This window comes from Rattus norvegicus, chromosome 7 (assembly GCF_036323735.1).
Source record: "Rattus norvegicus strain BN/NHsdMcwi chromosome 7, GRCr8, whole genome shotgun sequence".
NCBI classification, from domain to species: domain Eukaryota; kingdom Metazoa; phylum Chordata; class Mammalia; order Rodentia; family Muridae; genus Rattus; species Rattus norvegicus.
The window spans coordinates 12,180,801-12,323,918 of NC_086025.1; the positions used below are offsets into that span (position 1 = coordinate 12,180,801).

A 143,118-nucleotide genomic window follows, 5' to 3' on the forward strand; every position below is an offset into this window, starting at 1 on the left:
GGTGTGAATGATCTGGGAGACTGTCTCAGAGGACAGCTCACTGATTGAGATGGTGGGCCTAGCTTATAGAGCTCAAGTCAGGGTGCAGGGAGGAGAGAAGACAAGGGAGGAGGCCGTAGCAGGGGCAGGGACCTTCCAATCATATCAGCCAGATAGACAGATTGCAGGTCACATGACTTCTGAGAAGCCAGTCCTCTGCCTGAGAAACAGAAGTTAAAATGGCTTTATCATGATATAGTCTTTGTCTCTATGGAGGTTAGGTAGGCCCAAGCCTGATTTGGGTAGGGAGCAGCCCTACTCCTGCTGTGCTCTTTGAGAGATGTCTGGGGTGTGGGCAACACTCTACAATCCCTCATCTGGCTTGGGAACCCACAGGGAAGGAGGTTTGGCCAGAGAGAACAGAAGGGACTCCCTGGAGGAGGCGGGTCATAACTGGTATTGAAAGACAGGGAACAGAGCGGGAGAGGGAGGTTTGCCTGGCTAGATTCCTTTCTAGATAAATGCTGGGCCTGGAACTCTGAGGTTTCACGTGTGTCACATTCCTTCTCTCCGGCCTGCCCTGCAGGTCTCCCAGTGAATACATAGCTGCTATTCAGGAGCTCAGCTCCCTCATAGTGAAACGGCATCACCAGCCCTTCCTGTACATGGACTTCCTGTATTACCTCACTGCTGATGGGCGGCGCTTCCGCAAGGCCTGCGACCTGGTGCACAACTTCACGGATGCTGTCATCAGGGAGAGACGTCGCACCCTCTCCAGCCAAAGCGTTGATGAGTTCCTGAAGTCTAAGACTAAGTCTAAGACTTTGGACTTCATTGATGTGCTCTTGCTGGCCAAGGTGGGCTTATGTGAACTGAGACCTTAACCAAGAACGCTGACATTAAATGTCAGATAGACGTTAGACTTGATCAAGAGGAAGCAATAGATGGTGTTTATAGTCACTGAGGACAGGGTACAGAGACTTTTAGAGGTGACTGTTGGACACTGTATGAAGGAACAAACAACCTCAAACAATTGAGGAAGAAACTGCAGGGCAGACTGTGGAGTGGAGAGGGAAGATGTCCTGTGTGCCCAATGGGTATCAGAGCCTGTCTCAGATCTGGAGTTCTCAGACACGGAACGAGTTGACAGTTCTGGTTTTTGTCTCCAGGATGAACATGGAAAGGAGCTGTCAGATGAGGACATCCGGGCAGAGGCTGACACCTTCATGTTTGGAGGTGAGGGTCCCTGTGTAGGGTTACAGTGAGGGCAAGAGTCTCTCAATTCCAATTAGGTATTGTGTGGAGACACTGGATCTTCCTTTCTACGTAGCCACTGCTTTGCTTGGGGACATGGATGCCTAAGGACTGTTTACTCTGGGGTGCTAAAACAGCCCAGATACCCAGACTTTCCTGTCTGTCCCCCAGGCCATGACACCACAGCCAGTGCACTCTCCTGGATCCTGTACAACCTGGCGAGGCACCCGGAGCACCAAGAGCGCTGCCGGCAGGAGGTGCGGGAGCTGCTGAGGGACCGGGAACCTGAGGAGATTGAATGGTGAGTCCGGTGCCAAGAATATAGGTGTGAGCTGGCATGGTAGTTGGTATTTTTGATTTATTTATTTGTTTATTTATTTATCTGCTTGTGTGTGTGTGTGTGTGTGTGTGTGTGTGTGTGTGTGTGTGTGTGTCTGATTGGGGGTGTGCATGTGCCAAGTACACATGTGGAGGTCAGAGGACCTTTCAGGCATTGGCTCTCTCTTTCTACCATGTGGGTTCTAGGGACTGAATTTGGCTTGTCAGAATCAGCAGCAGGTCTCTTTACGTGAGGAGTCACCTGCCTGGCCCAGCTTTTGATACTTTTGGTGTAGTTATGTAGTTCAAGCTGGCCCTGAACTCACCTCCTGGGATTACCTGACAAACTAGAGGATTGCTTCTTACGTTTCTACTGGCTGACCCCCGAGAATACCTAGATCATATCCTCTGGCTACTTTTCTCTTGGGTTATGTAGCCTTTGCTTGTATGATTTACACACACACACACACACACACACACACACACACACACACACACACACACGCACGCACGCACACACACGGTAACAGACAGACAGGATCCTAGAGATCTGCGAATGACCTTTTTGTGAATGGCATACTGCCCCTTTCTTCTGGTCTCTAAGTTCAAGCCTCTGGAATTTGAAGAGTTTCTGGTTGTCTGTCACAAAGATGTTGCTTCTGGTACTCTATTTGGACGCAGTTGGCCTTTTAATTCTCCTTAATCCGTCTGGTAAGGAGTGGGGCGGATGGAGAGTTGGCAGATGGGCACAGAATTGCAGTCAGTCAGTGGTGCTCCCCCCGCCAGCTCAGTTGTGGTTATCAATACATGTGACATTTATTCTTACCGCAGGACATGGCAAATCATGGAAATGGTAGATGTAATAACGAACTTTATACGTTCAGGTTTTTTTTTTTTTTTTTTTTTTAAGATATAGTGGGAAATTCTAGTCAGAGCAGACAGACATTTATTTTTAACATATTCACTTTTAAAGAGATGGGCTTTAATTCCTGTCTCTGTGGGGGTATGTACACACAGTGTCCTGGAAAGCCAAAAGGTGTCAGATCCCCTGGAGCTGGAGTAACAGCTGGTTAAGAGCTGCTCTCTGTGGGTGCTAGGAAGTGAAATGGGGTCCTCTAGAGAGTGGTGAGCACTCCTGCTAATCTTGTTAAGACAGTGTCCCTAAACTGAGGCTGGCCTTCAACTCAACGGACAGCCTATGCTGCTCTTGAAGTGTCGCTCCTCCTGCTCCACCTTCTGAGTCCAGAGTGCCTCCATTTTGTTTCTAAAGGTCTCTCACGTAAATAAATGAAAATGGTTAAAGAGATCCTCTTTGCTTTTGGTAACGGTATCTTTTGATAAGCATGTTTTTTTTTTAATTTATTTAATACGTAATAATAATTCTTTGGTTTCCGGGTAAACATCCCCCTCCCCCCTCCCCTTCCTTATGGGTGTTCCCCTCCCAACCATCCCCCCATTGCCGCCCTCCCCCCAACAGTCTAGTTCACTGGGGGTTCAGTCTTAGCAGGACCCAGGGCTTCCCCTTCCACTGGTGCTCTTACTAGGATATTCATTGCTACCTATGAGGTCAGAGTCCAGGATCAGTCCAGATAAGCATGGGTTTTAAAGAAATATTTCTTTTTTTTAAATTGATTTATTTAATGTATATGAACGCACTGTCTTTTACACACCAGAAGAGGGCATCGGATCTCATTACAGATGGTTGTGAGCCACCATGTGGTTGCTGGGAATTGAACTCAGGACCTTTGGAAGAGCAAGTCAGTGCTCTTAACCACTGAGCCATCTCTCCAGCCCCCTAAAGAAATATTTCTAAAATATTAATATCAAGTTAATTTCTCCAGTATTTATTTATTTATTTATTTATTTATTTTTGATTTTCTAATGGTTTACTCTTTGATTCAGAGTTAAGCACGGTGGCTCACTCCTGTTCTCTCTACATTCGTGAGGTGGAGGCATTAAGGATCAGTTCAAAACCGTCCTGGCAGAGGGCAAGGGTCAGGGGTCGGGGTCAGGGGTCAGGGTCGGGGTAGTGAGCAGGGGGCAGGAGCAGGGACGGGGGGTAGAGGCAGGTGGAGCTCTAAGCTCGTGGCCAGTCCGGTTTACATGGAGTTCTGGACTAGCTAAAGCTACATAGTGACACATTATGTCTAAGCAAAGTAAATTCCATAAAACATGGCTGGGGTGATTGCTGATAGCATAAAGACTTCAGTTTGAGTTCCCAGAATCCATGTAAAAGGCTACGCCAGCACTGGAACACAGGGGAACGGAATCGTGCTGGCCAGCCAGTCTAACCAAAATACATGTTCAGTGAGAGACACTGTCTCAAAATAGAAAATATAGAGGGATAGAAAAAGATGCGCATGGTGACCCCTGGCTTACACAACACACACACACACACACACACACACACACACACACACAAATAAAAATAATAAACAAATTTATTTGATTCATATTAAATTAAATTAAATTAAATTTGGCTTTGGATTCATAGTCACAGAGAAACAAGTGAGGCTGGCCAGTAAGTACTATGCGTGTGTGTGTGTGTGTGTGTGTGTGTGTGTGTGTGTGTGTGCATGAAGTTTATGGCATGTGTGGAGGTTAGAAGACAACTCTTGGGTAGGAGTTGGTTCTCTCTTAACACCTTGTGTGGTCTGGCTACTGAATTCAGGTCATCAAAAATGGGTGCTAGCCCTCTAATGACAAGGATTCTAGCAGGCGAGGACTTTGTTTTTGCACCCTGGATAATTACATGGTGGTTTCTTAGGGACGACCTGACCCAGCTGCCCTTCCTGACCATGTGCATCAAGGAGAGTCTGCGGCTGCACCCCCCAGTCACAGTCATCTCCCGATGCTGCACCCAAGACGTTGTGCTTCCAGACGGCCGGGTCATCCCAAAAGGTGTGGACAGTATGGGGAGGTGGCTCCTACTGGTCCCCGGGGGCAGCACTGACTTCTTTTCTTGTCCAAAAGGAAACGACTGTATCATCAGCATCTTTGGGGTTCATCACAACCCTTCAGTCTGGCCAGACCCTGAGGTGTGACCCTACCCACTCTCTAATTCTGGAACCCGGGGAAGGGGTGTGGAAAACCAGAGCTCTCACTCTTCTGTCTCCATATCCATCTTCACTGGGACTGGCTGGATGTGCACAGAGACCTGACCCAACAGCCTTGTCTTGGTTGATCTTCAGGTCTATGACCCCTTCCGCTTCGACTCAGAAAACCCACAGAAGAGGTCTCCTCTGGCTTTTATTCCCTTTTCTGCCGGGCCGAGGTGAGGCGAAAGCCCTTGGATAACTGAGGGGACAGGGGAAGTTGGGATGGTTGGTTCTGGGTCTCCTTCCCGCCCTCTACTCAGGAAATAGGTCTATAGAGCCGGGCTGGAGGTGAAAGGCGAGAGCCCTATGGTCATAGCTCTTCTGGTCCTGATCTGTCTTGGGCACTGAGTTTGAGAGAGCGTTGGAAGTGGCAACACAACACTTGGATTCCCCAGGATCATCAGCGCACCTTCGGCCTCTCGGGCAGGCGTGGCACGACAGGGACTAGTTCAGTTCAAACCTTGGGGGCTGGTTAGGTCTCAGTAAAGTCAGAGTCCCCACCCTGTTCTCCCGCAGGAACTGCATAGGACAGACTTTCGCTATGAACGAGATGAAGGTGGCGGTGGCGTTGACGCTGCTGCGCTTCCGACTCCTGCCAGATGACAAGGAGCCGCGCCGGAAGCCGGAGCTGATCCTGCGCGCGGAGGGCGGGCTGTGGCTGCGGGTGGAGCCGCTGAGCACAGGCGCTCAGTAACACCATCTAATGTCCCAGTCACTCTCCTCTGCACAATTCAGAAAAAGCGGAGCCTCACCGAGAGCCAGCAGGGGGCGCTGCAGGACAACAGACTCTGGGAGCCTGGCTAGGGCTGCTGTCTGAGTCCAAGAGCCTTTCTAGGTGACCCACCGGGCCCACAGACTGATGAGAGTTGCACCCAAGCTCAAGAAAGGCCTTTGTTCCTTTGGCAATAGGGAGGCACCATAGATCTTTAAGCAGGAGAGATATAAGGTTTACTGGCAGATTTGAGGCAGTTTACTTCTTTCTTTTGTGTTTGAGACAGAGTCTCAGCTTTCAGTGGATACTGCAGGCAGGCCTTTAACTTGCAGCAAATCTCTGGCCTGACCACTCGAGTGGCAATTAGAAAGTGCACCACTGGGCTGGAGAGATGGCTCAGCGGTTAAGAGCACCCGACTGCTCTTTCAGAGGTCATGAGTTCAATTCCCAGCAACCACATGGTGGCTCACAACCATCTGTAAAGAGATCCGATGCCCTCTTCTGGTGTGTCTGAAGACAGCTACAGTGTACTTATATATAATAAATAAATAAAAAAAAAAAAAAAAGAAAGTGCACCACTGTGCCTGTCATATCTGAAGGTATTTTTTATTAGAATGATGGGAAGTTTCCCAGGAGAGAAGTCTGGGAGCCTTTCAAAATGATGTTAAATGATGTCCAAGGCTTGTGATGTCTAAGACCATTGAGGCAGCTTAAATTTAAAATGACATCACATTGCAGGCTCCCTGTGTGGTGATGTCCTTTCAGGTTCCCACTTGTTCTTCCTTGGGCTGGGGAGGTGGCTTAGTGGGGAGACAGGAGGATTCCAGGGCCTCAGTGGCCAGCCAGTCCTGCTGAATCAGAGCTCCATGTTGTAAGAGACACTATCTCAGGAAGTGATGGGATAAGTAAGGTGGATAGTGATGACTGAAGACACCTGAATAAACCTCTGACCTCCTCATGAGCATGACTGTATGTGAAACACACACACACACACACACACACACACACACACACACACACACACACACACACTTCTTGTGTCTCTTCTAGGATTTGATTTCCCTCCTCCTACCAGGAAGGAATTAAAACAGTTTTATGAGTTGAAGACTGGTCTTGGCTATGTTGAAAATTTGAGGCCAGCATTGCGAGACCTTGTCTCAAAACTTAAAAACCAGAGTTTTATATATCTTTGGCTTGAGACATGACTTTAGATGGGCTGGAGAGATGGCTCAGAGGTTAAGAGCACTGCCTGCTCTTCCAGAGGTCCTGAGTTCAATTCCCAGTAACCACTTGGTGGCTCACAGGGATCAGTAAGTAATGGGACCTGATGCCCTCTTCTGGTGTGTTTGAAGACAGCTACACTGTACTCACATACATAAAATATAAATCTAAAAAAAGAAAAAAGAGAAATAGTTTAAGAGCAAAAATGTTTGATTTTTAAAAAATTTTCTAGTGTTCTGTCCTTATCTATAGAGTGTCTTTGGGTTTTTGGGAAATCCTCTACCAGTGAGCTAAAAACCTTCCTGGTTCTTAGGTTTTCTGTGGTGTGTGTGTGTGTGTGTGTGTGTGTGTGTGTGTGTGTGAGAGAGAGAGAGAGAGAGAGAGAGAGAGAGAGAGAGAGAGAGAACTCATGAGGGGTTGACAGCAGTGAGTCCCTTGACTTTGTGACAGAAAACTGAAGCATCACAGCTGGTGTCTCTGTAGTCATTCTGTCATGACCCAAGTGTCAAACATGCTCTTTGCTGCCCATGGGTGGGTTAAGGAATATTGTGAGCCAAGCCCTCTGTTAAGTGTAGGGATTTGCTTATAAATGTAGGAATGTACACTTTGGGCAGGGTTCAGCAGGGCTGGATTTCTGTACCTTAGTCACTGTTCCCTAGGGTAGCTCCTCTCAGAAGGAAGGGGCCATTTTTCGAGATGGCTGACTCTGATGACAAACTGTCCTTTGAGATAGACTCTCCACAGGGCTGCTTGTCCTTCCCTTTACCATGTATGCTGGGCCAAGGGTGTGTACTCCAGGGGGTACAAAAGGACATTGTACTGTATGCCATAAACTCCACTATCCAAGAAGTTATGGATGTTGCATAAAGTAAAAGAGAGTGGGACTAGACCACGTTCCTCAATCAGGCAGCATCCCTCACGGAAAGAGAACTAAAATCTCTCTGTGTGTGTCTCTCTCCCCCTTCTCTGTGTCTCTCCCCTTCTTCCTCACTCTCTCCCTCTAACTCATTCCCTCTGTTTGTGTGCCCAGAGGGTGGGGACAGTTGTGAGCCACCTGATGACCCTGCTGGGAATCAGACTAGTGTCCTCTGCAAAAGTAGTATGTCTTCTTAACCTCTGAGCCAACCCCAGAACCCCATTTTCTAATTTTCTTTTTTCCCATATAAAATTTTCTAGTATTTATTTCTCCAGAGAGTTCTGATGTGATTTCAAGTATTTAACTCATCAGTCGTTTTGTATATGTCTGACAGTGTTTGTGTGTGCATGCAGGTGTGCATGTGTGCATGTGTGCATGTGTAGGTCAGAGGACAATCTGAGTTGATCCCCACTATTCCTCTGACTTTAAGGCAGGTTCTTTTAGCTCCTGCTGTTCTTGGGCATCTAGAGCCATGGCTCTCAACCCGTGGATGGTTACCCCTTTGGCAGATGCCTAAGACCATTGGAAAACATATATTTACATTATGATTCATAACAGTAGCACATTTACAATTATAAAGTAGCAATAGAATAATTTCATCATTGGGTACACCAGCATTTGAGGGACTGGATTAAAGGGTCACAGCCTTAGGAAGGTTGAGAACCAGTCCTCCAGAGGTTCTCCTGTCTCCACGTCCCGTCTATCATCAGGTGTACAATGGTGGTTACAAACCTTCACCTTTGTCCTACAAGCTATAATTTTGAACTAAAGCAAAATGTGTTTATTCAGTTTCTAAACTTGCCATCATTTAAAATGATCCCACCTGTCCCAAGTCCACAGTTTCCTAAGACACGTGAGGGGAGCCCTTCATCGTGAGGTCTTAGAAGCAACAAATGATAAAGTAAAAACCCACACACATTAAAGTATTTATAACGTGCATAAGGCAGTATAAAATCCCAGTCCAAGAGAGAGTAATGTGGGCATAGAAAGGAAAAACAGGGAAAGAAAAACTAAAAATGTAAGACTGAAATTACAACAAACACTCTTGTAGCTTCATATCCAGCATCTGGGGCTCTTGAAGGAATCATCAATGCTCCAGCAGCCTTTGGGAGCCTTGCCCCCTCTCCTGCTTCTTGCAACAAAGAGGTCCTTTTGCGGGGGTTTACTCCCATTTTGTGTCTGAAGGATTTCATGGTAGATACCTTATTCTCCTGGCATCTCCCATTGCACTGGGATCTCCTTGTCCACTAAGCATTCAAATTCTCAGCACAATGCAGCACCTGTCAAGGCTGTCCTGAGCCACCTTGCCCAGCTTCAGTGGCTTCTAGTAGGCTAGTGCAAGCATTCAAGTCTCCCAGTGCTCTCCTATCTTTCAAGCTTGCAAAAGCAATAGTATGTTACATTGTTGACATGTCCTGCTGCCTCCCCTAGCCTCTGTGTGCCTTTAAAGTTCATTGTGGGATAATGGTTCCCTAGGTGCCCATTTTGCAGAAGGGAATCACTTCAGCAGCATTCTCAGTTCAGACGTCCTCCTTTTGAATATATATTTATACTATTTAAGCTGAAGCCCTCAGTGGCTGGGGTTTTGCCTTCAAGGCACCTGCCCTACTGTCCCAATCAGGATAGGAGATTTCTCTTTAATGGGTTAATCTTAGCATGACAGCTGTTTTCTCCCAATCTACCCGCCCGCACCTTGATTGTACCTTCAAACTCTCTCACATCGCTTTCTGCGCATACTAAATATTGCCATGTCTTCCTGTTCTGTTCAGTGCCCTTTCACAGGAGACCTGGGCAAGAGGACTGAGCAGTAACTATAGCACAGCCTGAATATATCCCACCCTCAGGTTTCTGCTGCCAATCAAATCAGCCCATGACTTGAGTCCAGTCTCATTTAAGTTCTCAGGACAGGAGCATAATGAAGCCAATGGATGTCGTGTGGCTGAGTTCTTAGAGGAGTCCTGTTCCCCTCAGAAATTTTATTAAGCACATCTTCATTGTCCATATTTCCATCAAGATTGAGGTGCTCTGAATTATAATCTCATGCACAGAGTATGGTGATAACTTACATTAGTCAGGGTCTTATCAATGAAAATCTCACATGTTGTTGTGAAATCATAAAAATGACTGTCTTTTACCCCCACTAGATCCGGCACCGCAGTGCCCCAAAATATCTGCTAGAAACACACATCCCAACTCTGTGGCGGCCCAGTGTCTCTAGCTGACACACACTCTCTTACACTTAAGTCTGTACATGACAGAACACACAGCACAATAACCTCTGATCCAATTGAGAAGATATAATTGTCCACCTAAACATACAAAACCCTATACACACCCAACCCTTAAGAATATTCACAGCAACCTGTAAATACACAGAGTGGAAGCTTAACGTCAGCCTCCATGTTCTCTCCGTGGATTCCCAGCCATCTCCTCCAGTCTTCAGTCTCCTTCTGTTCCAGTCTCCCCCTCTTCCCTCAAGCTTTTCTCCCGCCCACCCTTCCTTCTCATCCAATGACAGGCCTCATTTCATCTTGTACCTGCCTCACCTGTATGACATCATCTCATACTCACAAGGCTACCTTCTTCCTCTCTTCTTGCAATCAGAGTCAAGCACACGTTCTGGCATAGTTCCTGATACATACTTCCGGACTACATGTGAATCTCCTGTGTACTGTGTGCAAACAGCCCCTGCCAGTAAAACAGCTGTTGGCCTTTTAGCTTCTACAGGAAATAGGAGGTGGAAGTTCCAGTAGGGAGAGAGGAATTCTGGGATAGAGTCAGGTGCAGGAAAAGACTTCACCCTGCACTCGGAGGAGACAGAGATATGAAATTGATAGTGGTATCCAACCCTGCGTCATACATAGAACAAAATAAATGAGTCATGTAAGTTACCAGCTGCTCGCGGTTGAAAAAAAAGCATATGGCTTAAGCATTTATTCATAATTAAGTCTCAGAGCCATTACTTTGGGACCTGGGCCATGACTTTACACGCAGCCTCCAGGATTTTAGGAAGTTTTCTATCCCTGGGCAAGTAGGGCTTACATGTTACAGGCCTTTTTGTTTTATATGTTTCTTAAGCCACTTCATCTTTAAACAGACTATTAGTCAGCACGGGAAGAATGTTCTATCAGATCTGCTTATGGTATTTCTAGGGATTTTCTGACCTGGAATTTCAAACTTTTCCACATCCCTTTAGCAAATCAGCCCCAAGTTCCTCCTAACCACATGGTCAGGTTATCACAGCAATGACCTCACTCCTCATACAAACTTTCTCCATTAGTTACCTATCTCTTCTCAGTGAGAAAATAACTGGGAAAATAAGCCCAGAAAGGAAGGGATTCCTTTGGCTCACAGTTGAAGGGTCCCTTCTACCATGGTGGGAAAGTTGTAGTGGCAGGGGCATGAGGCAGCTGCTCATGTGAGATCTTAAGTGAGGAAGGAAAGAGACTTGTGGGTGGTAATTCAGGTCATTTTCTGATTTTGCTTACCCAGGGAACACAGTCCTGGGATGATGTTGCCTACATTCAGGGTGGGTCTTTGCTCTCAGTTCAGCCTTTCTGAAGGACTCTTGTAGACCCTCCAGAAGTCAGCTTCCGTGACGATTGTAGATCCAGCGAGACGGCAGTCGTGATTCATCAGTGTGACTGTTATATCAGTGTTATTGCATATTTATCTGAGGACATGAGTTATGTCCTGCATGTATCTTATTCGATATAGCTCAGGTTGACCTTGATTGTTATTCCTCTTGCATCAACCTCTCAAATGATTATAGGTGTTATCCTTGGTTTATTTATAGTTTAGCAGGTTTATTTTTAGAAACTGCCATCTGTGATTATGGCGTTGGCAAGACCAAAGTCTATGGCCCTAGACACCTGGTAGGACTTCAGACAGATGGTGAAGCTGTGTTTTCAGATCAGGCTTCCTTCCTGACTGCTACAGTCAGTGTTTGCACTCAGGTCCTTCTTGTACTCAGTGTCCTGAGGAGGTAATCAGTTTCCTCTGCTCTCTATTCCAGCATCAGTCTGGTTTTTGGTCCTCCAAAGAGAGACGACTTTGGTTGGGATACATTAGTAGAGGAAGCAGTCAAGAGTTTAGTCAAATCGAGGGAGGAAGCAAGCAAGAATATACTCTGAAGAAAGAGCCCATCAGGACTGAAGAGATGGCTTAGTGGTTAAGAGCACTGACTGCTCTTCCATAGGAGCCAAGTTCAATTCCTACTACACACATAGTGGCTCAGAACATTCTGTAATTCTAATCCCAGGGGATCTGACACACATTTCTCTGCAAAGCTTCTAGAATCGAGCATGTATGTGGTGCAGATGCAAACATGTCTACACATGAATCTGATAAATAAAACAAAATATAAGAATGCTAAGCCAAGCTGAACAGCTGTGGCTTCCACCCTGACAAGTGCGGGCCTCTTACTTCCCTACAGTGTCTTTCCGTGTGCCTCCTCCAGTGTGGACTCTTTTAGGAAAGGTGAGTGTTTCCCCCAGAGGTTTATTTCAGCCAGAATTCAGTGTCAAAGTGTCTGTGGAATTGTAAGACTTTGCATGTGCTTTTAAGTACTTGTGATGTTGAAAAGTTTCCTGGGGGAAAGGGAAACAGCACTGTGTGTAAAATCCCCTTGGGAGGAAGTCATGAGGCTGCTTTATTTTGATCTCTCTGTCATGGACCCCTAGCCTCCATAGTCCCTCATTTCTTGTTTGGGGAACCCTGAGTTGACCAGTCTGGACTTCTCCACTGACCTCTGCCCATATTTTTCTGTATCAACCGTCAATCAGTTACCCTTACACTCTGTTTCAGGACTTTGAACTTGCTTTTATCTGTCAACCTTTGAGATGACGCACCCATTGTTCTTTATATCCTGGTTTTGGGGGGGACTGTTGGCTCCTTTAACTTGTCTAATAATGGGGAGCAAGACGGTGGGAGTGTTCAGTGATTGTTAAGTCCAAGAAATGGTGATCTAGGGTTTCTGGACAACATACCCTCCCGGTAATGTCAATGCCCCATGTCCTGCTGGGAAGACAATTCATTCCAGGCTTGTTCTTTCTTAACCTGTACCCTCTCTGCTCATAGCCGTTCAGTCTGGCTCCTTTCCTCCACACAAACACTCTGAACTCTGACCCTTTAGCTGCCAGGCGTGTTCTCCCAGCCAGGACATTTATCTCTTCAGTTTGACCATGACTGGATTCTCAGGTCTAGTTCGGAATTGTTTCTGTCCAGGATCTGAGCTGCTAGGGGATAGGACTAAACTCTGCAAGACCGGAGTTGGTGAGCAGAGGCATTCCAGAGATAGGTCTGCAGTTCTGCAGTGAGAAATTCTGCATGCTGCACCCCCACCATCGAGATGTGCAGAGAACCTTCAGAGACGCTCAGGGAATGTCCCGTCCTGAATGAGGCATCCTGGCACCTGTGCTTCCTGCTTCCTGCTTATCAGCAGAATGTTGGTCTTAAAAGTGCAGGTATGCTTGGCAGGGAATAGAGAGGCAAAGATTAAAACAGAGGCAGAAGGAACACCCATTCAGAGCCTGCCCCACATGTGGCCCATACATATACAGCCACCCAATTAGACAAGATGGATGAAGCAAAGAAGTGCAGGCAGACAGGAGCCGGATGTAGATCGCTCCCGAGAGACACAGCCAGAATACAGCAAACACAGAGGCGTATGCCAGCAGCAAACCACTGCACTGAGAATAGGACCCCCGTTGAAGGAATCAGAGAAAGAACTCGAAGAGCTTGAAGGAGACCCCTTATGAACAACAATGCCAAGCAACCAGAGCTTCCAGGGACTAAGCCACTACCTAAAGACTATACATGGACTGACCCTGGACTCTGACCTCATAGGTAGCAATGAATATCCTAGTAAGAGCACCAGTGGAAGGGGAAGCCCTGGGTCCTGCTAAGACTGAATCCCCAGTGAACTAGATTGTTGGGGGGAGGGCGGCAAGGGGGGGGGAGGATGGGGAGGGGAATACCCATCAAGAAGGGGAGGGGGGAGGGGGATGTTTGCCCGGAAACCGGGAAAGGGAATAACACCCGAAATGTATAGAAGAAATACTCAAGTTAATAAAAAAAAAAAAGTGCAGGGATGGCTGTAGATTTGGTGGCCCAGAGTCACCTTTGCCCTTAACTCAGAGGTGGTGCATCCTAAGATTAGATCGCCTGCCTGCGTGTGTGTCTATTGCCCTGAGTTCCTCCCCTCCACTCCAGTCTGGCTCTGCCCCAGTTGTTTTGGCCCGTTGCCCAGGCAGGAAGGAAGTGGCTGAGCCTCGGAGGGCTTGATTGGTTCAGTCCAGCCCAACCCAGCCTCCCACACAGCTCTCTGCAGTTAAGAAGCAGCAGATAAATGCGTTTTTGCAGGAGTGGGGAGAAGGTCTTAGAGGACAGGCTGCTCCTGAGATAAGGTACCAGCTTGGGGTGTGAGGCAAGACAGGGTCGTGACTCTGAGCAGGATGAGGTTATCAGCGTCGGGATGGCCCATGGATCCAACTGACCCTGTAACTGTCTGTGCTTCAGGCAGGGCCATTGCAGACTTTCAGCAACTCTTGTCTGTGTGTCACCCCCCTCTTTCTCTCTCCTATTCGGTCTCTTCCTGCATTTCCTTCCCGTTCCCTGCTCTGCTCCCAAATCCGCACAGTCTCTGTCCAATGCTCAGAATTCTGAAGATTTCCGGGTTCCTCTTCGAAACCTCAGAATCTCATCCTGTGTCTGTCTCCTCAGCAGGATGCCGTGGCTAACTGTGTCTGGGCTGGACCTAGGCTCTGTGGTGACCTCGACATGGCATCTTCTGCTGCTTGGAGCCGCTTCTTGGATTTTGGCCAGAATTCTTGCCTGGACTTACTCATTCTGTGAGAACTGCTCCCGCCTCAGATGTTTCCCTCAGTCCCCTAAAAGAAACTGGTTTTTGGGCCACTTGGGCACGGTAAGTATGGTGGCAGATAGGCTCGGGTATCCGGGCTTTGTGTTCCTTAGAAGTTAGAAATTGTCTGGGGCCTGAAGTACACAAAAGCCAGGAAAATTAATGCCCCCCTCTCTCCTCATCACACTCCCACATCCATTTGCCTGTCGGTCTAACCTGGGCTCAGCAGCCTTTCACTTTGCCTTACCTGGCACCAGCCCCACTGTGGGTTTCACTCTCACCAGGACTGGGATTTCCCTGAATTCTTGGATGCTTGTCCTATCCAGCGGGTCCCGTGGTGAACAGCACAGAGCAGTGGTGCCGTTGGTATATTGATTGTCATTGTTGGATTTGAGGTCTTCCTTCACTTAGTCTAAGGTCTTGCCTCCTGTCTGGCTCATCTCTCTTGCTTTCCGATCAGCATCTGTATCTCTCTGAGTTGCTACTTGCCCTGTAGGATTCAGCCGTGATTCCTAACCTCTGCCTACTCTTTGGGGGCAGAAGAGTGATTGTATTTTTCCCCCTTTCAACTTCTTAGCCACTCTCCTTTCTTATCTTGCCCTCCATCCTGAGGATGCACTAGGGGCTCCATTATGCAATTTAGGTAGCAGGTGAACATTGTGTAAGGTGGGTAGTGATTACCTGAAGTGCCTAGAGTTTGTGCATGCTAAGCAATGACTCTATTCCAAAGCCACATCGCTACATGACCATTTTCTCTCTGGTCTCATCATAATGACTACACTTTCTGGGGAGGGGGTTTTTCCTTCTCAGCCCACTTCCTGGTCACCAGATTCCCCTGCTCCATGCCGTACTGGCTTTTTGTTGCAAAACCACATCTTATGATTCCATATCACTCATAACATAGATATCATCACCAATGCCATTCATTCAAGTACTGCTTCTCTCAACAGAATCCTTTTTCTTACCAACATCCTCACTTCTCCCTTCTCCTCCCATTTCTTCTCAGCCTCCCCATCCTTTGTTCATACTACCCTATCAGCTTCCTGATGGTCCCCTTTCATCTGCCCATTGGTTCAGATTCCCATCAAGATCCAAAGTCCGAGGTTCTTGGAAATATATTTTTTTCCTTCAACCATTTGGAAAATTGTTGGCTTTTGATTACCCCAAACTTCCATGTTTTTTGTTGTGTTGTCCACAGTGATATGTAGATTCAGGTGACTTGTCAGCTCCCATTCATATACCTCCAACATGGCTCTTTGTGTACTGAGACACCAGGTGTTTGCGACTGCTTCTTCTCCTCCTCCTCCTCCTCCTTCTCCTCCTCCTACTTCTTCTTCTCTCCTCTTCCTCCTCCTCCTCTTCTTCCTCCTCTTCCTTCTTCTTCTTCTTCCTTGTTTTTTAAAGACATGGTTTGTATGTGTTTCTCTTGCAACTTGTTCTGTAGTCCAGGGTGAACTTACACTCACAGAGACTCACCTGCCTCTGTCTCCACAGGGATTAAATGCTTGTGCCAATGCCACCAGACCTCTGCCATCTGCTTATGGACAAAGGATCATTGTCATTGTTCCCTTCTCTGTTCCTCATTTCTGTCACACTAGTGATTTCCAGGTCCCTGAATCCTGGGTCTGCTTCCTTCATTTTCTCACAGCTCTCTGGTGCATTGGCTTGTCCATCTTCCTAGAAGCTCCTCTTTGGTTTCAGAATTACATGCTTCCTGGTCTCCACTGAGCTCCCTGAGGTCCTTCTCTGTCCACTGCTCGGTTCCCTTCCCCCTGAGCTTTCCACATGACCCCACTGCCACCCTCTCCTATTTTCCCTCTCCCGTCTTTCTTGAAGCTTTCTCCTTATCAAGAGGACCCAAGTCCTAAGTCAGCCTTCAGTTCCCTCCTTAGATGACTTCCAAGTTCACATCTCTCTGGAGCTGGGAATCAAGAGTTTGAAACCTCCATGATTCTTTGTTGCAAATCTGGGGAGGTGCCTGCACAGAGCTCGTGTTAATAGGCTGTGGTAAATTAGGGGCCAGGAAGAAAATTGGGTGGGATGAAATTAGCTCTAAGTTCACACCTAACTGGAATGGAGGATGAAGGAGTGGTGAAGGAAGGGAGAAAAAGGAGAAACAGATGACCTACCTGTAGGAAAAAAATCCCATAGAGAAAAGATACACACCTGCCGGAGAGAGCGGAGAGTGAGAGTGAGTGATCAGATGAAGGAAATGGAGAAAAATCATAATGATGATAAAGAAAGAAGCACACACACACACACACACACACACACACACTCACACACACTCACACACACACTCACACACTCACACACACACTCACACACACTCACACACACACTCACACACACTCACACACTCACACACTCACACACACACTCACACACTCACACACTCACACACACACTCACACACACTCACACACTCACACACTCACTCACACACTCACACAACTCACTCACACACACTCACACACACTCACACACACACTCACACTCACACACTCACACACTCACTCACACACTCACACACACTCACACACACACTCACACACTCACACTCACACACACACTCACACTCACACACACTCACACACTCACACACACACTCACACACACACATTCACACACACACTCACACACTCACACACACTCACACACACACTCACACACTCACACTCACACACACACTCACACACACACACTCACACACACACACTCACACACACACTCACACTCACACACACACTCACACACACACACACTGAGATCTATCACTCTAATTGTCTTCTGCTATTAGTTACCTACTACATCGTTCACTGTCATTTACCTATGTTGTCCATCATGTGTCTGTCTAAATATCTTCTGTATATCTGTCAGTAGTCTATCATCCATCTGTCTATCCTCCTCCTCCTACTCAAGCCCTCTATCAAGTAGTAAGTCATCTATTATCTACAATTCAGACTGTGTATATGAATATCTCTCTCTCTCTCTCTCTCTCTCTCTCTCAATATCTATCCATTCATTGATCCTTCAATTATCTATATCTAGATCACAAAACAAATGAATGAGAAGAGTGGTGCACCAGAGAGAGGGATGTAGATATACTCGAGGGTCCAGGAAGGGGCACGTGTTGTTGAACTATGGACTCCTCAAGAGACTGGGATGAGTGGTCCAAGCAGGAGAGTTAGAGGGATGAGGATATTTGGCAGAGGACAGGAGCATCCAAGAGGCCATGCATGTACTGAGTTCAACCTTTTCCATCTCAAGATCCAGAGCAATGAGGAAGGCATGCGGCTGGTGACTGAAATGGGCCAGACTTTCCGAGATATCCATCTCTGTTGGCTGGGACCCGTCATCCCTGTGCTGAGGCTTGTTGACCCTGCATTTGTTGCCCCTCTGCTCCAGGCCCCAGGTATCCCTTCTAGGATCCCAACCAATGGCTCCTTCTCTGTCTCTTATCTAAGCTCTTTCTATCCCTCAGGGTGAGCAGCAGATGGGGCTATCCCTGACAGTGGCCATGTCTCTGCAGCTCACCTGTTGAGTGACTTTAGATAGCATCCTGAGTCTCTCTTGATGCTGAAATCTGAGCTGTGAGTGTTAGAAGCTCAACACAGTGTGACCTAAGCCCATATTGGCTGGGAATCTACTTGGAGGTAGAACACTTGCCTACCATGAGCAAAGTGGTAGGTTCCATACTAGAACTGGGAACAATGACCTAACTTTTTGATGAAACTTTTTGTGCCTCTATGTGTATGGCTGTGGTTGTGGGTGCATGTGTGTGTGTGTGTGTGTGTGTGTGTGTGTGTGTGTGTACATGCATGTGGAGGGCAGTAGACAACCTGAGGTGCTATTCTTGGAACTCTATCTACCCTTTTTTAGACCAGACCTCTTTCTTCCCTGGAGCTCGCCCATTAATCTGGATTCTCTGGCCAGTAAGCCCCAGGGATTCTCCTTCTCTACCTTCCCAGCAGCAGCAACACAATACAGACATTTAAAATATTTGTTTTTGAAGCATTTATTTACTTATTTTGATGTTCTATGTAGCTCTAGCTGCCCTGGAGTCCACTTTGTAGACTAGGCTGGCCTTGAACTCACAGAGACCCACCTTTGTCAGTCTCCTTAGTGTTGCTATTCAAGGTGTGCAGTACCATGTCAGAATTTATTTTTATTTTATGAGTGTTTGTTTATATGTATGTATGGATAGCACATGTATGCAGATTCCTCAGTGACCATAAGAGGGTGTCAGATGCTTTGGAAGCAGAGTTACAGGTGGTTGTGGGTTGCTATGTGGATGCATGAACTAAGCCAAGATATTCTGTAAGAGCCATCTTCTACTGACCCATCTCTCCATGCACAGGGATGGGATCTTTAAGTTGTACTTCATTCATTGTGTTGTGATCTGAGAAGAGAGAGAGTTTACCCCTTCAAAAATGACATAGCATCTCCTTTGCAACCAGCAAAGTGGACAGATTTCCCAGAGCTCAGCTCCAACCCTTTGGTCACACAGTCAGTCTTACCTCTGAGATTCTAGGTTTCTTTCCTTTTCACGTCCTGCATTTCTCCCTCATTATCAACCCTCTGTGCTACTGGGTTCAGAATAAAGACACTGAGTTGGATAAGGCTCTGTGGTGTGGGTCTTACATTCCTTTTGGTACTTCCTGGCCTGGGAGTAGTTAACTCAGAGTAGCAAGCTATTACCAATGTGTGTATCTTGCACTATTTACAATGTGTACATTCCTTTCAAAATGTAGAGTGCAAATGGGTCTGTATGGTCCTATGTAGAACAGAACAACATAGTGCCGTTTGACTTCCAATTTGTCCTCAGCGACATTCACCAGTATTCCTGTAAGATATGTACCTCCTAGGTGAAGAGTTGACGTTGTGAGAGGAGTGTAACATAGGCGAATTTCCCCCCACCTCCCCAGTTCAGTAAGTGTTAGCTGCCACAGCCACCTTGAATAGAAGTGACGCAAACTGGAGACATTTGGGACAGGGATGGAATGCAGAGAACTGAAGGGAAAGATGCACCAGAGTCCAGAAGGGTCAGCTGTGGCTGATGGGCCCTGGGTATGCCTTGTGGCTGGAGAGGGCAGAATCAAGTCGTCATGGTAGGCACATGGTTCTGAGAATAGAGAACGATGTGTTTATAAAAACGCAAATAGAGTGGGTATATATTCTATGGAGGTGTGGTGAGGTGTGTGGGAAGGGGGTGCGTCTGTGGGGCCGTGCTGAGCCATCACTTCCCCCTGAGGAACCAGCTTCATGATGGTATAGCATAGAATAGGTTATTTATGGCATGGAGAAAGCAGTCAGGAGGGTAGTAGAGGCAGAGAGAGAGAGAGAGAGAGAGAGAGAGAGAGAGAGAGAGAGAGAGAGAGAGAGAGAATGAGAAAGAGGAGGAGGAGGAAGAGGAGGAGGAGAAGGAAAAAGAGGAGGAAGAGGAGAGGAGAAGAGAGGAGAAGTGGAGGCTGGCCATGCACGTGGAGAGAGAGGTGGTAGGGAAATTGGGTGAGAAGAGACAAAGAAGGGAGAGGGTAAGAGAGCAAGAGAGAGCAAGAGAGTGATCAGGGGGCAAGCAGCCCCCTTTTATAGTATCAGACTCACCTGCCTGTTTCCAGGTAACTGTGGGGCAGAGCTTAGACAGAATGCTAACAGAAGAGCCCTTAATTCTGATCTTTTAATGCTTTGTATGGGATCAAGGAGAGAGTTAGAGGGGTCTGTGACATATCTTGGTCACATTTAGGACTTGAATGGGATCATATTTAACTGCTAATAAAGGATTATTTGAAGTCACAATCCAGTCACATCAGACTTTTAGACACTGTGGTGGCATGTCAGGGAACTCCATGAGTGTTATTTATGACAGGTCATGATACCATGTGGCCTTTTTGTATATAACAGGGTGTGTCAGGACATGCCAGAGAGCCACAGTGGACAGTGTGTTCTATGTCTCTGCAAAGGCCTGTAGACTTTGTGTACTAGTTTGAGAGGTAGAAGACGTGGTTGACCATGTAGTAGCCATGTGCAAGTGTATTGAGGAATCTCATGCCCTATCAGGTGACCTTTGCTCTCCCTGGCGCTGCAACCTGGTCTGGTCCTGCCTGCCTTCCTTCCTTTTCCATGGTTCCTTTGTCCCTGTCCCCTTCCTGCCTTCCTGTGTTTGGAGGGGAATTGGAAAGCCCTGGGGATGGGAGTCCCCACTCTTCCTGTAGTTCATCTGACTTTCTCTTCCTGGCCTCTGATTGTCCTCCATCGTGACAGCTTTGGTGGCCCCAAAGGACACGACTTTCTTACGCTTCCTGAAGCCCTGGCTTGGTGAGTATGTTAGGCTGAGGGTCAGGAGGAACCTTGAGGTCAGAGGAGTTTCCACCTTTGCCTCCTGACATTGCTGCCTTCCCAGGAGATGGTCTATTTCTGAGTTCTGGTGACAAGTGGAGCCGCCATCGCCGTCTGCTGACACCTGCCTTCCATTTTGACATCCTGAAGCCCTATGTGAAGATTTTCAACCAGAGCGTGAACATCATGCACGTGAGTTCCTCAAACCTAGGGTTCCTCAAACCACACAGAATATTGCAGAAAAGAAAATGGCTTCAGGCTGATGGAATCTGATGGTGCGGTTCTGTTCTGTGGTCTCGGGGACATCAGTTTTCTTCTCGTGCCTCAGTTTCCCCATCTTTAAAGCGAGAATAGTAATCTGTACTTAAAAGATGACCGGGATGGTACCCTGGAGTCCTGCTCCTAGCATGCGGATGAGTTCACAGCAGATGAGTATCTACTCTTCTTCACAGGATCCCTGGAAAGTCAACTAAAAGTTGATGTTGACTACAGAAGTAGGTCTTTCTGTGTAGGGCACTGGTTCAGACTTCATTGCCCTACAGGTGGCCATGGTGACACACTACTTAATACCTGTCTGGGGACACTCAGCAGTAAAGATTGTTTATCATAGGCCAGTCCACGCTTCATCAACAAGACCTCGTTTCATAAAAACTTAGATCCTAGAGAGAAGTTTGTTGGGAAATGGGTGAATATGGTCAAAATTTATTTAAAAACTAAACCAAACCTAAGGTCTTGTATAGAGCTGAGATCACTCTGGTTGTCAAGCATGGAAAATCCTCGTTTTGAAATGGAGAAAGCAGAAACTTTACATGGACTCAGTGTAAAGGCTGAGAATCGAGGACTTATAGAATCCTGAAGTTACTTCTAGAGCCAAGTACAATGATGATCACCACTAACACTGAGTGAGCACCTTCTGCATATGAAATAATATGCCAGTTCCATGGTCTACATTGGTTGATGTAATTTCCATGTTGCTGTTTTGTAGAGATGGTATGACTGTCATATTATGGTTGATTAAACGAAAGATCAGAGTGGTCTGTCCATCTTCTCCCAATTTACAAGAAATAAGACTTCATGAAAGGGAGAGAGAACAATGCAGTATACTTTGTGGGTAATAAGTCATGTCAATTTACATGTGCTTGAAGACTTTACCCACGTAGAAGGCAGCAAGCTGACCAAAGGCACACAGAGACAGAATTAGACTCAAGCCTTCCATCTCCTAACCTAATGTCTTCATCTGCTACAGTAACATCTTCTGCTCCTGTCAGAGTTAGGTTTTCCCTGGTATAAGGGCTCTTTTCTGGTGTTTAGTGTTGAGAAGGAGCTCCGCTCATCCCCATCTCTGTTCTTTCTCTGGTCAGGCCAAGTGGAAGCATCTATGCCTGGAAGGCAGTGTCCGTCTGGAAATGTTTGAGAACATCAGCCTCATGACCCTGGACAGTCTGCAGAAATGCCTCTTTGGCTTTGACAGCAACTGTCAGGAGTGAGTCCCTGTCTCAGCCGTGGAATAGGACCTTAAGACAGCCCATATATTCTTTTCTTTTCCCTTCCATCCCCTTCTTTTCTCCTTGACAGGGTCCCAGTCTGTAGTCTCCTTTGGAACTCCTTATGTAGAGCTTTTGATCCTCCTGAATTCACCTCCTAATTGTTGGGATCACAGTCAGGAGCTACCATTTCCAGCAAGTGGCCAGATATTAAAGATGTTGAATGCCCAACCGGAAGGGTGTGAACTCCATCCTGAGTCTCCCAGAGCATAAGAGAAGGTGTCTGTATAGGAGGGTGGTTCCTAGTCACAGTGACCTTGGGCAATCTAATCAATACAAGAGCATTGGAGAGATACAGGATACAAGGGACTTGGAGAGGAGGGTCTGAGCCTGAGCAGAGTTACAGCAGGGGAAGAGGAAGAAGAGCAGGAGCAGCTGCTGAGTGAATGAGGGGATGAAATGATGCCCACATATACCCAGGGATCCCTGTCAGGAGGGTGCTTGTGGGGAGCAGGAAACAGAGTTTGTGTGTGATGGCTGCTTTTTCTTGGATGGATCCTAATCCTGGGACTCTGGCTGGAGTTTTACTGTGTGCTAATTGCTTCCTTTCTCCTCCTTGCCCTGCAGGTCTCCCAGTGAATACATTTCTGCCATATTGGAACTGAGTTCCCTCATCATAAAAAGGTCACAGCAGCTCTTCCTGTACCTGGACTTCCTGTATTACCGCACTGCTGATGGACGGCGCTTCCGCAAGGCCTGTGACCTGGTGCACAACTTCACGGATGCTGTCATCAGGGAGAGACGTCGACTTCTCTCCAGCCAAGGCGTTGATGAGTTCTTGGAGTCCAAGACTAAGTCTAAGTCTAAGACTTTGGACTTCATCGATGTACTCTTGTTGGCTAAGGTGGGCTCCTGTGGGGTGTGGGTTGCAGGAACCCCCATGGTCAGTGTTAGACAGAAGCTGGACTTGACCAGGAGGTATTGGGGAGTTACAGACCGTGCTTCTGAATCTAGGCAGCACACAGGGGTCCATTTTAGCTGTGACTCTTGAAGGCTCGGCTGACAGAGCAAACAGTGGCCAGGAAGTGGAAGAAGAAACCAAGCAGCTGTGGGGACGACAGAGGAGGCCCCTTGTGTGCACAGTGGGCATCAGACACTGTGTTCTCCCTCCTGTCTTAGGGGTTCGTGACTGTGAAGGGACACCATGACCAAGGCAACTCTTATGAAGGGCGTTCAATTGGGGCTGGCATACAGTGTCACAGGTTCAGTGTATTATCATGGAGGGAAGTGTGGCAGTGAGCAGACTGGAGGAGTTGAGAGTTCTACATCTTCATCTGAAGGCAGCCAGGATGAAACTGTCTTCTGAACTGGGTAGATCTTGAGCATAAGGAGGCCTCAAAGTCCATCTACACAGTGACACAGTTCCTCTAACAAGGCCACCCCTCGTCCACTAAGGCCACATCTCCTAATAACGCCACTCTGTGTGACCAAGCATTCAAACACACGGGTGGTCAGAACACCGCCTCAGACACGGTATGAATTGAGGGTCGTGTTTTATCTTCAGGATGAACATGGAAAGGAGCTGTCAGATGAGGACATCCGGGCAGAGGCTGACACCTTCATGTTTGGAGGTGAGAGTCCCTGTGTAGGTCTTACAGAGGAGGTAGAGGTCTTCCAATCCCAAGTAGGTGTTGTGCGGAGACCTAGAATCCTTCCTTCTTTCTATCCATTCCTTTTTGCGGCCTTACTGTCTGGACTCAACTAACCCATTGTGCTGAAACAGGTCAGAGACCCAAATCTGCCTGTCTGTCTACCCTTCAGGCCATGACACCACAGCCAGCGCACTGTCCTGGATCCTGTACAACCTGGCAAGGCACCCAGAATACCAGGAGCGCTGCCGTCAGGAGGTGTGGGAGCTGCTGAGGGACCGAGAGCCTGAGGAGATTGAATGGTGACTATGGTAGTCTCTGCTGTTATAGCTTCTGGTCAGCATGGTCAGTGCTGCATTTCTTACTGAGTGTGTCTGTCTAACTCAGTCTGGCTTACAGAGACTTAACACCTTTGCCCAGTTTGGACATCTTCATTTAATTAGTTACGCCTCACATGGCAAATTACGGTTCATTACTGTTCATTATGGAGTTTTCAAGGCCAATCTGTTTTTCTTGATTCTCTTCCTCCCACCTCAGGAATTTCCTTCTGGCTTTTGTATCAATTTTCTCTTTGTAGTTCATAGAGGACACCTCCACTTACATCCTTGTGAAATCCCATGGTGGACCTTTGTGTACTTTTAGTGACGTTTTGTATATCTCAAAATACCAGGGGTGCTCTTCCAGGGGTCCTGAGTTCATTCTGAGTAATCACGTGTCGGCTCACAGCCATCTGTAGTGGTATCTGATGTCGTCTTCTGGTGTCTCAGCAACAGCGTACTCATATAGTCTAAATCAATCAATCAATCAATCAATCAATCAATCAATCAATCAACTCAAAACTCAATAGCAAGGGGAAGAAAGGATTTTGATAGCCTCACCATGAAGAAATGACAAGTCTTCGGAATGATAGATATTTTCATTAACTTACAGTTTTAGTGTTTCTGATGTAACTGAATGAATCCACCGTATATTTGGAGGGGCCAATATTTTTTGTTTTGTTTTATTTTTGGATAGGGTCCTACTGTGTAATTGTGGCTGACCTTGATCTCACTGTGTAGGTCAAGCTGGTCTTAAACTTACAGAGATTTGCTTGCCTCTGTTTCCCAAGTGCTGGGTTTAAAGGTGTGCGCCATTGATGTGCAAGCATTTGTTTTATTTATCTGTTTATCGAGACAGCTGCTTGTTTGGGTCATGACAGCCTCCAACTTACTCTTCAGCTGAGACTGAGTTTGACCTCCATCCCCCTGCCTCCACTTCTCTGCTCCTGGGATTCTTTGCCTGGGTGTATTTAATCCTTTTTATTGCCAATTGCTAGTTTTCTTAACCTCTTCCTCCTAACCTCACTCCAGCTGTGTGTGGACTTTCCTCTTGTGCCTGCCTCAGCCTTGTGTTCCACGGGCTTCATCAGTAACTTAGCTTTTCAGAAAGTATTTTCATTTTTATTACTGTGGTTTTGTAACAAGTTTTAGTGAGTGGTAGGTGGGCCCTCTTTTATTGTTAACATCAGTTTCCTTTGCATGGACTCTGGCTTTAACTTTAGTGGCTATTCATTCTTCTAAGCAGAGTAAAGTTGTTGACTGGGGATGCAGTTAGTGGTGGACATTTGCTTATTATTCAGGGCCCTGTGAAAACCAGTCCTGGGAAAGGATTGTAACGCACAGATTCACACACACACACACACACACACACACACACACACACACACCCCACATAGACACACACACAGACAGACACAGACAGACTGACACATGCACACACACAGACACACAAACATATAGACAGACACATGCAGACACACAGACACAGGGACAGATAGACAGACAGACACACAGACAGAAGACAGACACACACAAACACACACTTACACACATAGACACACAAAAAGACACACAGACACATGCACAGACACACAGGCACACACACACACACACACACACACACACACACACACACACACACAGAGACATACATGCCACTCATGCCTAGGTAAGCAACATTAGTAACCTTCATCAGGTCTCAATCAGAAAAGACCAAATAGACAGGAGAATGGGTAAGAGGACAAAGTGGTTTTAGCAGATGTGGGAGAGGGATGAGAGAGGAATGTTGGGTGAGTATGATCTATATACATCACATACATGTATGGAAAGATAAAAATGCATTTTCAAATGACAGGAAAACCCAGCTAAGGTTTATTGGATAGTATTGAAAAATGTTAATATAGAAATGAGTAGCCGGGAGGTGTCCGCACACACCTTTGATTCCCGTATTCTGCAGGCAGCGGCAGGCAGATTTCTGTGTGTGAGGGCAGTCTGGTCTATAGAGTAAGTTCTAAGACAGCTGTAGCTACACTGAGAAATAAACAAACAGAACTTACACCTTTATAATGCTGGACCATTCCTCCACTGCCTCTCTGCTCTTGACTACATAGTCTCATTTAAATAACCTCTTAGGCCTTTAAGAATGTTCATTTCTGGGGCTGGAGAGACGGCTCAGTGGTTAAGAGCACTGAATGCTCTTCCAGAGGTCCTGAGTTCAATTCCCAGCAACCACATGGTGGCTCACAACCATCTGTAATGGGATCTGATGCCCTCTTCTGGTGTGTCTGAAGACAGCGACAGTGTGCTCATATATAATAAATAAATAAATAAAAGAAAATAAAAAAGAATGTTCATTTCTGCATTTATGAAAATTTTTATTACATAATTGAGGTTTGAAGTAACGTCTCCTGTAGCCTAGGTTGGCTTTTTATTACTGATTCCTGACTCTCCACAGCCAATTTATCAAATGCAGGATGCCTTTGGAGGGGTATGCTTTAATTAAAGTATTTCACATTAAGCTCGCCCCTCCCTATGATTTTCTGATTTGGGGGGAGGGTAATCTTTGATCCAATGTCCTGGATCTCCATTGAACCCTGTGACATAAAAACCTGGGAAGTGGAATGGAAACACCAGGAGTTCAGGGTGTTCCTAGTAGCTCGACACAAACAAACAAAGGAGCCTGCAGACATCTTTGATTCATCCGGAATATGATTTGTTACAGGACGAAGCATGAGAGGCAAGTGGTTATAATCCAAACGGATGCCAGTGAGGCTGAGGCAAGTCCTGATTTTCCTGACTAATTGTGTGCTGTGTTCCTTAGGGACGACCTAGCCCAGCTGCCCTTCCTGACCATGTGCATCAAGGAGAGTCTCCGGCTGCACCCCCCAGCTATAGACCTCCTGCGCCGCTGCACCCAGGACATTGTGCTACCTGATGGCCGGGTCATCCCTAAAGGTGCCCTCAAAGGCAGGGGTGAAGGGAAGAGCCGATGGGACGCATCTGAGTAGGGTGATGGTTCCTAGGGTAGATCGGAGATAGTACTGACCGGATCCTCCTACCCAACAGGGAACATCTGTGTCATCAGCATCTTTGGTATTCATCACAATCCTTCAGTGTGGCCAGACCCTGAGGTGGGTGCTGCTCCAGGCATTTTCGGGACCTGGGTAGGGGTGTGTGGCCTAAACCTGGAAACAAGCTGTCACTTCTGTCTCCCTGTCCACTCCTCTTTTGGGGCTAGCTGGGTGTGCGCAGAGAAGCAATCTAGAAACCTCATCTTGTCTCTCCCCTCAGGTCTTCGACCCCTTCCGCTTTGACTCAGAAAATCGTCAGAAGAGGTCACCTCTGTCTTTTATTCCCTTCTCCGCAGGGCCCAGGTGAGGTCAAATGGCTTGGTGTGATGGGTGGATTGTGGGGCTGTCAGTTGGTGGAGTTTGGATGGTTGGATTCTAGGTCTCCTTCCCACCGTCTGCTCAGGGTGCGTGCAAAAGTCTGCAGAACCCGGGATTGGAATGGGAAGGGCTGACCAGGCGTGGCCCGGACTGGGTCAGGTTGGGTCCAAGCGCTCAAGCTCTCTTGTGTAGGTCCTGGCACCAGGGTCTCCACCCTGTCCTCCTGCAGGAACTGCATAGGACAGACTTTCGCTATGAACGAGATGAAAGTGGTGGTGGCGCTGACGCTGCTGCGCTTCCGTGTCCTGCCGGATGACAAGGAGCCGCGCCGGAAGCCAGAGATAATCCTGCGCGCGGAGGGCGGGCTGTGGCTGCGGATGGAGCCCCTGAGCACAGACACTCAGTAACCCTGTGTAAACTCCCCGTCACTCTCCTCTGCACAATGCAGAAAAAGCGGAGCCTCACCAAGAGCCAGCAGGGGGCGCGGAAGGACAACAGACCCTGGGAGCCTGGGCAGGGCCGCTGTCTGAGTCCAAGAGCCTTTCTAGGTGACCCACAGGGCCCGCAGACTGATGAGTGTTGCACCCAAGCTGAAGGAAGGCCTTTATTCTTTTGGCCATAGGGAGGCACCATAGATGCTTAGGTTTATTGGCAGATTTGAGGCAGTTTTCTTCTTTTCTTGTTTTTGAGATAGGGTCTCAAATTTTAGTGGATACAGCAGGCTGGCCTTTAACTTGCAGCAAATCTCTGGCCTGACCACCCGAGTGGCAATTAGAAAGTGCACCACTGTGCCTGTCGTATTCGAAGGTATTTTTTATTAGAATGATGGGAAGTTTCCCAGGAGAGAAGTCTGGGAGCCCTTCAAAATGATGTTAAATGATGTCCAAGGCTTGTGATGTCTAAGACCATTGAGGCAGCTTAAATTTAAAATGACATCACATTGCAGGCTCCCTGTGTGGTGATGTCCTTTCAGGTTCCCACTTGTTCTTCCTTGGGCTGGGGAGGTGGCTTAGTGGGGAGACAGGAGGATCCCAGGGCCTCAGTGGCCAGCCAGTCCTGCTGAATCAGAGCTCCAGGTTGTAAGAGACACTGTCTCAGGAAATAAGGTGGATAGTGATGACTGAAGACACCTGAATAAACCTCTGGCCTCCTCATGAGCATGACTGCATGTGAAACACACACACACACACACACACACACACACACACACACACACACGCACAATTCTTGTGTTTCTTCTAGGATTTGATTTCCCTCCTCCAAACAGGAAGGAATTAAAACAGTTTTATGAGTTGAAGACTGGTCTTGGCTATGTTGAAAATTTGAGGCCAGCATTGCGAGACCTTGTCTCAAACCTTAAAAACCAGAGTTTTACATATCTTTGCCTTGAGACATGACTTTAGATGGGCTGGAGAGATGGCTCAGAGGTTAAGAGCACTGCCTGGTCTTCCAGAGGTCCTGAGTTCAATTCCCAGCAACCACTTGGTGGCTCACAGGGATCAGTAAGTAATGGGACCTGATGCCCTCTTCCGGTGTGTTTGAAAACATCTACACTGTACTCACATACATAAGAAGTAAATCTAAAAAAAGAAAAAAGAAATGATTTAAGAGCAAAAATGTTTGATTTTAAAAAAATTTTCTAGTGCTCTGTTCTTATCTATAGAGTGTCTTTGGGTTTTTGGGAAATCCTCTACCAGTGAGCTAAAAACCTTCCTGGTTCTTAGGTTTTCTGTGGTGTTTGTGTGTGTGTGTGTGTGTGTGTGTGTGTGTGTCTGTGTGTGTGTGTGTGTGTGTGTGAAAGAGAGAGAGAGAGAGAGAAAGAGAGAAAGAGAGAGAGAGAGAGAGAGAGAGAGAGAGAGAGAGAGAGAGAGAGTACGAGAACTCATGAGGGGTTGACAGCAGTGAGTCCCTTGACTTTGTGACAGAAGACTGGAGCATCACAGCTGGTGTCTCTGTAGTCATTCTGTCATGAACCAAGTGTCAAACATGCTCTTTGCTGCCCATGGGTGGGTTAAGGAATATTGTGAACCAAGCCCTCTGTTAAGTGTAGGGATTTGCTTATAAATGTAGGACTGTACACTTTGGGCAGGGTTCAGCAGGGCTGGATTTCTGTACCTTAGTCACTGTTCCCTAGGGTAGCTCCTCTCAGAAGGAAGGGGCCATTTTTCGAGATGGCTGACTCTGATGATGAACTGTCCTTTGAGATAGACTCTCCACAGGGCTGCTTGTCCTTCCCTTTACCATGTATGCTGGGCCAAGGGTGTGTACTCCAGAGGGTACAAAAGGACATTGTACTGTATGACATAAACTCCACTATCCGAGAAGTTATGGACGTTGTATAAAGTGAAAGAGAGTGGGACTAGGCAATGTTCCTGAATCAGGCAGCATCCCTCATGGAAAGAGAACCAAAATCTTCTGTTTGTGTCCCCCCCCCCCTTTGTGTCTATCTCCTTCTTCCTCACTCTCTCCCTCTAACTCATTCCTCTGTTTGTGTGCCCAGAGGGTGGGGATAGTTGTGAGCCACCTGATGACCCTGCTGGGAATCAGACTAGTGTCCTCTGCAAAAGTAGTATACTCTTAACCTCTGAGCCAACCCCAGAACCCCATTTTCTTATTTTCTTTTTCCCATATAAAATTTTCTAGTATTTATTTCTCCAGAGAGTTCTGATGTGATTTCAAGTACTTAACTCATCAATCATTTTGTATATGTCTGAGAGTGTTTGTGCGTGCCTGCAGGTGTGCATGTGTGCATGTGTAGGTCAGAGGACAATCTGAGTTGATCCCCACTATTCCTCTGACTTTAAGGCAGGTTCTTTTAGCTTCTGCTGCTCTTGGGTATCTAGAGCCATGGCTCTCAACCCGTGGATGGTTACCCATTTGGCAGATGCCCAAGACCATTGGAAAACACATATATTTACATTATGATTCATAACAGTAGCACATTTACAGTTATGAAGTAGCAATAGAATAATTTCATCATTGGGACACCAGAATTTGAGGGACTGGATTAAAGGGTCACAGCCTTAGGAAGGTTGAGAACCAGTCCTCAGAGATTCTCCTGTCTCCGCGTCCCATCTATCATCAGGGGTACAATAGGGGTTACAAACCTTCCACCTTTGTCCTACAAGCTATAATTTTGAACTAAAGCAAAATGTGTTTATTCAGTTTCTAAACTTGACATCATTTGAAATGATCTCACCAGTCCCAAGTCCACAGTTTCCTAAGACACGTGAGGGGAGCCCTTCATCATGAGGTCTTAGAAGCAACAAACGATAAAGTAAAAAACCACACGCACTAAAGTATTTTTTTTTGGTTCTTTTTTTTTTTTCAGAGCTGGGGACTGAACCCAGGGCCTTGCGCTTCCTAGGTAAGCGCTCTACCACTGAGCTAAATCCCCAGCCCCACTAAAGTATTTCTAATGTGCATAACATCCCGGTCCAAGAGAGAGTAATGCGGGCATAGAAAGGAAAAATAGGAAAAGAAAAACTAAAAACCTAAGACTGAAATTACAACACTCTTGTAGCTTCATATCCAGCATCTGGGGTTCTTGTGGGAATCATCAATGCTCCAGCAGGCTTTGGGAGCCTTGCCCCCTCTCCTGCTTCTTGCAACAAAGAGGTCCTTTTGCGGGGTTTACTCCCACTTTGTGTCTGAAGGATTTCATGGTAGATACCTCATTCTCCTGGCATCTCCTATTGCACTGGGATCTCCTTGTCCACTAAGATTCAAATTCTCAGCACAATTCAGCAACTGTTAGGGCTGTCCTGAGCCACCTTGCCCAGCTTCAGTGGCTTCTGGTAGGGTACTGCAAACATTCAAGTCTCCCAGTGCTCTCCTGTCTTTCATGCTCGCAAAAGCAGGTCCTGCTGCCTCCACTGGCCTCTGTGTGCCTTTAGAGTTGATCATGGGATAATGATTCCCTCGGTGCCCATTTTGTAGAAGGGAATCACTTCAGCAGCATTCTCAGTTCAGACGTCCTCCTTTTGAATATATATTTATACTCTTTAAGCTGAAGCCCTCAGTGGCTGGGGTCTTGCCTTAAAGGCACCTGCCCTACTGTCCCAATCAGGATAGGAGATTTCTCTTTAATGGGTTAATCTTAGCATGACAGCTGTTTTCTCCCAATCTACCCTCCCGCACCTTGATTGTACCTTCAAACTCTCTCACATTGCTTTCTGCGCATACTAAATATTGTCTTGTCTTCCTGTTCTGTTCAGTGCCCTTTCACAGGAGACCTGGGCAAGAGGACTGAGCAGTAACTATAGCACAGCCTGAATATATCCCACCCTCAGTTTTCTGTTGCCAATCAAATCAGCCCATGACTTGAGTCCAGTCTCATTTAAGTTCTCAGGACAGGAGCATAATGAAGCCAATGGATGTCGTGTGGCTGAGTTCTTAGAGGAGTCCTGTTCCCCTCAGAAATTTTACTAAGCACATCTTCATTGTCCATATTTCCATCAAGATTGAGGTACTCTGAATTATAATCTCATGCACAGAGTATGGTGATAACTTACATTAGTCAGGGTCATATAAATGAAAATCTCACATGTTTTTGTGAAATCATAAAAATGGCTGTCTTTTACCCCCACTAGATCCGGCACCGCAGTGCCCCAAAATATCTGCTAGAAACACACATCCCAACTCTGTGGCGGCCCAGTGTCTCTAGCTGACACACACTCTCTTACACTTAAGTCTGCACATGACAGAACACACAGCACAATAACCTCTGATCCAATTGAGAAGATATAATTGTCCACCTAAACATACAAAACCCTATACACACCCAACCCTTAAGAATATTCACAGCAACCTGTAAATACACAGAGTGGAAGCTTAACGTCAGCCTCCATGTTCTCTCCGTGGATTCCCAGCCATCTCCTCCAGTCTTCAGTCTCCTTCTGTTCCAGTCTCCCCCTCTTCCCTCAAGCTTTTCTCCCGCCCACCCTTCCTTCTCATCCAATGACAGGCCTCATTTCATCTTGTACCTGCCTCACCTGTATGACATCATCTCATACTCACAAGGCTACCTTCTTCCTCTCTTCTTGCAATCAGAGTCAAGCACACGTTCTGGCATAGTTCCTGATACATACTTCCGGACTACATGTGATCAGGCACAGCCTGTGTAACTGGGGCAGCTGACCTTGTTTACAGAAGTCAATGCATGTGGTTTGTTACCTCACACGAACAACAGCTGTAGAGAGAATCTCCTGTGTACTGTGTGCAAACAGCCCCTGCCAGTAAAACAGCTGTTGGCCTTTTAGCTTCTACAGGAAATAGGAGGTGGAAGTTCCAGTAGGGAGAGAGGAATTCTGGGATAGAGTCAGGTGCAGGAAAAGACTTCACCCTGCACTCGGAGGAGACAGAGATATGAAATTGATAGTGGTATCCAACCCTGCGTCATACATAGAACAAAATAAATGAGTCATGTAAGTTACCAGCTGCTCGCGGTTGAAAAAAAAGCATATGGCTTAAGCATTTATTCATAATTAAGTCTCAGAGCCATTACTTTGGGACCTGGGCCATGAGTTTACAAGCAACCTCCAGGATTTCAGGAAGTTTTCTATCCCTGGGCAAGTAGGGCTTACATGTTACAGGCCTTTTTGTTTTATACATTTCTTAAGCCACTTAATCTTTAAACAGACTATTAGTCAGCACGGGAAGAATGTTCTATCAGATCTGCTTATGGTATTTCTAGGGATTTTCTGACCTGGAATTTCAAACTTTTCCACATCCCTTTAGCAAATCAGCCCCAAGTTCCTCCTAACCACATGGTCAGGTTATCACAGCAATGACCTCACTCCTCATACAAACTTTCTCCATTAGTTACCTATCTCTTCTCAGTGAGAAAATAACTGGGAAAATAAGCCCAGAAATGAAGGGATTCCTTTGGCTCACAGTTGAAGGGTCCCTTCTACTATGGTGGGAAAGTTGTAGTGGCAGGGGCATGAGGCAGCTGCTCATGTGAGATCTTAAGTGAGGAAGGAAAGAGACTTGTGGGTGGTAATTCAGGTCATTTTCTGATTTTGCTTACCCAGGGAACACAGTCCTGGGATGATGTTGCCTACATTCAGGGTGGGTCTTTGCGCTCAGTTCAGCCTTTCTGAAGGACTCTTGCAGACCCTCCAGAAGTCAGCTTCCATGCAGATTGTAGGTCCAGCGAGACGGCAGTGATGACTGATCAGTGTGACTGTCAAAGAGCCTCAGACAGAGGAGACTCTCGGTCCAGTCCTGAGGACACCCACCACCCCCGAACACATAGCACTCAGTCTTGATGTAAGAACAATTGGTTTACTTTGGGATACCAATGCACTGGGGCTCGACATGGTCCTCACGCAGGAGGGATGTGAAGAGCCTCAAACAACAGAAATGTACAGCTTAAATAGTCATTTAAGATTACACAGTTTCATTAGCTCAGCTATTTCGGTGCCAAGGATAAAAGGCAGATGTTTCTCATCCTGGAATTCCTGGGATAAGGCCGTAACCACATCAATGCAGCTATTTCAGTACCAAGGACGTCTGACTTGATATATGTTTTCTTTTTTTCTTTTTTTCTTTTCTTTTTTTCGGAGCCGGGGATCGAACCCAGGGCCTTGCTCTTGCTAGGCAATCGCTCTACCACTGAGCAAAATCCCCAACCCCTGATATATGTTTTCTTATCCTGGGGTTCCTAGGACAAGGACCAAGGATTTCTGTCTTGGCAGGTGTTTCTCTTCTCGAGTTCCTAGGACAAGGCTATAGCTATGTCAGCACAGCTGCGTTCAGTATCAAGGACATCTCACTTATATAGTGGTCAGTCAGTTTCCCAGAGATGTTCCCTGTCTTGTTATTGCCCTGCAGTAAATATGTTCTATACCATCTGTTCTTATGGTCCAGCAGCTTCCTAGAGAGTGGGTGGGAATGTGCTTTCTGTACTTTCTGGTCTGTTGTCTAACATCTAGGGGCTAAGCAAGGGCCAGCTTAAAAGATTCTCATTCTTAAGAAATGGCTGCACTAATATTAACTGGGGATCTTTCATTACCCCATTGTCTTTTGTGCCAAGTTCTAATCATGGAACTTCTGAATCTAGGTCCTCTAGGGCAAGAGCTTGGTACTGTTGTCTCGGCACTAATAATTGTACAGCGCTAATTCTCTCTCTAATAAACGTCACCAGCCTATTTAATATATATGGTCCAAAGGTTAGAAGTAACAAAATAATTATTTAGGGCCTCATTAGGGTAGGAACTAGGGTAGTCAACCAAGGGGATCGAGTGAACCAGTCTTCAAACCATCCTCGATTTGTTTCTCTCTCTCTCTGTTTCATGGCTAGTCTCTCCCTCAGCTTGGCCATCGAATCTTTAATCACTCCTGAATGGTCTATATAGAAACTGCATTCTTCTTTTAGGGCTGCACACAAACCTCCTTGCTATAAGAACAGTAGTATAGGCCGTGCCTGTTTTGTAGAACCACCTCAGACAGGCTGGTCAATGATTCTTGTAACTTAGACACAGAGTTCTCTAGGGCCTGGATATCTTCATCTATGGCCATTCTGAGCTGACTGTAATGGGAAGCTTGGGTGGCTAGCGCCGCAGTCCCAGTGCCGATGCCTGTGGCGACTCCCAGTCCCAAGAGTACAGCCAGGGTCATACTGACAGGTTCTCTCTTAAACCTCCGGTAGCCTGTAAGACATTTTTTAAGAATGAACTCTTCAGGATGATAAATTAACCGGGGCACTAACTGTACAAGGACACAAAAGGAGGCGTTTTGACTTAACACGGCCAGAGAAACACAAGTAGTCAAACCTGAATTACAGGCCCACCACCCTTCTGATGGGGCTGGCAGATATCCATGATTAAGACTGAACAACTGGGTGGTGTTACACAGGCTCTGGGGGGAAGCCGGGACCACACCCACGCAGGTCCCTTTCCCTGATACTGCAGAGGTTATTAACCGAGAGCCCTTCTATCTCCAACGACACTTATTGTCAGAACGTTTTAAAGATACATTTGAGTTAGCAAGTCCTACTGCCTCGTAATAGGGGGGTGTTGTTTCATAACATAACCAACAGGACTGGTTATGCCTCTGCCTCCAGGTTGCTGGCATTTAACACTTGATAGGCCAGGGTAACTATGTTCATTAGCTGATCTACAGTACGTGGAGGAGAGGTGGATAGAGGCATTGTAAGTGTCTCAGTCCCTGCAGGGGTCCCTGTCACAGGATCCGGGAGCACTGTAGGTTTGGGCTGAGGTTTGAGAGGCTGCAGAACGAGATTGGGCCCGATGGGGACAGAAACAGGAGCCTATATCTTAAGGTGAATGGAGAATGTGAATCCCTTATCGTAACCAGTCATATAAAAGCGCAATCCCCACAACTTCCCTCTCACCTAACCTTGGGATTCCTGTCCTTTCTTGGTAAATATAATATTTAGGGGTCAGGTCCCTGATGCTATAGAGCTTTGATTAACTGAGATTAGGTCCCAAGAAGACATCAGTTTCCAAAAAAAATCTCCAGTGGTTTTACATGTCCATTGTTTACAAAAGTAATGATCCAGCCCCCCACACCTATGAGCCTCTGACCTACCCGTTGGACGCTACTCTGGTTGAGAGAGACCTTTTCAAAATGGGATGTGAGTCCATAGTTGTTTCTTCATATGTATATCCTGGGATGTCCCATGTATCAAGTCCAGCCATTAAGGAACAAATGTCGGGTGTGAGTGGCGGCCACCATTTCCATAGCGGGGACATTTTACTTTGTTCTCATACTTTATCTCCTATCTGCGAGATGACTTGTCAGGTCAGTTTCTGGGGGACATGGGGGTTTGAACTACTTATCATACTTAGATTGGCTAACAGAAGCAGAAGCAGAAGGACGACACACACGCAATTTGAGGGGGTTCTCCGTCTTTTCCACTCTCCATCCCTCATCTGGAGGATCCGCAGGCTTAACATGGGAGGCATGGATCCAGGTAGGGATTCCTTTGACCTTAACGGCCATAGGAGTGGTCAACAGTACCAGATAGGGTCCTTTCCAGCGAGGCTCAAGGTTGGCAGCTCGATGCTGTCGTACGTAGACTGAGTCTTCAACCTGGACCTGGTGTGGCACCTGCAGGTCTCCGGGTTGATAGGTTTCAGCGAGCTGGTTCCAGACTCTTTTCTGAATAGTCTCTAGGGCCTTTAACCTGCTGTACAAAGGTCGAGAGGAGTGAACTTCAGGTGGGGTGTGGGGATTAAAATTTACTAAAGGTGGATGTTCACCATACATGAGTTCAAAGGGAGTCAGTCCAAACCTGCTGGGGTATTCCTGGCCCTAAATAAGGCAAAGGGCAGGAGGGCTGTCCATTCTGTAATGCCAGTCTCCAAGGACAATTTAGTCATGGTCTCTTTTAGAGTTCTGTTTATCTTTTCTACCCGATCTGATCTTTGGGCTCCGTAAACACAATGTAGCTTCCAATTAAACCCCAGGACCCTGGCCAGTCCTTGCCTTACCTGGGCAACAAACACGGGGCCATTATCAGACCCAATTACCTTGGGGATTCCAAACCGGGGAAAGATTTCTTCTAGAATCTTCTTAGCCACAATCTGAGGTATTTGTAGCCATATCTGGCAGCCTTTACCTCTGTAAAGTCCACCTCCCAGTAGCTGCCAGGGCCTATCTCCTTGTAGCCTGTGACCTTTTGGGATTCTGCTGAGCTGGGCGTTTACCAACTGACAAGGAACACATTTTCTGACTGTCCTGTCGGTCAGTTCCCCCAGCCCGATGATGTAATGGGGGAAGCCTGGACAATAGTGTTTAAGTGTTTGGCACCCAGATGGGTGAGCTGATGCAGCTGTTGCAGATAATCGACAGCCTCTTTCCTTGGGAGGATGTTTTTCCCATCTCCCGTCTCATATATCCCTTGAGGGGAGTGTTGATGGAACCCCAAATCAGCCATTCTCTTGAGGTACTCCTTGGTATACTGAAAGTTAGTCACACATGGCTGAACTGGACAATCAGAAAGGGGAAAAAGGATAACTACGCTTGTTGCTGCTTTTTTACCTTCCTGGTCAGCTAACTGATTTCCCAAGGCCACTGAATTTCTGGCCTTCTGATGTCCAGGGCAATGGATAATGGCCAAATTAAGAGGTCCGTGGACGGCTTCTAAAAGTTCTAGAATTTCTTGTTTATTTTTAATGTCCCTTCCTGCAGAGGTTAAAAGTCCTCTTTGTCTACAGATGGATCCATGTACATGAGCAGTAGCAAAGGCATATCGACTGTCAGTGTAGATGTTGAGCTTTTTTCCTTTTCCCAAGCGCAGGGCCTGGGTCAAGGCTATTAGTTCCGCTTTCTGAGCCGAGGTTCCTTCTGGCAGGCTGCTGACCCAGATGACTTTTTCTCCATCTACCACCGCCTCCCCTGCCACCCTTTTACCTCCATCCAGGCAGCTGCTACCATCTGTGTACCATGTCACTTGGGTGTCCGGCAGGGGTGTATCTCTGAGATCTCGACGTACTCCAGTTTCTTCAGCCAGGACTTCTTGACAGTCGTGAATCACCGTGGCAGCTTCAGGATCAGTCTCAGGCAGCAGAGAGGCGGGGTTGAGGGTGAAAGGAGGTGAGAACCGGACTCTGTCCTCATTTAAAAGGAGGCTCTGGTAGTGAGTCAGTGGGGCATTTGACAGCCAGAGCTCAGGGGGTTGCCTGATGTTGCTTTCAAGTGCAGGGGGTGCTACTACAGCTAGGTGCTGTCCAAAGGTCAGTTTATCAGAGTCTTTCCCCAGCAAGGCTAAAGCCGCTGGCAGGCAGGCCATCCACTAGCCAGAGGATCTAGTTTTTTGGATAAATATGCTATTGGCCTCTTCCAGGGTCCTAATTGTTGAGTTAGAACCCCTCTCGCTATTCCCTTCTTCTCATCTATATATAAGGTGAAAGGCTTAGACACACCTGGTAGTGACAGTGCCGGGGCGTGAGGAGGGCCCTTTTGATAGCATCAAAGGTCTGTTTTGCTCTCTTCCCCATATGACAGGGGCTTTCTCCCTGCTTAGAGGATACAGAGGAGCTGCCGCAGGGCAAATCCCGGTATCCACAGTCTACAGAATCCTGCTGTTCCCAGAGATTCACGCACTTGACGGGGTGTGTGGGGAACGGGGATCTGAGTCACAGTTCTTTTCCTGGCATCTGTCAGCCATCTCTTTCCTGCTTTTAGAATATACCCCAAGTACTTTACCCCTCTCTTGCAGATCTGAGCTTTCTTAGCTGATGCCCTGTATCCAAGCTGGGATAGTTCTCTCAGGAGTAGGTCTGTACTTCTGCGGCACTCGTCCTCAGTTTCCCCTGCCATCATGAGATCATCGACGTACTGCAAGAGAGTTACCTGGGGATTGCTGGTCCAGAAACGAGCCAGATCCTGATGTAACGCCTTATCAAAGAGAATGGGATAATTCTTGAATCCCTGGGGGAGTCTAGTCCATGTCAGTTGTCCATTTAGGCCAGACCCTGGGTCCTTCCACTCGAAGGCAAAGATCTCCTGGCTAGCAGGGTGGAGTTTCAGACAAAAGAAGGCATCTTTAAGGTCTAACACAGTACACCAAACTCGGTTGGGAGGTAGAGAACTCAGCAAGTTATATGGATTTGGCACAGTGGGGTGTATGTCCTGTACTTTCCAATTTACTTCCCTTAAGTCCTGGCCTGGTGTGTAGTCCCCTGTCCCTGGTTTCTTAACAGGCAGCAGGGGGGTGTTCCACGGTGAAGTGCATTTAACTAGTACCCCTAGTTCAAGGAGGTGCTGGATGTGAGGTCGGATGCCAGCTCTTGCCTCCTGACTCATGGGGTACTATCAGACTGCCACAGGAGTGGCAGTGGCTTTAATTCTACCACCACTGGGGGCTGTTGAGCGGCCAGCCCAAGCCCTGCAGTTTCAGCCCAGGCTCCTGGAATCTTATTCATCCAGGTAGTGAGTTCCTGTGGGTAGTTGTCTGGTGGGAGATGGAAAAGTCTATGTTCATCTTCAATTCTTAAAGTCAAAGTAGCAATTAGATCAGGGTAGAGGGTCACAGTGGGCCCTTGAGGAGAGGACGTAATTTGGGCCCTCATTTTGGTTAGCAAGTCCCTCCCCAGGAGGGGAGTGGGACATTCAGGAATGACCAAAAGTGAGTGAGATACCCGGCCAACTCCTAAATCTACCGTTCTTTGGGTAATGATTATTGACTATGGCCAGTAGCTCCCACAACCCATGATTTCCTTTTAGAGAGTGGTCCAGATGGTTGAAGCAAGACAGAATGTATCAACCAGGAACTCCACGGGTTTCCCCTCCACTTCAAGCATTACCCTACGCTTGGGGAGGGGCACCGAGCCCCGTCCCCACTAGTTATCATCTTCTAAGGTTAACACTTTTTTAGGTGGGGGTGTTTCCTTTTTCTTTCTTTTTTTTTTTTTTTTTGGTTCTTTTTTTCGGAGCTGGGGATCGAACCCAGGGCCTTGCGCTTCCTAGGCAAGCGCTCTACCACTGAGCTAAATCCCCAACCCCGTGTTTCCTTTTTCTTGAGACATTTATGAGCCCAATGTCCCTGTTTTTTTTTTTTTTTTTTTTTTTTACAATAAGCACACTGGTACTTTTCCAAAGGTATGTGATTGCCCAGGTCTCTCACTTGCCTACCTTGTCTCTTTCTCTAGTACCACGTTCTCTGTCACTTACCACTGAGGCCAGGGTCTGAGTAAGATTCTTTTCCTGCCTCTTGTCTCTTTCTCTTTCCCTTTTCCTTTTCCTTTTCCTTTCTCTTTTCTTTGCTCCTTCTCCTCTTCTTTCTCTCTCTTATGATACACTTTCTCTGCTTCCTTTACTAATCTCTCAAGTCCATATCCTGTAATCCTTCTAGCCTCTGTAGCTTTTTCTTAATGTCTGGGGCAGATTGTCCTATAAAAGCCATAGCCACCGCGGCCTTTTGTTCCTCTGCGGTGGGATCAAAAGGGGTGTACCTGTGGTAGGCCTCCATGAGGTGCTCCAAGAACACAGAGGGGGGTTCAGTGGGTCCCTGCAGTACCTCTCTTACATTGGCCAAATTGGTGGGGCGTCTTGCTGCCCCTCGGAGACCAGCCACTAGAGCCTGGCGGTAGACTGTCAACCTCTCCCTACCTTCTGGGGTGTTGTAATCCCAATCGGGTCATGAAAGGGGAATCCAAGATCAATAAGGTTTGGTAGCTGGGTCATTTGTCTATCTGGTCCTGGCACATTCTTATGAGCCTCCAGCAAAATCTCCTTTTCCTCTGTAGTGAAGAGAGCCTGTAACAGCTGCTGACAGTCATCCCATGTGGGTTGGTGAGAAAACATAATGGAACTCATAAGGCTGATTAGTTTCTGAGGATCTTCTGAAAAGGGAGGATGATTAAGTTTCCAGTTATAAAGATCAGAGGAGGAGAATGGTCAGTACTGAAGGGGCTGCATCCCCTCACCTGGATCCGTGGGAGGTCCATAAGCACGCAAGGGAAAGACAGAAATTGGGCCAGTAGAGGAGTCAGGAGTGGGTGCCTGCTGGCTGCTCGTTCCCTGGGTAGGACAGGAAGCATCTGCAGGTGGAAGGGTTCAGGAGGTTGGGTAGGTGAGAGGGCAGGGGGAAAAGGAGGAGGAGAATCCAGAAGGAGCAAATCCTCCTGAGCATCAGGATAAACTTTTGGAGGAGCAGGTCAGGACGGCTCCTCCTCAGAAGTTTGGACCACCAGAATCTGTGAGTCCGGCAGTCACCAGGATTGACTAGCCCACGGTTTCACCCAAGGAGGAGGTGTTCGAGTCAACCCCCCCCCCAGACTAGGATGTATGGTTGCTGATCAGGGTGTCCGTGTGGCCTTGGCTGAAAAACAACCTTTTTAACATTCTTTATAGTTTTCATATTGAAAGATCCCAGGGGGAGGGGGCAATAGACTTGAAATGTTGGCCACTCAGAGACGCAGAAATTCTGCCATGGTCCTTTTTTAACTTCCACAGACATATTGTGCGCTCTTGCTCTCACCTCTCCCCAGTGGTCTATGGTGAGACTGAGGGGGTATCAGTGTTATTGCATATTTATTTGAGGACATGGATTATGTCCTGCATGTATCTTATTATATGTAACTCAGGTTGGCTGTGATTCTTACTCCCCTTGCATCATCCTCTCAAATGATTATAGGTTTTATCCTTGGTTTATTTATAGTTTAGCAGGTTTATTTTTAGAAACTGCCATCTGTGATTATGGCGTTGGCAAGACCAAAGTCTATGGCCCTAGACACCTGGTAGGACTTCAGAAAGATGGTGAAGCTGTGTTTTCAGATCAGACTTCCTTCCTGACTGCTACAGTCAGTGTTTTCACTCAGGTCCTTCTTGTACTCAGTGTCCTGAGGAGGTAATCAGTTTCCTCTGATCTCTACTCCAACATCAGTCTGATTTCTGGTGCTTCAGATAGAGAAGGATTTGGTTGGCATACAGTAGAAGAAGCAGTCAAGAGTTTAGTCAAATCGAGGAAGGAAGCAAGTGAGAATATACTCTGAAAAAGAGCCCATCAGGACTGAAGAGATGGCTTAGTGGTTAAGAGCACTGACTACTCTTCCATAGGAGCCAAGTTCAATTCTTACTACACACATAGTGGCCAGAGCATTCTGTAATTCTAGTCCCAGGGGATCTGACACACTTTTCTCTGCAAAGCTTCTGAAATCAGGCATGTATGTGGCGCAAATGCATATATGCTGAAATATCTCCATATTTAAATGAAATAAATAAAACAAAATATAAGAATGCTAAGTCAAGCTGAACAGCTGTGGCTTCCACCCTGACAAGTGTGGGCCTCGTACTGCCTTGTTCCCTAGTGTCTTTCCCTGTGCCTCTTCCAGTGTGGACTCCCTCCACTGGAGTTTCTCACTCCGAGGAGAGTGCTTCCCCCAGAGGTTTATTTCAGCCAGAATTCAGTGTCAAAGTGGCTGTGGAATTGTAAGACTTTGAATGTGCTTTTAATTACTCGTGATGTTGAAAATTTACTGGGGGAAAGGGAAACAGCATTTTGTGTAAAATCCCCTGGGGAGGAAGTCATGAGGCTGCTTTATTTTGATCTCTCTGTCATGGACCCCTAGCCTCCATAGTCCTCATTTCTTGTTTGGGAGACCCTGAGTTGACCAGTCTGGACTTCTCCACTGACCTCTGCCCATATTTTTCTGTATTAACCGTCAATCAGTTACCCTTACACTCTGTTTCAGGACTTTGAACTTGCTTTTATCTGTCAACCTTTGAGATGACGCACCCATTGTTCTTTATATCCTGGTTTTGGGGGGGACTGTTGGCTCCTTTAACTTGTCTAATAATGGGGAGCAAGACGGTGGGAGTGTTCAGTGATTGTTAAGTCCAAGAAATGGTGATCTAGGGTTTCTGGACAATATACCCTCCCGGTAATGTCAATGCCCCATGTCCTGCTGGGAAGACAATTCATTCCAGGCTTGTTCTTTCTTAACCTGTACCCCCTCTGCTCATAGCCTTTCAGTCTGGCTCCTTTCCTCCACACAAACACTCTGAACTCTGACCCTTTAGCTGCCAGGCGTGTTCTCCCAGCCAGGACATTTATCTCTTCAGTCTGACCATGACTGGATTCTCAGGTCTAGTTCGGAATTGTTTCTGTCCAGGATCTGAGCTGCTAGGGGATAGGACTAAACTCTGCAAGACCGGAGTTGGTGAGCATAGGCATTCCAGAGACAGGTCTGCAGTTCTGCAGTGAGAAATTCTGCATGCTGCACCCCCACCATCGAGATGTGCAGAGAACCTTCAGAGACACTCAGAGAATGTCCTGTCCTGAATGAGGCATCCTGGCACCCGTGCTTCCTGCTTATCAGCAGGATGTTGGTCTTCAAAGAGAGGGGTTCCTGGAGATTTGATGGCCCAGAGTTACCTTCGCTCTTAACTCAGAGGTGGTGCATCCTAAGATTAGATCATCTGCCTCTGTGGATGTCTGTTGCCCTGAGTCCCTCCCTTTCTGTGCAATCCGGCCCTGCCCAACTAGTTTTGGCCTGCTGCTCAGCCAGGACGGAAGTGGCTGAGCCTCGGAGGGCTTGATTGGTTCAGTCCAGCCCAACCCAGCCTCCCACACAGCTCTCTGCAGTTAAGAAGCAGCAGATAAATGCGTTTTTGCAGGAGTGGGGAGAAGGTCTTAGAGGAAAGGCTGCTCCTGAGATAAGGTACCCGCTGAGGGTGAGGCAAGACAGGGTCGTGACTCTGAGCAGGATGAGGTTATCAGCGTCGGGATGACCCATGGATCCAACTCGCACAAGTGACCCTGTAACTGTCTGTGCTTCAGGCAGGGCCATTGCAGACTTTCAGCAACTCTTGTCTCTGTGTTACCCCCCTCTTTCTCTCTCGTATTTGGTCTCCTCCTGCATCTCCTTCCTGTTCCCTGCTCTGCTCCCAAATCCACACAGTGTCTGGCCAATGCTCAGAATTCTGAAGATTTCCAGGTTCCTCTTCCACACCTCAGAATCTCATCCTGTGTCTGTCTCCTCAGCAGGATGCCGTGGCTAACTGTGTCTGGGCTGGACCTAGGCTCTGTGGTGACCTCGACATGGCATCTTCTGCTGCTTGGAGCCGCTTCTTGGATTTTGGCCAGAATTCTTGCCTGGACTTACTCGTTCTGTGAGAACTGCTCCCGCCTCAGATGTTTCCCTCAGTCCCCTAAAAGAAACTGGTTTTTGGGCCACTTGGGCGTGGTAAGTATGGCGGCAGATAGGCTTGGGTATCGGGGCTTTGTGTTCCTTAGAACTCAGAAAATGTCTGGAGCCTGAAGCACGCAAAAGGCAGGAAAACAAAGTGGCCCCTCTCTCCTTATCACACCCCACGTCCACTTGCCTGTCTGTCAAACCTGGGCTCAGCAGCCTTTCACTTTGCCTTACCTGGCACCAGCCCCACTGTGGGTTTCACTCTCACCAGGACTGGGATTTCCCTGAATTCTTGGATGCTTGTCCTATCCAGCGGTTCCTGTGGTGAACAGCACAGAGCAGTGGTGTCGTTGGTATATTGATTGTCATTGTTGGATTTGAGGTCTTCCTTCAGTAAGTCTAAGGTCTTGCCTCCTGTCTGGCTCATCTCTCTTGCTTTCCGATCAGCGTCTGTATCTCTCTGAGTTGCTACTTGCCCTGTAGGATTCAGCTGTGATTCCTAACCTCTGCCTACTCTTTTGGGGGCAGAAGAGTGATTGTATTTTACCCCCTTTCAACTTCTTGGCCACTCTCCTTTCTTATCTTGCTCTCTGTCCTGAAGTTGCATTTGTGGGCTCCATTATGCAATTTAGGTAGCAGGTGAACATTGTGTAAGGTGGGTAGTGATTACCTGAAGTGCCTAGAGTTTGTGCATGCTAAGCAATGACTCTATTCCAAAGCCACATCGCTGCATGACCATTTTCTCTCTGGTCTCATAATGACTACACTTTCTGGGGAGGCGGTGGTTCCTTCTCAGCCCACTTCCTGGTCACCAGATTCCCCTGCTCCATGCTGTACTGGCTTTTTGTTGCAGAACACATCTTTTTTTTATTCCATCATTATTAACTTGAGTATTTCTTATTTACATTTGATTGTTATTCCCCTTCCCGGTTTCCCCGACAACATCCCCCTAACCTTTCCCTCTCCCCTTCTATATGGGTGTTCCCCTCCGTATCCTCCCCCCATTACCGCCCTCCACCCAACAATCACGTTCACTGGGGGTTCAGTCTTGGCAGGACCCAGGGCTTCCCCTTCCCTGATGATCTTACTAGGATATTCATTGCTACCTATGAGGTCAGAGTCCAGGGTCAGTCCGTGTATAGTCTTTAGGTAGTGGCTTAGTCCCTGGAAGCTCTGGTTGGTTGGCATTGTTGTTTATATGGGGTCTCGAGCCCATTAAAGCTCTTTCAGTCCTTTCTCTGTATCCTTCAACGGGGGTCCCAATCTTAGTTCAGTGGTTTGCTGCTGGCATTCGCCTATGTATTTGCCGTATTCTGGCTGTGTCTCTCAGGAGAGATCTACATCTGGTTCCTGTCAGCCTGCACTTTTTTCTTCATCCATCTTGTCTAATTGGGTGGCTGTATATGTATGGGCCACATGTGGGGCAGGCTCTGAATGGGTGTTCCTTCTGTGTCTGTTTTAATCTTTGCCTCTCTATTCCCTGCCAAGGGTATTCTTGTTCCCCTTTTAAAGAAGGAGTGAAGCATTCACATTTTGGTCATCCTTCTTGAGTTTCATGTGTTCTGTGCATCTAGGGTAATTCAAGCATTTGGGCTAATAGCCACTTATCAATGAGTGCATACCATGTGTATTGACTGTGATTGGGTTACCTCACTCAGGATGATATTTTCCATCCATTCGCCTATGAATTTCATAAAGTCATTGTTTTTGATAGCTGAATAATATTCCATTGTGTAGATGTACCACATTTTCTGTATCCATTCCTCTGTTGAAGGGCATCTGGGTTCTTTCCAGCTTCTGGCTATTATAAATAAGGCTGTTATGAACATAGTGGAGTGTGTGTCTTTGTTATATGTTGGGGCATCTTTTGGGTATATGCCCAAGAGAGGTATAGCTGGGTCCTCAGGTAATTCAATGTCCAATTTTCTGAAGAACCTCCAGACTGATTTCCAGAATGGTTGTACCAGTCTGCAATCCCACCAACAATGGAGGAGTGTTCCTCTTTCTCCACATCCTCACCAGAATTTGCTGTCACCTGAGTTTTTGATCTTAGCCATTCTCACTGGTGTGAGGTGAAATCTCAGGGTTGTTTTGATTTGCCTTTACCTTATGACTAAGATGTTGAATGTTTCTTTAGGTGTTTCTCAGCCATTCAGCATTCCTCAGCTGTGAATTCTTTGTTTAGCTCTGAACCCCATTTTTTAATAGGGTTATTTTTCTCCCTGCAGTCTAACTTCTTGAGTTCTTCATCTATTTTGGATATAAATCCTCTATCAGTTGTAGTATTGGTAAAGATCTTTTCCCAATCTGTTGGTTGTCATTTTGTCCTAACAACAGTGTCCTTTGCCTTACATAAGCTTTGCAGTTTCATGAGATCCCATTTGTCGATTCTTGATCTTAGAGGTTAAGGCATTGGTGTTTTGTTCAGGAAATTTTCTCCAGTGCCCATGTGTTCGAGATGCTTCCCCACTTTTTCCTCTGCTAGTTTGAGTGTATCTGGTTTGATGTGGAGGTCCTTGATCCACTTGGACTTAAGCTTTGTACAGGGTGATAAGCATGGATCGATCTGCATTCTTCTGCATGCTGACCTCCAGTTGAACCAGCACCATTTGCAGAAAATGCTACCTTTTTTCCATTGGATGGCTTTGGCTCCTTTGTCAAAAATCAAGTGACCATAGGTGTGTGGGTTTATTTCTTGGTCTTCAATTCTATTCCACTGGTCTATCTGTCTGTCCCTGTACCAATATCATGCAGTTTTTATCACTATTGCTCTGTAATACTGCTTGAGTTCAGGAATAGTGATTCTCCCAGAAGTCCTTTTATTGTTGAGGATAGTTTTAGCTATCCTGGGTTTTTTGTTATTCCAGATGAATTTGCAGATTGTTCTGTCTAACTCTCTGAAGAATTGGATTGGTATTTTGATGGGGATTGCATTGAATCTGTAGATCGCTTTTGGTAAAATGGCCATTTTTACTATATTAATCCTGCCAATCCATGAGCTTGGGAGATCTGTCCATCTTCTGAAGTCTTCTTCAATTTCTTTCTTCAGAGGCTTGAAGTTCTTATCATACAAATCTTTCACTTGCTTGGTTAAAGTCACACCGAGGTATTTTATATTATTCGGGACTATTATGAAGGGTGTCGTTTCCCTAATTTCTTTCTCGGCTTGTTTCTCTTTTGTGTAGAGGAAGGCTACTGTTTTATTTGAATTAATTTTATACTCAGCCACTTTGCTGAAGGTGTTTATCAGGTTTAGTAGTTCTCTGGTGGAACTTTTGGGATCACTGAAATATACTATCATATCATCTGCCAATAGTGATATTTTGACTTCTTCTTTTCCAGTCTGTATCCCTTGATCTCCTTTTGTTGTCTGATTGCTCTGGCTAGAACTTCAAGAACTATATTGAATAAGTAGGGAGAGAGTGGGCAGCCTTGTCTAGTCCCTGATTCTAGTGGGATTGCCTCAAGTTTCTCTCCATTTAGTTTAATGTTAGCTACTGGTTTGCTGTATATGGCTTTTACTATGTTTAGGTATGGGCCTTGAATTCCTATTCTTTCCAGGACTTTTATCATGAAGGGGTGTTTAATTTTGTTAAATGCTTTCTCAGCATCTAATGACATGATCATGTGGTTTTGTTCTTTCGGTTTGTTTATATAATGGATTATGTTGATGGTTTTCTGTATATTAAATCATCCCTGTATGCCTGGGATGAAGCCTACTTGATCATGGTGGATGATTGTTTTGAGTGCTCTTGGATTCGGTTTGGCAGAATTTTTTTGAGTATTTTTGCGTTGATATTCATAAGGGAAATTGGTCTGAAGTTCTCTTTCTTTGTTGGGTCTTCGTGTGGTTTAGGTATAAGAGTAATTGTGGCTTCCTAGAAGGTATTCGGTAGTGCTCCATCTGTTTCAATTTTGTGGAATAGCTTGGATAGTATTGGTTTGAGGTCTTCTATGAAGGTCTGATAGAATTCTGCACTGAACCCATCTGGACCTGGGCTCTTTTTGGTTGGGAGACCTTTAATGACTGCTTCTATTTCCTTAGGAGTTATGGGGTTGTTTAAATGGTTTATATGTTCCTGATTTAACTTTGGTACCTGGTATCTGTCTAGGAAATTGTCCATTTCCTCCAGATTTTCAAGTTTTTTTGAATATAGGCTTTTGTAGTAGGATCTGATGATTTTTTTTGAATTTCCTCTGATTGTGTAGTTATGTCTCCCTTTTCATTTCTTTCTTTCTTTCTTTTTTTTTTTGGTTCTTTTTTTCGGAGCTGGGGACCGAACCCAGGGCCTTGCGTTTGCTAGGCAAGCGCTCTACCACTGAGCTAAATCCCCAACCCTCACTTTTCATTTCTGATTTTGTTAATTTGGACACACTCTCTGTGTCCTCTCGTTAGTCTGGCTAAGGGTTTATCTATCTTGTTGATTTTCTCAAAGAACCAACTTTTGGTTCTGTTGATTCTTTGTATGGTCCTTTCTGTTTCTACTTGGTTGATTTCCGCTGCCTTGGTTGATTATTTCCTGCCTTCTACTCCTCCTGAGTGCATTTGCTTCTCTTTATTCTAGAGCTTTTAGGTGTGCTGTCAAGCTGCTGACATATGCTCTCTCCTGTTTCTTTCTGCAGGCACTCAGAGCTATGAGTTTTCCTCTTAGCACAGCTTTCATTGTGTCCTATAAGTTTGGGTATGTTGTACCTTCATTTTCATTAAATTCTAAGAAGTCTTTAATTTCTTTATTTCTTCCTTGACCAGGTTATCATTCAGTAGAGCATTGTTCAACTTCCATGTATATGTGAGTGTTCTTCCCTTCGTTATTGACCACCAGCTTTAGCCCGTGGTGGTCTGATAGGATGTATGGGATTATTTCTATCTTTCTGTATCTGTGGAAGCCTGTTTTATGACCAATTATATGGTCAATTTTGGAGAAAGTTCCATGAGGTAGTGAGAAGAAGGTACATCCTTTTGTTTTAGGATAGAATGTTCTATAACTATCTGCTAAGTCCATTTGTTTCATGACTTCTCTTAGTCTATGTCTCTGTTTAATTTCTGTTTCCATGATCTGTCCACTGATGAGAGTAGGGTGTTGAAATCTCCTACTATTATTGTGTGAGGTGCAATGTGTGCTTTGAACTTTAGTAAGGTTTCTTTTATGCATGTAGGGTGCCCTTGTATTTGGAGCATAGATATTTAGGATTGAGAGTTCATCTCTGTGGATTTTTCCTTTGATGAATATGAAGTGTCCTTCCTTATCTTTTTTGATGACTTTTAGTGTAAAATTGATTTTATTCGATATTAGAATGACTACTCCAGCTTGCTTCTTCAGACTATTTGCTTGGAAAGTTGTTTTCCAGCCTTTCACTCTGAGGTAGTGTCTGTCTTTGTCTCTGAGGTGTGTTTCTCGTAGGCAGCAGAATGCAGGGTCCTCATTGCATATCCAGTTTGTTAATCTATGTCTTTTTAATGGGTGGTTGAGACCATTGATGTTGAGAGATATTAAGGAATAGTGATTATTGCTTCCAGTTATATTCATATTTGGATGTGAGATTATGTTTGTGTGCGTTTCTTCTTTCTGTTTTGTTGCCAAGACGATTAGTTTCTTGCTTTTTCTAGCTTGTAGCTTGCCTCCTTATGTTGGGCTTTACCATTTATTATCCTCTGTAGCGCTGGATTTGTAGAAAGATATTATGTAAATTTGGTTTTGTCATAGAATATCTTGGTTTCTACATCTATGTTAATTGAGAGTTTTGCTGGATACAGTATCCTGGTCTGTCATTTGTGTTCTCTTAGGGTTTGTATGACATCTATCCAGTATCTTCTGGCTTTCATAGTCTCTGGTGAGAAGTCTGGTGTGATTCTGATAGGTCTGCCTTTATATGTTACTTGACCTTTTTCCCTGACTGCTTTTAATATTCTTTCTTTCTTTTGTGCATTTGGTGTTTTGACTATTATGTGATGGGAGGAATTTCTTTTCTGGTCCAATCTATTTGGAATTCTGTAGGCTTCTTGTATGCCTATGGGTATCTCTTTTTTTAGGTTAGGGAAGTTTTCTTCTATGATTTTGTTGAAGATATTTACTGGTCCTTTGAGCTGGGAGTCTTCACTCTCTTCTATACCTATTATCCTTAGGTTTGATCTTCTCATTGAGTCCTGGATTTCCTGTGTGTTTTGGACCAGTAGCTTTTTCCGTTTTACATTATCTTTTACAGTTGTGTCAATGATTTCTATGGAATCTTCTGCTCCTGAGATTCTCTCTTCTATGTTTTGTATTCTGTTGGTGATGCTTGTATCTACCGCTCCTTGTCTCTTCCTTTGGTTTTCTATATTCAGGGTTGTTTCCCTTGTGCTTTCTTTATTGCGTCTACTTCCATTTTTAATTCCTTCACCTGTTTTTTTTTTTTCCTGTAATTCTTTCAGGGATTTTTGTGATTCCTCTCTATAGGCTTCTACTTGTTTATTTATATTTTCCTCCGTTTCTCTAAGGGAGTTCTTCATGTCTTTCTTGAAGTCCTCTAGCATCATGATCAAATGTGATTTTAAATCTATGTCTTGCTTCTCTGGTGTTTTTGGATATTCAGTGTTTGCTTTGGTGGGAGAATTGGGCTCCGATGATGCCATGTACTCTTGGTTTCTGTTGCTTGGGTTCCTGTGCTTGCCTCTTGCCATAGGGTTGTCTCTGGTGTTACCTTGTTCTGCTATTTCTGACAGTGGCTAGACTTTACTATAGGCCTGTGTGTCAGGAGTGCTATAGACCTGTTTTCCTGTTTTCTTTCAGCCAGTTATGGGAACAAAGTGTTCTGCTTTCAGGCGTGTAGTCTTTCCTGTCTACTGGTCTTCAGCTGTTCCTGTGGGCCTGTGTCCTTAGTCCACCAGGCAGTTCTCTTGGAGCAGAAAAGTTGGTCTTACCTGTGGTCCCGTAGTTGAAGTTGCTTGTGTGTGTGTGGGGGGGCTGCGTTTGAGCTCTCTGTGAGGGAGGCAACCAGGAGGGCCTGTGCCACTTTTTCCTGGGGCCCCCCGTGCACTGGGGTCCCAGATGGTGTTAGGTATTTTCCGCTGGAGTCAGAAATGTGGGCAGAGTGTAGTCTCTTCTGGCTTCCCAGGCGTGTCTGCCCCTCTGAAGGTTTAGTTCTCCCTCCCATGGGTTTTGGGTGTAGAGAGCTGTTGACTGGCTCCCTTCAGGTCCTCTGGTGTCTGGGCCGCAGGGGACCTGCCGCTAGAGTGCCCCTATCTTCCAGTTCCCAGAGGCCCTATACAGTTTCCTCTTGGGCCAGGGATGTGGGCAGGGGTGGGCAATATTGGTGGTCTCTCCCACTCTGCGGTCTCAGGAGTGCTCACCTGTCCGGGTGGTGAGTTCTCTCTCCCAAGGGATTTGGGGGAGCAGTGAGCTGTGGCCTGGATCATCGAGGTTGGGGCTCAAGCTAGAAACCAGAAGTGTCCGGTCCCAGATGACTTTTGCCTCTGTGTGTCCTGAGTCCACCAGGCAGGTTGCTTGGAGCAGAAAAGTTGGTCTTACCTGTGGTCCTGCAGCTGAAGTTGCTCGTGGGGGGCTGCTTTTGATCTCTCCGCGACGGCGGCAACCAGGAGGGCCTGTGCGGCCTTTTCCTGCCCCCCCACCATGCACTGGGGTCCCAGATGGCATTAGGTGTTTTCCTGTGGAGTCAGAAATGTGGGCAGAGTGTGGTCTCTTCTGGCTTCCCAGGCGTGTCTGCCCCTTTGAAGGTTTAGCTCTCCTCCCACGGGATTTGGGTGCAGAGAGCTGTTGGCCGGGTCCCTTCAGGTTCGGGCCGCAGAACCACATCTTATGATTCCATATCAGTCATAACATAGATTTCACCACCAATGCCATTCATTCAAGTACTGCTTCTCTCAGCAGAATCCTCTTTCTTACCAACATCCTCACTTCTCCCTTCTCCTCCCATTTCTTCTCAGCCTCCTCATCCTTTGTTCATACTACCCTATCAGCTTCCTGATGGACCCCTTTCATCTTCCCATTGGTTCAGATTCCCATCAAGATCCAAAGTCTGAGGTTCTTGGAAATTCATTTTTTTTCCTTCAGCCATTTGGAAAATTGTTGGCTTTTGATTACCCCAAACTTCCATGTTTTTTGTTGTGTCATCCACAGTGATATGTAGATTCAGGTGACTTGTCAGCTCCCATTCATATACCTCCAACATGGCTCTTTGTGTACTGAGACACCAGTTGTTTGCGACTGCTTCTCCTCCTCCTCCTCCTCCTCCCCCTTCTCCCTCTCCTTCTTCTTCCTCTCCTCCTCCTTCTCCTTCTCCTTCTCCTCTTCCTCCTCCTCCTCCTTCTTCTTCTTGTTCTTCCTTGTTTTTTTGAGACATGGTTTGTATGTGTTTCTCTTGCAACTTGTTCTGTAGTCCAGGATGAAATTACACTCACAGAGACTCAACTGCCTCTGCCTCCCCATGGATTAAGTGCTTGTGCCAATGCCACAAGACCTCTGCCATCTGCTTATGGACAAAGGATCATTGTCATTGTTGTTCCCTTCCCCGTTCCTCATTTCTGTCACACTTGTGATTTCCAGGTCCCTGAATCCTGGGTCTGCTTCCTTCATTTTCTCACAGCTCTCTGGTGCATTGGCTTGTCCATCTTCCTAGAAGTTCCTCTTTGGTTTCAGAATTACATGCTTCCTGGTCTCCACTGAGCTCCCTGAGGCCCTTCTCTGTCCATTGCTGGGTTCCCTTCCCCCTGAGTTTTCCACATGACCCCACTGGCACCCTCTCCTATTTTCCCTCTCCCGTCTTTCTTGAAGCTTTCTCCTTATCAAGAGGACCCAAGTCCTAAGTCAGCCTTCAGTTCCCTCCTTAGATGACTTCCAAGTTCACATCTCTCTGGAGCTGGGAATCAAGATTTGGAAAGCTTCATGATTGTTTGTTGCAAATCTGGGGAGGTGCCTGCACAGAGCTCGTCTTAATAGGCTGTGGTAAATTAGGGGCCAGGAAGAAAATTGGGTGGGATGAAATTAGCTCTAAGTTCACACCTAACTGGAATGGAGGATGAAGGAGTGTTGAAGGAAGGGAGAAAAAGGAGAAACAGATGACTTACCTGTAGGAAAAAAATCCCATAGAGAAAAGATACACACCTGCAGGAGAGAGCGGAGAGTGAGAGTGAGTGATCAGATGAAGGAAATGGACAAAAATCATAATTATGATAAAGAAAGAAGCACACACACACACACACACACACACACACACACACACACTGAGATCTATCACTCTAATTGTCTTCTTCTGCTATTACCTACTACATCGTTCACTGTCATCTACCTATGTTGTCTATCATGTGTCTGTCTATATATCTTCTGTATATCTGTCAGTAGTCTATCATCCATCTGTCTATCCTCCTCCTCCTACTCAATCCCTCTATCAAGTAGTAAGTCACCTATTATCTACAATTCAGACTGTGTATATGAACCTCTCTCTCTCTCTCTCTCTCTCTCTCTCTCTCTCTCTCTCTCTCCCCATTTATTGATCCTTCAATTATCTATAACTAGGTCACAAAACAAATGAATGAGAAGAGTGGTGCACCAGAGAGAGGAATGTAGATGTACTCGAGGGTCCAGAAAGGGACACATGTCGTCGAACTAGGGACTCCTCAAGAGAACTGGGATGAGTGGTCCAAGCAGGAGGGTTAGAGGGATGAGGATATTTGGCAGAGGTCAGGAGCATCCAAGAGGCCATGCATGTACTGAGTTCAACCTTTTCCATCTCAAGATCCAGAGCAATGAGGAAGGCATGCAGCTGGTGACTGAAATGGGCCAGACTTTCCGAGATGTCCATCTCATTTGGCTAGGACCCGTCAGCCCTGTGCTGAGGCTTGTTGACCCTGCATTTGTTGCCCCTCTGCTCCAGGCCCCAGGTATCCCTTCTAGGATCTCAACCATTGATTTCTTCTCTGTCTCTTATCTAAGCTCTTTCTATCCCTGGATTGATCAGGGGAGTAGCAGATGGGTCTGTCCCTGACAGTGGCCATGTCTCTGCGGCTCACCTGTTGAATGACTTTAGATAACATCCTGAGTCTCTCTTGATGCTGAAATCTGAGCTGTGAGTGTTAGAAGCTCAACACAGTGTGACCTAAACCCATATTAGCTGGGAATCTACTTGGAGGTAGAACACTTGCCTACCATAAGCAAAGTGGTAGGGTCCATACTAGAACTGGGAACAATGACCTATCTTTTTGATGAAACTTTTTTGTGCCTCTATGTGTATGGCTGTGGTTGTGGGTGCATGTGTGTGTGTACATGCATGTGGAGGGCAGTAGACAACCTGAGGTGCTATTCTTGGAACTCTATCTACCTTTTTTAGACTAGACAGACCTCTTTCTTCCCTGGAGCTCGCCCATTAATCTGGATTCTCTGGCCAGTAAGCCCCAGGGATTCTCCTATCTCTACCTTCCCAGCAGTAGCAACACAATACAGACATTTAAAATATTTGTTTTTGAAGCATTTATTTACTTATTTTGACATTCTATGTAGCTCTAGCTGCCCTGGAGTCCACTTTTTAGGCAAGGCTGGCCTTGAACTCACGGAGACCCACCTTTGTCAGTCTCCTGAGTGTTGCTATTAAACGTGTGTAGTACCATGTCAGAATTTATTTTTATTTTATGAGTGTTTGTTTATATGTATGTATGGATAGCACATGTATGCAGATTTCTCAGTGACCATAAAAGGGTGTCAGATACTTTGGAAGCAGAGTTACAGGTGGTTGTGGGTGCTATGTGGATGTATGAACTAAGCCAATATATTCTGTAAGAGCCATCTTCTACTGACCCATCTCTCCATGCACAGGGATCTTTAAGTTGTGCTTCATTCATTGTGTTGTGATCTGAGAAGAGAGAGAGTCCACCCCTTCAAAAATGACATAGCATCTCCTTTGCAACCAGCAAAGTGGACAGATTTCCCAGAGCTCAGCTCCAACCCTTTGGTCACAAACTCTGTCTTACCTCTGAGATTCTAGGTTTCTCTCCTTTTCACGTCCTGCATTTCTCCCTCACTATCGACCCTCTGTGCTATTGGGTTCAGAATAAAGACCCCGAGTTTAATAAGGTTCTTTGGTGTCGGTCTTACATTCCTTTTGGTACTTCCTTGCCTGGGAGTAGTTAACTCAGAGTAGCAATCTATTATCAATGTACGCAACTTGCACTATTTACAATGTGTAGATAGAGATTCCTTTCAAAATATGCAAATAGGTCTGTATGATCCTATGTAGAACAGAACAACGTAGTGCTTTTTGACTTACAATCTGTCCTCAGCGACATTCACTAGTATTCCTGTAAGATGTGTATCTCCTAGGTGAAGAGTTGACGTTGTGAGAGGCATGTAACATAGGTGAATTTTCCCCCACCTCCCTAATTTGGTAACTCTTTGCTGCCACAGCCATTTTGAATAGAAGTGACTGAAGCTGGAGACAATTTGGGTCAGGGATGGAATGCAGAGAACTGAAGGGAAAGATGCACCAGAGTCCAGAAGGGTCAGCTGTGGCTGATGGGCCCTGGGTAAGCCTTGTAGCTAGAGAGCTCAGAAGCAAGTCTTCTCGGTAGGCACATGGTTCTGAGAATAGAGAACGATGTGTTTATAAAAACGCAAATATAGTGGGGATATGTTCTATTGAGGTGTGGTGAGGTGTGTGGGAAGGAGGTGCCTCTGTGGGGCCGTGCTGAGCCATCACTTCTCCCTGAGGAACCAGCTTCATGATGGTATAGTATAGAAGAGTTTATTTATGGCATGGAGAAGGCAGTCAAGAGGGTAGGGGAGGCAGAGAGAGGGGGGGGAGGAAGAAGAAGAGGAAGAAGAGGAGGAAGAGGAAGAGGAAGAGGAAGAGGAAGAAGAAGAAGAAGAAGAAGAAGAAGAAGAAGAAGAAGAAGAAGAAGAAGAAGAAGAAGAAGAAGAAGAGACGTAGAAGCTGTCCATCAGCACATGCAGGGAGAGGCTGGAGGGAAATGGGGAGAGAAGGGACAAAGGGGGAAGAGGGTAAGAGAGTAAGGGAGTGAACAGGGGGCAAGCAGCTCCTTTTATAGTGTCAGGCACACCTGCCTGTTTCCAGGTAACTGTGGGGCAGAGCTTAGACAGAATGCTAACAGGGAGGCCCTTAATTCTGATCACTTAATGCTTAGTATGGCATCGAGGAGAGAGCTAGAGGGGTCTGTGACATATCTAGGACACTTTTAAGACTTGAATGGGACCATATTTAACTGCTAATAGAGGTTTATCTGAAGTCACAGTCATGTCATGTCAGACTGTTACACACTGCGTTGTGGCATGTCAAGGAACTGCATGTGTGTTATTTATGACAGGTCATGATACCATGTGCCCCTTTCATATGTAACAGGATGTGTCAGGATATGCCAGAGAGCTGCAATTGACAATGTGTTCTAGGTCTTGGCAAAGGCCTGCAGACTGTAATAGTTTCAGAGCTGGAAGACATGGTTGACCATGTAGTAGAAATGTGCAAGTGTATTGAGGAATGCTGTGCTCAGGTGACCTCTGCTCTCCCTGGTGCTGCAGCGCTGTCTGGTCCTCCCTTACTCCTTCCTTTTTCATGGTTCCTTTCCCTGTCCCCTTCCTGCTTTCCTGCATTTGGAGGGGAATTGGAAAGCCCTGGGGATGGGAGTCCCCACTCTTCCTGTAGTTCATCTGACTTTCTCTTCCTGGCCCCAGATTGTCCTCCTCCATGGCAGCTTTGGTGGCCCCGAAGGACCCGACTTTCTTACACTTCCTGAAGCCCTGGCTTGGTGAGTATGTTAGGCTGAGGGTCAGAAGGCACCTTGAGGTCAGAGGAAGTTTCCCCCTGACCTTTGCCCCCTGACATTCCTGCCTTCCCAGGGGATGGGCTATTTCTGAGTTCTGGTGACAAGTGGAGCCGCCATCGCCGTCTGCTGACACCTGCCTTCCATTTTGACATCCTGAAGCCCTATGTGAAGACTTTTAACCAGAGTGTGAACATCATGCACGTGAGTTCCTCAAACCTAGGGTTCCTCAAACCACACAGAATATTGCAGAAAAGAAAATGGCTTCAGGCTGATGGAATCTGATGGTGCGGTTCTGTTCTGTGGTCTCGGGGACATCAGTTTTCTTCTCGTGTCTCAGTTTCCCCATCTTTAAAGCGAGAATAGTAATCTGTACTTAAAAGATGATCGGGATGGTACCCTGGAGTCCTGCTCCTAGCATGTGGATGAGTTCACAACAGATGAGTATCTACTCTTCTTCACAGGATCCCTGGAAAGTCAACCAAAAGTTGGTGTTGACTACAGAAGTAGGTCTTTCTGTGTAGGGCACTGGTTCAGACTTCATTGCCCTACAGCTGGCCATGGTGACACACTTCTGCCTACCTGTCTGGGGACACTCCGTAATAAAGATTGTTTATCATAGGCCAGTCCACGCTTCATCAACAAGACCTTGTTTCAAAAAAAAACTTAGATCCTAGAGAGAAGTTTGTTGGGAAATGGGTGAATATGGTCAAAATCTATTTAAAAACTAAACCAAACCTAAGGTCTTATATAGAGCTGAGTTCACTCTGGTTGTCAAGCATGGAAAATCCTCGTTTTGAAATGGAGAAAGCAGAAACTTTACATGGACTCACTGTAAAGACTGAGAATCGAGGACTTATAGAAATCTGAAGCTCCTTCTAGAGCCAAGTACAATGATGATCACCACTAACACTTAGTGAGCACCTTCTGCATATGAAATAATGCCAGTTCCATGGTCTACATTGGTTGATGTAATTTCCATGTTGCTATGTTGTTGAGATGGTATGACTGTCATATTATGGTTGATTAAACGAAAGGTCAGAGAGGTCCAACCACCTTCTCCCAATTTACAAAAAATAAGACTGCATGAAAGGGAGGGAGAACAATGCAGTGTACTTTATGGGTAATAAGTCATGTCATTGTAGTTGTCCTGGAAGACTTGGCCAACCTCGAAGGCAGCAAGCTGACCAAGGATAGAGATAGAATTAAACTCCAGACTTCCATCTCCTAACCTAATGTCTTCATCTGCTACAGTAACATCTTCTGCTCCTGTCAGAGTTATGTTTTCCCTGGTATCAGGGCTCTTTTCTGGTGTTTAGTGTTGAGAAGGAGCTCAAGGATCAAAGGCTCATCCCCATCTCTGTTCTTTCTCTGGTCAGGCCAAGTGGAAGCATCTATGCCTGGAAGGCAGTGCCCGTCTGGAAATGTTTGAGAACATCAGCCTCATGACCCTGGACAGTCTGCAGAAATGCCTCTTTGGCTTTGACAGCAACTGTCAGGAGTGAGTCCCTGTCTCAGCCGTGGAATAGGACCTTAAGACAGCCCATATGTTTTTCTTTTCTTTTCCCTTCCATCCCCTTCTTTTCTCCTTGACAGGGTCCCTGTCTGTAGTCTCCTTTGAAATTCCCTATGTAGAGCTTTTGATCTTCCTGAATTCACCTCCTAATTGTTGGGATCACAGTCAGGAGCTACCATTTCCAGAAAGTGGCCAGATCTGAAAGATGTTGAATGCTCAACCGGAAGGGTGTGAACTCCATCCTGAGTCTCCCAGAGCATAAGAGAAGGTGTCTGTATAGGAGGGTGGTTCCTAGTCACAGTGACCTTGGGCAATCTAATCAATACAAGAGCATTGGAGAGATACAGGATACAAGGGACTTGGAGAGGAGGGTCTGAGCCTGAGCAGAGTTACAGCAGGGGAAGAGGAAGAAGAGCAGGAACAGCTGCTGAGTGAATGAGGGGATGAAATGATGCCCACATATACCCAGGGATCCCTGTCAGGAGGCTACTTGTGGGGAGCAGAAACAGAGTTTGTATGTCATGGCTGCCCTTTCTTGGATGGATCCTAATCCTGGGACTCTGGCTGGAGTTTTACTGTGTGCTAATTGCTTCCTTTCTCCTCCTTGCCCTGCAGGTCTCCCAGTGAATACATTTCTGCCACCTTGGAACTGAGTTCCCTCACCAGAAAAAGGTCATATAAGCTCTTCCTGTACCTGGACTTCCTGTATTACCGCACTGCTGATGGACAGCGCTTCCGCAAGGCCTGTGACCTGGTGCACAGCTTCACGGATGCTGTCATCAGGGAGAGACGTCGACTTCTCTCCAGCCAAGGCGTTGATGAGTTCTTGGAGTCCAAGACTAAGTCTAAGTCTAAGACTTTGGACTTTATCGATGTACTCTTGTTGGCTAAGGTGGGCTCCTGTGGGGTGTGGGTTGCAGGAACCCCCATGGTCAGTGTTAGACAGAAGCTGGACTTGACCAGGAGGTATTGGGGAGTTACAGACCGTGCTTCTGAATCTAGGCAGCACACAGGGGTCCATTTTAGCTGTGACTCTTGAAGGCTCTGCTGACAGAGCAAACAGTGGGCAGGAAGTGGAAGAAGAAACCAAGCAGCTGTGGGGACGACAGAGGAGGCCCCTTGTGTGCACAATGGGCATCAGACACTGTGTTCTCCCTCCTGTCTTAGGGGTTCGTGACTGTGAAGGGACACCATGACCAAGGCAACTCTTATGAAGGGCGTTTAATTGGGGCTGGTGCACAGTGTCACAGGTTCAGTGTATTATCATGGAGGGAAGTGTGGCAGTGAGCAGACTGGAGGAGTTGAGAGTTCTACATCTTCATCTGAAGGCAGCCAGGATGAAACTGTCTTCTGAACTGGGTAGATCTTGAGCATAAGGAGGCCTCAAAGTCCATCTACACAGTGATGCAGTCCCTCTAACAAGTCCATGCCTCCTCCATTAAGGCTACATCTCCTAATAATGCCACTCTGTATGACCAAGAATTCAAACACATGGGTGGTCAGAACACCGCCTCAGACACGGTATGAATTGAGGGTCGTGTTTTATCTTCAGGATGAACATGGAAAGGAGCTGTCAGATGAGGACATCCGGGCAGAGGCTGACACCTTCATGTTTGGAGGTGAGAGTCCCTGTGTAGGTCTTACAGAGGAGGTGTTGTGGGGAGACCTAGAATCCTTCCTTCTTTCTATCCATTCCTTTTTGGAGCCTTACTGTCTGGAGTCAAGTAACCCATTGTGCTGAAACAGGCCAGAGACCCAAATCTGCCTGTCTGTCTACCCTTCAGGCCATGACACCACGGCCAGCGCACTGTCCTGGATCCTGTACAACCTGGCAAGCCACCCAGAATACCAGGAGCGCTGCCGTCAGGAGGTGTGGGAGTTGCTGAGGGACCGAGAGCCTGAGGAGATTGAATGGTGACTATGGTAGTCTCTGCTGTTATAGCTTCTGGTCAGCATGGTCAGTGCTGCATTTCTTACTGGGTGTGTCTGTCTAACTCAGTCTGGCTTACAGAGACTTAACACCTTTGCCCAGTTTAGACATCTTCATTTAATTAATTACGCCTCACATGGCAAATTACGGTTCATTATGGTTCATTATGGAGTTTTCAAGGCCAATCTGTTTTTCTTGATTCTCTTCCTCCCACCTCGGGAATTTCCTTCTGGCTTTTGTATCAGTTTTCTCTTCGTAATTCATAGAGGACACCTCCACTTACATCCTTGTGAAATCCCATGGTGGACCTTTGTGTACTTTTAGTGACGTTTTGTGTATCTCAAAATACCAGGGGTGCTCTTCCAGGGGTCCTGAGTTCATTCTGAGTAATCACGTGTCGGCTCACAGCCATCTGTAATGGGATCTGATGTCCTCTTCTGATGTCTTAGCAACAGTGAACTCATACGCTTTAAATCAATCAATCAATCAATCAATCAATCAACTCAAAACTCAATATCAATGGAAGAAAGGATTTTGATAGCCTCACCATGAAGAAATGACAAGTCTTTGGAATAATAGATATTTTCATTAACTTACCGTTTTAGTGTTTCTTATGTTTTGAAAGAATCCCTCCTATATTTGGAGGGGCCAATATTTTTTTGTTTTGTTTTATTTTTGGATAGGGTCATACTGTGTAACCCTGGCTGACCTTGAACTCACTGTGTAGATCAAGCTGGTCTCCAACTTATAGAGATTTGCCTGCCTCTGTTTCCCAAGTGCTGGGTTTAAAGGTGTGCACCATTGATGTGCAAGCATTTGTTTTATTTATCTATTTATTGAGACAGCTGCTTGCTTGGGTCATGACAGCCTCCAACTTACTCTTCAGCTGAGACTGAGTTTGACCTCCATCTCCCTGCCTCCACTTCTCCAGTCCTGGGATTCTTTGCCTGGGTGTATTTAATCCTTTTTATTGCCAATTGCTAGTTTTCTTAACCTCTTCCTCCTAACCTCGCTCCAGCAGTGTGTGGACTTTCTTCTTGTGCCTGCCTCAGGCTTCTGTCCCACAGGCCTCATCAGTAACTTAGCTTTTCAGAAAATATTTTCATTTTTATTACTGTGGTTTTGTAACAAGTTTTAGTAAGTGGTAGGTGGGCCCTCTTTTATTGTTAACATAGTTTCCTTTGCATGGACTCTGGCTTTAACTTTAGTGGCTATTCATTCTTCTAAGCAGAGTAAAGTTGTTGACTGGGGATGCAGTTAGTGGTGGACATTTGCTTATTATTCAGGGCCCTGTGAAAACCAGTTCTGGGAAAGGATTGTCAGGCAGAGATTCACACACACACACACACACACAGACCACACACACAGGCAGACAGACACATGCCCACACACAGAGACTGACAGAGAGACATATGCCCACACACAGACACACAGAGAGACAGACAGACACACACAGACAGAAGACAGACACACTTACACACCGACACATGCACACACACAGACACACAGACTCCACACACACTCATACACACACTCTCACACACACAGAAACACACAGTCACAGACAGACACGTGCACAGACACACTCACAGGCATACACACAGAGACACCCACTCACACACACACACAGACACCCATACACTCAGACACACAGACTGACAGGCAGATGGACGGACACACACACACACACACACACACACACACACACACACACAAAGACACACACACCCCTCATGTCTAGGCAAGCAACATTAGTTACCTTCATCAGGTCTCAATCAGAAAAGACCTCAAAATAGACAGGAGATTGGATAGGAGGACAAAGTGGTTTTAGCCGATGTGGGAGATGGATGAGAGAGGAATGGTGGGTGAGTATGATGTATATACATTACATACATGTATGGAAAGATAAAAATGCATTTTCAAATGACAGGAAAACCCAGCTAAGGCTTATTGGGTAGTATTAAAAAATGTTAATATAGAATAAGTAGCCGGGAGGTGTTGGTGCACACCTTTGATTCCAGTATTCTGCAGGCAGCGGCAGGCAGATTTCTGTGTGTGAGGGCAGTCTGGTCTATAGAGTAAGTTCTAAGACAGCTGTAGCTACACTGAGAAATAAACAAACAGAAGTTACACCTTTATAATGCTGGACCATTCCTCCACCGCCTCTCTGCTCTTGAGTACATAGACTCATTTAAATAACCTCTTAGGCCTTTAAGAATTTTCATTTCTGCATTTATAAAAATTTTTATTATATAATTGAGATTTGAAGTAATATCTCCTGTAGCCTAGGTTGGCTTTTTATTACTTATTCCTGACTCTCCACACGGCCAATTTATCAAATGCAGGATGCCTTTGGAGGGGTATGCTTTAATTAAAATATTTCACATTAAGCTCCCCACTCCCTGTGCTTTTCTGATTTGGGGGGAGGGTAATCTTTGATCCAATGTCCTGGATTTCAGTTGAGCCCTGTGACATCAAAACCTGGGAAGTGGAATTGAAACACCAGGAGTTCAAGGGTGTTCCTAGTAGCTCAACACAAACAAACAAAGGAGCCTGCAGACATCTTTGATTCATCTAGAATATGATTTGTTACAGGACGAAGCATGAGAGGCAAGTGGTTATAATCCAAACGGATGCCAGTGAGGCTGAGCCAAGTCCTGATTTTCCTGACTAATTGTGTGCTGTGTTCCTTAGGGACGACCTAGCCCAGCTGCCCTTCCTGACCATGTGCATCAAGGAGAGTCTGCGACTGCACCCTCCAGCTGTAGACCTCCTGCGCCGCTGCACCCAGGACATTGTGCTACCTGATGGCCGGGTCATCCCTAAAGGTGCCCTCAAAATCAGGGGTGAAGGGAGGAGTCGATGGGACGCATCTGAGTAGGGTGATGGTCCCTAGGGCAGATCGGAGCTAGTACTGACCGGATCCTCCTACCCAACAGGGAACATCTGTGTCATCAGCATCTTTGGTATTCATCACAATCCTTCAGTGTGGCCAGACCCTGAGGTAGGTGCTGCTCCAGGCATTTCTGGGACCTGGGGAGTGGGTGTGGCCTAAACCTGGAAACAAGCTGTCACTTCTGTCTCCCTGTCCACTCCTCTTCTGGGGCTAGCTGGGCGTGCGCAGAGAAGCAACCTAGAAACCTCATCTTGTCTCTCCCCTCAGGTCTATGACCCCTTCCGCTTTGACCCAGAAAATCGTCAGAAGAGGTCACCTCTGTCTTTTATTCCCTTCTCCGCAGGGCCCAGGTGAGGCCAAATGGCTTGTGGTGACGGGTGGATTGTGGGGCTGTCAGTTGGTGGAGTTTGGATGGTTGGGTTCTAGGTCTCCTTCCCACCGTCTGCTCAGGGTGCGTGCAAAAGTCTGCAGAACCCGGGATTGGAATGGGAAGGGCTCACCAGGCGTGTCCCGGACGGAATCAGGTTGGGTCCAAGCGCTCAAGCGCTCTTGTGTAGGTCCTGGCACCAGAGTCTCCACCCTGTCCTCCCGCAGGAACTGCATAGGACAGACTTTCGCTATGAACGAGGTGAAGGTGGCAGTGGGGCTGACGCTGCTCCGCTTCCGCTTCCTGCCAGATGACAAGGAGCCGCGCAGGAAGCCGGAACTGATCTTGCGCGCTGAGGGCGGGCTATGGCTGCGGGTGGAGCTGCTGAGCAGAGACACTCAGTAACCCTGTGTAATATCTAGTCACTCTCCTCTGCACAATTCAGAAAAAGCGGAGCCTCACCGAGAGCCAGCAAGGGGCGCGGAAGGACAACAGACTCTGGGAGCCTGTGTAGGGCTGCTGTCTTGAGTCCAAGAGCCTTTCTAGGTGACCCACAGGGCCCGCAGACTGATGAGTGTTGCACCCAAGCTGAAGGAAGGCCTTTATTCTTTTGGCCATAGGGAGTCACCATAGATGTTTAGGTTTTTTGGCAGATTTGAGGCAGTTTTCTTCTTTTCTTGTTTTTGAGATAGGGTCTCAAATTTTAGTGGATACAGCAGGCTGGCCTTTAACTTGCAGCAAATCTCTGGCCTGACCACCTGAGTGGCAATTAGAAAGTGCGCCACTGTGCCTGTCATATCTGAAGACATTTTTTTATTAGAAATGATGGGAAGTTTCCCAGGAGATAAGTCTGAGAGCTCTTCAAAATGATGTTAAATGATGTCCAAGGCTTGTGATGTCTAAGACCATTGAGGCAGCTTAAATTTAAAATGACATCACACTGCAGGCTCCCTGTGTGGTGATGTCCTTTCAGGTTCCCACTTGTTCTTCCTTGGGCTGGGGAGGTGGCTTAGTGGGGAGACAGGAGGATCCCAGGGCCTCAGTGGCCAGCCAGTCCTGCTGAATCAGAGCTCCAGGTTGTAAGAGACACTGTCTCAGGAAATAAGGTGGACAGTGATGACTGAAGACACCTAAATAAACCTCTGGCCTCCTCATGAGCATCACTGATCACTGTATGTGAAACACACACACACACGCGCGTGCGCGGGCGCGCGCGCGCACACACACACACACACACACACACACACACACACACACACACACACACACAATTCTTGTGTCTCTTCTAGGATTTGATTTTCCTCCTCCAACCAGGAAGGACTTAAAACAGTTTCATGAGTTGAAGACTGATCTTGGCTATGTTGAAAATTTGAGGCCAGCATTGCGAGACCTTGTCTCAAAACTTAAAAACCAGAGTTTACATATCTTTGGCTTGAGAAATGACTTTAGATGTGCTGGAGAGATGGCTTAGAGGTTAAGAGCACTGCCTGCTCTTCCAGAGGTCCCGAGTTCAATTCCCAGCAACCACATGGTGGCACCAAGTAATGGGACCTGATGCCTTCTTCTGGTGTGTTTGAAGACAGCTACAGTGTACTCATATACATAAAAAAAAAATCTAAAAAAGAAAAAAAGAGAAATGATTGAAGAGCAAACGTGTTTGATTTTTAAAAAATTCTCTTGTGTTCTGTTCTTTTTTATGGTTGCCAATGTTCTGTTTTTCTTTTCCTTTTTATTTGTTAATTGATTTATTTTTTCCATTTTTGAAACATTGGGTATTTCTTATTTACATTTCAAATGTTATTCCCCTTCCTGGTTTCCTGTCCTTCAGCCCCCTCACCACTCCCCCTCCCCTTCTATAGGGGTGTTTTCCTCCCCATCCACCACCATTACTGCCCCTCCAAAATTCTTCTACACTGGAGGTCCAACCATAGCAGGACCAAGGGCTTCTCCTTTCATTGGTGCCCAGCAAGGCCATCCTCTGCTATATATTCTCTTGGAGCCATGGGTCAGTCAGTATATAGTCTTTGGGTAGTGGTTTAGTCCCTGGAAGCTCTGGTTGGTTGGCATTGTTGTTATGGGTTTGCAAGCTCCTTCAGCTCTTTCAGTCCTTTCTCTAAATTTTCCAATGGGGTTCCTATCCTCAGTTCAATCGTTTGCTATTAGCATTCGCCTCTGTATTTGACATGCTCTGGCTGTGTCTCTCAGGAGAGATCTATAACTGGTTCCTTTCAGCATGCACTTCTAAGCTTCATCAATCTTATCTAGTTTTGGTGGCTGTATATATATGGGCCACATGTGGGTCAGGCTCTGAAAGGCCGTTCCTTCCATCTTGGCTCTAAACTTTGCCTCCTTATCTCCTCCTATGGATATTTTTGTTCCCCTTTTTAAGAAGGGGTGAAGCATCTGAATTTTGATCATCCTCCTTGAGTTTCATATGGCCCGTGCATTGCATCTTGGGTAATTTGAGCATCTGGGCTAATATCCACTTATCAGTGAGTGCATACCATGTGTGTTTTCTGTGATTGGGTTACCTCACTCAGGATGATATTTTCTAGTTCCATCTATTTGCCTATGAATTTCATGAAGTCACTGTTTTTGATAGCTGAGTAATATTCCATTGTGTAGATGTACCACATTTTCTGTATCCATTCCTCTGTTGAAGGGCATCTGGGTTCTTTCCAGCTTCTGGCTATTATAAATTAGGCTACTATGAACATAGTGGAGCACGTGTCTTTGTTATATGTTGGGGCATCTTTTGGGTATATGCCCAGGAGACATATAGCTGGGTCCTCAGGTAGTGCAATGTCCAATTTTCTGGGGAACCTCCAGACTGATTTCCAGAATGGTGGTACCAGTTTGCAATCCCACCAAGAATGGAGGAGTGTTCCTCTTTCTCCACATCCTCGTCAACATCTGCTGTCTCCTGAGTTTTTATCTTAGCCATTCTGACTGGTGTGAGGTGGAATCTCAGGGTTGTTTTGATTTGCATTTCCCTGATGACTAAGGATGCTGAACATTTCTTTAGGAGCTTCTCAGCCATTTGATATTGCTCAGCTGAGAATTCTTTGTTTAGCTCTGTACCCCTTTTTAAAATAGGGTTATTTGGCTCTCTGGAGTCTAACTTCTTGAGGTCTTTTTATATTTTGGATATAAGCCCTCTATCAGTTGTAGGATTGGTAGAGATCTTTTCCCATTCTGTTGGCTGCCATTTTGTCCTAATTACAGTGTCCTTTGCCTTACAGAAGCTTTGCAGTTTTATGAGGTCCCATTTGTCGATTCTTGATCTTAGAGCATAAGCCATTGATGTTCTGTTCAGGAAATTTTCCACAGTGCCCATGTGTTTGAGACTCTTCCCCACTTTTTCTTCTATTAGTTTGAGTGTATCTGGTTTGATGTAGAGGTCCTTGATCCACTTGGGCTTAAGCTGTATACAGGGTGATAAGAATGGATCGATTTGCATTCTTCTACATGCTGACCTCCTGTTGAACCAGCACCATTTGTTGAAAATGTTATCTTTTTATCATTGGATGGTTTTGACTCCATTGTCAAAGATCAAGTGACCATAGGTGTTTGGGTTCATTTCTGGGTCTTTAATTCTATTCCACTGATCTATCTGCCTGTCTTTTTACTAATACCATACAGTTTTTATCACTATTGCTCTGTAATACTGCTTAAGTTCAGGGATAGTGATTCCCCCAGAAGTCCTTTTATTGTTGAGGATAGTTTTAGCTATCCTGGGTTTTTTGTTATTCCAAATGGATTTGCAAATTGTTCTATCTAACTCTATGAAGAATTGAATTGGAAGTTTGATGTGGATTGAGTTGAATCTGTAGATTGTTTTTGGTAAAATGGCGATTATTACAATATTAATCCTGCCAATCCATGAGCATGGGAGGTCTTTCCATCTTCTGAGATTTTCATCAATTTCTTTCTTCAGAGACTTGAAGTTCTTATACAGATCTTTCACTTGCTTGATGAGAGTCACATCGAGGTATTTTATATTATTTGAGACTATTATGAAGAGTGTTGTTTCCCTAATTTCTTTCTCAGCCTGTTTATCTTTTGAGTAGAGGAAGGCTACTGATTTGTTTGAGTTAATTTTATACCCAGCCACTTTGCCGAAGGTGTTTATCAGGCTCAGTAGTTTTCTGGTGGAACTTTTGGGGTCACTTAAGTATGCTATCATATCATCTGCAAATAGTAATAGTTTGATGTCTTCCTTTCCAATTTGTATCCCTTTGTCCTCCTTTTGTCTGATTGCTCTGGGACGACTTGGAGAACTATATTGAATAAGTAGGGAGAGAGTGGGCAGCTTTGTCCAGTCCCTGATTTTAGTGGAATTGCTTCAAGTTTCTCTCCATTTAGTTTAATGTTAGCTACTGGTTTGCTGGATATTGCTTTTACTATATTTAGGTATGGGCTTTGAATTCCTGTTCTTTCCAGGACTTTTATCATCAAGGGTTGTTGAATTGTGTCAAATGCTTTCTCAGCATCTAATGAAATGATCATGTGGTTTTTGTCTTTGAGTTTGTTTATATAATGGATTATGTTGATGGATTTCCATATATTGAACCATCCCGGCATACCTTGGATGAAGCCTAATTGATCATGATGCATGATCGTTTTGATGTGCTGTTGGATTCGGTTTGTCAGAATTTTAATGAGTATTTTTGCCTGGATATTCATAAGGGAAATTGGTCTGAAGTTCTCTTTCTTTGTTGGGTCTTTGTGTGATTTAGGTGTCAGAGTAATTGTGGCTTCATAGAAGGAATTTGGTAGTGCTCTGTCTGTTTCTATTTTGTGGAATAGTTTGCACAGTATTGGTATAAGGTCTTCTATGAAGTTCTGATAGAATTCTCCACTAAATTCATCTGGTCCTGGGCTCTTTTTGGTTGGGAGAGTTTTAATGACTGCTTCTATTTCTTTAGGAGTTTTGGAGATGTTTAAATGTTTTATCTGTTCCTGGTTTAACTTCGGTACCTGGTATCTGTCTAGGAAATTGTCCATTTCCTCCAGATTTTCCAGTTTTGTTGAATATAGGCTTTTGTAGTGCGATCTGATGATTTTTTAAATTTCCTCAGATTCTGTTGTTATACCTCCCTTTTCATTTCTGATTTTGTTAATTTGGACACACTCTCTGTGCCCTCTGGTTAGTCTGGCTAAGGGTTTATCTATCTTGTTGGTTATCTCAAAGAACCAGATCTTGGTTCTGTTGATTCTTTGTATAGTTCTTTTTGTTTCTACTTGGTTGATTTCAGCCCTGAGTTTGATTATTTTCTGCCTTCTAATCCTCCTGGGTGCATTTGCTTCCTTTTGTTCTAGAGCTTTTAGGTGTGCTGTCAAGCTGCTGATATATGGTCTCTCCTGTTTCTTTGTGCAGGCGCTCAGAGCTATGAGTTTTCTTCTTAGCACAACTTTCATTGTGTCCTATAAGTTTGGGTATGTTGTGCCTTCATTTTCATTAAATTCTAAGAAGTCCGTCCTTCCTTCCTTCCTTCCCTCCTTCCTTCCTTCCTTCCTTCCTTTCTTTCTTTCTTTCTTTCTTTCTTTCTTTCTTTCTTTCTTTCTTTCTTTACCAAGTTATCATTGAGTAGAGTGTTGTTCAATTTTCATGTATATGTGGACGTTCTTTCCTTATTGTTGTTATTGAAGACCAGTCTTTTTCTGTTGTGATCTGATAGGATGCATTTCTTTCTTCATGTATGTCTTGAGGCCTGTTTTATGAACGACCATATGGTCAATTTTAGAAAAGGTACCATGAGGTGTTCAGAAGGTATATCCTTTTGTTTAAGGATGAAATGTTCTATAAATATCTGTTAAGTCCATTTGGTTCATAACTTGTTAGTTATTCTGTTTAATTTCTGTTTACATGATCTGTCCATTGATGAGAGTGGATGTTGAAATCTCCTACTATTATTGTGTGAGGTGCAATGTGTGCTTTGAGCTGTAGTAAGGTTTCTTTTATGTATGTAGGTGCCCCTTTATTTGGAGCATAGATCTTTAGGATTGAGAGTTTATCTTGGTGAATTTTCCTTTGATGACTATAAAGTGTCCTTCCTTGTCTTTTTTTATGACTTTTGGTTGAAAGTTGATTTTATTCAATATTAGAATGGCTACTCCAGCTTGCTTCTTTGGACCATTTGATTGGAAAGTGGTTTTCCACCGTTTTGTTCTGAGGTAGTGTCTGTATTTGTCTCAGAGGTGTGTTTCCTGTATGTAGCAAAATGCTGAGTCCTCTTTATGTATCCAGTGTGTTAATCTATGTCTTTTTCACAAGTCCACACATTCCTAAGACATGTGAGGGGAGTCCTTAAGTGTGAGGTCTTCGAAGCAACAAACAAACTAAAACCCCACCTACTAAAGTATTTATAATGTACACAGGCAGTATATAATCCCAGTCTAGGAGAGAGTAATGGGGGCATTGAAAGGAAAACTAGGAAAAAATAACTAAAAAATGTAAGACTGAAATATACAACAAACATCCATGTAGCTTCATATCCAGCATCTGGGACTCTTGAAGGAGTCATCAATGCTCCAACATCCTTTGGGAGCCTTGTCCCATCTGCTGCAACTTTGGTGGGGGGGAGTTACTCCCACTTTGTGTCTGAAGGATTTCATGGTAGATACCTTATTCTCCTGGCATTTCCCATTATTCTGGGTTCTCCTTGTCCACTAAGCATTCAAATTCTTAGCCCTATGCAGCACCTGTCAAGGCTGGTCTGAGGTACCTTACCTAGCTTAAGTGGCTTTCTGGTCATCTAGTTCAAGCATTCAAGTCTCCCAGTGCTCTCCTATCTTTCATGCTTGCAAAAGCAGTGGTGTATGACATTGTTGACAGGTTCTGCTGCCTCCATTGGCCTCTGTGTGCCTTTAAAGTTGATCATGGGAAAATGGTTCCCTAGGTGCCCATTTTGTTGAAGGGAATCACTTCAGCAGCATTCTCAGTTCAGATTTCCTTCTTTTAAATATATATCTATACTATTTAAGCTGAAGCTCTCAGTGGCTGGGGTCTTGCCTTCAAGGCACCTGCTCTACTGTCCCAATCAGGATAGGAGATTTCTCTTTAATGGGTTAATCTTAGCACGACAGCTGTTTTCTCCTCAATCTACCCACCCCCACCTTGATTGTACCTTCAAACTCACATTGCTTTCTGTGCATACTAAATATTGTCATGTCTTCCTGTTCTGCTCAGTGCCCTTTCACAGTAGACCTGGGCAAGAGTAGTGAGCAGTAACTATAGCAGAGCCTGAAAATATCCCACGCTCAGGTTTCTGCTGCCAATCAAATCAGCCCATGACTTGAGTCCAGTCTCATTTAAGTTCTCAGGAGTTGAGCATAATGAAGCCAATGGATGTCGTGTGGTTGAGTTATAGAGGACTCCTGTTCCTCTTAGAAATTTTACTAAGCACATCTTCATTGTCCATATTTCCATCAAGATTGAGGTGCTCTGAATTATAGGTCAGAGATTCACCAGTCTGACCATGAATAAGTTTTAGCCAATAAGAATTAAAGGCATGAATTTTTCTCAATATTCTTTAATGAGAGTGTAACCTCTCCTGTAGTCCAGTATCTACCATATGTCGTGGGAAAGAAAGTTCATTAAAATACATGGGGAAGTGGACCTGTTTAGAAATAGTCCTTTGGGGGTGACTCTAATCACTGTTGTTCTCAGTCCAGTCCAGTAGCAAACACCACACATGAAATAGCAGCTGCAGCCCAGTCCTCTTGGCAGACACCACCCAGGAACCAGCAGCTTCAGTCTAGTGCAGTCTACTTGGTAGGCACCACACATGAACCAGCAAGGGCAGTGCAGTCCAGAGGAGACCAAGAGACTCACCAACCATTCCACATCCACCGCAGAAGCAGCAAGAAGCAGCAGGAACCTCATGAATTCTTTCTTGAGTTTCTCTATCAAGATAGTCACCATTATTGATGCCCAACAACACAATGTAAGGCGAAACACTGAATGCTTGTCATCAGCAAGGAACAAAGAGGCAGAGCAATGCGAATCAATGCTCTGAGGACACATTCATATTTCTTCTAAACATTACGTGTTCTTTCAGGTGTCTGCTATAGCAAATCATGCTTCCTCTCGAGTCTGCTTCAAGAAGTCATTCTTTCCCATGTGTGCTTTAGCAAAAGATCCTTCTACCTGTGTGCCCCAGCAAAGCATTATTTGATATAACCTTCTTTCCAAAGAAATAGTAGTTTCCATTTCTAAGAGGCTTTGTTAAACCCTGGCCATCACCATGGATACTGGCCGTGTCCATACTTAAACCTCATGCACAGAGAATGGTCATAAGTTACATTAGTCAGGGCCTTATAAAGGCAAAACTCAGAAGCCTACCTACTTCCTCTCCTTTTGTAATCAGAGTAAAGCACACATTCTGGCATACCTCCTGATACATGCTTCCTGACTACATGTGATCAAGCACATCCTGTGTAATGGGCAACTGACCTCATTTACAGAAGACAATACATGTGGTTTGTTACCTTACATGAACAATAGCTGTAGAGAGAATATCTTTTGTGGAAACAGTTCCTGTCAGTAAAATAGCTGTTGGCCTATTAGCTTATACTGGGAATAGGAGGTAGAAATTCTCGTAGGGAGAGAGGAATTCTGGGATAGAGTCAGGTGCAGGAAAAGATTTCACCCTGGACTCAGAGTATATGGACATATGAAAAGGAGGAGTGGTAACCAACCATGTGGCACACATAGTACAGAATAAATGGATGGTATAAATTACCAGCTGCTCATGAAATGAGCAAAAGCTAATGGTGTAAGCATTCATATATTATTATGTCTCAGAGCCGTTATTTTGGGAACTGAGCCATGGGTGGTAGAGCCTGTGGTTGCAAACGGCCCATAGGATTCCAGGAAGTTATCTCTCCTTGAGTAAGTAGGACTTACAGGCTACAGGCGTTTTTGTTTTATAGATTACTTAGGAAATTTAAACCTAAAACATAACATTAGCCCCCATAGTCAGAATGTTCGACTCAGATCTGCTTATAGTAATATATGGATTTTCTTACACATTTCTTGAGGGAACCAGCCCCAAGTTCCTCCTTACCACATAGTCAGGTTATCACAGCAATGACCTCCTACCTCATACAAACCTCTTGCCTCAGTTACCTATCTCTTCTCAGTGAGAAAATAGCTGGAAAAGTAAGTCAAGAAAGGAAGGGATTCCTTTGACTCACAGTTGAAGGGTCCAGTCTACCATGTTGGGAAAGTTGTGGTGGCAGGGGCATGAGACAGCTGCTCCCATGATATCATAAGGAGGCAAAGAGACTGGTGGGTGGTAATTCAGGTAATTTTCTTATTTTTGCTTATCCAGGGAACACAGTTCTGGGATGAAATTGCCATGTCCAGAGCGTGTCTTTGCTCTCATTTCAGACTTTTCTGAAAGTCTATTATAGACACTCCCATTATTTAGCTTCCATGGAGATTTTAGATCCAGAAAGATGACAGTGATGGTTGACCAGAATGATACTTATTATATGTAGCTCAGGGTTGCCTTGATTCTTATTCCTCTTGCATCAACCTCTCAATGAATATAGGTGTTCTTCTTGGTTTATTTACAGTTTAACAGGTTTATTTTTAGAAACCGGCATCGGTGGTTATGAGGTTGGCAAGACCAAAGCCCTAGGCTCAGCTGTAGGCCTTCAGGTGGATGCTAAAGCTGTGTTTTCAGATCAGACTTCCTTCCTGATTCTTAGAGCCAGTGTTTGCTCTCTGCTCCTTCCAATATTCACAATAATCTGAAGAGGTCGCCAGTTTTTTTCTGGTATTGACCCCTATCACAGTGTGAGTTTCTGTGTGTGCAAAAGGAATTTGGTTGGGACACGGTACCCGCACTCAGGATGTTAATCAGAGCAAGGAAGGAAGCAAGAGTATACTCATAGAACAAGAGCATGTGAAGCCCAGCAGTAATGGCCTCAGCCCTGTGTGGGTTGGTCTTCATACTTCTCTGATTCCTGTAGTGGCCTTTCTTGGGCCTCCTCCCCTGTGAATTGTTTTGGAAAATGGTGTGCATTTCTCAGCTTCCCATATTTCCCAAAGGTCCTTAAAGTTGAAAATAGTTATGTTAAAATGCTAGAATTTCATATATGTGTAAATGATAATTACTGAGGCTATGGGATTTCTGAAACAAAAAAATGCCTATAATCTGTAAGCCCCTTGCCCAAGCATAGATACTTCCTGAAATACTGGAGTCTATTGTTTATGGGAACTAACAAGCCACATGTTTTCACTTCTCTAAACAAGTTTGCCCAAGTTGGGCAAAGCCCCAACCACTAGGATGTGCTTTGTCGGAGGCAGAAGATGTGTATATGAGAAATACATCATGATATATGCTTGCCACTGATTGACCCTAATAGGAAATGTGGAGAATTGCCTTTTAAGCCCCTGCAAACTGCAACTCATGGCCATTTTCTGGAAATCAAGAGATGGACCTAGTGTGAGACTTTCCGTGGCTTTCTAAAGCTCTGGCCGGGTTATTACTTTGAGGTAAGGGTCAGTAGATATCTTGGCACCGAGAGGAAGGTTCTACTTTTGCCCATTGCCATTCCTGTTCTCCTAAGGGATGGGGTATTTCTGATTTCTTTTGACAAGTGGAACCACCATCACTGTCTGTTGACACCTGCCTTCCACTTTGACAACCTGGTGCTTTGAGTGAAGATTTTAACCAGAGTGTGAACATCATACACATGAGTTCCTCAAATCCTGGGTTCCATGTAGAGCTTTACTGAAAAAATGAATGGCTTCAGATGCAGGTTGTCTGAAGGTGCGGTTCTATAGGTGCCTTGTGGATATCAGTTTTCCTTTCCAAGCCTTAATATTGCCTTCTTTAAAATGAGAATGATCATCTGTATTTTAAAACTGATCAGGATAATACCATGTAGTCGTGCTCCTAGAATGTAAATGGGGCTTATAGCACAGCAGTATGTTCTCCCTTTTGTAGAAGTTCTGGAAAGGCAACATGTTAACACTGAGTATTGCACAGCAGGTCTTACTACTTAGTTTACCAGTCTTGATTCACTGCCCTTCAGCTGAGCATGGTGACAGGCTGTTGTATTTTCAGCTCTGGGGAGACTGAGGCAGAAGAATTGTGAGTTCAAGGTCAGTCAGGTTTTAGGTAGAGTTCATTTCTAGCCTAATATGCACAAGGCCATGGTTTCTATCATCAGTATTGAGAAAAGAAATAGCTGTGCTAGTCTCCGTATGCCAGCCACACCTTCTTCATCTCTTACCATCTTGAGGGAATCATTGTTTTTTCCAGAATAGAGATACTGTTTCCAAGACAAGAAACAGAACGCTTAGTGTCTCTGCAAGCCACATTTCTTCACCAGCAGCAACGGGTCATTTCCACACGACTCTTCAGGCAAGAACAAGTTCTCAGTTCAGTTCAGACTGAGGAAAATGGGCTCCACTTTCCAGTACACTGCCTGTCGAAATTTCATTTCAAAGGCTGAGGAAGGAGGAATTATGAATACTTAGGCCCATTTCTGTAGCTGCTTACCACTGTGCTAATGATTGTGGCAAGTACTGATAACCCTTATTGAGTGCCTACTGCATGCTAGTTCTGTGAACTATATGGTCTGTTGCAATTACTGTATTGATCTGAGAAAAAGGTGGCAATGACAGTGCATTATAGATGATGAATCTTAGTGTCATAGAAGTTAGGGTGCCCATCCACGTTCACCAACCATAAGAGAGTATGAGTGGTGGAGCAGCCACTGAAGTATGGCTTAAAGGGCACTAAATAAGCTTAATTAGGTTGTTGGAGGATAAGGGCACACAGAAGGTGGAGTTAGCAGAGAGCTCCTGACCCCTAACCTTGCATGTTCATTTGCTAGTCTCATTTTTGTTCCCATCCAGTCTGTTGTTCTCTGGGGTCAGAGCAAGTGAGGTAGAAGAACAGGAGGCTGATTCTAGCTGGAAGGAAACATTTGTCTTGAATTTCAGTTTGGGTAGGGGTTCAAGGATCCAAGGCACAAGCCCATCCTTGGTCTCTTTTCTAAAGGCCAAGTGGAAGTGTCTGTTCTCAGAGGGTAGTGCCTGTCTGGAAATATTTGAGAATCTCACAACCCTGGACAGTCTGCAGAAATGCCTCTTTAGTCTTGACAGCAACTGTCAGGAGTGAGTTCCTGTCTTGAGCCATGGACCAAGAAAGATGGTTGGGGGAATGGCTGGAGATGGGAGCAGAAAGGACTCCCTGAAGGAGCTGCTTGAAAAAGGCCTTTGCAGAACAAGAGGAAGGGAGTGAGGGAGTGAGGGAGTGAGGGAGAGATCCTTCTGGACAATTACAGTTGTATGTGTAGAGCCAAGAAGGTGCCAACAAACATGTAGGAAAGCCAATCAAGGAATACCTTGTAAACAACGTTGGAGGATGTATTAGATTTGTGTGTGTGTGTGTGTGTGTGTGTGTGTGTGTGTGTGTGTGTGTGACAAAATATGTAAGCTAAATACATAGAAAGGACAGACACATTTTGTCCTATGGTTTCAATCCATCATGATGGGGAATGACAGGGCAAAGTAGCTACCACCATGATAGCTAAGAGGCACAAAGAGAATTTGTTCCTGTTAGATCCTGGGAGCCTCTGGCTTTCCTGGCCTCTGGGACATTCTAGTGTCTACCTCTAGTTCCCCATTCCCCTCTGCTACATATTTATATTCGATTTTCTTACCATCTGTACTTTTTTCCTGTCTCTTCCAATACTTTATCCTGCCTGCCCTGTTTATTCTCTTCCCCTCCTCTCTTCCTCTCAGGTCCCTCTCTCCCTCTACTATAGGGCTAGCCAGAGCATGAAAAGGAGATCAAATGGATACAAATTGGGAAGGAGGAATCAAGATATCACTATTGTCAGATGATATGATAGTATATATAAGACCCAAAAAAGTTCTACCAGAGAACTCTTACAGCTGATAAACAACATCAGCTGAGTGACCGGATATAAAATTAACTCCAATAAATCAGTAGCCTTTTTTTACTCAAAGGATAATTGGGCTGAGAAAAAATTAAAGAAATGACACCCTTTGCAATAGTGACAAGTAATGTAAAATATTTGGTGTGACTTTATATGGGCAAATGAAAGATCTGTATGACAAAACCTTCAAGTCTCTGAAGAAAGAAATTGAAGAAGACCTCAGAATATTGAAGGATCTTCCATGCTCTTAGATCGGCAGGATTAATCTAATAAAAAAATGACCATCTTACCAAAAGCAATCTACAGATTCAATGTAATTACCATCAAAATCCCAACTCAATTCATCACAGAGATAAACCAATTTTCTAATTCGTCTGATAGGACAAAAACCTAGGATAGCAAAAACTATTTTCACCAATGAAAGAACTTCTGGGAGAATCACCATCCCTGACTTCAAGCTGTACTACGGAGCAATAGTGATAAAAACCTCATAGGAATAGTACAGAGACAGGCAGGTATATGAATGGAATAGAATTGAAGACCCTGAAATAAACCCACACAACTATGGTCACTTGATCTTTGACGAAGAAGCCAAAACAACCCAGTGGTAAAAAAGACAGTAATTTTTCAACAAATGGTGCTGGTTCAACTGGCGGTCAGCATGTAGAACAATGCAAATTGACCCATTCTTATTTCATTTTACAAAGCTGAAGTCCAAGTGGATCAAAGACCTCCCCTTAAAACCAGATATACTGACTCTAATAGAAGACAAAATGGGGAAGAGCCTTGAACACATAGGCACAGGGGGAAATTTCCAGAATAGAACACCATTGGCTTATGTTCTAAAACCAACAATCTACAAATGGGATTTCATGATATTGCAAAATATGTGTAAGGCAAAGGACACTGTCATTAGGATAAGACAGCAACCAACAGATTGGGAAAAAATCTGCCAATTCTACATCCCATAGAGGACTAATATCCAAAGAACTCAAGAAGTTAGACTCCAGAGAATCAAATAACCCCATTAAAAATGGGGTACAGAACTAAACAAAGAATTCTCAACTGAGGAATATTGAATGACCGAGAAGCATCTAAAGAAATATTCAACATCCTTAGTCATCAGGGAAATGCAAATCAAAACAACTCTGAGATTCCACCTCATACCAGTCAAAATGGCTAAGATAAAAAACATAGGTGATGCTCTTACCCCTCTTGCTCTTTGTTCTTTGCTGCTCTTGCCCCCTTCCCCATCCTCAGCCCCCTCAGTCATCCCCTGCCCCCTCCACGTGCCCATGGCCCACTGCCTTTCTGCTCTTCTATTCGCTCATTAAACTTCTCCACGTGGGAAAAAAAACATAGGTGACAGCAGATGCTGGCAAGGATGTGGAAAAAGAGGAACAATCGTCCAATGTTGGTGGGATTGCAAGTTGGTATAATCATTCTGGAAATTAGTCTAGTGGTTCCTCAGAAAATTGGACATAGTACTACCTGAGGATCCAGCTATACTAATCCTAGATATATATCCAAAAGATGCTCCAACATGTAACAAGGACACATGCTCCACTATGTTCATAGCAGCCTTGTTCATAATAGCCAGAAGCCGGAAACATCCCAGATGTCCCTAAACAGATGAATGGATATAGAAAATGTGGTACATTTACACAGTGGAGTACTATTCAGCTCTTAAAACCAAGGACTTCATGAAATTCTCGGACAAATTAGTGGAACTAGAAAATATCCTCCTGAGTGAGGTAACTCGGTCATAAATGAACACACATGGTATGCACTCACTGATAAGTGGATATTAGCCCCAAAGCTCGGAATACCCAAGATGCAATTCACAGACCATATGAAGCTCAAGAAGAAGGAAGACCAAAATGTGGATGCTTCATTCCTTCTTAGAAGGATGAACAAAATGCTTATAGGAGTAAATACAGAGACAAACTGTGAAGCAGAGAGTGAAAGAAAGGTTATCTAGAGACTGCCCCACCTGGGGATCCGTCCCATATACAGTCACCAAACCCAGACAATATGGCTGATTCCAAGAAGTGCTCGCTGACAGGAACCAGATATGGGTGTCCCCTGAGAGGCTCTGCCAGAGCTTTACAGATATTGATGAGGATGCTTGCAGCTACCATCTGACTGAGAACAAGGTTCCCAATGGAGAAATTTGAGAAAGGATAAAGGGGTAGGGCAAAGAAAAAAAAGAGAGAAAGAATTTAAGGAACTGAGGGTTTGCAACCCCATAGGAAGTACAATACCAACCAACCAGATATATATCCCTGGCACTAACCCAAAGAGTACATATGGAGGAACCCTTGGCTCCAGACACATATGTAGCAGAGGATGGTATTGTTTGTCATCAATGGGGGAGAAGCCCTCAGTCCTCTGAAGTCTCCTTTCTACAGTGTAGGGGAATGCCATGTTGTTGATTTGGGTGTGGGTGGATGGAAGTGGGAGCATCTTCATAGAAGCAAGGGGAGCAGGGAGGAGGGCTGGGAGAGGAGGGGAAAGTGAATAACATTTGGAAGGTGAATACATAAGATATCCAATAAAATATATACAAATATAAAAAGTAAAAAATTGAAGAAGACCTCAGAATATGGAAAGACCTTCCATGCTCATGGATTGGCAGGATTAATCCAGGAAAAAAAATGCCATCTTATCAAAAGCAATCTACAGTTTCAATGCAATTACTGTCAAAATTCCAACATAATTCTTCATGGAGATAGATCAATTCTCTACTTTGTCCGCAATAACAAAAAACCAAGGATAGCAAAAACTATTCTCACCAATGAAAGAACTTCTGGGAGAATCACCATCCCTGATCAAGCTGTAGTACAGAGAAATAGTTTTTAAAACCACATGGTATTGGTACAGAGACAGGCAGAGAGATTAATGGAATAGAATTGAAGACCTTGAAATAAATCCACACACTTATAGTCACTTGATCTTTGACAAAAAGCCAAACTGTCAAGTGGAAAAAAAAAGACAGCATTTTCAATAAATGGTGCTGGTTCAACTGGTGGTCAGTATGTAGAAGAATGTAATTTGATCCATTTTTATCACCATGTACAAAGCTCAAGGCCTAGCATCAAGGACCTCCAGAAAAAAAAAAAAAACAGATACACTCAAACTTATAGAAGAAAAAGTGGAGAAGAGCCTCAAACACATGGGCCATGGGCAAAATTTCCTCAAAAGAATACCAATGGCTTATGATCTAAGATCAAGAATGGACAAATGGGATCTCATAAAAATTGCAAAGCTTCTGTAAGGCAAAGGGCACTGTCATTAGGAGAAAAACAGTAATCAACAGATTGGGAAAAGATCTTAAGCACTCCTACACCCATAGAGGGCTAATATCCAATATATACAAAGAACTGATGAAGTTAGACTTCAGAGAACCCCCAGTGAATGGGATTGTTGGGGGGAGGGCAGTAATGGGGCAGGATGCAGAGGGAACACCTACATAGAAGGGGAGGGGGAGGGGTTAGAGGGATGTTGGCCTGGAAACCGGGAAAAGGAATAACATTTGAAATATAAATAAGAAATACCCAATTTAATAAGGATGGAAAAAATGGTGTACAGAGCTAAACAAAGAATTCACAGCTGAACCTCACTGATCCCGGCCTACAGCTCCCTCCTCCCAAGCCCCGTGGGAGAGAAAGCTCACCGCCCGGACAGGTGGTCATTCCTGAGACTGCAGAGCGGAAGAGACCACCAATACTGCCCACCCCTGCCCACATCCCTGGCCCAAGCTGAAACTGTATATGGCCTCTGAGAACTGGAAGATAGGGGCACTCAAGCAGCAGGTCCCCTGCAGCCCAGACACCGCCTGGATCTGAAGGGACCCGGTGAACAGCTCCCTGTACCAAAATCCCTTGGGAGGGAGAGCTAAACCTTCAGAGGGGCAGACAAGCCTGGGAAGCAAGAAGGGATTGCCCACATTTCTGACTCCAGAGGAAAACACCTAATGCCATCTGGGACACCGGGGAAAAGGCAGCCCTTCTGGCTGCCGCCCTCACAGAGAGCTCAAACGCAGCCCCCCAGGAGTGACTTCAGCCCCAGGACCAGAGTTAAAACCAACTTTTCTGCTCCAAGTGACCTGCCTGGTGGACTCAGAATACACTCCCACAGGAACAGCTGAAGACCAGCAGACAGGAAAGACTACATGCCTGAAAGCAGAACACTCCGTTCCCATAACTGGCTGAAAGAAAACAGGAAAACAGGTCTACAGCACTCCTAACACACAGGCCTATAGGACGGTCTAGCCACTGTCAGAAATAGCAGAACAAGGTAACACTAGACACAACCTGATGGCGAGAGGCAAGCGTAGGTACCCAAGCAACAGAAACCAAGACTACATGGCATCATCGGAGCCCAATTCTCCCACCAAAGCAAACACTGAATATCCAAACACACCAGAAAAGCAAGATCTTGATTTTAAATCACATTTGCTCATGATGATGGAAGACTTCAAGAAAGACATAAAGAACTCCTTTAGAGAAAATCAGGAAAACATAAATAAACAAGTAGAAGCCTATGGAGAGGAATGACAAAAATTCTTGAAAGAAATACAAGGAAACACAATCACACAGGTGAAGAAATTAAAAATGGAAATAGAAGCAATAAAAAAGGACAAAGGGAGACAACCCTGGATATAGAAAACCAAAGGAAAAGACAAGGAGCCATAAATACAAGCATCACCAACAGAATACAAGAGATAGAAGAGAGAATCTCAGGAGCAGGAGATTCCATAGAAATCATTGACACAGTGGTCAAAGATAATGTAAAACGGAAAAAGCTACTGGTCCAAAACACACAGGAAATCCAGGACTCAATGAGAAGATCAAACCTAAGGATAATAGGTATAAAAGAGAGTGAGGACTCCCAGCTCAAAGGACCAGTAAATATCTTCAACAAAATCATAGAAGAAAACTTCCCTAACCTAAAGAAAGAGATGCCCATAAACATACAAGAAGCCTACAGAATTCCAAATAGATTGGACCAGAAAAGAAATTCCTCCCATCACATAATAGTCAAAACACCAAATGCACAAAAGAAAGAAAGAATATTAAAAGCAGTAAGGGAAAAAGGTCAAGTAACATATAAAGGCACACCTATCAGAATCACACCAGACTTCTCACCAGAGACTATGAAAGTCAGAAGATCCTGGACAGATGTCATACAGACCCTAAGAGAACACAAATGCCAGACCAGGTTACTGTATCCAGCAAAACTCTCAATTAACATAGATGTAGAAACCAAGATATTCTATGACAAAACCAAATTTACACAATATCTTTCTACAAATCCAGCGCTACAGAGAATAATAAATGGTAAAGCCCAACATAAGGAGGCAAGCTATAAGCTAGAAAAAGCAAGAAACTAATCATCTTGGCAACAAAACGAAGAGAAGAAAAGCACACAAACATAATCTCACATCCAAATATGAATATAACAGGAAGCAACAATCACTATTCCTTAATATCTCTCAACATCAATGGACTCAACTCCCCAATAAAAAGACATAGATTAACAAACTGGATATGCAATGAGGACCCTGCATTCTGCTGCCTACAAGAAACACACCTCAGAGACAAAGACAGACACTACCTCAGAGTAAAAGACTGGAAAACAACTTTCCAAGCAAATGGTCTGAAGAAGCAAGCTGGAGTAGCCATCCTAATATCGAATAAAATTGATTTTCAACTAAAAGTCTTCAAAAAGATAAGGAAGGACACTTCATATTCATCAAATGAAAAATCCACCAAGATGAACTCTCAATCCTAAATATCGATGCTCCAAATAGAGGGCACCTACAAACATAAAAGAAACCTTACTAAAGGTCTAAGCACATATTGGACCTCACACAGTAATAGTAGGAGATTTCAATACCCCACTCTCATCAATGGACAGATCATGGAAACAGAAATTAAACAGAGACATAGACAGACTAAGAGAAGTCATGAAACAAATGGACTTAACAGATAGTTATAGAACATTCTATCCTAAAACAAAAAGATCTACCTTTTTCTCACCACCTCATGGTACTTTCTCCAAAATTGACCATATAATTGGTCATAAAACAGGTCTCAACAGATACAGAAAGATAGAAATAATCCCATGCGTCCTATCAGACCACCACAGGCTAAAGCTGGTCTTCAATAAGAGTAAGGAAAGAATGCCCACGTGTACATGGAAGTTGAATAATGCTCAATGATAACCTGGTCAAGGAAGAAATAAAGAAATTAAAGACTTCTTAGAATTTAAGGAAAATGAAGGTACAACATACCCAAACTTATGAGAAACAATGAAAGCGGTGCTAAGAGAAAAACTCATAGCTCTGAGTGCCTGCAGAAAGAAACAGGAGAGAGCATATGTCAGCAGCTTGACAGCACACCTAAAAGCTCTAGAACAAAAAGACACAAATACACCCAGGAGGAGTAGAAGGCAGGAAATAATCTAACTCAGGGCTGAAATCAACCAAGTAGAAACAAAAAGGACTATACAAAGAATCAACAGAACCAAAAGCTGGTTCTTTGAGAAAATCAACAAGATAGATAAACCCTTAGCCAGACTAATGAGAGGACACAGAGAGTATGTACAAATTAACAAAGTAAGAAATGAAAAGTGAGACATAACTATACAATCAGGAAATTAAAAAAAATCATCAGATCCTACTACAAAAGCCTATATTCAACAAAACTTGAAAATCTGGAGGAAATGGACAATTTCCTAGACAGATACCAGGTACCGAAGTTAAATCAGGAACATATAAACCATTTAAACAACCCCATAACTCCTAAAGAAATAGAAGCAGTCATTAAAGGTCTCCCAACCAAAAAGAACCCAGGTCCAGATGGGTTCAGTTCAGAATTCTGTCAGACCTTCATAGAAGACCTCATACCAATACTATCCAAACTATTCCACAAAATTGAAACATATGGAGCACTACCGAGTTCCTTCTATGAAGCCACAATTACTCTTATACCTAAACCACACAAAGACCCAACAAAGAAAGAGAACTTCAGACCAATTTCCCTTATGAATATCAACGCAAAAATACTCCATATAATTCTTGCAAACCAAATTCAAGAGCACATCATAAACAATCATCAATCATGAGCAAGTCGACTTCATTCCAGGCATGCAGGGATGGTTTAATATACAGAAAACCATCAACGTAATCCACTATTTAAACAAACTGAAAAATAAAAACCACATGATCATTTCATTAGATGCTGAGAAAGCATTTGACAATATTCAACACCCCTTTATGATAAAATCCTAGAAAGAATAGGAATTCAAGGCACATACCTAAACATAGAAAAAGCCATATACAGCAAACCAGTAGCTAACATTAAACTAAATGGAGAGAAATCTGAAGCAATTCCACTAAAATCAGGGACTAGACCAGGCTGCCCACTCTCTCCCTACTTGTTCAATTTAGTTCTTGAAGTTCTAGCCAGAGCAATCAGACAACAAAAGGAGATCAAGGGATACAGACTGGAAAAGAAGAAGTCAAAATATCACTATTTGCAGATGATATGATAGCATATTTAAGTGATCCCAAAAGTTCCACCAGAGAACTACTAAACCTGATAAACAACTTCAGCAAAGTGGCTGGGTATAAAATTAATTCAAATAAAACAGTAGCCTTCCTCTACGCAAAAAGAGAAACAAGCCGAGAAAGAAATTAGGGAAATGGCACCGTTCATAATAGTCCCAAATAATATAAAATACCTCGGTGTGACTTTAACCAAGCAAGTAAAAGATCTGTACAATAAGAACTTCAAGACTCTGAAGAAAGAAATTGAAGAAGACCTCAGAAGATGGAAAGATCTCCCATGCTCATGGAGTGGCAGGATTAATATAGTAAAAGTGGCCATTTTACCAAAAGCGATCTACAGATTCAATGCAATCCCCATCAAAATACCAATCCAGTTCTTCAGAGAGTTAGATAGAATGATTTCCAAATTTATTTAGACCCTGCCCTCTACCTATAAGTAAAAAGGTCACATTTCTTGAGCTTGCTCTCCCAGGAACTAAAAAAAAAGGACTTAAGATAAGGCCCTTAGAGAACAATCTTGAGAAACAGGAAGCTCTTCCTTGTGATATTTCACTGGTATTCTTGACACTTTCCAATGACGCCATCCCTGCCCCCTTGGGTTGTGGTTTCTCCCTTTAAATACCCTTTCTCCCAGCCTCTCGGGGTCGAACTCCACTGCCCCTGCGTGGGATATGAGTCTCGACCCCAGTGCACTGGTTCCTATCAATAAACCTCATGTTTATTACAGCAAGGATGGTCTCACGTGAGTTCTTGGGGGAGTCGCATCATCCTGAGACTTGAGTGAGGGTCTCCTCGCTCCGGGGGTCTTTCATTTGGGGGCTCGTCCGGGATCAGCGACCACCCTCATCTCCGAAGACCCACTTGGAGGTCAGATAGCATCTGTGTTTTAGTCTGTGTTCTTGTGTTTTGTGCCGGCTAAACTCTGGGTCTGTATTTGCTCTCGAGATCTGGACTTCTGGTTTTGCAGTCACTCCCGTCTCGGGCTGAGAAGGGAGGCTCGTGTCTCAGGAGAGACACGAGTGTGAGCGGTAGACGTGCCAGGGGCTCACCGATTGTGCTGCCCTGGGAGACGTCCCAGGAGGTCTGGGGGAACCCCAGGGATGCCTGGGCGATTCCCGTCTGGGTGCCGGTGAGGATTCGGTGATTCTCCTGGACTGGAGAAGAGACCTGTCCTCCCAGCTCTCTGTATTTCTAGAGTGGTCTTTGTCTGTGTGTTTTAGGTCTTTGTTTTGTGTTACTTGTGACTTTGACGATGGGACTCCTCTGAGTTTTCTAGAGTGGTCTTTGTCTGTGTGTTTTAGGTCTTTGTTTTGTGTTACTTGTGACTTTGACGATGGGACTCCTGCCTTTGACTTTAGACCACTGGACTGCTAGAGCACACAATTTGTACCGTGGCAGACTTTTTGCTCCTTGGAGTGGCCAGCATTTGATATTGACTGGCCTCCAGAAGGCACCTTTGACTTAACCATTATTTTTGATCTGCTGTCATTCATCTGTTTGTGGTTGAGAAGGAAGAGTGATGTGGAATCCGCTCTCCTTCATCTGTCGTTGTAAGCTCCCTTCTAAATTAGTTCAGTTTTGTGGTGATCTCGTGGCAGCCGCTTGTTTTTTCTTTTTGTGCGCACTTCTATTTTTTGTCTGTTAATCTTTTGATTGTCTTTCTGTGTGACTGAATGCTGTTTGTCCTGTTCGGCAGACCTCTATTTTCTGGACTCTTGTTTTCTTGCCATCCCACTTGAGATGCTTGTTAGAAGCTGTTACAGGAGATACAGAATCCTACAGGCCAGAAAAAATGTTCCAGACATGGATGGAAGGCCCTCACTTCTGCCTGTTGACTTCAATATGCCTTAAGGTAGGGAGCGCCAGGTCTACCGTCAGACTCCAATGGTGGGTCTATGAGGGGCTGAAAAAATGCCCCACCAATTTGGCAAAAGTAAGGGAAAGATATGAAGAAAAAGTTGCAGAAACTTAAAGGGTTAAGCTAAGTCACTGAGAGAGTTATTGTAAGTTGTAGAGAAAATAAGGTTGATGTCTGGTTCAGGGTCTGTGCACAAAAGTGGACAGCACCTAATAGCTGTAGAAGAAGATGCAGACAGAGAGACTGAAAAAAGAAAGAAAGAAAGAGGACAAAAAGAGCAGAAAGCTAGGGAAGAAAAGAGACAAAAAGAAGAGGAAGCTAGAGAGCTAAAGAGAGATAAAAGACAAGAGAGGAACATATACTGGCCACAGTAGTTAGGGAACCTAGGAAGACAGTACCTGGCAACAGAAGAGAATTCCTGGCTAAAGATCAGTGTGCCTAATGCAAAGAAAAAGGACACTGGGTCAGGGACTGCCCCAGAAAGAACAAGAGGGGCAAAGGGAGAGCCTCTCAGTCCTAGAGTGCTGGCTATGTGCAGAGATAGAAGGGAAGCCCGTCCAGTTGTTTGGTGGATACAGGGACCCAATGCTCTGTGCTCCTATGCCCCAGTGGGCCAGTATTCAAAGATCTTGGGTACAGGGGGCTACTGGCAACAAACAATACTTATGAACTGCCCGAAGAACAACGGACCTTGGCGTGGACTGGGTAACCCACTAGTTCATGGTCATCCCTGACTGCCCCTATCCCTTGCTCATGAGAAATTTGCTCTCCAAAATGGCTTGCATGGGCTGAAATGGCTGGGTGAGGCCATGTGTATGCATATCTGCAGACTGTGTATGTGGAGCTTAAGACCTGTCTCAGTGCACCAGTACCTGATGCTGGGAGATGTGTGGCTTAGTGCTGTTCTGCCTGGAACACATCACTCCTGCCAACCGGGCACTAACAATTATCACCCAATCCAGGACTTAAACTGTGATAGAGTGGTTGATGTTTTGCCTTTGAATAGAACGCCCCAAAAGATGGGACCACTGGTCAGCTGCCATGGACTAGATTCTCCACCAGTTGGGGGCAATCTGCCCAATCCTGACCTGGAGCCACCATAGCACGAGTGTCAAGTACTGGCAGAAGCCAATGGGTGGAGGGAAGACCTCTGCGACTGGCTGATTGACCCCTGCTGAAAGCCGAGGCTACCTTTTCTACAGACAGGAACAGTTCTCTTCATGAAGGTCAGAGATAAGTGGGTGCTGCTGTGGTGGACAACACAATGTCATCTGGGATGACTGAACCTCAACCCCCCCAGCACTTCAGCACCGCAGATGTCTTTGCCATCTCTTGGATGCTCTGGTGAAGCCAGCAACTGTGAGTACTATTCATTGCCCAGGACATCAGGAAGGAAGAGATTCAGTGGCATGGGGCAGTAACAAAGCAGATAAAGTGGCTCAGGAAATGGCTATGCAGGAGCCTATCCTGGTTACAGGCCTGCAAGAGACAGCCACTGGGAACTGGGATTGGACTAAGGGATGGCCTCACTTAGAATGTACAACAGAAGAAAAGGCCCAAATTGCTTAAACGAAAGAAAGACAATGGCACACTTGAGGGAAAACTATATTCCTCAGAGAACAAACAAAAGACTCACTTTGCCCAATACAGAAATGGACTCACTTAGATAAGAAGCTTGTCCAAGTAGTTAAGGTGTATGTAATAGACTTTAAGATTCTAGCCAGGGAGGCAGTAAAAAATATAAGGTATGTCAGTAAGTGAATGCTTAGCAAGCAAACAGGGCAAAGAGACCTAGAGAGTTTAGTGAAAAGTCGAAGTGAACTTCACTGAGATAAAACCAGGAAAATATGATCACAAGTATCTCCTAGTGCTTGTAGATACCTTTCCAGGAATAGATAGAAGCTTTCCTCACCAAGCAAGAGATGGCCTCAGTAATCATCAAGAAGATACTGGAAGCAATCTTCCCCAGGTCTGGAGTGGCCAAGGTAATCTGGTCAGACAATGGCCCTACTTTCATTGCCAAGGTAAGCCAGGGTGTGGCCAAGTATTTAGAGGTTGGGATTGTGCCTCAGGGATCATAAGTTTAGAAGTTCTAAGATAGTCATGACCTTGGTGTGTAGGTTTAGATAGTGTCCAGATTAGAATCCTGATGCTAAAGACTTAGTAAGACAAAAAAAAGGAGTTGAGAATTACTTAAGGCTATCTAAGTGCTGCAAGGGCAGCTACAAGGACATCTGCTGTTGCCCTGCAATGCAAGGCTTATAGAGAATTCAGAACTGCCATTGACTGAGATATAAAGAGAGTGAAAAAGACTTTTTATCTGAACTCCAATACCTAACCTCCCTCTCAGAGGTAGTCCTTCAGAATAGGAGAAGATTAGACCTGATATTCCTTAAAGAAAGAGTCTGTGTGCTACACTGAAAGAAGAATGATGCGTCTATGTAGACCATTCAGGAGTAATTAAAGACTCCATGAATAAACTTAGAGGAAGGTTAGACAAAAGACAGAGAGACAGTCTCTGCTCCCAAACCCCCTGGGAGAGAGACCTCACCACCTGGTCAGGTGGGCACTCCTGAGGCTGCAGAGCGGAAGAGACCACCAACACTGCCCACCCCTGCCCACATCCCTGGCCCAAGAGGCAACTGTATAAGGCCTCTGGGTTCTCGTAGGGGAGGGCCCAGAAGTGGCAGGACCCCTGTGCCTGAGACACCGCCGGAACCTGAAGGAAACAGACCGGATAAACAGTTCTCTGCACCCAAATCCCGTGGGAGGGAGAGCTAAACCTTCAGAGAGGCAGACATGCTTGGGAAACCAGAAGAGACTGCACTCTGTGCACATCCAGACGCCAGAGGAAAACACCAAACGCCATCTGGAACCCTGGTGCACGGAGGCTCCCGGAAAGAGCGGCGCAGATCTTCCCGGTTGCTGCCGCCGTGGAGAGGACTTAGGCAGTACCCCACGAGCAAACTTGAGCCTTGGAACCACAGGTAGGACCAACTTTTCCCCTGCAAGAAACCTGCCTGGTGAACTCAAGACACAGGCCCACAGGAACAGCTGAAGACCCGTAGAGAGGAAAAACTACACGCCCGAAAGCAGAACACTCTGTCCCCATAACTGGCTGAAAGAAAACAGGAAAACAGGTCTACAGCACTCCTGACACACAGGCTTATAGGACAGTCTAGCCACTGTCAGAAATAGCAGAACAAAGTAACACTAGAGATAATCTGATGGCGAGAGGCAAGTGCAGGAACCCAAGCAACAGAAACCAAGACTACATGGCATCATCGGAGCCCAATTCTCCCACCAAAATAAACATGGAATAGCCAAACACACCAGAAAAGCAAGATCTAGTTTCAAAATCGTATTTGATCATGATGCTGGAGGACTTCAAGAAAGACGTGGAGAACTCCCTTAGAGAACAAGTAGAAGCCTACAGAGAGGAATCGCAAAAATGCCTGAAAGAATTCCAGGAAAACATAAATAAACAAGTAGAAACCCATAGAGAGGAGACACAAAAATCCCTGAAAGAATTCCAGGAAAATACAATCAAACAGTTGAAGGAATTAAAAATGGAAATATAAGCAATCAAGAAAGAACACATGGAAACAACCCTGGACATAGAAAATCAAAAGAAAAGACAAGGAGCTGTAGATACAAGTTTCACCAACAGAATACAAGAGATGGAAGAGAGAATCTCGGGAGCAGAAGATTCCATAGAAATCATTGACTCAACTGTCAAAGATAATGTAAAGCAGAAAAAGCTACTGGTCCAAAACATACAGGAAATCCAGGACTCAATGAGAAGATCAAACCTAAGGATAATAGGTTTAGAAGAGAGTGAAGACTCCCAGCTCAAAGGACCAGTAAATATCTTCAATAAAATCATAGAAGAAAACTTCCCTAACCTAAAAAAAGAGATACCCATAAACATACAAGAAGCCTACAGAACTCCAAATAGATTGGACCAGAAAAGAAATTCCTCCCATCACATAATAGTCAAAACACCAAATGCACAAAATAAAGAAAGAATATTAAAAGCAGTAAGGGAAAAAGGTCAAGTAACATATAAAGGCACACCTATCAGAATCACACCAGACTTTTCGCCAGAAACTAGGAAGGCCAGAAGATCCTGGACAGATGTCATACAGACCCTAAGAGAACACAAATGCCAGCCCAGGTTACTGTATCCTGCAAAACTCTCAATTAACATAGATGGAGAAACCAAGATATTCCATGACAAAATCAAATTTACACAATATCTTTCTACAAATCCAGCACTACAAAGGATAATAAAGGGTAAAGCCCAACATAAGGAGGCAAGCTATACCCTAGAAGAAGCAAGAAACTAATCGTCTTGGCAGCAAAACAAAGAGAAGAAAAGCACACAAACATAACCTCACATCCAAATATGAATATAACAGGAAGCAATAATCACTATTCCTTAATATCTCTCAACATCAATGGCCTCAACTCCCCAATAAAAAGACATAGATTAACAAACTGGATACGCAATGAGGACCCTGCATTCTGCTGCCTACAGGAAACACACCTCAGAGACAAAGACAGACACTACCTCAGAGTGAAAGGCTGGAAAACAACTTTCCAAGCAAATGGTCAGAAGAAGCAAGCTGGAGTAGCCATTCTAATATCAAATAAAATCAATTTTCAATTAAAAGTCATCAAAAAAGATAAGGAAGGACACTTCATATTCATCAAAGGAAAAATCCACCAAGATGAACTCTCAATCCTCATCTTCGGTTGGTTTATATACAAGTGTGCAATTTCTAGGCTTGAAAGTAAAATGATGCTATCTGGTGCTGGATAGAGGAGCCTTATTTTTTATTATGGCAGCTTGCTATTTTTGTAACATGGTGATTTGGTTGAACACAATAAAGTACAGTAGTAACTGATCTCCCCTTCTTCCTGGATGAGTGAGGAGATGATTAAATGTTGATGTCAGCATCCTTGAGCATATTCAGATGAGCTTCTGCTTCTGTTGAAAAGGATGCTGTGTTTGATTGTGGTCCGAAGCTTTGAAGCACTACTTGGCATCTCCTTCCTTGGAGGTCTCACTGTTTAAACATAACAGATTTGATAGCTTGTTGGTAAGGTGAGGTCCAGCTTGTCTCCACTGGGTCATCTTCATGTGAATCCGGTGGTTATACGGTTTTGTTTTAGGGATATTTCATTTTTTTAATAATGGTTTTAGCTGACATTCATGGAGAGAATGAATCCTTAGAACTGTGCCACTAGTGAAAGGAAATCCTGTCTAGAGTATGTTTCTTTACAAAGCTATGTCACACCATCCTTTGGGCCCTCTGCTGGAAAAGTAGAATCAAGTCTCAAATAATGCCTTTCAAATTGTATCCTCTAGTATTATAGATGTAGGACAGTACTGTATCATATCTCTGTGGATGTAAAATAGCTTGTACCTGCTTTATGATACGTAGTAGTGACCGTGCTTTATCAGAGCTGTTTTTAATGATGTTGCTCAGAATGTTTTCTTTCCAGATGATGATTGAGAAGCTAATTTAAAAAAAATGGTGCCAGGTACCACAAGAGCAACAGAACTGTGCTGTTTTCTCAGGTTTTCTTTTTTTACTTTTTTTTTTTTTAATGGAGTGTGCTGGCTGTCTCTACAGTTTTGTTCAGATGACTGCAGAACCTGGAAAAGCTGTTGCTGCAGTTGATGCATAACACACTGCTATTATTGGTCTTTTTATATAAATATAAATATATATATACAGATATATAATTTGAATTTTTGGAAACTTTAGCTGTGCTGTCAACTTTGGAAAAAAGTATCCCCGTTTACTGTGTTGAGTTGGCACTGTACAGAAATTAACAGCCATATTGGTCTAGAAATGTTGAACTTAAGTTTTTTCCATTTGTACAGGGGTAACGCACTGTATTAAATATGTAAGGTCTTATCTACGTGGGTTTGATTACAAAAACTAATAAAGTATTCTCTAAATTAAAAAAAAAGACAGAGAGACAGAGAAGCACATCAGGGATGGTTTGAGAGCTGGTTTAGTAGATCTCCTTGGATGACTACTCTGATATCTTCCCTTATGGGACCCTTCTTAGTTTTGCTTCTGCTTCTGATTATAGGTCCATGTGTGTTAAAGAAACTAGTTACCTTCATTAGAGAAAGAGTGAGTACTGTTTAGATTTTGATGTTATGCCAACAGTATCATGCTTTAGGAGGACAAGAAAGCCAATATTACAAAGATACTAAAATTTAGTTCTATGATTAGAACTAGCCACTAGAAGTAGTAGGGAATGAAAGAATAAAAAATGCAGCTAAGAAGTCAGAAGTTTAAAAAAGCCCTAAATACCCCAAATTCCAGACCCTGCCCTCTACCTGTAAGTAAAAGGTCACATTTCTTGAGCTTGCTCTCCCAGGAACTAAAAAAAAGGACTTAAGATAAGACCCTTAGAGAACAATCTTGAGAAACAGGAAGCTCCGCCTTGTGATATTTCACTTGACACTTTCCAATGACGCCATCCCTGCCCCCTTGGGTTGTGGTTTCTCCCTTTAAATACCATTTCTCTCAGCCTCTCGGGGTCGAACTCCACTGCCCCTGCATGGGATATGAGTCTCGACCCCAGTGCACTGGTTCCTATCAATAAACCTCATGTTTATTACAGCAAGGACGGTCTCACGTGAGTTCTTGGGGGGTCGCATCATCCCGAGACTTGAGTGAGGGTCTCCCCGCTCCGGGGGTCTTTCACATCTACACAATGGAATATTACTCAGTTATCAAAAACAATGACTTTATGAAATTCATAGGCAAATGGATGGGACTGGAAAATACCATCCTGAGTGAGGTAATCCAATCACAGAAAAACAAACATGGTATGCGCTCATTGATAAGTGGCTATTAGACCAAATGCTTGAATTAGCCTAGATGCACAGAACACATGAAACTCAAGAAGGATGACAAAATGCGAATGCTTCACTCCTTCTTTAAAACGGGAACAAGGGACATGTTCATTATCTTATTCCTTTCTGCTCTTTGACGCTGCCGAGGAAGCATTGCTGAATGCTCTCAGTACCCTGCAGTCATGTCTAAGTCAGAGTCCCCCAAGGAGCCGGAACAGCTGCGGAAGCTCTTCATTGGAGGGCTGAGCTTTGAAACAACCGACAAGAGTCTGAGGAGCCATTTTGAGCAATGGGGGACACTCACTGACTGTGTGGTAATGAGAGATCCAAACACCAAAAGATCCAGAGGCTTTGGGTTTGTCACATATGCCACTGTGGAGGATATGGATGCTGCCATGAATGCAAGACCACACAAGGTGGTTAGAATAGTTGTGGAACCTAAGAGAGCTGTGTCAAGAGAAGATTCTCAGAAACCAGGTGCCCACTTAACTGTGAAGAAGATCTTTCTTGGTGGTATTAAAGAAGACACTGAAGAACATCACCTATGAGATTATTTTGAGCAGTATGGGAAAATTGAAGTGATTGAAATTATGACTGACAGAGGCAGTGGAAAAAAGAGGGGCTTTGCTTTTGTCACCTTTGATGATCATGACTCTGTGGATAAGATTGTTATTCAGAAATACCATACTGTGAATGGCCACAACTTGAAGTAAGAAAGGCTCTATCGAAGCAAGAGATGGCCAGTGCTTCATCCAGCCAGAGAGGTCGAAGTGGTTCCGGAAACTTTGGTGGTGGTCGTGGAGGTGGTTTTGGTGGCAATGACAATTTTGGTCGAGGAGGGAACTTCAGTGGTCGTGGTGGCTTTGGTGGCAGCCGTGGTGGTAGTGGCTACGGTGGCAGTGGGGATGGCTATAATGGATTTGGCAATAATGGAAACAATTTTGGAGGTGGTGGAAGCTACAATGATTTTGGCAATTACAACAACCACTCATCAAATTTTGGACCAATGAAAGGAGGAAACCTTGGAGGCAGGAACTCTGGCCCTTATGGTGGTGGAGGCCAGCACTGTGCTAAACCACGAAACCAAGGTGGCTATGGAGGATCCAGCAGCAGCAGTAGCTATGGCAGTGGCAGGAGGTTCTAATTACAGCCAGGAAACAAAGTTTAGCAGGAGAGGAGAGCCAGAGAAGTGACAGGGAAGCTACAGGTTACGACAGATTTGTGAACTCAGTCAAGCACAGTGGTGACAGGCCTAGCTGCTACAAAGAAGACATGTTTTAGACAACACTCGTGTGTGTGAGCAAGAACTCCAGTGCTGTATCTGTGACTAATTGTATAACAGGTTAGTTCAGTTTCTGTTCTGTGTAAAGTGTAAAGCATTCCGACAAAGGGTTTTACTGTAGACCGTTTTCACCCATGCTGGTGATTGCTAAATGTAAAAGTCTGATCATGACGCTGAATAAATGTGTCTTTTTTTTTTTAACATGCTGTGTAAAGTTAGTCAACTCTGAAGCCATCTAGGTAAACTTTCCCAACAGTGTGAACTTAGAATTGCTTCAGGGTGGTACCATAATGAATTCCACTTGGAATTTATTTATGGTTGCTTGGGTGGAGAAGCCATTGTCTTCAAAAACCTTGGTGTTGCTAAACTGCCAGTTACTGTTGTAACTTAATGAGTTTCACCATTGAAGGGTCATCCAAGCAGGATCACAATTTGCTTATAAAATGGTTGTTGACACACCCTATGCAATATCAAAATTGAATAACGGTATCAGATAAAATAACAGATGGGAATGAAGCTTGTGTATTATCCATTGTCATGTGTACTCAATAAATGATTTAATTCTCTTGAAAAAAAATAAAAATAAAAGGGGAACAAGAATACCCTTGGGAGGAAATAGGGAGGCAAACTTTAGAACGGAGGCAGAAGGAACACCCATTCAGAGCCTGCCCCACATGTGGCCTATACATATACAGCCACCAAAGTAGATAAGATGGATGAAGCAAAGAAGTGTAGGCCAACAGGAACCGGATGTAGATCTCTCCTGAGAGACACAGCCAGAATACAGCAAAGACATAGGCGAATGCCAGCAGCAATCCACTGAACTGAGAACAGGACCCCCGTTGAAGGAATCAGAGAAAGGACTGGAAGAGCTTGAAGGGGCTCGAGACCCCATATGAACAACAATGCCAACCAACCAGAACTTCCAGGGACTAAGCCACTACCCAAAGACTATACATGGACTGACCCTGGGCTCCAACCTCATAGGTAGCAATGAATAGCCTCGTAAGAGCACCAGTGGAAGGGGAAGCCCTTGGTCCTGCCAAGACTGAACCCCCAGTGAATGTGATTGTTGGGGGGAGGGCAGTAATGGGGGGACCAAACCGGAGACCAAAAATACAAATATATGAGCCTCTGGATGCCATTTTCATTCAAACTACCACATTGAACTTTAAGGATGGTTTTCTTTTACAAAATTCAATATAGTTGTGTGTGTGTGTGTGTGTGTGTGTGTGTGTGTGTGTGTGTGTGCGCGCGCGTGTGTGTGCACATTTGCATGTGGCAAATTACTAGAAACTTATGCCATTAAGATTGGTGGCAGGTGCCTTTATAATCTGAGCTGTCTCATTAGCACAAGATGCAACATTTCTTGTAGTCTAAGTTGACTTTAACTCCTAATCCTCCTGCCTCTACTTCCTGATAGCTGCATGCTACCTCACCCAGGGCATTGAATAAGTGTTTTAATTTTGAATTTCGAAGCATTTGAAGATATCTTTTAAGTGATGTGTATTGCTTAGTAATATTTCCAATACTAGGTTAGACTTTTTCTAGTGTTTTTGTGCTTTTCATTTTTAAGGTTTATTCTTGAATCTAGAGCCATCCTTGGTAGCTGACTTCTGTCATCACGGGATTTGGAGGATAGAGGTGAAAATGAGACCATTACAATTTAAAAGTTAAATTTGAAGCAAACTTCATTTAAGTCCTGGCAGTTTGATGAACTCCCACACTAGGTCTGTCTCTAGGTTTCCAGAAAATGGTCATGAGTCACAATTTGCAGGGGCTTAAAAAAGCAATTCGCCACATTTACCATCAGGGCCAATCAGTGGCAAGCATATATCATGATGTATTTCTCATATACACATCTTCTGCCTCCGACAAAGCACATCCTAGTGGTTGGGGCTTTGCCCAACTTGAGCAAACTTGTTTAGAGAAGTGAAAACATGTGGCTTGTTAGTTCCCATAAACAATAGACTCCAGTATTCCAGGAAGTATGTGTGCTTGGGCAAGGGGCTTACAGATCAGAGACATTTTTTTTTTTGGTTTCAGAACTCCCTTAGGCTCAGTAATTATCATTTAAACCATAACCTTGGCTCTCACTTTGGCAGGATGATCAGGATTTCAAGGTCGTTTTTCATTGCCTGAAACTATTTAACAAAGTCAATATAACAAGCACACATCTTTGATTTATCTGGAGTGCAATGTTTTTATTAATCATTTTATTTACTTAGATTTCAATTGGTATCCTCCTTCCTAGTTACCCATCCAAAACCTCCTATTCTCATCCCCCTCTTCCTCTCCCCCTTTGCCTCCATGAGGGTGCTACCCCACCTACCCAGCCACTCCTGCCTCACTACTCTATCATCCCTCTAAGCTGAGGCATCAATCCTCCTCAGGAACAAGGGCCTCTCCTCCCACTGATGTATGATAAGGCCATCCTCTGCTACATATGTATCTAGAACCATGGATCCCGCCATGTATACTCTTTGGTTGGTGGTTTAGTCTCTGGGAGCGCTGGGTGGTCTAGTTACCTGATATTGTTCTTACAATGTAGTTGAATCCCCTTCAGTTCCTTCAGTCTTTTCCCTAGCTCTTCCAATGTTGTCCCTGGGCTCAGTCTAATGCTTCGCTGTGAGTCCCTCATTTGTATTGGTTAGGTTATGGTAGAACCTTCCAAGAACAGACAGACTATGGTCCTTTTAGGAAGTGCTTGTTGGCATCAGCACTATGGTCGGGGTTTGGTGTCTGCCGATGGAATGGATCCCTAGGTTGGGTGGTCTCTGGGGGCCTTTCCTTCATGCTCTGTTCTGTTTTCTGTCCCTGTCTTTCCAGTGGACAGGAACATTTATGAATTAAATTTTTTGAGATGGGTGGGTGGCACAATCTATCAACTTCCCTCAGCTGAGGCCCTGGCCACTGTACTGGAGGTGGCCTCTACAGGTTCTATCTCCCCTTTGTTGCAAATTTTGTCTAAAGTCCTCCCTGTTGGGTCCTGGGAGCCTCTTGCTTCCCTGGACTCTGGGACTTTCTAGTGTCTACTCCCAGTTTCCCATCCCCCTCTGCTGCATATTTTTCTTCGATTAATGACCCTCTGTACTTCCCTCCTGTCTTTCCTATACCTGCCCCTGCCCCCCCTTTTCTTCTCCCCCTCCTCTCTCCATTACAGGTTTTTCCCTCCCTCTGCTCAAAATTTTAGCCAGAGCAATTAGACAACAAAAGGAGATCAAAGGGATACAAATTGGGAAGTAGTAAGTCAAGACATCACTATTTGTGGATGATGCGATAGTATACAGGAGACCCCAAAAATTCTCTGCGAGAACCTCTACAGCTGATAAACAATGTCAGCAAAGTTGCTGGTTATGAAATTATCTCAAAGAAATCAGTAGCCTTCCTCTACTCAAATGATAGATTGCCTGAGGAAGTATTTAGTGAAACAACACCCTTTAAAATAGAAATAATAAAAACATTTTGTTATGACTCTAACCAAGAAAATGAAAGATCTATATGACAAGAACTTCAAGTCTCTGAAGACAGAAACTGAAGAAGACCTGAGGAGATGGAAAAACCTCTTATGCTCATGGATCAGCAGGATTAACATAGTAAAATGTCCATGTTACTAAAAGCAATCTACAGATTCAATGCAATCCCCATCAAAATTCCAATTCAATTCTTCCCAGAGATAGAACAATTCTCTAATTTGTCGCTATAACAAAAACCCCAGGATAGTGTAAACTATTAACAACAAAATAACTTCCGGGGGTTTCACCATCCCTGACCTCAAGCTGTGCTACAGAGCAATAGTGATCAAAACCACATGGTATTGGTATAAAGACGGGCAGGTATATCAGTGCAATAGAATTGGAGATCTAGAAATAAATCCACACACGTCTGGCCACTTGATCTTTGACAATGAAGCCAAAACTACCCAGTGGAAAAAAAGACAGTATTGTCAACAAATGGTGCTAGTTCAACTGGTGGTCAGCATGTAGATCAATGCAAATTGATCCATTCTTTTTTTGCTCTGTATGAAACTCAAGTCGCTGTGGATCAAGTGTCTCCACATAAAAGCAGATACCCTGAGTCTAAGAAGAAGTGCAACTGAAGGACCCTAGGGGCTTTTGCTAGCCTTACACCCACCTGCCTCAGGTCAAGGCTAGGCCAGGTTCCATTCTCCACAGTTCTTGGGAGGAGCAGGAACAATCTTGAAAAACCATAGACTGTACTGAGTGACAGTCACTTGACCCTCTGGTCCCAGATAGATTTTGAATGCATGTCAAAATCCCCCCATGCTTGCTAGTCAATAGTTTCAAATGTCAATATGCTTAGCCAAGAAGTTTAAAGTGTAACCTTGCTGATATAATTTGTGCCTAACCCCTACATTCTGTTGAGTTTTTCGCCACCTTCCGGAACTTGGTACATGGTCTTAGACTTGAAAGATGCTTTCTTCTGCCTGATCTTGGCACCCCAAAGTCAGGAATACTTCACCTTTGAGTGGAATGACCCAGAGGATGGGACCACCGGTCAGCTGACATTGACTAGATTCTCCGCTAGTTGGGCTCAATCTGGCCACCTTGGTGCACGATTCTCACCTCAAGTCACCACAGCCCAAGTGTCTAATACTCCAGAAGCCCATGAGTGGAGGAAAGACCTTTTCGACCGACCCCTGCCAGGAGCTGAGGCTACCTGGTTTAAAGACAGGAGCAGTTTTCTCCAGGGAAGTCAGAGACAAACAGGTGCTGCTGTGGTGGACAGGACAAATGTCAACCCCCCTGGCATGTAGGCACTGAACGCAGAGCTAATCGCCCTCACTGAAGCCTTGGAACTTGGGTCTGGCAAGAAAATTAACATCTATGCAGATAAAAGTTATGCCTTTGCCGTAGCCCATATCCATGTGGCTATATACCAAAACAGAGGACTGCTCACACCAGAGCAAAAAGAAATACAAACCAGGAAATCTTGGATCTCATGGATGTCCTGATGAAGCAGGCAACTGTGAGTATTATTCATTGCCCAGAACATCAGAAGGGAAGAAACCGAGCAGGGTGGGGCAGTAACCAGACAGATCAAGTGGCTCAAGAAGTGGCTATGCAGAAGCCTATCCTCGTTATGGACCTGCAAGAGACACCCGCTGGGAACTGGGATTGGGCTAAGTGATAGCCTCACTTAGAAAATTCCACAGAAGAAAAGGCCCAAATTGCTACCCACCCCACCAACTATTACTTAGAGGAGGGAGGGCAATGGCTCACTTGAGAGCGGAAAACTATACTCCCCAGAGAGCAAACAAAAGACTCACCTGGTCAAATGCACAAATGGATTCTTTTAGGGGATAAGAAGCTCATCCAAGCAGTCAAGGTCTATGTAATGGACCTTAGGTTTAGTCAGAGAGACAGTAGAACAGTGTAAGGTTTGTCAGCAAGTTAATGCTTATGTAGCCAAGAGCAAACAAGTCAAGAGACCTAGGGGGAGAGCGGCCTGGGGTTTATTGGGAAGTTGATTTCACAGAAGTGAGTTCAGGAAAACATGGTTACAAATACCGCCTAGTGTTTGTAGATACTTTCTCTGGATGGGTTGAGGCTTTCCCCACCAACCAGGAAACAGCTGCCATGGTAGCCATGAAGATACTAGAAAGTTTCCCAAGGTTCGGAGTGCCTAAGGTAATTGGATCAAAAATGGTCTTGCTTTTGTTTCTAAGGTAAGTCAGGGATTGGCAAAGATATTGGGGACTAATTGGATGCTCCATTGTGTGTATTGTCCCCAGAGCTCAGGGCAAGTAGAGAGAATGAGCAGAACCCTAAAATAGACCTTAATGAAATTGACCTTGGAGACTGGTGCTGAGTGGATGGTGCTCCTTCCCCTGGCCCTGTTCCGAGTCCGGAACAACTTCTACCATTTTAACCTGACCCCTTTTGAGATCATGTTTGATAACCCAACTCCCTTGTGGCCACTGGTTCCTCCCTGGAGGTATTCAAGTCACTGATAGGAACCTCTTCTTGAGATCCAAGTCTTTCAGTCAATTCAAGAGATTTGGCCTAAACTGTCTGCCTTATATGCTCCAGGAATGCCAGGGACTTTTCACGCTTTCCAGACTGGTGAGTGGGTCTACATTGGAGTTATGGGGCACAGTTGCTGGAACCCTAGTGGAAGGGACTGTTCCTGGTGCTGTTAACCACTCCCACAGTCCTTAAGATGGGTGGTATTGTGGCCTGGGTTCATATGTCTCATGTGAAACCTGCAGACGCCCTGCTCCTTAGGGACTCCCCTACCTCGCTGCCCCCATGTGCCTGGCCAGCAAAACTGGACTGTGGCTTCTACTGGAACTGGAGTTGAGGTTGCCTCCCTGACAGTCTCCACACCCCTCAACACCTGGTGGTCCGATCTCACTTTTGACCTGTTTCAGCTGGTGTCAGGACTTGACTCATGGGACATCCCCACCCATGACAGGAGCACTGGCAGAAGCAAACTGCCCATATGGGAGAAAGAGGGCTCTGGGCTGGGGTGGGAGTTGGGAGGATGATAGGATGTGCACTCTCTGCATGGAGGTATCCCCTGTGGGAGACCCCCATTTACATTTGCCCTGGAAGAAGCAGGGCAGAAGTTCATCGATGTGGGGTCCAGACCAGTTTTATTGTGTCACCTGGGGATGTGAGACTACAGGAGACACCTACTGGAACCCCTCCTCCTCTTGGGACTTGATTTCAGTAAAAAGAAATTACATGACTGGGGGGCCATAACAGGGGAACGGAGGGTATCGGGACACCCCTTGCACAAACACCACCTCTAACACAACAATAGTCAGATTCACTTAGAAAGGCAGAGAAGTGACAGGATGGCTAAACGGAAAAACTTGGAGACTCATGTTGTACAAATTGGGGTAGGATGGTGTCCAAGGTGAACTCCTCCCCTTGGCTAATCACCCTCATATCCACCTTGTTAGGACCCTAATTGTTCTGCTGCTATTGTTGACCTTTGGACCCTGTGTATTGAACACGCTTATAACCTTCATAAAAGAGAGAATAGGTGCAGTACAGCTGATGGTCCTGCGCCAACAATATGAGACCCTGAGGACAGGACCTGAAGAATGTTAGTCACCAGAGACCCCTGAGTGTAGCTCCAAGATTGGAGTTTGTACAAGAAAAAGGGGGAATGAAGGACCCTAGGGGCTTTCGCCAGTCTCACACCAACCTCGTGTCAAGGCTAAGCCAGGCTCCATTCTCCACCCACAGTTCTCAGGTGGAGCAGGGACATTCTTGCAAAGAGCCACGGAATGTATTGACTGATAGTCACCTGACCCTCTGGCCCTAGATAGAGTTAGAGTGCATATTATAATCTGCCCATGCTTGTTAGCCAATAGATTCAAGGGTCAATATTCTTAGCTAGTAAGTTTAAACTGTAACCTTGCTGATATAACCTGTACCCCTAAAAAAAACTGCTTGTTGTGGCCATTTGGGGCCACATTCTACTTACTTGCCACTAGGGGCTGATTGAGGGTCAACCCTGCCGCACTGGATAATAAACCTCTTACATTTGCATTGAACTTTGTTCTCGTGTCTCACTTGGGGAGGTCTCACTGTAGTTAAAATTCACTTTGAGTCTTACACAATTTTTTAAAAGACTGAAGAAGCTGTTGGTTTTAGCTCCTGGATAATTGTGTGGTTGGGAATGACCTTGCCCAGCTGCCCTTCCTGACCATGTGCATCAAAGCAAGTCTGCAGCTGTATCCTCAGGATACGAACCTGATCTGCAGCTGCACTTAGGACATTCTGTTGCCTGATGGCTGAGTTATCCCAAAAGGTGTCTCAAATGATGAGAGGAGGCCTCCTGGGTAAGATGATGGTCCTTAGAGGTAGCACGGACTGGACATTGCCTATCCAGTTGGAGTTCATCATAGTCCTTCAGTCTGGACAGATCCTGTGGTCAGGATCCTCCCTTCATGTCTAGGGCTTGGGAATGGGTAAGGTCCAACCTGGAACCCAGAGTCTGTCATCCTCCTCTCTCCACTTCTGTCTTTTTGGTGCTGGAGAGACAAGACCTATCAGGAGAATCTTGCTAGGCATGTCCTTTTATGACCTATTCCCCTTTGACTCAAGACTTAGGACATAGTGTTGTCTCATGGCTGAGTTGTTTCCAAAGTTGTCACAAATGCTGAGAGGAGGCCTCCTGGGTAGGATGATGGTCCTTGGAGGTAGCACGGACTGGACATTGCATATCCAGTTGGAGTTTTCATAGTCCTTCAGTATGGACAGATTCTGTGGTGTGGCTCCTCCCTTCATCTCTAAGGCTTGGGGAAGGGGTAAGGTCCTACCTGGAACCCAGAGTCTATCATTCTCCTTTCTCCACTTCTGTCTTTTCTGTGCTTGAGAGGAAGACCGATCAGAAGAATCTTACTTGACCTGCCTGTCTATTACCCATTTCCCTTTGACTCAAAAAACCCACAGAAGATCTCACCTTTAGCTTTTATGCCCTTCTCAGTGGGCCCATGTGAGGTGAAATGCCCTAGGGTGAAGGAGTAGGATCTAGGTCTGACTGGGGAATTAGGGGAGGGGTGCAATGCTTGGGTTCTGGTCTCTTTTCAGCCCTCTGCACAGGATATGCCAAATGTCACAAGGTTTAGCCTTGGAAAGTGAGGGGCACCTGCCCCAAGCTCAGAGCCCCGCCTTAGTTTGATTGGGTGCCTATGCCTAAGACCTGTTCCTTTTGGGATGCGAATGCAGATGCCCAAGCTGCATTCCATGTATGTCACTGTCCCTCTTGCCATGATGGTGAACAGGCACAGTGGAGACCCAGACAGTGTGGGTCTCAGGATACCTGTCTTGGTTGCAACACAGTCATAGTCCCTATTTTATTCCCTTGCAGGAACTGCAAAAGACAGACTTACCCCATGAGTGAGAGGAAGGTGGCACTGGTATTGAAGTTGCTGCACTTCCATACCATTCCTGGTGAGATAGACCCTCCCAGGCAGCCGGAGCTGATCCTGAGCCTAGAAGGCAGGCTCTGGCTGCTGAAGGAGTCACTTAGTGTGGGTGGATCCTACACCTGGTTTGGGATCTCCTCACCCATCCATATACCTCTGTGAGCCCTCTCACTCACTGAGGGTCAAGAGGGGCTCCAGAGGAAAATAGCGATCCTGATGGTGTGTTGGGGGGTAGGTTAGTGTCTCTGAACCAGATCCCCTCTGCTTCTGTTCACCACTGGCCTCTAAGCTGATGAGACTTTTCTAGAGCTCAAGAATGGGATTTGATTAAAAATAATTTTTATGTACTCTTTGACAACTCCATACATGTTTATAGTGTATCTTGATGAGATTCGCCTTTATTTCCCCTCTTACCCCCCATCTTGGTCTTGCTCTCTGGAAACCTTCCAAGCCCATACCTTTACATCTTGCCTGGTAGCACTGAACCAGTCATCTCAGCTGGAAGGAACCCCAACTCAGGAAGCGGGAGGTCAGTGAACGTGATTGTTGGGGGGAGGGCGGCAATGGGGGGAGGATTGGGAGGGGAACACCCATAAAGAAGGGGAGGGGGAGGGATTAGGGGGATGTTTGCCCGGAAACCGAGAAAGGGAATAACACTTGAAATGTAAATAAGAAACACTCAAGTTAATAAAAAAAAAAAAAGGAAGCGGGAGGTTCTGAAGCAGAATGTGTGTGTGTGTGTGTGTGTGTGTGTGTGTGTGTGTGTGTGTGTGTGTGTGCATGTGCACACGTGTGCGTGTATATATATGTTTATTATTACTTTTATTTTCATTTTTGTGACAGGGTCTTTATGTAGTCCTGGCTGTCCTGGAGCTCTCTATGTAGACCAGGCTGGCCTTGAAATCTCAGATATCCTTTTGGGTCTGCCACTTTAGGGCTAGGTTTAAAGATTTGGCTACCTGGTACCAGCTTGTTTCTGTTTTAGTTATTCTGCCCCCAACCACCGCCCAACCTTATCACCTCCTTCTTTTTCTCCTTCTATGCTTCCTGCTTCCCTCTCTTTCTTCTTCACCTTTGTCTCCCACTGAATTTAGAGTTGTTTGTTTGAAGGCATCATGGGCAACCTGCCAGCGACTCCACTCCTGAAGAAAAATGATTGCCCCTCTCAGTAACCATGGGCCGTCAACTGCTCTGTAGCTCGGAGGGGAATGTTGTGTGGTTGGCCTTATTGATGAGCTGTTGATGGGCAACTTAGCACAGCCGCAGTGATTTCATGAGTATAGCAGCCATTTTGTGCACGGAAGACAGGCTTTCACAGCACCTCTCCCATCCTGCAATTCTAAATTCTGCCTCTTCTTCCCTGATGCTCTTCCTGAGCCTCAGGCATCTGGTGGGATACCATTGTCCCAGTTAGGGCTGTTCACTGAGCAGTTTCTTATTCCCAGAACTTAGTTGTAAGTGTCTCACTAACAGCTGCTCACAGGAAAAGAGACTTTTCTCTAGTGGAGGTTGAGAGCAGTCTGATCTATGCATACAGACACAAGTGTGTTGGAGACACACGTGTATTAACCAAAAGATGGTAGTGAGGTATCCTCTGTGTCTCAGACCTTCCAACTCGTGCCATCTGACCAGGTTTACACTACCAGGCACGAATTCTTCTGTGGGGCAGACTTCGAGTCCATGAAATACTATCAGATTTTTCACATCACTATGGCATTAGTTCATATATCTTTGCCAGAAAGTTAGTACTGTGTCATTCAGGGATCACTGATTCAGGGTAATATCATAGGTGAATTTTCTCTCTCCCACAGCTGTTTGCCTCGAACTTTCTGGCACTGTGAAAGCTAGCCAGAAGGGAAGATGTTGCCAGGTCAGATCCAGCTTGATTTCTCCAAGTCTTACAACTAAAGCATTTCTGTCTTACCCTCTAGTTCTTCTGGGCAACTAAGGTATGATAGGAAATGATAGGAAAGGGAAATACATGAGACCCCCCATTGATACGGGGGGGCTTGGTTGAACATGTAATATAATTGTGAGTGTGTCTCATAATACAGTTATACATAATAAAATTATAGTGGGTCACCTTCCCATCAACACCCCGAAAGAGCCAACCACACACCATCCCACTCTTGGCTAGGAATATTAAGAGTTAGTATTGTTTTGGGGCTTGTAGAATATCCCTGACCAACAACCAAACACAGACTTAATGCTGTGAGTGACAGGAAGCAACTGTGGGTGCTTGGGCCAAAGAGGGATCTATTTACTTTCTTGTTGCTCTGCAAGGATTTTCTGACCTGTCCTAACAGCTTCCTCACATCGTTTATCCTCTAAGCAGGCACTGACCATTCGCCAAAGAGGTTTTTATCCGGGCTTAAGCTTGCCCTCTGTGGCTTCTCTCCACCACACAAAGAAAAAAAGAAACAAAATTATAAGTCCTACCCACAAAGGATCAATTGGAAACAACATTGCTGTTATGGCCTCTATACCAAGGCTTTCATAGTCACTGCTTACCTCCAGAGAACTTTACCTTGTACCCTGTATACCAAGGCTTTCATAGTCTCTGCTTACCTCCAGAGAACTTTATCGTCCCTTACCCGGGAACTTACCGACGTCGTCGTCCTGGAATTGAAGAGTTCTGAATCCACAAGGATGTCCTCAGGTCCCCGTATGGGCCACCACTTTGTCGCACCCACCTCGGTCAGCAAGGAAGACACAACACGGTCAGATTCTTCTCAACAGCCTTTATTGCAGGACCACCTCATTGCTGATACAATCCACAACAACTTTTCAAATGGCTTGATTTTATTTATTTATTTATTTATTTATTTATTTATTTATTCATTCACTCACTCATTCATTCATTCATTCATAGTTTAGCAGGTTTATTTTTAGAAGCTGCCATCTTCACAGATGGTGTTATGGCGTTGGCAAGACCAAAGTCTATGGCCCTAGACACCTGGTAGGACTTCAGACAGATGCTGAAGCTGTGTTTTCAGATCAGACTTCCTTCCTGACTGCTACAGTCAGTGTTTGCACTCAGGTCCTTCTTGTACTCAGTGTCCTGAGGAGGTAATCAGTTTCCTCTGCTCTCTACTCCAGCATCAGTCTGGTTTCTGGTCCTCCAAAGAGAGATGGATTTGGTTGGGATACATTAGTAGAGGAAGCAGTCAAGAGTTTAGTCAAATCGAGGGAGGAAGCAAGCAAGAATATACTCTGAAGAAAGAGCCCATCAGGACTGAAGAGATGGCTTAGTGGTTAAGAGCACTGACTGCTCTTCCATAGGAGCCAAGTTCAATTCCTACTATACACATAGTGGCTCAGGGAATTTTGTAATTCTAGTCCCAGGGGATCTGACACACTTCTGGAATCAGGCATGTATGTGGTGCAGATGCATATATGCTGAAATATCTCTATATTTACATGAAATAAATAAAACAAAATATAAGAATGCTAAGTCAAGTTGAACAGCTGTGGCTTCTACCCTGACAAGTGCGGGCCTGGTACTGCCTTGTTCCCTAGTGTCTTTCTGTGTGCCTCCTCCAGTGTGGACCCTTTTAGGAAAGGTAAGTGCTTCCCTCAGAGGTTTCTTTCAGCCAGAATTCAGTGTCAAAGTGGTTGTGGAATTGTAAGACTTTCAATGTGCTTGTAAGTACTTGTGATGTTGAAAACTTTACTGGGGGAAAGGGAAACAGCATTTTGTGAAAAATCCCCTGGGGAGGAAGTCGTGAGGTTGCTTTATTTTGATCTCTCTGTCAGGGACTCCTAGCCTCCATAGTACCTCATTTCTTGTTTGGGGGACCCTACATTGACCAGTCTGGACTTCTCCACTGACCTCTGCCCTTTACTTTCTGTATCAACCACCAGTCAATTACCCTTGTACTCTTTTTCCCTCATTAGAAGATGCGGTGGAAGCTTTTGTTATTGCTTTGGCAGTGCTCATTCTTTTTCTTTTGGTTTTTGATTTTGCAGCTGCCGCTGGGCACAGTCAGAAGTCGTGCCTAGAAGATGAGAAATGCCGCCCAACAGTAATAGCAGGACAAGGGGCGTTAGAGGAGTTACAGGACAGTATGTCAGAAACAGAGCGAGGTGAAAGATTAGAAGCTTTAAGAAGGAAAGGTGCGCCTAAGAAAAGAGGCCCTTCCAAGGACCTTGGATCCGAGGAAGCGAGAGATAGGGGAAAGGACGCCCTGGGAGAGAAACAGGGAAAGGAGAAGAAAACCCCGAAAAAAAGCCTTTATCCGGTAGAGGAGTTAGAGGCTTTGGGGCTTGATAGTTCAGAAACAGATGAGCTTAGCCCCTCTGAAGAAGAGGATTTAGAAGATGAGGCAGCTCGCTATGAAGAAGAAAGTTATGGGCCTAGGTGGAGAGCCACTGTGAAGAAATCGAAAGTTATGGATCTTTTGTGGGCAAGGCTGGTAATTTTGTTTATTTTTTTCTTTGTGTGGGAAGCCATTACAGCTGTTAGGACAGGTCAGAGGGTCCTTGCAGAGCAATAAGAAAGTATGTCGGAGGGAGAAAAGGTCTCGAAAGAAAAAAAGAAAAGAAAAGGAGATAAAAGGAACACAGTATTTTGGGAGAAAAAATTTTGTCTTTGTGCTTGTAAAAGGTGTGATTAGGCTCTGGAAACTTCACAGAGTCATACTGATCAGATTTGATAGAGGTAGACCGCCTGAAAGTTTATTCAGGAGAATCAAACAAAAAGATATCTCGATTCTAAACTTTTGTCTTGAGAATTGTACAGAGTGTGCCTACTTGGATTCCTGGTCTCAAGGACTTTCAGCTGGGACCAGTCAGGACACATCAGCTACAGCATTAGTTTCATTTTTCCTACCCCCTACCCCCAAGGACATCTCAATGCCCATGCACAGCTTGATGGAGTTAATGTAATTGGGTTGTGAGTGGAAATATTCAGGACTGTGTTTCACTTCCATACCATTTGTGAATGTCAGTCGTGCTGATCAGATATCCCGTAATATATCTCAGTATTTTACAGGAATTTGGTTTCAACACGTTGATGGACTAGTCCAGGAATTGAGACAATCCATCGTCCATATCAACTCCACTTGAGTGGATGGTCACCGTGGAAGTGGTGGGAAAGGGGAAATCCTACCTCTCTGCTGACTCCTATTGGAATTTGGGTCCCTTTGGTGGGACACCATCTAGTTTTTCCCCTCTGTCTATTGTCTGTCCTTGGTGCACCAAGCTGTCCATGTATGTCAGTTTATGTCTGTGGTTTTTGTTTCTTATTGCTTAAATGTTTTATGTTTCATGTTCAAAATAGAAAATGGTAAAAAACAAAAAAACAAAAAAACAACTTTATCTGCTGGTCATTCACACCTTGATTTGATTTTAACTCGTTTCAAAAAAGGAACAAATGAATAAAAAGAAGTTCAATCAGCCCTTGGTGCCTTGCACCTGTAGTAGGAGCCTGGGTCAGCTGGAGAAGCTGCCCGGGGATGAGCTTCTGCATGAGCTGATTATTAGACTTAGCAGGTGACAAGGTGCTTCTCTTAAAATCACAGCTAGAAAAGTCATAATGGTGTTTGATCTCAATATTGAAGATATGTGTAGCCACTTCAATTTTGTTTCTGATTGGTTCTAAATGTATAATTATTCTCTACATGCCTTGGTTATGGACTATTGGCTTTTATGTTATTGGATATGGTGAAAAAATGTAACATTGGTAACAGAAAGTTGAGAAAAAAAGTGTAACATTGGTAACAAAGTTGACATAAAACTGTTAATTTGGATGGAGTTATTCTTGACAACATGTGGCATGAGCCAATCTAGGGAAACAGGTCTAAGTTGGGACAATATTTTTATGGAACTCTTATCTTAGAAACCAGACTTCTAAAAGATTTTAAGGGCAATGTCTCTTTGTTGAGGTATTGGAGACCACACCATCATGCGTTCATACGTAAGAATTGACAGTCGAACCTTGTATAGACTCGGTGTCTTGGAGACTGGATTTTGGAGACTAGATTGTTTGTTGGAGGTTGAGTTTTGCTTTCCAAAGTTGTTTGCCCCTTTTGCTGTTAGATAAGAATCAGACTGCAGCGTGGTTTAATTTGCCACGGGATTCATCTGGGCCCTGTAAGAGCTGAATGCCACCTGGATTTCTGTGGCTGGCCAGAGAGGAGGGGCCTACGCCATCTCGACAGCCAAAGAAATTGGACTAGTGAATTTGACAATTTGATGGAGCAGCTGCGTGTGGCCATTGTAACCATGAATTCCACAAGAGTTGATGCTTCTTTTGCAGAGGGACTATCTTTCTGGATCACATCTGCCATGACCCACTTCAAGGAGTGGGAAGGAATAATTGGGGTTGGCATGCTTTTGTGCGGAGGGATAGTGTTTATGCTATGGTTGGTGTGTAAGCTACGTGTCCAACAGCAACGTGACAAAGTGGTCATTGCGTAGGCCCTTGCAGCACTTGATGTGGGCTCATCTCCCTTGGTTTGGTTAAACATGCTTAAGGATTGACAATGGGATTGTGTTCAGACAGCCCATGCACCCTGAGTCCTTTGAGACATTGTACCAGGATTGGGTGTCCTACACCTAAAGGTAGCCTTTGCACCCTGCTGGGTTAGTCCCATTGCACGCAGGAAGGTACCTTGCCCTTGTCACATCCATTCAAGGTCTCGAACCCTGAGGGTCCTACAAGAGCCCAATGGTTGATCGAACTTGTTCTTTATATTATTTGAGAGGGGGAGATGTTGGTAGTCACCTGTACCAGCTGTTGTCTGTTAGTACAGGGGACAGCTGTTGTCCACCCCGAAGGACGCAGTGCGCATGCGCAAGGGTGTGTTCGCGCCAAGTCTTTGCCCACCCTGGGGCATGCCAATGAGATCACGGCTATGCGGCCAATCAGGAAGGAACACGTTGCTTTGGGGGATATAAAGCTAACACTCTCTGAAGCCGCGGCGTCTCTCCTCTTCAAGATGCAATAAACGCTTTGCTGCAGAAGGATCCTGGTGTCCGCGTGCGTTCTTGCTGGCGAGACGATAGCGCAGGACAGGCTAGGACCTGTCATCCCTGTGCTGAGGCTTGTTGATCCTGCATTTGTTGCCCCTCTGCTCCAGGCCCCAGGTATCCCTTCTAGGATCCCAACCACTGGCTTGTTCTCTGTCTCTTATCTAAGCTCTTTCTATCCCTGGATTGATCAGGCTGAGCAGCAGATGGGGCTGTCCCTGACAGGGGCCATGTCTCAGTGTCTCACCTGTTGAGTGACTTTAGATAATGTCTTGTGTCTCTCTTGATGCTGAAATCTGAGCTGTGAGTGACAGAATCTCAACGCAGTGTGATCTAAGCCAGAGAAGGAAGTGTAGTGGCTGTGAAACTACGAACAACGTGGTAGGTTCCATCCTAGAACTGGGAAAAATAATTTATCTCTTTGATGAAACTTTTTGTGCCAATATGTATATGGCTGTGGTTGTGTGTGCACATGTGTGTGTATATATGCATGTGTGTATGCATGCATGTGTAGGGCAGTAGACAACCTGAGGTGCTATTCTTGGAACTCTATCTACCTTTTTCTAGACCAGACCTCTGTCTTCCCTGGAGATCACCCATTAATCTGGATTCTCTGGACAGTAAGCCCCAGGGATTCTCCTATGTCTACCTTTGCAGCAGTAGCAGCACGTTACGGACATTTAAAATATTTTTCAGGCATTTATTTATTTATTTTGAGGTTCTGTGTAGCTCTAACTGACCTGAAGACCACTTTGTAGACTAGGCTGGCCTTGAACTCACGGAGACCCACCTTTGTCAGTCTCCTGAGTGTTGCTATTAAAGGTGTGTAGTACTATGTCAGAATTTATTTTTATTTTATGAGTATTTGTCTATATGGATGTATGGATACCACGTGTATGCAAATCCCTCAGTGGCTATAAGTTGGTGTCAGATGCTTTGGAAGCAGAGATACAGGTGGTTGTGAGTTGCCATGTGGGTGTTTGAACTAAGGTCTTCTGCAAGAGCCATCTTCTACTGACCCATCTCTCCATGCACAGGGATGGAATCTTTAAGTTGTCCATCATTCATTGTGTTGTGATCTGAGAAGAGAGAGAGTCCACCCCTTCAAAAATGACATAGCATCTCCTTTGCAACCAGCAAAGTGGACAGATTTCCCAGAGCTCAGCTCCAACCCTTTGGTCACATAGTCAGTCTTACCTCTGAGATTCTAGGTTTCTTTCCTTTTCATGTCCTGCATTTCTCCCTCAAGACACTGAGTTGGGTAAGGCTCTGTGGTGTGGGTCTTACATTCCTTTTGGTACTTCCTGGCCTAGGAGTAGTTAACTCAGAGTAGCAAGCTATTACCAATGTGTACATCTTGCACTATTTACAATGTGTACATTCCTTTCAAAATATAGAGTGCAAATGGGCCTGTATGGTCCTATGTAGAACAGAACAACACAGTGCTTTTTTTCCTTTTTTTCACTGTTCAAGGTTTATTTGTTTTCCTTGGCATGACACATGAGTGGTTGGTTCCGTCATCCATATGCAGATCTTACATTTCACATAATATTGCAATGTACACTACAGACACATATAATACAGAAAATATCCTGTAGAACATTTATGCACAAGATATGCACGATGGACTTACACACTGGAGCCAGGTTATAACTAACTGGGAACTCATGGCCTAGGCATGTTTGGTGAGGGTGCGTAGCACAGCAATGCAGCAGGCTCACAGGGTAATCAAAACCTGCACACAGTTGGCAGTGTGTCTTGGAGACAGTGGGATTGTCACACTAACCAGCTTACCACTACACAAGTACCACTTAGCAGGGTAGAGCTGTGGAACTGAGATTTTCCCCAGACTACCTCAACACAACTGGACTAACCATAGCTCAGATGAGAAGTGTGTGGTCTCCATAGAAACCTTGCTGCAGCCTGGACAGTGAAGTGCTAGGACACTGGGAAGACTTTAGAACTGCAGCTCCTTCTGGATTCCCCAGAGGGTATCTGCACTCTTCTTCAGGTGGGCCTCTTCATCAGGAGTCAGTGTCACGTTCACAACATCTGAGATTCCATTTTGTCCCAGGATACATGGGACGCTGAGGAAGACATCCTCATTGATTCCATAGAGACCCTTAATCATGGTGGAAATGGGATGCACCCGGCTAAGGTTCTTCATTATGCTCTTGGCCAAGTCTGCCACGGAGAGGCCAATGGCCCAGGATGTGTAACCTTTCAGCTTGATCACTTTGTATGCACTGTCAACCACCTGCTTGTGAACATCCTTCCACTGCTCCTTGTCTGCATCCGTGCCCAGCTGTGGGTTCAGAGACTTCAGGGAGATGCCGGCGATGTTCACACCACTCCACACAGGCACACTGGAGTCGCCGTGCTCTCCCAGGACCCACCCAGCTCAGTGGATGAACTCCCAGCCTTTCTCCCATCAGGTAACGGAACCAAGCCGAATCCAGATTGCAACCACTTCCAATAACTCTGTTTTTGGGGAAGCCGCTGATCTTCCAAGCCACATAGGTCAAGATATCCACTGGATTTGAGACGATGAGCAGCTTGCACTGTGGACTGTATTTGACAACGTTCAGAGTGATGAACTTGAAGATGTTCACGTTTCGCTGGACCAAATTGAGCCGGCTCTCTCCCTCTTGCTGACGGGCCCCTGCGGTGATAATGACCAGCTTGGAGTTTGCAGTCACACTATAGTCTTTGCTGGAGACAATTTTTGGTGTCTTAAGGAAAAGGCTGCCGTGCTGGAGATCCATCATCTCTCCCTTTAGTTTATCTTCTATGACATCAACAAGGGCAAGCTCATCAGCCAAGTCCTTCATTAAGATACTGATGGCACACCGGGGTTGGGGATTTAGCTCAGTGGTAGAGCACTTGTCTAGCAAAAGCAAGGCCCTGGGTTCGGTCCCCAGCTCCAGAAAAAAAAATCAAAAAAAAAAAAAAGATACTGATGGCACAAGCCATGCCAACAGCACCAACCCCAACAACTGTAATCTTGTTCTGGGGGACCTGTTCTTCCTTAAGAAGATTCACAATCAGCTGGTCTTTGAGGGCTGTCATCTTGGACTTTGAATCTTTTGGGACCGCTTAGTGCACGATGGGTGATGATGGTTGAGCAGCAGCAGTAGCGTGCGCGAGATTGGCGACAGTGGCTCCAGCACTATAGTGCTTTTTTACTTCCAATTTTTCCCCCATGAAAAATTGTAATAGTCATTGCAATTCATGGTATTCCTGCAAGATATGTATCTCCTGGTTGAAGAGTTGACGTTGTGAGAGGCATGTAACACAGTGTGAATTCTCCTCCCATCTCCCCATCTTAGTAAATCTCAGCTGCCCTAGTCACTTTGAGTAGAAGTGACCCAAGCTGGAGATGACTTGAGACAGAGCTAGAATGCAAAGAACTGAAGGGAAAGATGCACCAGAGTCCAGAAGGGTCAACTGTGTCTGGTGGTCCCTGGGGATGCCTGATGGCTGGAGAGGGCAAACCCCATACTTAATGGTGGATACATGTCTCTGAGAATAGTGGAGCCCTTAATTCTGAACACTTCGTCCATAGCGGAGAGAGCTAGATGGGTCTGTAGACATATCTAGTTCCCATTTTGGACTTGACTGGAACTATATTTAAATGCCAATCTGTGATTATCTGAAGGTCACAATCAGGTCACATCTGATTGGTACACACTGTGCTGTGGCATGTCATGGAATGCCATGTGTGTTTTTCTATGACAGGTCATGTGAACATGTGCCCCTGTCATACATACCAGGATGTGTCAGAACATATCAGAGAGCCACAGTTGATGAGGTTTTGTAAGTCTTTGCAAATGCCTGTAGATTGTTTGTTCTAGTCTGAGATGTGGAAGACATGGTGGACCATGTAGTAGCCATGTGCAAGTGTACTGAGGAATGTTGTGCCCTGTCAGGTGACCGTTGCTCTCCCTGGTGCTGCAGCGTGGTCTGGTCCTGCTTTACTTCCTTCCTTTTCATGCTTCCTTTGCCCCTGTCCCCTTTCTGCCTTATTTTTGGAGGGGAATTGGAAAGCCCTGGGGATGGGAGTCCCCACCCTTCCCATAGTTCATCTGACTTTCTCTTTCTGGCCCCTGATTGTCCTCCTTCATGGCAGCTTTGGTGGCCCCAAAAGACATGAATTTCTATGGATTCCTGAAGCCCTGGCTGGGTGAGTATTTCAAGGTGAGTAGCAGAGGATACCTTGGAGTCAAACAAAGGTTCCACCTTTGCCCACTGACATTTCTGCCTTCCCAGGGGATGGGCTACTTCTGAGTTCTGGTGACAAGTGGAACCGCCATCGCGGTTGACACCTGCCTTCCACTTTGACATCCTGAAGCCCTATGTGAAGATTTTCAACCAGAGTGTGAACATCATGCACGTGAGTTCCTCAAACCTAGTGTCCCACATAGAGTACTGCAGAAAAGTTGTGGCTTCCTACAGATGGAGTCTGAAGGTAAGGTTTTGTTCCATGGTCTCAGGGACATTAGTTTTCTTCTAGTGACTCAGTTTCCCCATCTTTAAACTGAGAATAGTAATCTGTACTTAAAAGGTGATCAGGGGCTCTCAGATGCTGCTGCTGCTATTCACCACTTACTGCAGACATGGTCAACACCACCATGTACTTGGATATCATGGCTGACTGTGAGCTCTTGGGCAAAGTCTCCTTTGAGCTATTTTCAGTAAAGGTCCAAAGACAGCAGAAAACGTTTGTGCTCTGAGCACTGGAGAGAAAGGGTTTGGCAATATGGGTTCCTCCTTTCACAGAATTATTCCAGGATTCATGTATCAGGGTGCTGACATCACGCCATAAGGCACTGGTGGCAGGTCCATCTACGGAGAGATATTTGAGGATGAGAACTTCATCTTGAAGCACACAGGTCCTGGCATCTTGTCCAGGGAAAATGCCAGACCAAACACAAATGTTTCCCAGTTTTTTATGAAGACGGAGTAGATTGATGGCTAGCATTTGGTCCTTGGGAAGATGACAGAAGGCATGAACACTGGAAGTCATGGAGTATTTTGGGTCCAGGAATGGCAAGACCAACAAGATCACCATTTCCGACTGTGAATATCTCTAATTTCTTTTGACTTGTGGGCATTTTACCCTTCAAGCCATTCCTTCTGTAGCTTAGGAGACCACTACCACCCCATCTGCTTGCAATACCCTGCAGTCTCTGCTCACAATGAAGTTCCATGGGTTACATATTTTCCTCTTTTCCCTTCAAGTCTAGCTGGGTGGCAAAATTAAGTTTATGATTATGAATAAAACCTGAATAAGAAAAAAAAAAGGATGATCAGGACGGTACCCTGGAGTCCTGCTCCTAGCATGTAGATGAGTTCATAGCAGATGAGAATCTACTCTTCCTCACACAATCCCCGGAAAGTCAACCAACAGTTGAGGTTGACTACAGAAGTAGGTCTTTCTGTGTAAGATACTAATTGAGACTTCAATGCTCTAAAGGTGGCCATGACGACACACTTATTAATGCCTACCTGGGGACACTCAGGAATAAGATTGTTTATCATAGGCCAGTCCAAGCTTCATCAACATGACCTCTCCTTCAAGGAGAAGTTTATTGTAGAATGGGTGAATGTCCCACGCGCGACTTTTCGCCGGCAAGGAGCACACGGACATTAGAAATCCTTACTGTGACCACTTTATTAATCTTAGAAGAGGAAAAGCCACGCCGCGCCAACATGGGGCGCTTATAAAACCCTCGTGCAGCGCACCCACACCTGATTGGTTGTTACCCATGATCTCATAAGGCATGCCCCGGAGTGGGCAAAGACCTGGCACGAAGGCACTCTTGCACATGCGCACAGTTAACTACCTGAAAGGGGGGCCGGCTGGCGCGGTGAAGGTTGGCGCCATCTTGTAATGGCGGAGTCTATCCTGACCTACCACGTGGGGCGCAGTGGAAGACAGCGCCAACTAGTGGTTGCGAATGTTATTGCGGCCCTCTACATCTCACCCTTATAATTTATATAATTTTATAGCAGAAATGATCACCCTATCGCGTGCAATGAGGAAACCTCAGCGATGTGCAAGGGCTGATCAAAGGAACACTGAGTCTCTCTCAATCCCAGTGCAATGGATCCACAGATCCATGGGGTGCAGGAGCAGAGAACTCAGATACAGAGAGTATCCCTCTCCTCCCAGTGCAATGGATGCACAGATCCATGGGGTGCAGGAGCAGGGAACTCAGATACAGAGTAAATCCTGAACAAGATAACCAAATTCCAGGTGAGGCCCTTTGTACAATGGCCACAAGTGCTTGAGTGATAACGGCCTTATCATGTTACTGTTGAGATCTGAGTTTGTAAACCAACCATGGTATGAATACTGATCCACAGCATAGGGCTGCATCAAACAGAGCCACTCCCAATAAGTAGTGGGCACCTCATATGGTCCTCCTCAGCTGTTACCACCAAGGACCGTGGTCAAGCTGCTCTTATAATAAAATTTAGAATTCCCAATTGTTAGTAACTACTCTAGAAAGTTCACCCACTGTACTTGTCTAACAATAGATTGGGGGAGGATAACTCCAGACACTGCAGACACAATGTCTGCAGCAGTAATGGCTGCTACAATAGCAGCGAAAGTGTCAAGGTCTTTTCCAGGACAGTTCAGGATCAGTCATTCTTCTCTGGAACAACCAGCAGGCAATGGAACCATTTCTGAGATCTGTATAACCAGGACAGAGTTCTCCAGTCACTGTAGCTTTACACAGGTGGCTTTCTGTGAAGCTACAGTCTGTAAAATGACAACACCAGTTACCAGTTAAGGCAGCAAGAGTCACCAGGGAAATGAAGGACAGGGGTAACAGCTGGAGTCCAGTCTTCTCCAGGAAGCAGCAGTGTACAGAGTCTGAGCATAGGCCACAGTGGGACGGGAACACACACAGCGGTAACACTGACTGCAGCAATGGCAAAATCTCTGTGATGACAAAGGATGAAGGGAAATCTTCTATCTTCCTCTCAGGGCAGAGAAATGACTCCAGGGACCCGAACCAGGAGAGCTGAATAACCAGGATCAGCAAGTCTCAGCAACCACCCAGGCAGCTGGCACACTCTTGTAGCATCCTGTAGAAAAAACACAAACATTCCCTCTTCCCCATATAAAATATCTGGACAGGAACATGTCAATAAGTGGATCTCTCTATTTCACCTAGGCAGAAGTATGCCTAGTTGTAGGGTGCCATAAACTTTGGCATCCAAATTTTTTAAAATTGAAATAAAAGGAGCATTATTTAGCATACAGGGATAACTCCCCCTTTTTATTTATTAAGATATAGTAAAGATATTATTTATTAAGGTAAGTCCTCGAGGATTAAGTTGAGGACACTGAGCACTTGTATTTATAAATTGACTTGTATACCAAATTATTGTCTCTAGCATAATTGTATTGAATATATAAAGAATGAGATTTTTTGACTAATTGTTCTTATGTAAGGCCTATAATCTGTCTGGAATCTTGTCCTCCCTTGTTAAGGAGCCCAGAAAATCCAGTTTGAATTCTTAAATGTCCTATAAAGGAACAGTATTTAGTGCTCTTAACCACTAAGCCATTTCTCTAGCACCTCACAAACTTTAATTATCTAAACATAAGCATTAATTAGAAATGTCAAATCTTGTAAATATTGTCTAGATTCAGTCTTCCTAGAAATCTCTGAGCTGGCAGGGTGAGGCTGGGAGTTGAAAGTAAACAAATGGAGTCTTCCTCTTTTCGTGAGGGTGTGTTATCAACTCTATTACCATTTTTAAAGAGCTGGGTCTATGGTTTTGTTTAGTTGTCTGAGCCAGAGCACTGAAGGGACAGTGAGTTGTCAGACAAATTTACACCGAAATCACTCACTGATTTCATGTAGAAAACTTGTCTCTAATAAAGCATTAAGTAATTTAAATCAATTGTAAACCACAAGCCACACATTGGCTATCAGTATGTGAATTGAAAGTTTGATTTAAAAACAGCGGCTAAAGCATGGAATTTAATAATCTGTGTTGAAGCAGCAGAAACTCAAGAGAATAAACAAGTTATCCAATCATACCTGTAGCCTTTTTATTAGATGAACCACCTATAAATACAGTAAGCGCATTTCCTATGGGTTGTACGCACAAATATGCAGGAAGTACAAAAGCATGTAAAGAGTAAAATTATCAATTTTGTCTGAAAAATTTGTATATGTAATAGGCCAAATATCAGTATTTAGTAGTAACCAATTAACTGTTGTTTGGAATAAGATATGTTTTACCAGGTTTCTTCTTTAAAATACTTCTATGACTCTAGTCTACAGTTCTGTATTAACACAACTGAAGCTTTATCTCCAATGTGTATAACAAAGACCTAAGTCCTCTGGTAAGGTGAGGTACTTAGCCAATTAACATATCTTTAGAAGCTTAAAATTAGCTTTAAATATTCTTATCTGGAGTAGTGTAACAGCTACTCCCCAAATATTAAAGCTCATTTTGAGAGCAAAGTTTGTAGTAAAAATTTCCATATACATTGAAAGATTTAAGTTCTAACTTCTTACACTGAAGAAGCAACAAAATTACCTAATATGAGGCTGTTAGCCATTCTTAATGATATGACTTTATGGGCTCTCTAAAACTATAAGCAAGCTCACGAAATGAAAACTCACAATTGTTATGACGAAAACAAATTGTATAAAATCAATCCTCTAAATCTGTCTTGAAATGGCAGTTGGGAGTAAGGAAACTGGCTGTAATGCTCTCACAAGTTCTAAAACCTCATCAATCCTTATAAATCCTGTAACAATCTCTACCTGTTTGATTTTTCCTTAATTAAAAATAAGTTTGAGTTAGTCAATATAACACTGGCAATCCTAAATCACAATCTTTAAGTTCTCTTTGTAACACCAGAACACAGCCACAAGGTCACCGGAGTTCTGAGTACGTGAGTAGGCAGCTGTTCTCCAGGCAGTGGAAATTAGCATTAGAATACAGATAACTTCAGGGCAAGCCACAACTTTGGAAAGTAAAACTCAACCTCCAACAAACAATCTAGTCTCCAAGGCACCTCAGGTCTATCTATTATGTTACAAAGTTTGACTGTCAATTCTTACATTTGGACGCACAATGGTGTGGTCTCCAATACCTCAACCAGGGACAATGTCCTAAATTCTTTTAGAAGCCTGGTTTTTAGGATAAGAGTTCCATCAAAATATTACCTCAATTTAGACCTGTTTCCCTGGGTTGGCTCATGTCACATGTTATCTAGAATGACTCCATCCAGATTACCAGCTTTATGTCAACTTTCTGTTACCAATATTATACCTTTTTAACCATATCTAATAACTTGAAAGCCAATAGTCCATAACCAAGGCAAGTAGAGCATATTTATACATTTAAAACCAATGAGAAACAAAATTGAAGTGGCTACACCTATCTTTAATATATAGACCAAACATCATTTTTACCCTTTTACCTATAATTTTAAGAGAAGCACCTTGTCACCTGTTGAGTCAAGTAATAAGTCAGGGATTTTTTTAAGAGAAACAGCTATCAACTCTTGTATGAAGAAGCTGTTGGCGCTTTTAAGATCAGCTCGTGTAGACGCTTAGCTTCTGGTCAGCTTCTCCAGCTAATCTAGACACCTGGCTCTAGGCACAGGGCTTCAAAGACCTGATTAAAACTGTTTTTTATTCATTTGTTCCTTTTTGAAACGAGTTAAAACCAAGTCAAGGTGTGCACGACCAGCAGGTAAAGTTTTTACCATTTTTTCTTTTGGACATGAAACATAAAACTTTTAGACAACGAGAAACAAAAACCACAGACATACACTGACAGACATGGGGACATCCTGGTGCACCAGAGACAAACAATAGACAAAGAGGGGAAAAAGCCAGATGGTGTTCACTGCGACTATCCACTCGAGTGGAGTTGATATGGGCGATGGATTGTCTCAATTCCTGGACTAGTCCACCAACGTGTTGAAACCCAATTTCTGTAAGATACTGAGAGATATTATCTGAGCAGTACGATCGACATTCGCCAATGGAATGGAAGTAAAACACAGTCCTGAATATTTTTACTCACAACCCAATTATATTAACTCTATCAGGCTGTGCACGGGCACTGAGATGTCCTTTTGTTTGATTCTCCTGAATAAATTTTCAGGCGGTCTGCCTCTATCAAATCTGATCAGTATGACTCTGTAAAGCTGTCGCGTCAGCGCCCGGACGCCGCGGCGTCCCCAGAGCCGGCGCGGGAGCTTAATTACACCTTTCATAAGCACTAAGACAAAGTTTTTCTCCCAAAATACTGTGTTCCTTTTACCTCCTCCCTTCTCACCCAGGGCATTTTTTCCCCAATCTTTCACTTCCAAGTTGGAAGGGTCTGGTGCTTGAGATCGATCAGTTCGTTGCAACTTTTCACTATCCTCTGTTTCTGACGATTTTCGCCCTTCCCCCAACACTCTCCGCTTTGCTGTTACAGCTGGGCAGTTCCCACGCGACCTCTGACGCTGTTTGGCGGTAGCTAGAAACTCAAAGGTCAATAGAAACAACTCGAGGGTTGCCAGAGCAACCATAGCGGCACCTGCCGCGTCCGGCAGGGGACTGAGCTGGAGCAGATCAGGGCTAAACATTGTCTCTCAGAGTTCTTTTTACCTGCATTCCACAGCTTCTGGATTTCTTCCATGAAACGGAGACTTCCTCTTGGCACCGGCGATGTTGTAGCTTTTTTGTGTCCCGGTTTTTCGGCACCAAATGTCCCGCGCGCGACTTTTCGCCGGCAAGGAGCACACGGACATTAGAAATCCTTACTGTGACCACTTTATTAATCTTAGAAGAGGAAAAGCCACGCCGCACCAACATGGGGCACTTATAAAACCCTCGTGCAGCGCACCCACACCTGATTGGTTGTTACCCATGATCTCATAAGGCACGCCCCGGAGTGGGCAAAGACCTGGCACGAAGGCACTCTTGCACATGCGCACAGTTAACTACCTGAAAGGGGGGCCGGCTGGCGCGGTGAAGGTTGGCGCCATCTTGTAATGGCGGAGTCTATCCTGACCTACCACGTGGGGCGCAGTGGAAGACAGAGCCAACTAGTGGTTGCGAATGTTATTGCGGCCCTCTACAGGTGAATATGCTCAAAACTCATTTTAAAACCAAACCAAACCTAAGGTCTTGTATAGAGCCGAGTTCACTGTGGTTGTCAAGTATGGAAAATCCTGGTTTTGAAATGGAGAAAGCAGAAACTTTACATGGACTCACTGTAAAGACTGAGAATTGAGGACTTATAGAAACCTGAAGCAACTTCTAGAGCCAAGGACAATGATAATGACCACTCAGCCTTAGTGAGCACCTTCTGCATATGAAATATTGTGCCAGTTCCATGGTCTAATTGGTTGATGTAATTTTCATGTTGTAGAGATGAATATGACTGTCATAATATGTATGATTAAATGAAAGGTCAGAGTGGCCTGTCCATCTTTTCCCAGTTTATAAGAAATAAGACTGCACAAAAGGGAGAGAGAACAATGCAGGGTACTTTATGGGTAATGAGTCATGTCATTGTAGCTGTGCTGGAAGACTTGACCAACCTAGAAGGCAGCAAGCTGAGCAAGGGCACACAGAGATAGAATTAGACTCAAAGCTTCTGTCCCCTAACCTAATGTCTTCATCTGCTACAGTAACATCTTCTGCTCCTGTCAGAGTTAGTTTTTCCCTGGTATCAGGGCTCTTTTCTGGTGTTTAGTGTTGAGAAGGAGCTCAAGGATCAAAGACTCATCCCCATCTCTGTTCTTTCTCTGGTCAGGTCAAGTGGAAGCACCTATGCGTGGAAGGCAGTGCCCATCTGGAAATGTTTGAGAACATCAGCCTCATGACCCTGGACAGTCTGCAGAAATGCCTCTTTGGCTTTGACAGCAACTGTCAGGAGTGAGTCCCTGTCTCAGCCGTGGAATAGGACCTTAAGACAGCCCATATATTCTTTTCTTTTCCCCTTCCATCCCCTTCTTTTCTCCTTGACAGGGTCCCAGTCTGTAGTTAGTTTGGTTTGGAACTCCCTATGTAGAGCTTCTGATCCTCCTGAATTCACCTCCTAATTGTTGGGATCACAGTCAGGAGCCACCATTTCCAGAAAGTGGCCAGATCTTAAAGATGTGGAGTGCCCAACTGGAAGGGTATGAACTCCATCCTGAGTCTCCCAGAGCATAAGAGAAGGTGTCTGTATAGGAGGGTGGTTCCTAGTCACAGTGACCTTGGGCAATCTAATCAGTAGAGGAGATTTGGGGAGATACAGGATACAAGGGAGTTGGAGAGGAGGGTCTGGGCCTGAGCAGAGTTACAGGAGGAGGAGGAGAAGAAGAAGAAGAAGTAGAAGAAGAAGAAGAAGAAGAAGAAGAAGAAGAAGAAGAAGAAGAAGAAGAAGAAGAAGAAGAAGAAGAAGAAAAGCAGGAGCAGCTGCTGAGTGAATGAGGGGATGAAATAATGCCCATATTTACTCAGGGATCCCTGTCAGGAGGCTACTTGTGGGGAGCAGGAAAGAGAGTTTGTGTGTCATGGCTGCCCTTTCCTGGATGGGTCCTAATCCTGGGACTCTGGCTGGAGTTTTTTTTTTTTTTTTTTTTTTTGGTTCTTTTTTTCGGAGCTGGGGACCGAACCCAGGGCCTTGTGCTTCCTAGGCACGCGCCCTACCACTGAGCTAAATCCCCAACCCCTCTGGCTGGAGTTTTACTGTGTGCTAATTGCTTCCTTTCTCCTCCTTGCCTTGCAGGTCTCCCAGTGAATACATTTCTGCCATCTTGGAACTGAGTTCCCTCACCATAAAAAGGTCATATCAGCTCTTCCTGTACCTGGACTTCCTGTATTACCGCACTGCTGATGGACGGCGCTTCCGCAAGGCCTGTGACCTGGTGCACAGCTTCACGGATGCTGTCATCAGGGAGAGACGTCGACTTCTCTCCAGCCAAGGCGTTGATGAGTTCTTGGAGTCCAAGACTAAGTCTAAGTCTAAGACTTTGGACTTCATCGATGTACTCTTGTTGGCCAAGGTGGGCTCTTGTAGGGTGTGGGTTGCAGGAACCCTCATGGTTAGTGTTAGACAGAAGCTGGACTTGACCAGGAGGTATTGGGGAGTTACAGACTGTGCTTTTCAATCTAGGCAGCACACAGGGGTCCATTTTAGCTGTGACTCTTGAAGGCTCTGCTGACAGAGCAAACAGTGGGCAGGAAGTGGAAGAAGAAATGTGTTGTTGTAAAAGTATAAAAATATAAAGTAGAGTTTTCTTTTACCCCGCTAGGTCTGCACCACAGTGTGCCAAGATATCTGTTAGATATCTGGGCGGAAACACATCCCAGCCACACACGTTCATACACTCAAACCCTCATATAAAGAACACACAACACAGTAATCTTAGATCCAATTGATAAGATATAATTGCCCACTTAAACATACAAAACCCGGTACCATCCATCCCTAGGAACATTAATAACAACCTGTAAATACACAGAGCAGTATCTTTACGTCACCTGCCACCTTGTCTTCCCACAGCTTATCTGTCCCTCTCTCCCTCCTGTCTCTTCCTTCCAGTCTTAGTCTCCTCCTCTTCCTTCAAACTTCTCTCCCACCCATCCTTCCTCCTCCTCCAATGACAGGCCTCCTTCTATCCTGTACCTGCCCCTCACCTGTACTTTACAAATTCAATGGGGAGGTGGTTCTGGTGAAGTCACCTGAGTTCTGAGTAGTGACTAGGCAGCTGTCCTTTGGGCAGTGGAATTAGCATCAAAATACAGATAACTTCAGGGCAAACCACAACATTGAAATGGAAGCAGGCTGTGGGGAAGAGAGAGGAGGAACCTTGTGTGCACAGTGGGCATCAGACACTGTGTTCTCCCTCCTGTCTTAGAGGTTCATGACTGTGAAGGGACACCATGACCAAAGCAACTCTTATGAAGGGCGTTTAATTGGGACTGGCATATAGTGTCACAGGTTCAGTGTATTATCATGGAGGGAAGTGTGGCAGTGAGCAGACTGGAGGAGTTGAGAGTTCTACATCTTCATCTGAAGGCAGCCACGACAAAACTGTCTTCTGAAGTGGATAGATCTTGAGCATAAGGAGGCCTCAAAGTCCATCTACTCAGTGACACAGTTCTTCTAACAAGGCCACACCTCGTCCACTAAGGCCATATCTCCTAATAACGCCACTCTGTTTAACCAAGCATTCAAACACATGGGTGGTCAGAACACCGCCTCAGACACAGTATGAATTGAGGGTCGTGTTTTATCTTCAGGATGAACATGGAAAGGAGCTGTCAGATGAGGACATCCGGGCAGAGGCTGACACCTTCATGTTTGGAGATGAGAGTCCCTGTGTAGGTCTTACAGAGGAGGTAGATGTCTTCCAATCCCAAGTAGGTGTTATGGGGAGACCTAGAATCCTTCCCTTCTTTCTATCCATTCCTTTTTGGAGCCTTACTGTCTGGACTCAACTAACCCATTGTGCTAAAACAGGCCAGAGACCCAAATCTGCCTGTCTGCCTACCCTTCAGGCCATGACACCACAGCCAGCACACTGTCCTGGATCCTGTACAACCTGGCAAGGCACCCAGAATACCAGGAGAGCTGCCTTCAGGAGGTGTGGGAGCTGCTGAGGGACCGAGAGCCTGAGGAGATTGAATGGTGACTGTGGTAGTCTCTGCTGTTATAGCTTCTGGTCAGCATGGTCAGTGCTGCATTTCTTACTGGGTGTGTCTGTGTAACTCAGGTTGGCTTATAGAGCCTTAACACCTTTGCTCAGTTTGGCCATCTTCATTTAATTAATTATATCTCACATCGCAAATTGTTTCTTTTTTTTTCATCTTTATTAACTTGAGTATTTCTTCTTTACATTTCGATTGTTATTCCCCTTCCGGGCTCCAGGTCAACATCCCCCTAACCCCTCCCCCTCAGCTTTTACATCGGCTTCCCCTCCCCATCCTTCCCCCATTACTACCCTCTGCCCAACAATCACGTTCACTGGGGGTTCAGTCTTGGCAGGACCAAGGGCTTCCCCTTACACTGGTGCTCTTACTAGGCTATTCATTGCTACCTATAAGGTTGGAGCCCAGGGTCAGTCCATGTAAAGTCTTTGGGTAGTGGCTTAGTCCCTGGAAACTCTGGTTGCTTGGCATTGTTGTTCATATGGGGTCTCGAGCCCCTTCAAGCTCTTCCAGTCCTTTCTCTGATTCCTTCAACGGGGGTCCCGTTCTCAGTTAAGTGGATTGCTGCTGGCATTCGCCTATGTATTTGCTGTATTCTGGCTGTGTCTCTCAGGAGAGATCTACATCCGGTTCCTGTTGGCCTGCACTTCTTTGCTTCATCCATCTTACCTAGTTTGGTGGCTGTATATGTATGGGCCACATGTGGGGCAGGCTCTGAATGGGTGTTCCTTCTGCCTCTGTTCTAAACTTTGTCTACCTATTCCCTGCCAAGGGTATTCTTGTTCCCCTTTTAAAGAAGGAGTGAAGCATTCACATTTTGATCATCCGTCTTGAGTTTCATGTGTTCTGTGCATCTAGGGTAATTCAAGCATTTGGGCTAATAGCCACTTATCAATGAGTGCGAACCATGTGTGTTTTTCTGTGATTGGGTTACCTCACTCAGGTTGATATTTTCCAGTTCCCTCCATTTGCCTATGAATTTCATAAAGTCATTGTTTTTGATAGCTGAGTAATATTCCATTGTGTAGATGTACCACACTTTTGTATCCATTCCTCTGTTGAAGGGCATCTGGGTTCTTTCCAGCTTCTGGCTATTATAAATAAGGCTGCTATGAGCATGGTGGAGCTCGTGTCTTTGTTATATGTTGGGGCATCTTGTGGGTATATGCCCAAGAGAGGTATAGCTGGGTCCTCAGGTAGTTCAATGTCCATTTTCTGAGGAGCCTCCAGACTGATTTCCAGAATGGTTGTACCAGTCTGCAATCCCATCAACAATGGAGGAGTATTCCCCTTTCTCCACATCCTCACCAGCATTTGCTGTCACCTGAGTTTTTGATCTTAGCCATTCTCACTGGTGTGAGGTAAAATCTCAGGGTTGTTTTGATTTGCATTTCCCTTATGACTAAAGATGTTGAACATTTCTTTAGGTGTTTCTCAGCCATTTGGCATTCCTCAGCTGTGAATCTTTTGTTTAGCTCTGAACCCCATTTTTAAATAGAGTAATTTGTCTCCCTGCCCTCTAACTTATTCAGTTCTTTGTATACTTTGGATATAAGCCATCTATCAGTTGTAGGATTGATAAAGATCTTTTCTCAATCTGTTGGTTGTCATTTTATCCTAACAAGAGTGTCCTTTGCCTTACAGAAGCTTTGCAGTTTTATGAGATCCCATTTGTCGATTCTTGAACTTAGAGCATATGCCATTGGTGTTTTGTTCAGGAAATTTTCTCCAGTGCCCATGTGTTCGAGATGCTTCCCCACTTTTCCTTCTAGTAGTTTCAGTGTATCTGGTTTGATGTGGAGGTCCTTGATCCACTTGGACTTAAGCTTTGTACAGGGTGACAAGCATGGATCGATCTGCATCTTCTACATGCTGACCTCCAGTTGAACCAGCACCATTAGCTGAAAATGCTGTCTTTTTTCCATTGGATGGTTTTGGCTCCTTTGTCAAAAATCAAGTGACCATAGGTGTGTGGGTTCATTTCTGAGTCTTCAATTCTATTCCACTGGTCTATCTTTCTGTCTCTGTATCAATACCATGCAGTTTTGATCACTATTGCTCTGTAATACTGCTTGAGTTCAGGGATAGTGATTCCCCCAGAAGTCCTTTTATTGTTGAGGATAGTTTTAGCTATCCTGGGTTTTTTGTTATTCCAGTTGAATTTGCAAATTGTTCTGTATAACTCTCTGAAGAATTGAATTGGTATTTTCATGGGGATTACATTGAATCTGTAGATCGCTTTTGGTAAAATGGCCATTTTTACTATATTAATCCTGCCAATCCATGAGCATGGGAGATCTTTCCATCTTCTGAGGTCTTCTTCAATTTCCTTCTTCAGAGGCTTGAAGTTCTTATTGTACAGATCTTTTACTTGCTTAGTTAAAGTCACACCGAGGTATTTTATATTATTTGGGACTATTATGAAGGGTGTTGTTTCCCTAATTTCTTTCTCGGCTTGTTTCTCTTTTGTGTAGAGGAATGCTACTGATTTATTTGAGTTAATTTTATACCCAGCCACTTTGCTGATGGTGTTTATCAGCTTTAGTAGTTCTCTGGTGGAACTTTTGGGATCACTTAAATATACTATCATATCATCTGCAAATAGTGATATTTTGACTTCTTCTTTTCCAGTCTGTATCCCTTTGATCTCCTTTTGTTGTCTGATTGCTCTGGCTAGAACTTCAAGAACTATATTGAATAAGTAGGGAGAGAGTGGGCAGCCTGTCTACTCCCCGACTTTAGTGGGATTGCTTCAAGTTTCTCTCCATTTAGTTTAATGTTAGCTACTAGTTTGCTGTATATGCCTTTTACTATGTTTAGGTATGGGCCTTGAATTCCTATTCTTTCCAGGACTTTTATCATGAATGGGTGTTGAATATTGTCAAATGCTTTCTCAGCATCTAATGAAATGATCATGTGGTTTTGTTCTTTCAGTTTGTTTATATAATGGATCACGTAGATGGTTTTCCGTATATTAAACCATCCCTGCATGCCTGGGATGAAGCCTACTTGATCATGGTGGATGATTGTTTTGATGTGCTCTTGGATTCGGTTTGCTAGAATTTTATTGAGTTTTTGTGTCAATATTCATAAGGGAAATTGGTCTGAAGTTCTCTTCCTTTGTTGGGTCTTTGTGTGGTTTAGGTATAAGAGTAACTGTGGCTTCATAGAAGGAATTCGGTAGCGCTCCATCTGTTTCAATTTTGTGGAATAGTTTGGATAGTATTGGTATGAGGTCTTCTATGAAGGTCTGACAGAATTCTGAACTGAACCCTTCTGGACCTGGGCTGTTTTTGTTGGGAGACACTTAATGACTGATTCTATTTCGTTAGGAGTTATGGGGTTGTTTAAATGGTTTATATGTTCCTGATTTAACTTCGGTACCTGTCTAGGAAATTGTCCATTTCCTGCAGATTTTCAAGTTTTGTAGGATCTGATGATTTTTTGAATTTCCTCTGATTCTGTAGTTATGTCTCCCTTTTGATTTCTGATTTTGTTAATTTGGACACACTCTCTGTGTCCTCTCGTTAGTCTGGCTACTGGTTTATCTATCTTGTTGATTTTCTCAAAGAACCAACTTTTGGTCCTGTTGATTCTTTCTATGGTCCTTTTTGTTTCTACTTGGTTGACTTCAGCTCTGAGTTTGATTATTTCCTGCCTTCTACTCCTCCTGGGTGTATTTGCTTCTTTTTGTTCTAGAGCTTTTAGGTGTGCTGTCAAGCTGGGGGTATATGCTCTTTCCTATTTCTTTCTGCAGGCACTCAGAGCTATGAGTTTTCCTCTTAGTACAGTTTTCATTGTGTCCCATAAGTTTGGGTATGTTGTACCTTCAGTTTCATTAAATTCTAAGAAGTCTTTAATTTCTTTATGTTTTCCTTGACCAGGTTATCATTGAGTAGAGCATTGTTCAACTTCCATGTATATGTGAGTGTTCTTCCCTTCGTTATTGACCACCAGCTTTAGCCCGTGGTGGTCTGATAGGATGTATGGGATTATTTCTATCTTTCTGTATCTGTGGAAGCCTGTTTTATGACCAATTATATGGTCAATTTTGGAGAAAGTTCCATGAGGTGGTGAGATGAAGGTATATCCTTTTGTTTTAGGATAGAATGTTCTATAAATATCTGTTAAGTCCTTTTGGTTCATGATTTTTCTTAGTCTGTCTATGTCTCTGTTTAATTTCTGTTTCCATGATCTGTCCATTGATGAGAGTAGGGTGTTGAAATCTCCTACTATTATTGTGTGAGGTGCAGTGTGTGCTTTGAGCTTTAGTAAGGTATGTAGGTGCCCTTGTATTTGGAGCATAGATGTTTAGGATTGAGAGTTCATCTTGGTGGATTTTTCCTTTGATGAATATGAAGTGTTATCTTTTTTGATGACTTTTAGTTGAAAATCGATTTTATTCGATATTAGAATGACTACTCCAGCTTGCTTCTTCAGACCATTTGCTTGGAAAGTTGTTTTCCAGCCTTTCACTCTGAGGTTGTGTCTGTCTTTGTCTCTGAGGTGTGTTTAGGCAGCAGAATGCAGGGTCCTCATTCTGTATCCAGGTTGATAATCTAATTCTTTTTATTGGAGAGTTGAGACCATTTATGTTGAGAGATATTAAGGAATAGTGATTATCGCTTCATGTTATATTCATATTTGGATATGAGATCATGTTTGTGTGCTTTTCTTCTGTTTGTTTAGTTTCCAAGACGATTAGTGTCTTTCTTTTTCTAGGGTGTAGCTTACCTCCTTATGTTGGGCTTTACCATTTATTATCCTTTGTAGGGCTGGATTTGTAGAAAGACATTGTTTAAATTTGGTTTTGTCATGCAATATCTTGGTTTCTCCATCTATGTTAATTGAGAGTTTTGCTGGATACAGTAACCTGGGCTGGCATTTCTGTTCCCTTAGGGTCTGTATGACATCTGTCCAGGATCTTCTGGCTTTCATAGTCTCTGGTGAGTAGTCTGGTGTAATCTGATAGGTCTGCCTTTATATGTTACTTGACCTTTTTCCCTTACTGCTTTTAATATTCTTTCTTTCTTTTGTGCATTTGGTGTTTTGACTATTATGTGATGGGAGGAATTTCTTTTCTGGTCCAATCTATTTGGAGTTCTGTTCACGTCTTGTATGCTTATGGGCATCTCTTTCTTTAGGTTAGGGAAGTTTTCTTCTATGATTTTGTTGAAGATATTTACTGGTCCTTTGAGCTGGGAGTCTTCACTGTCTTCTATACCTATTATCTTTAGATTTGATCTTCTCATTGAGTCCTGGATTTCCTGCATGTTTTGGACCAGTAGCTTTTTCCGTTTTGCATTATCTTTGACTGTTGTGTCAATGATTTCTTTTTTTTTTTTTTTTTTCCGACCTGGGGACCGATTCCAGAGCCTTGCGCTTGCTAGGCAAGCACTCTACCACTGAGCTAAATCCCCAACCCCGTGTCAATGATTTCTATGAAATCTTTTGCTCCTGAGATTCTCTCTTCTATCGCTTGTATTCTGTTGGTGATGCTTGTATCTACGGCTCCTTGTCCCTTCCTTTGGTTTTCTATATCCAGGGTTGTTTCTCTTTGTGCTTTATTTATTGCTTCTATTTCCATTTTTAATTGCTTCACCATTTTTATTGTGTTTTCCTGGAATTCTTTCAGGGATTTTTGTGATTCCTCTCTATAGGCTTCTACTTTTTTATTTATATTTATGTTTTCCTTCGTTTCTCTAAGGGAATTCTTCATGTCTTTCTTGAAGTTCTCTAGCATCATGATGAAATGTGATTTTAAATCTAGCTCTTGCTTTTCTGGTGTGTTTGGATATTCAATGTTTGCTTTGGTGGGAGAATTGGGCTCCGACGATGCCATGTAGTCTTGGTTTCTGTTGCTTGGGTTCCTGTGCTTGCATCTCGCCATCAGGTTGTCTCTGTTATTACCTTGTTCTGCTATTTCTGACAGTAGGTAGACCATTCTATAGGCCTGTGTGTCAGGAGTGCTGTAGACCTGTTTTCCTGTTTTCTTTCAGCCAGTTATGGGAACAGAGTGTTCTGCTTTCAGGCGTGCACTCTTTCCTGTCTACTGGTCTTCAGCTGTTCCTGTGGGCCTGTGTCCTGAGTCCACCAGGCAGGTAGCTTGGAGCAGAAAAGTTGGTCTTACCTGTGGTCCTGCTGCTCAAGTTGCTCGTGGGGGCTGCTTTTGAGCTCTCCACGAGAGCAGCAACCAGTAGGGCCTACACTGCCTTTTCCCGGAGCCTCTATGCACCGGGGTCCCAGATGCCGTTAGATGTTTTCCTCTGGAGTCAGAAATGTGGGCAGAGTGTAGTCTCTTCTGGCTTCCCAGGCATGCCTGCCCCCTGAAGGTTTAGCTCTGCCTCCCACGGGATGTGAGTGCAGAGAACTGTTTATCCAGTAGGTCCCTTCAGGTCCGGGCGGTGTCTCGCAAATTAAGTTTCTTTATGAAGTTTTAAAGCTCAATTTGTTTTTCTTGATTCTCTTCCTCCCCCCTCATGAATTTCCTTCTGGCTTTTATACCAATTTTCTTTTTGTAGTTCACAGACGACACTTCCTCTTCTATCCTTGTGAAATCCCATGGTGTATCTTTGTGTAGTTTTTAGTAACATTTTATATATCTCAAAATACCAGGGAAGCTTTTCCAGGGGTCCCGAGTTCAATTCCAAGTAATCACATGTCTACTCACAACCATCTGTAATGGGATCTGATGTCCTCTTCTGATGTCTTAGCAACACCGTACTCATAGACATTAAACAAAGAAATAAACAAATCTCAAAACCAAATACCAAGGGGAAAAAAGGATTTTGATAGCCTCACCATGAAGAAATGACAAGTCTTTGGAATGATAGATATTTTCATTAACTTACAGTTTTAGTGTTTCTGATGTAACTGAAAGAATCCCTGTATTTGGAGGGGCCAATATTTTTTGTTTTGTTTTATTTTTGGATAGGGTCATACTGTGTAACCCTGGCTGACCTCGAACTCACTGTGTAGATCAAGCTGGTCTCAAACTTACAGAGATTTGCCTGCCTGTTTCCCAAGTGCTGGGTTTAAAGGTGTGCACCATTGATGTGCAAGCATTTGTTTTATTTATCTGTTTATCGAGACAGCTGCTTGTTTGGGTCATGACAGCCTCCAACTTACTCTTCAGCTGAGACTGAGTTTGACCTCCATCCCCCTGCCTCCACTTCTCCCCTCCTGGGATTCTTTTTCTGACTGCATTTAATTCTTTTTGTTGCCAATTGCTAGTTTTCTTAACCTCTTCCTCCTAACCTCGCTTGAGCAGTGTGTGGACTTTCTTCTTTTGCCTGCTTTAGTCTTCTATTCCACAGGCCTCATCAGTAACATAGCTTTTCTGAAAATATTTTCATTTTTATTACTGTGGTTTTGTAACAAGTTTTAATGAGTGGTAGGTGGGCCTTCTTTTATTGTTAAAATCAGTTTTCTTGGGCTGGAGAGATGGCTCAGTGGTTAAGAGCACTGACTGCTCTTCCAGAGGTCCTGAGTTCAAATCCGAGCAACCACATGGTGGCTCACAACCATCTGTAATGGGATCTGATGCTCTCTTCTGCTGTGTCTGAAGACAGCTACAATGTACATATACATAATAAATGTTTTAAAAAAAGGGGGTTGGGGATTTAGCTCAGTGGTAGAGTGCTTGCCTAGCAAGCGCAAGGCCCTGGGTTCGGTCCCCAGCTCCGAAAAAAAGAAAAAAAATCAGTTTTCTTTGCATGGACTCTGGCTTTAACTTTAGTGGATATTCATTCTTCTAAGCAGAGTAAAGTTGTTGACTGGGGATGCAGTTAGTGGTGAACATTTGTTTATTTTGCAGGGCCCTGTGAAACCAGTCTTGGGAAAGGATTATCAGTCACAGATTCACAGACACACAGACACACACACACACACACACACACACACACAGACACCCACTCACACACCCAGACACATGCACACACACACACACACACACACACACACACACAGAGGCACACAGATACACACACCACTCATGTCTAGGTAAGCAACATTAGTTACCTTCATCAGGTCTCAATCAGAAAAGACCTCAAAACAGACAGGAGATTGGATAGGAGGACAAAGTGGTTTTAGCAGATGTGGGAGATGGATGAGAGAGGAATGGTGGGTGAGTATGATCTATATACATTACATACATTATGGAAAGATAAAAATGCATTTTCAAATGACAGGAAAACCCAGCTAAGGCTTATTGGATAGTATTAAAAATGTTAATATAGAATGAGTAGCCGGGAGGTGTTGGTGCACACCTTTGATTCCAGTATTCTGCAGGCAGCGGCAGGCAGATTTCTGTGTGTGAGGGCAGTCTGGTCTATAGAGTAAGTTCTAAGACAGCCGTAGCTACACTGAGAAATAAACAAACAGAAGTTACACCTTTATAATGCTGGACCATTCCTCCACCGCCTCTCTGCTCTTGAGTACATAGACTCATTTAAATAACCTCTTAGGCCTTTAAGAATGTTCATTTCTGCATTTATAAAAATTTTTATTATATAATTGAGTTTTGAAGCAGTATCTCCTGTAGCCTAGGTTGGCTTTTTATTACTGATTCCTGACTCTCCACAGCCAATTTATCAAATGCAGGATGCCTTTGGAGGGGTATGCTTTAATTAAAATATTTCACATTAAGCTCCCCCCTCCCTGTGCTTTTCTGATTTGGGGGTCGGGTAATCTTTGATCCAATGTCCTGGATCTCAGTTGAGCCCTGTGACATCAAAACCTGGGAAGTGGGCGTTGGGGATTTAGCTCAGTGGCAGAGCACTTGCCTAGAAAGCGCAAGGCCCTGGGTTCGGTCCCCAGCTCTGGAAAAAACAAACAAACAAACAAACAAACAAAAAACAAACAAACCCAAAAACCTGGGAAGTGGAATGGTAAACACCAGGAGTTCAAGGGTGTTCCTAGTAGCTAGACACAAACAGACAAAGGAGCCTGCAGACATCTTTGATTCATCCGGAATATGATTTGTTACAGGACGAAGCATGAGAGGCAAGTGGTTATAATCCAAACGGATGCCAGTGAGGCTGAGCCAAGTCCTGATTTTCCTGACTAATTGTGTGCTGTGTTCCTTAGGGACGACCTAGCCCAGCTGCCCTTCCTGACCATGTGCATCAAGGAGAGTCTGCGGCTGCATCCCCCAGCTGTAGACCTCCTGCGCCGCTGCACCCAGGACATTGTGCTACCTGATGGCCGGGTCATCCCTAAAGGTGCCCTCAAAATCAGGGGTGAAGGGAGGAGCCGATGGGACGCATCTGAGTAGGGTGATGGTCCCTAGGGCAGATCGGAGCTAGTACTGACCGGATCCTCCTACCCAACAGGGAACATCTGTGTCATCAGCATCTTTGGTATTCATCACAATCCTTCAGTGTGGCCAGACCCTGAGGTGGGTGCTGCTCCAGGCATTTCTGGGACCTGGGGAGTGGGTGTGGCCTAAACCTGGAAACAAGCTGTCATTTCTGTCTCCCTGTCCACTCCTCTTCTGGGGCTAGCTGGGTGTGCGCAGAGAAGCAACCTAGAAACCTCATCTTGCCTCTTCTCTCAGGTTTACGACCCCTTCCGCTTTGACCCAGAAAGTCGTCAGAAGAGGTCACCTCTGTCTTTTATTCCCTTCTCCGCAGGGCCCAGGTGAGGTCAAATGGCTTGTGGTGACGGGTGGATTGTGGGGCTGTTCGTGGAAGTAGGGTGGAGTTTGGATGGTTGGGTTCTAGGTCTCCTTCCCACCTTCTGCTCAGGGGATGTGCAAAAGTCTGCAGAACCCGCGATTCGAAGGCGAAGCGCTGACCAGGCGTGGCCAGGACCAGGTTGGGTTGGGTCCAGGCGCTGTTGTCTAGGTCTAGGCACTGTCAGAGTAACCATCTTGTTCATCTTCAGGAACTGCATAGGACAGACTTTCGCTATGAACGAGATGAAGGTGGCGGTGGCGCTGACGCTGCTGCGCTTCCGACTCCTGCCGGATGACAAGGAGCCGCGCCGGAAGCCAGAGATAATCCTGCGCGCGGAGGGCGGGCTGCGGCTGCTGGTGGAGCCTCTGAGTGGTGGTGCATAAAGTCTTCAAACCTGACCTGGGACTTCCTCACCTACCTCCTACCTTCCTTCTCAGAATCCCAGAATTAGCATCGTTCCAAATAACGCCAGCAGCTGGCGCTGGAGGGACAGAGAACCTGCAGTGACCTTGCAGAAGAGAAGTGGCTGGTGGCTTTGAGCTAATTAGCCCAGCTAGGCTTTCATGCTGTGTTCTTTTCCAGACCAAGCTTGGACTTCATCCTCTTAAAGCCACTGTAGGTTGTGGAGCAGTTAGGAGAGAGAGCCGAGTTTCAGGCTCGCTTGAGATTCTTTAGTCATTGAAACAAAACCTTACGTACAGTTTCCACTTTCTTCTGCTTCCCCCCCTCCTCTTCATCATAGTGAAGTGCTTCTCTATAGTCTTTTGACTTCTCAGTGCTGCACTAACAGTGGTGGGCTACCACACTTCACCTGGGGACATTTGTAAAGTTTGACCAAATGGTTTCTCAGAAAAGGTTTATCTTGGCGCTGTTGAGAAGCATGTTAAATGACGTTGTAGGCTTGCGATATCCAAGATCACTAATGCATCATAAAATGAACGAAGTCCCACTTAGAGAATCCTTCATTTAACTTTTGTCCTGGGTGGTGTCTATTGAGAATCCCACCTGTTAAACAAGAATCTTTTAATTTTCCTTTCTAGTGGCCCTTTTGGGCTTTGATTCCTCCACCCTTATCAGGAAACCATTAAAACAGTGTCAGATGGACATGGCGACTTGTGCCTGAAATCCAGTGCCTGAGGCAGGGGGATCATGAGTTGGAAACTACCTTGAAATACATAGAAAGTTTGAGGCCAGCTCAGGCCTGGTAGGCCTTGCCCTTCCCCATTCCCTCTGAATTGTTAAATTATTAGATTACATTCCTAAAGCTGGCCAGTAAGATCTATTCCCTTTTAAGGCCACTTCTTCCTTTTGAGGCTGAGTACGAGGTGCAGCTATCACAAGCAATCAAAAGCCCTCTTTGGTTCCCTAATGAACATGCCTAATTAAGCACTTCAGCCTAATACAAGGTTTCCCATTTTACCTTTATAAACTGACAATTGCCTGGGGGCCACCTCTGTCTCCTCTCTGTTCAGAAGCATTCCTTTGTCCCATTTCCGGCCAAAGGACACCACCCCCCAGCTCCCAACCCTCCCTACCCCCCATCTCAGGTTCCCAGTACCTTTCTTCATTGTCCTCTACCTCTTGTCTTTGTTTCTTATTTCCTGCCCTTTGTCTCTCTGGAGCAAATAAGTCTTGGGGTCCGGTGTAGATCCTTTCTCTTCCCCTTTGCTACTGCCTAGGATCTTGAGGTCGGGAGGCAATGGGTGGGAAGAGTGGGTCCTTGCATTCCACAGACTGTAACAGTTGCTTGCATAATTCTTAGGAACACAGCCAGGCTTGTTTCTGCCGCCAACGGGAAACAATAGGCAAACAGACCTCCTATGTAGCTAGCCAGAATCATTTATGTTTGTTTTTTTGTTTTTGTTTTTTTCTAGACAGGGTTTCTCTGTGTATCCTGAAACTTGCTTTGTAATCTGCCTCCTGAGTGCTAGGAGTAAAGGCGGGTGACACCACTGCCCCACCTGCCAGACTCTAGAAGCCCCCTCTAGTGCTCTATAGAAGGAATGAACAGCTCTTGGGGAGGAGACTGAGTGAGCTCAGGGTTGAAGCTGTCTTGTGTTGTTGCCCTTTTGTGACAGGTGGACTGTTTTGCGCTCTCCCTGCTTCTGTAAGGCAGTCCTCACACACACTCTGGCTAGTAACCTTGATAAAAGAAAAATTACTGTTTCATTGCGTTGGACTTCCGTGTAGTTGTCATTTTGGTCCTCGGTGTACACCGTGACACTATTCCTGGGAATACGAACAAACCAGACAGGGAAACAGATCAAAGTAATGGCCAATGAGCTTTATGGGGTTCCTTGCAGGAGTGTGGGTGCAGTGAGCCAGCAGGTTGGGGAGGTCTCCTTTCCAGGTAGTCCAGTTGCTCTGAGCACCTACCAGAGAGCTCAGCCCCTCCCAGGCAGCTCAGCTAGTCTGAGTCTGTCCCAGCAGGCCTGGCTGCTTTAGGTATGCTTCAGGAGGGAAGCGTCTAGTGATTTCGGTCAGTTTCACTGACTTCCTGAAGCTTCCCAGTTATTTCTATATTTTTTAAAAATATATATATATTTATTTTCTGATCTTAATGAAGTTCCCTAGAGGATAGGATGTTTCCCCGCCCCTTAGAACAGTGTTTTCAACCTTCCTAGTGCTGCGACCCTTTAAGACAGTTCCATATGTCATGGCGACCCCAAACATAATTGCTACGTTGTAACTGTAATTTCGATGCTCTTATGAATTGTAAACATCTGATGTGCAGACAGTCTTGGGCAATCCCTGTGGAAGGGTCCCTTGACTCTCAAAAGGGTCATGAACCACAGTTTGCAAGTCAAGTGTCTGACAAAACTTTTTTCATTCTTCATCTCCCCTTGGACCTCTTGTTTCTTAATAAGTCTCCCACCAAGATGGGAGATTTCATTCTTGGAGAAAAATGCTACACCACAGGCTAGTTCCTTATCTTGAATAAGTAGATGTGTGTGTGTGTGTGTGTGTGTGTGTGTGTGTGTGTGTGTGTGTGTGTATGTGTATGTGTGTGTGTGTGTATGTGTATGTGTGTGTGTATGTATGTATGTGTGTGTGTATGTATGTATGTATGTACTTGAACCTGTGCGTGTCTGTACGTCTGTGCATGCGTGTGTGCATATGTGCATGCACGTGTGTAGGTGTTCCATCTGTCCAGGAAGTCATACACAGACAACATTGACTCTTTCAGCAGTCTCTTTCTGAGGACACCTATAGGATAATTCTGCACAGAACCTAAGGCAGTCCCAAGGGCGTCAATCACATGATTTAGAGGTGCTAGAGACTTTCCTAGATTCTAACAACATAGAGAGTGGATATCTGCCCAGCTTTTGAGCTGTTTAAGGCTTATTGTAAATATAAAAGTGGTGTTTCTTTTACCTGGGAACTGAATGAAGGTGAGGTAGAAACCCCGGTTTGGGATTTAAAATTTCTACCACACTTACCTTCTTAACAGCCGTTTGCTGTTTTCTTAGATGAGAATTTTTCTCTTCTTTGGATGTCATCTATCACATGGGTCTCTCCATGTAACACTCAGGCTTCTGGCCCAGACCGCTGAAGGAAACCTTGCTTCTTATGGGAAGAACTATAGTCAGTGAGAGGGAAGGACAGACAAGGAATTGAGCGACTCAATGACAGCACTGTCTTTATTGGGGAAAGACCCATGGGAGTGGAACTGAAGGGAAAATTATACAGATTTGGGGTTTAAAAATATGGAGTTGGAAGAGTGTGTTTCAGGGTTCACAGACTCAGGACTAAACACTGTGAAAAGCAAGTCCAGGCAGCCCCGCCCTGCCGCTAGAACTAACAGACCATAAAAGGAAAGGAATGCAGAACAGACCAGGAGTACCGGATCTGACTCACAGGCCACCTGGCAGGAAGAGATAAGCCCCCAGCCCCCGACATCCAGGACGCCCCAAACCTGCCAATGTGTGTAGCTATACCTCATTACCTCATCATGTGAAATAGCCAATCATATGTGAACATGTCTATGTGCCTCATTTGAATCCACCAATCCCCGTAACTATGCATCTGCTTCTGTACGCCCGCTTCTGCTTCCCCAAACCCTATAAAAGCCCCATGCTGGAGCTGCTGGGCGCGCAAGTCCTCCGAAGAGACTGTGTGCCCGCAGGTACCTGTGTTTTCCAATAAACCCTCTTGCTGATTGCATCCGAGTGGACTCGGCTCGGTCGTTGGGCGCTTGGGACTCCTCTCCGGGGGTCTTTCAGAACTTCTTTAGTTCTTGAACCAGAGAGCACCACTGTTTGCTTTTAGGCTGAGTAGTTATAGAGCAGAAATGGAAAAGAAGGAAGAAGATTGCAAAATTCTTTTGATTTTTTTTTTTTTTGGCTCACCATTGGCCATTTCTAGGGATAGCTAGGGAAATGAGATGGCCTATTAAAGATGGACAGGGGTACAGAAGGAAGGCCATGTGAGGACACAGGGGGAAGATGGCTGTCAGCAAGACCAGAAGAAAAGCTGGGCTGGCTAGTTTATGTCACTTTGACACAAGCTAGAGTTGTATGAAAGAAGGGAACCCAAGTTGAGAAAATGCCTTCCTAAGACTCAGCTCTATAGCAGTTTCTTAACTAGTGATTGATGGGCCCAGTCCGTTGTGGTTGGTGCCATCCTTGGGCTGGTGAAAGTAAGCTAAGCAAACCATGAGGAGCAAGACAGTAAGTAGAACCCTTCATGGCCTCTGCATCAGCTCCTGCCTCCAGCCTCCTGCCTGTTTGAGTTCCTGTCCAGACCTCTTTCCATGATGAACAGTGATGTGGACTTGTAAGCCAAATAAACCTTTTCCTCCCGAAGTTGCTTTGGTCGTGGTGTTTCAATTGAGCAATAGTAACCTTAGATAGACGCCTTAGAAGAAACCAGCCCTGTTGCCGTGTTTCCATCCCAGGCTTTTGGACTCTGAATTGGTCTCTCAAGGTACTTGAAATTCAGCGATGCACTAGACTGGCTGGTCAGCAAGCCTCAAGAATCTTCTTCCCCCGCCTCTGCCTTCTCAGGGTTACAGATATATGCCACTCCACCCAGATCTTTTGTTCACATTGGTGCTGGGAATTGAACTTAGTTTCTCACAGTTTTGCTGCAAGCCCTTCACTGACTTAGCATTTTCCCCAGCAACAATCTCACAATTTATTAAAGATGACACCTAATTTACATGTTTAAAAAAGAATTCCAGGCAATCAATAGATGTCTATCACGGCCAGCCATTATCAGGAACTGACACGGTGAGAAAGGCAAAATCTATAAAGCATAACAAAACAACCCCAAATCTGTTACGCTAGTTTATAAAATCATCTCTGTCTAATTAAAATGCAAGGCGTTTATAAAATGGCATGGCCATGGCTAACAGGAGTGAACATGTTGGATTGGAAAGATCGCTCAGTGGGTAGTGCTTCCTGGAGTGTCACTACTGGAGTCTGATCCTCCTGACAACTGTGTGGAATTTTGCTCACCTCTTTCAAATGAGGGGCTTATGATTGAGGTGAGGTAAACACATAGTCACCTGTAGACTTAAAGGGGAAACATGAATTTGGAAGATTCTGGAGGGTCCCTATCCGGCAGGATTGTACATTATCTTTTTTTAATGTTGTAGAAAATTGTAATACCCACCCTGGGTTTCTACCATGCCTTTGGCCATTTAGTTCCCAGATATAAGACACACATCACCTTTATATTTACAATAAGCCTTAAGTAGCACGAGAGCTGGGCAGAGATCTACCCTCTATGCTATTAGAGTCGACTTTCCTGTCAATAACCCTGAGTTGTTACTTACTATGCTTCACCTGGGCTTCTTTTGACTCCAATTGGCCAGCCCTTAGGGTGTGTTTTCTTGACTCCTAACCCATGGTGCTCCTCCTTCACCTTTTTTCCTCCTATGTGGTCTCTCTTGACATCACAGGCCTGGGAACTCTAAAACTTATCTATGTTTCTTCTGCCCAGCTATTGTCCATCAGCATCTTTATTTACCAATCAGAAATAATTTGAGGGCAAGGTCACATAGCCACTTGGGTCTACATGCAGACTCTTTTGCCTCTGGGGCAACCAGATCTTGGGGACCACACTGAGCATTGTAATATACACAGCAAAAGACCAAACCTTAGGGGCTGGGGATTTAGCTCAGTGGTAGAGCGCTTACCTAGGAAGCGCAAGGCCCTGGGTTCAGTTCCCAGCTCCGAAAAAAAGAACCAAAAAAAAAAAAAAAAAAAAAAAAAAGACCAAACCTTAAAAAAAAAAAAAAAAAAAAGCAAACCATTACTGATTACTGGAGCAGATGCTCTGACCAATCAAACTGCTGAAATAAAGGTTCCTGTACTGTAGCTGCCTACGGATGTGTGGAAAGCCCCAGGATTGCAGTTTTGGGGACCGTCAGCTATGCTCATGTGAGTTTTCTGGTGATACAGCTGCTTTTGAGCCTTCCCTGTTCCTTGTAAGTAACCCTTCATCCATACTCTCTTTGGAAGCCCCATTACCAAAACTCATCGGTTTACCAAATTGGACAGTGGTGAGGAGAAATTGCATGGTCTTGGCTGGGGGAACAAAACACAACCGAGCTGAATAGCTTGAGGGTGCAATATCTATGGAGGTGGGGAGTGCCATGACTACCTTTCCCTATGTGGTATGGAATAACGTGCCTTCTTGCTATGTCAGTGGTTACGTGGCTCCTAGAGTAGGTACAGAGACGTGCAACCAAGGCTGAGTCCTCTACCCAGAGGGATCATCAGGGTGGGGACCATGAAGCCGTAGAAGGGAAGCAGAGGTTGGCGGGGATTCTGATATGGCAACCTTTCTCTGCATTGTATGGGATAGTGTGCCTCCTTGTTAGATTACTGGTAGCATGGGCCCTGCAGTGGTGCTCAGAGATGCAATGCAGGCTGAGTCTTCTATAAAAAGGAAGAGTTTGGGTCTGGAGTCTGTGGGGGAAATCATGTTAGGTACTCTTCCTGGGGGAGCATGACTATATGACGGGTGGAGCCCGATTTGTGAGTGTAGATGTCCTAAGGAAGTTTAAACAAATTTTGTTGTCTGCGGGAGTAACCCATAAAAAGTGAGAGTGTGGACAGGGCACCAGAGAGGTTGTGTGGCCGCTGCTCTAGATAGCAAAACAGGCCTTATGCTGAGATGGCTGCTCCGTGGGAAATGGCTTTTGTAAGAGAGGATGCAAGAGAGATCATGGTATCTTGCTGTTTCTTGCAGTTGGGGGCGGTTACAAGAAAAACACACAAGTTAGATCTATGCTGAAGAGCCCCTTCCAGGAATTCAAACCTTGGAACCCATGGAAAGAGTCAGAAACATAAAAACATGACACTAGGGCCAGATGAGGGGTGATGAAAGCCCAATGCTAAGTTGTAGATGGATTTGTTTTCAACCAATGTTAGTATTTGTGCCGGGGGTAATGCTAGAAGAAGCTTTGTCTCAGTTCCTCGGGGCTTACAATAGTATCAAAGACAATAACCATCATTTGGTAAAAGAGATATCAACAGGTTAAAAGGATTGAGCTTGGCAGTGTGGTAGGTAATTATCTTCCTGTATAAACCATACATGCGTCCCTCCTGGGTGCACCCCAATTGTTCACCTAATAAAGGAGGTGGGTGCAGGCATAGCCCAGGAGGTGGGTGAACATTTCCCCATTAGTCCTAGGCTAGATCAAACAACTCCATTGTTTGTTTATCGGAGGTGACTGGAAATGCATGGAGACTCTGTGAAATGCCACAGAGTGAGACAGCCAGGTAATACAAGCGAGGGAACTCATTGTATGCTGTCTTTGTCCTTATTAACAGTTCACCTTAGTATTGTCTTAGTAAGTTGTCCCTGACTCTTGCTCAGAGAATGAGGCTGTCTGAGCGCTTCACTAGGTCGTCTCCATAACCACGATTCTTTATGGGATGGTGGTTTGGGACTTTGAGGAAAAAAAGTTTCTGTAGAAACTGTAGGGAAAAAGAATCTCGTATATATGGTTACACAAGGCAAACTTTTTAGTGTCTTACCAGTTTAGAGATGCCTTTGAGAAACTTGCAAGCAAGGATGAGACGTCTTTCACAAGGAGTAAGTAAGGGTATCCTGCCAAGGGAGGAATAGATGCTCCATGAAAGCTGTGTGGTTATTGATTGGAACTACCAATGCCCGGGGACAGGTACCTTCCTCAGAGCTGTTCCCAAAGAGGCCCTGGAAGTACCCCATATATAAAGGCCATGGTTGTTGGCTGTACTCTAGAACCAACTGAATAGTCTGACACTGTAGCTGAAGCTGGCTCACATCTTGGCAAACCATGAACTCTCCCAGGTCGAGCTGCTGTGGATAGGGGCATCACAGAGCCTCAGCTCTGCACCCAGAAGTGGTGCATGCCTTTCTCTAGCTTGAAAGACGCTCTAAGGTCAAGCTCGACCTAAACTTGGTCTCCTGGCTCATAAAGCCATAAATTCTTTTATCTGCTGCACCTTGTCATTGGAAGGTGTGTCAGTTAGGTGAATCACCTTTGTCCATGTCCCCAGTCTTTCCCCACCTCCCATAAAGAAGTATCCAATCTTAAAGACCGGGTGCCCATGGGTTATGACAACGAATTATCTCTTCTCTTAACACAGCTTGCCCCGTGCCTATATCGTAACCATTTTCTCAGTCTGGGAGAAGGACGCTGGGCCTAAGAGATACTAGCTGGCCCAACTCAGCTTGGCTGCTCATAGCATCCTCCAGGCCAGGAGCCAAGGACAAAAGGGCTCCAGAGGAG

At 44.9% G+C, this 143,118-nt stretch overlaps 4 protein-coding genes and 3 pseudogenes across 12 annotated transcripts in view; 6 read left to right on the forward strand and 1 right to left on the reverse strand.

Annotated features, from left to right (window-relative positions):
- Nucleotides 1-5,931, forward strand: part of Cyp4f17 (cytochrome P450, family 4, subfamily f, polypeptide 17) — a 17,366-nt gene extending 11,435 nt beyond the window's left edge. Inside the window, exons 7-13 of one of the 3 annotated variants that reach the window (XM_063264097.1) lie at nt 566-836; nt 1,149-1,215; nt 1,405-1,534; nt 4,319-4,452; nt 4,525-4,589; nt 4,705-4,825; nt 5,166-5,931. In XM_063264097.1, the coding sequence (XP_063120167.1) occupies nt 566-836; nt 1,149-1,215; nt 1,405-1,534; nt 4,319-4,452; nt 4,525-4,589; nt 4,705-4,825; nt 5,166-5,176 (799 nt within the window). In that variant the 3' untranslated portion in view covers nt 5,177-5,931. The remainder of the gene's footprint in view (nt 1-565; nt 837-1,148; nt 1,216-1,404; nt 1,535-4,318; nt 4,453-4,524; nt 4,590-4,704; nt 4,826-5,165) is intronic. The other 2 variants (XM_006241085.5, NM_001191986.1) reach the window with 2 other exon arrangements.
- A 7,835-nt stretch (nt 5,932-13,766) lies between these two features.
- Cyp4f5 (cytochrome P450, family 4, subfamily f, polypeptide 5) lies at nt 13,767-28,695 on the forward strand. Of its 6 annotated transcripts, none has more exons than XM_039078523.2 (13): nt 13,767-13,905; nt 14,225-14,423; nt 17,631-17,775; nt 20,625-20,678; nt 20,764-20,891; nt 22,061-22,182; nt 22,811-23,087; nt 23,748-23,814; nt 24,005-24,134; nt 26,971-27,104; nt 27,216-27,280; nt 27,441-27,523; nt 27,768-28,695. In XM_039078523.2, the coding sequence occupies exons 2-13, from the start codon at nt 14,226-14,228 to the stop codon at nt 27,943-27,945; spliced, it is 1,581 nt and encodes a 526-aa protein (XP_038934451.1). In that variant the 5' UTR covers nt 13,767-13,905; nt 14,225; the 3' UTR covers nt 27,946-28,695.
- A 13,589-nt stretch (nt 28,696-42,284) lies between these two features.
- On the forward strand, nt 42,285-81,581 carry Cyp4f37 (cytochrome P450, family 4, subfamily f, polypeptide 37). 2 transcript variants are annotated; one of them, XM_039080045.2, is made up of 13 exons: nt 42,285-43,674; nt 43,998-44,199; nt 53,881-54,025; nt 56,843-56,896; nt 56,988-57,115; nt 58,291-58,412; nt 59,043-59,319; nt 59,980-60,046; nt 60,212-60,341; nt 63,052-63,185; nt 63,297-63,361; nt 63,521-63,603; nt 63,848-81,581. In XM_039080045.2, the coding sequence occupies exons 2-13, from the start codon at nt 44,002-44,004 to the stop codon at nt 64,023-64,025; spliced, it is 1,581 nt and encodes a 526-aa protein (XP_038935973.1). In that variant the 5' UTR covers nt 42,285-43,674; nt 43,998-44,001; the 3' UTR covers nt 64,026-81,581. The 2 variants fall into 2 exon arrangements, with proteins under 2 accessions (XP_038935973.1, XP_038935974.1); XM_039080046.2 differs by lacking the exons at nt 42,285-43,674; nt 53,881-54,025 and having other exon boundaries at nt 44,063-44,199; nt 56,823-56,896.
- Nucleotides 81,582-90,172: 8,591 nt separating this feature from the next.
- Nucleotides 90,173-94,385, forward strand: LOC134479643 (heterogeneous nuclear ribonucleoprotein A1-like; annotated as a pseudogene).
- A 17,093-nt stretch (nt 94,386-111,478) lies between these two features.
- On the reverse strand, nt 111,479-113,190 carry Ldha-ps18 (lactate dehydrogenase A, pseudogene 18; annotated as a pseudogene).
- A 1,413-nt stretch (nt 113,191-114,603) lies between these two features.
- Nucleotides 114,604-143,118, forward strand: part of Ftl1l5 (ferritin light chain 1 like 5) — a 576,109-nt gene continuing 547,594 nt past the window's right edge. Inside the window, exon 1 of the mRNA XM_039080052.2 lies at nt 114,604-115,349. The gene's annotated coding sequence lies outside the window, so the exon portion shown is untranslated. The remainder of the gene's footprint in view (nt 115,350-143,118) is intronic.
- Ppia-ps4 (peptidylprolyl isomerase A, pseudogene 4) lies at nt 114,649-115,125 on the forward strand (annotated as a pseudogene).

Coding starts and splice junctions, on each gene's coding strand:
- Cyp4f5 (XM_039078523.2), top strand. CDS start 14,226: ATGCCGTGGCTAACTGTGTCTGGGCTGGACCTAGGCTCTGTGGTGACC. Junction 20,892..22,060: donor AGAGCGTGAACATCATGCAC/GTGAGTTCCTCA, acceptor TTCTCTGGTCAG/GCCAAGTGGAAGCATCTATG. Junction 27,105..27,215: donor TGGCCGGGTCATCCCTAAAG/GTGCCCTCAAAG, acceptor CCTACCCAACAG/GGAACATCTGTGTCATCAGC.
- Cyp4f37 (XM_039080045.2), top strand. CDS start 44,002: ATGCCGTGGCTAACTGTGTCTGGGCTGGACCTAGGCTCTGTGGTGACC. Junction 59,320..59,979: donor ATGTACTCTTGTTGGCTAAG/GTGGGCTCCTGT, acceptor TTTTATCTTCAG/GATGAACATGGAAAGGAGCT. Junction 60,047..60,211: donor TGACACCTTCATGTTTGGAG/GTGAGAGTCCCT, acceptor TCTACCCTTCAG/GCCATGACACCACGGCCAGC.